The sequence below is a fragment of the Microcaecilia unicolor genome, chromosome 2 (assembly GCF_901765095.1).
Source record: "Microcaecilia unicolor chromosome 2, aMicUni1.1, whole genome shotgun sequence".
NCBI classification, from domain to species: domain Eukaryota; kingdom Metazoa; phylum Chordata; class Amphibia; order Gymnophiona; family Siphonopidae; genus Microcaecilia; species Microcaecilia unicolor.
Window position 1 is genome coordinate 600,263,191 of NC_044032.1, and position 144,179 is coordinate 600,407,369.

Below are 144,179 nucleotides of genomic sequence, written 5' to 3' on the forward strand. Positions count from 1 at the left end.
ATCGAAAGCCAATTTTGGGTGTCTTCAACTGCACTCTGTCGCGGGAACGAACAAAGTTGACGGGGGCATGTCGGAGGCGTGATGAAGGCAGGATTGGGGCGTGTTTATTGGCTGAGCAGAGATGGGCGCCTTCGGCCGATAATCGAAAAAAATGGCCGTTTTTAGCGTGAATTTAGGTCACTTTTTTTGGACCCTTTTTTTTCACGAACAAGTCCCAAAAAAGTGCCCTAAATGACCAGATGACCACCAGAGGGAATCGGGGGATGACTACCCCTGACTCCCCCAGTGGTCACTAACCCCCTCCCACCAAAAAAAATCAACTTTAACAACTTTGTTTTCCAGCCTGTATGCCAGCCTCAAATGCCATACCCAGCTCCATCACAGCAGTATGCAGGTCCCTGGAACAGTTGTTAGTGGGTGCAGTGGACGTCAGGCAGGTGGACCCATGCCCATCTACCCCTACCTATTACACTTGTGGTGGTAAATGGGAGCCCTCCAAACCGCCCCCAAAACCCACTGTATCCACATGTAGGTGCCCCCCTTCAGCCATAAGGGCTATGGTAATGGTGTAGAGTTGTGGGCAGTGGGTTTTGGGGAGGATTTGAGGGGCTCAGCACCCAAAGGAAGGGAGCTATGGATTTGGGAGGTATTTGACTTTTTTTTTTAATTGTTACAAGTACCCCCTAGGGTGCTCGGTTGGTGTCCTGGCATGTGAGGGGGACCAGTGCACTATGAATCCTGGCCCCTCCTACGACCAAATGTCTTGGATTTATTCAGAGCTGGGCGCCTTCGGTTTCCATTATCGCTGAAAAACGAAACCGCCCAGCTCAAATCCGCACAACTCTGATGCATTTGCCGGGCACAAACCATATTATCAAAAAAAAAGATGGGCGGCCATTTTTTTCGAAAATACAGTCTGTCCCGCCCCTTCACGTACCCGTTCTCGGACATAGACGCCCATGGAGATAGGCATTCGCGTTTGATTATGCCCCTCTTTGTCTCTTTTTTTTTTTAATCTGTCTTTATTAAAGTATAAGTTTCACAAACCAAAGGCTGTCTACCATGAGTGTCTGTGAAGCCTTGTATACACTGTCCATGCTATACATGAAGGAAAAGCAGAATTTTGTAATCACTTTAAACCAGTTCTGGTGCTGCCTGTTGCCAAGGGATAGAAATGTACAGAACTCAAGTCATGTAGTTCCTACTGCTTCCTCTCCAGCTCTCAACAAATTAAGATTAAATACCCACAGGTTTTTTTAGATAGTTCAGGCTTAATTAGTATGAGGCAACATTTCCATAGGGGAATGTTGCTTAATTCATTACAGGTGCTTTACTCTGCAACTGTGTGTCGATTCCAAGTTTTGTAGGACAGAGTCCTTGCTAACAGCTGTATATTGTCTATTCATCTCATTAATCTTGTTTTCTTCTTTATCTTTTTAGACTATTTTTCCAATATTAATGTAGTAGGAATCTACTGATTGCTGATTAATTGCAGCTGGACAATAAAGCTTATCCTAGGTTGCAAAACCATTAGCAAAATTCAGGTTCTCAGGAATGTATGTGTAACTAAAATAGAAATGTAATCTCAGTCATGTACTACACTAGAAGGATAGAGGAAGTCAATGGATGACTCAGAGTGTAGGAGGCAAAATCAAAGTGCCCAAATTGGTGCAACCTCGGTGGGTACTTTTTTAAAGTAATCAAAGTCAACCAAAGTACGTTTAATTTTCTCAATCACTTCTAGTCTGTATATTCTGTTACAGATTTTTGTGTATCTGCAAACACACATATTTTTCCATCTCATATACCTAGAGCAATATTTGTATGAAATATCTTTTTGGAGGAAGTCCTAGTACTGAAATTCATCAATAATGGACGGCGTTTACATCTCCCTGCATCTTAGCACTCCAAGTTCCTTGCTCAATTTACAACTTACTGGGCCTACTTTTAAATAGAACAGTTAATAAAGTTTTACTGAAATCTAGATAGTCAATTCGTATCATATCTTCCATATTCACCTGTTTTATCACCTCATTAAAGAACTCAATCAAGGATGTTTGACTACACTTTTCCTTTGTAATATCATATAACCTAGTGTAGGCTAATTTACTTGTTTCAAGACACTGCACTTGTCTTTTTCTTTAGTTTTTTTTGTTGTTGTTTTGCCTACTAATGATGTTTTATTAACAGGTTCATAGTTGCCCACCTCTACTGTGTCCCCTCTGTTTTTACTTGTGCTTCTGTTTTACCTAGTTTATATGACAACTTAAGTAGTATTTAAAAATAACAGCTATGGATCTGTCATATTCATGGGCTGAACCTCCGATTTGTCTACATTAAGGCAGAACCCCGAATAATCGCCAAATTCTCTAAATATCTCCATCAAAGCTGATAATGAAGCCTGTGGGTTCTGAAGAATGACCAAGAGGTCGTCTGCAAAAGTGGAGCTCTTAAAATGCTCAGGCCCTAGAACAACTCCGTGTACATCTGCTGAACCCATAATATCCCTGATTAGAGGATCCAAAACCAGTACACAGTGGCGTACCAAGGGGGGGGGGGCAGTGGGGGCGGTCCGCCCCGGGTGCACGCCGCTGGTGGGGGGGGGGGTGCCGCGCGCCTGTCAGCTCTTCGTTTTCATGCTCCATCTGCCCTGGAATAGGTTACTTCCTGTTCCGGGGCAGAGGGAGCATGGAAACAAAGAGCTGACAGGCGCGCAGCACCCCCCCCCCCCCCCCCCGCAGCAGCGTGCACCCGGGGGGGTTCTTTCACCGGGGGGGTCGTGCTGCACCTGGGGGGGTTATTTCACCGGGGGGGTCGCGCTGTTCCAGGGGGGGCGCTGCACCCGCCGGGGTGGGGCGCATCGGCGATCCGCCCCGGGTGTCAGTGCCCCTAGGAATGCCACTGCCAGTACAAATAAGAGCGGTGACAGTGGGCAGCCCTGTCTAGTACCTCTGGCAATTTCAAATTGCAGAGAAATCACTCCATTCACTGACACCTCCGCCATCGGGCACTGATATAATGTGTTGATAGCCTCCTTAAAAAACCCACCCAGACCATAGGCGTCCAGCACCCCAAACATAAAATCCCATCTCACTCTATCAAAGGCTTTATGCGCATCAAAACTTACTAATATCGAAGGGGTACGCTCTTTATGTACCTGTTCCAATGCCAGCAGTATCTTTCTCAAGTTTTTTGCCACAGGACGTGCCCGAACAAACCCCACCTGAGGAGTTAGCACCAAATGAGGGAGAAACCGAGCCAGTCTATTGGCCAAGATCTTTGCAAATAATTTAGCTTCAAATGATAATAAAGATATAAGCCAATAGGATTCTGCATGAGTCGAATCCTTCCCCAGCTTTAGTAATACAATAATCTGCACCGTTCTTAACGAGCTTGGAATCAATTGTGTGACCCCCTTCTGCATGTACGAGAGAGGCGCTTACCAAATGCAGGTGACGGTTGACTCCCTTTGTTGAGGAGATGGGATTCTTATGGTGGGGAAGGGGGGGGGGGTTAGGATTCAGGGGGGTTGGGGGTGAGTTAGGTTGGAGAGGGTTTGGGGAAAGGGGCCTGGGCGGGGGGGGGGGGGGGGGGGGGAATTATAAAAACACTTGATGGCACGTAGTAACTGTATAAAAGTATGTAAGATATCACATTTATTGTCCTGTATATTATGGATACTGACTATGTACTGTGAAATGTTCCATCAATAAAATTGTTGAAATATAAAAATAACAGCTAAGGACATAGTAACCTTTTTGGATTAATGTAAAATACTCTATTTGTAAAGATTCATATCCTCCCGGTTACATCACATCACCAGCTAAAACCTTCTTCCCTGCACCAACATTTTAAGCCTGTGCAGAGACTCCTAAGGTTCTGTCTTGCAATGTTATTACATTTCCATTTTTTCAGTTTGCATTTACGTATTCATGATATATTTTATTGGTGATATATTTATTTATTATGTGTTCGCTTTTAATTAATGTAATATATTTGTTTATGTATATGTTTTGAAGTCATTCTTTAGGTCATAATTTTGTTTTTTGTAATAGATGGTGGTTTATCTGTCTCTTTGAGATAATGCCCTGGAAATTTCTTTGATATCAACTCAGATTGGTATGCTGTTTTATATGTGTTAATCACATTTAATACATTTTTGACACTGTATTTTTTGATACTGTATTCTAAGTATGACTTTTTCCATTTTATGTCATTCGGGCTTTGAAGTTATATTTTTAATTTGCATGATTACTTTTATACGTTGAACATTTTTTAGATGAACATATTGTTTTTAAATGTGTTAATCACATTTACTTTTGATACTTATATATTTGTATTTATATTTATATATTTTTAGGTCCTTATTTTTGTTCTTATTATATAAATTTGTTTTTATTGTATATCTTTTATTTTTGCAGAAGTATTTAGATTCTTGAAGCAGGCACATAGGAGGAGATTCTGTATATGGCGCCTAAAAACTGGCACTGAAATCAGTGCTAAGAATATTCTATAATCAGCACCTAGATTTAGGCGTTGATTATAGAATACACTTAGTTGATATTTCTGTGCCTAAATCTTTGCGCATCCATTTATAACAACTAAAATGTGGTGTAAATCCCAGCGTGTAGATTTAGGCATACTGGGCCATATTCTGTAACAAAGTGCCTAAATTTTAGAACAAATGCAAATCCCAGAATAAACCACTGGTGCTTATAAAAGCTTCAAATATATATAATAAACCAGGGTCGCACTGGAGAGTACAGAATGGGAGAATGGCTATATCTCTATCAACACAAATAAATGTAAATAATTAATGTGTATGTGGAATAATCTCAGAGTAAAGTCTCACCCAAGCGAGGCTGCATTCATGTGATTTATGCCTCTAAGGGTGGATAAGCTTCTCAATCATTGATTAACTCCACTTTTTTCAGTATTTTATGTGAGCAAACACCCAGTGCTCAAATTTTAAACAAAAACCTCACCTTCAATATGAATAACTATTCTCTCATTGCCCCCCCTCAGTGATTGAACTCCCACTAGTACCCGATGATGATACTATGGAGTTATACTCCTAATCTTCTTAATCTCAGGCACTTAGTTTATGCGGAATGGATCCACTGGCGTCCAGTGCTTTCGCTTATACTGCAACTCGCGCTAGTGCAAAGTGTAATCCAAACACTCTAATCACTCTCACGCTCTGATGAAAACTTTAAAGTCTTTAATACTCCACGCTTAACCCTTCCGAGTCGTTATTTAATCGACCCATACTAAACCTCTGCAAGTTCGACTCTGCAGGGTTTCGATATAACTTCGTCAGGAACTCCAGAGATATATAAATGAAGTCAAGCTGCCTCTCCAAAGTGTGACAGAGGGGAAAAGTTAAGGGTATACATGTAGTTCTACATTTGAATGTTGGATATGTTATTGCAATTCTATTAAGCCACACACTAATTGTGAATTTGAGTTTATTTTAATGAAAATTTGCTTGCATTTGTATTCAATAAAGAAAAAGATATCTTGCAAATCTGAAAGTTTGGTCCTTCCATTTCAGGAACAAATCCTAAATTTAGCTTCTTTCCCTCCTTTATTCTTTGAGAGTAAAGACGAGGTTAGTTTATTTGTTCTACTCTCTCAGCTGTGAGTGTGTGTTCCCTTGCCATGATGGAGGGTGAGTGTACTGGGAGGGGAATATGCAGCAAATAACAGTTGCAGGGTACAGAGAATACAAACAACACCAATTCCCGAGATTTGGTGCTGGTTCAGTTCATCCCTTCCACCCACAACTTCCATCCCCTCGCACTTACCAATGCTGTTACAACTACAAGAACACCTCATGTTGCCTCAAGCCTCTTTCTCTTACTGCGCAGGTGTGGAGCACAAAAAAATGTCTTTCAGCAATGTTTGCAAGCGAGAGCTCTGCCCCTTCCAGTTCAGGCCACATGGGAACTAGAAAAGGGTCTAGGGTTTCCAAGTGATGTCAGATGCTGGTTTGCATCTGATTGGGCCCAAATTGTTGATCCCAGTTCAGCTGTTTTTGGGACTGGAAGTTCGGGCCCAATCAGATGCAAGCTACGTCTGACATCACTTGGAAAACCAGTTCGAGGGGAAGAAGCAAAGGTATGGAAAATACTTTTTTTAAACTACCTTCCAAATTTGTATTTTCTTACTAAGTACAAAAGTACAGCTTACTTGTAATGAGTTACAAGTAAAAAGTATGCCAAAAAATATAACTCATTACAAGAAAAAGTACTGCCAGTTGTACTTAAGTACTGTAATGAAGTAACTGTACTTCGTTACTACCCATCTCTGCAAGTTAAATACCGCAGAAAGGGGTATATGAGACTGAAAGACAAGGACTAAATATAACAACAACAATAACTAGGGGCTTAGAACAATAACATATCTCAATAATTAAATTAAAGTGAAGATCGATAAAAAATATTAGACAAGTTAAATACTCCTCTACCACTGCATTGGAAAAATGTACCACACTGTCAAGGTCTACAGAACAGAATGGTGCCAATAACTTTAATCCAGTAAAGCTATTTAGCAAGGTATAATTGTATATCTGCTTAGACAGTTGCATGCCATTTCCATTATTGCTTTTTTATTCTATGAGGCAGATCTTACTAGAGAAGAGGTGCTGGAATGTTCAGTTAATTGAGCAATCCGATTGACTGAATGCCTCTGAGTACTTTATAAATAATTACCTGCCTGCTTTTCTTTCTTGTGGCCTTAAGAAATGTGCTCTCTGTGTCATGATTCTTGTGCCATGACGTTAAAACTCATTAGACACTAACCCCCCTGTTTACAAAGCCACACTAGCGACTGCCGTTGCGGTAATGCTGACACAGCCCATTCATTTAATGGGCTGTGTCATCATTGCCACACGGCAGCTGCTAGCGTGGCTTTGGAAACAAGGGGGGTAAGGGCCCTGTTTACTAAGGTGTGCTAGCATTTTTAACACATGCTAAAAATTAAAACATGCTAATGCTAGAGACATCCATAGGAATATATGGGCCCTCTTTACTAGAGTGCGCTTAGTAAACAGGGCCCTATGGGTGTCTCTAGCATTAGCACCTGCTACAAATGCTAGCGCACCTACAGCGTGGCTTAGTAAACAGGGGCCTAAAATTGATATGGCAAACGTTAGCAACTTTAGCGGTTATTTCTTCTCATTGACCTCTCTCTCTCTCTCTCATCTCCCTCCATGGCCCCTGGCCTGAGGTCCAACATCTCTCCCTCTCTTCCCTCAGTCCCTATGTCTCCCTCCCGTTTTCTCCCTCCCAGCCCCTTTCTCTCAACCCCCTGTCTTACCTTCAACCTTATATTTAATGCTAAAAATCACTGGCAGCAGCAGAAATTCACATACACTGCTTGCAGCTGGCTCCAGAGTGTTTGCTTTGTTGCATTCCACTACCTTTGCCACCACTTCCTGTTTCCAGCGAGGTAGGATATGGCAGAGCGAAGGCTCTGGGGCTGGCTGCAGGCAGTGTTTATAAATTGCTGCTGCTATCAGACACCTCTTGAACTAAAGACAAGTTTGAAGATAGGATGTGGGGGATTATTGAATGAGAGGGAGAGAGATGCTAGACAATGGGACGCTGAGAGGGAGGGACAGATGTTGGACCACAGGGGGCATAAGAACATAAGAATAGCCATGCTGGGTCAGAACAAAGGTCTATCTAGCCCAGTATCCTGCTTCCAACAGTAGCCAATCCAGGTCATAAGTACCTGGCAGAAACACAAATAGTAACAACATTCCAAGCTACTGATCCTCAGGGCAAGCAGAGAGATGTGGATCACAGAGAAGTGGCAGGGGTGGTGGGGGAGGGACAGATGCTGGACAACAGCATTTAGAAAGGGTCAAGTCATAAGCCAGAGGGGATCTGGATCCTCCATCTCCAATGGTCTCTGTTTCAGGAGACCCTGACCCTGGTCCTGGTTCCTCAGAAGTGAAAGCGGAAAACACGCCAATGTCTGGCCGAGATCTGCATACTAGGACCTCTGGAGCCAATTCAGAGCGATGAGGAAGACTAGAAAAGGGTGGTGAGCCACCCATACAGAACTCTTCCAATGAATGGCCAGGGTGGAAAGATGTAAAGCAGTTCCCGAGGTCACTCCTGCACCAGAGCATTGATGCTGGCCGAGCCTGCATCTCTTCTACAACTGAAAAACTAGTATGCCTTGGAATTGAGGCTGAAGGCCATTAGGTCAAACACTGGCAGCCCACTGACTTAGCTCCCACTCATCCAGACACAGTGGATAGGCTGAGCGAGTCCCAGCTGGACATTGCCTGGCCTGCAATGTGGACCACCAAGATGGCCAACAGATACTTCTCCACCCAATGACTGCTGCCTCCAGCACCAGTGCCTGGCTCATGGCTCCAGGCTCCCCCCCATTGTGGTGTTGTCTGGAATCACAAGAATGGCCCTCCCCTGGAGGAGTGGGAGGAACTCCAGGAGCACCAGGCAGCTGTCCCTTGTTTTCAGACAATTGATTGTCCAAGTTGTTTCCCAGGCAGTCCAGAGCCCCTGGGCCACATGGAATCCACAATGAACCCCTATCCTCAGAGGCTGGCATCACAATCCAATCTGGAGGATCCCAGAAAATCACCCCAGAGAAGGTGGGATGAGTGGCCCCACCAGGACAGGTTTCTTCACACCCTTGATGGAGGGGAAAGTGGGACGTTGAAGTCATGTGATATCAGTGACCACCATGACAACAGTGCTGCCTGCAGAGGTCTCATGTGTGCTTGTGCCCAAGGAACCACCTCCAGCATTGCTGCCATCAAACAGCAGCTGGAGGTAGCTCCAGGCCCATGGGGCCTACATTGCACACAGCCTGCACATCTGACCCTGCAGCTTTAGAACTCCCAGATACTCTAGATGCTAGGAAGGGATCAGACTAGGGATTCCAGAAGCTGAATCACTTGCAATGTGGTTCTCTGGGATTCTACTTCCAAGTCAGCTCTGATCAACCAATCATTGCAATAGGGATGAACTGAAATGTCTTGAGAGTACAGCTTGGCTGCCACCACCACTATTAACTTGGAGAACATGTGCGGTGCTGATGTTAGGTCAGAGCCTGGAATGGAAGTGCTGTCCCAGAATACAGAAGCATGGAAACCACTTCTGCCCTTCATAAAGATATGAAGATACTCCTCTGCCAAATCTAGTGACATGAGAAACTTGCCTTAGTGAACTGAGGCGATGATGGAGCGTATCTGTATCTGGGCACCTGGAGTGTTGCATTAACCCCTTTGACTTTGAGAATGGGCCTCAATACTCCTCCTCTCTTTGGTTTCACAAAATAGAATAGCAGCCACTGCCCTCTTTTGTTAGCGGAACTGGTTCCATCGCTTCCAAAGAAAGCACATGTTGGAGCACACTGGCCACTGCCTGACATTTTATAGCCAAACTACAAGGGGAAACCATGAAGGTATCAGAGACAGAGAATGTGCCATATCCAGTGTGTTACCCTGACCGATCACTTCCAGAACCTACTGCTCTGTGGTGATGCGGGTCCACTTGTGGTGAAAAAGGGAAAACCTGACTCCCACCTGAAACAAAGGACCTGTGCAGACTTTCTAGACCCTCAAAAGCACTGCTCCCTCTAAGCTAAGTGAGAGTCCTCCATTTACAGTTTTGTCAGTAGGGGGTGCTGTTTCACTTTCACATTTTCAATATGAGGGACAGGCAAGTTCTGCAGGACTCCAGTGAACCTACCTGTCCCTAGAGATTGAAAACACAATATCGAAGCACCGTCCCCTACTGGTGGCAATGCAGTTGGAGGACACCCACTCAGCCTAGAGGGAACAGTGCTCAAATGCTCTCCCCCCTCCTTTTGCCTGTCTTCTGGGCCCTAAGTGACTGAGCTCCTGGCTGAGCAATATCATCCAGAATCTGAGCATGAGCCTTGTCTACCCCCGAGAGAGCAAGCCCCTTCTGGCACGCTTCAGGGATCCTGAGAGGATGCACCTCTCCCAGGTCTCTGATCAGCTTCTCCAGGTCCTCTCCTACACAGAACTGGGAGTGCACTTCTTTCATAATACTAAAAAAATCTTTATTCATCACTGGTCATGAACCAAACACAAACAGGATAGCTTGTTTTGTCTTGTACATGCATGGGCACATCTATGATCCATGTAAATAAAGGATACCAATCCCCTTTTATTCCACACTGGTCCCCAGCTTTTCCTGTCCCTCCCTATAAATAGGATTTTTTAAAAAGATGCTATTCTTATTGTCACCTAATACTTAAGCACTATCAGTTTTATACAGGATTTATATCAACAGGGTATTTGTACACTGGGTTCCTAGAATCATAAACACTCCTGACAGTTTCTTTTTCCTCCCCTGCACTCAGTGTCAGCCAGGGATCAGCATTCCTCCTCACTCAGCTGCTGAATTCCCAATTAATTAGACTTACAGTTCCTTATGCTGCTGTGCCACACACACACAAAAATACCTCCCACAACATAACTCCCTTAAAGGCTTTGATAAAATCTGAAACATTTCTTCAAACCTCTGCACAACTTAACAAATAACTATGCTACCAAGTTTTCCCCCCTTTCCAGCCTTCTCAAACCTGGCTCTTGTGACTTGTAGGCCCACAATGCAGCTCACTAAAAGGAACAATCTGTCTCTTTCCTTGTGCAGCAGCTTGTTACGCAGCTTCACAAATAAATGCACTACACAGTCCCAGGGGTGTAGCCAGACTTCGGTGGGAGGAGGGTCCAGAGCCCGAGGTGAGGGGGCACATTTTAGCCCCCCCCCCGACGCCGCCGACCCCCCCGCCATTGCCGACCCCCCCCCCCCGGCGCCGCCACCACCACCACCACCACCACCAACTTTGACGACCCCCCTCCCGCCGATGACCCTCTTGACTCCCCCTCCCGCCGCCAACCTTCCCCCGCCATCGTCGCCTACCTTTGCTGGCGGGGGACCCGAATCCCCGCCAGCCGAGGTCCACTTCTTCCCGTGCAAGGTTTCGTTCTGTTTCTAATGTCCTGCACGTTGTACGTTGTACGTGCAGGACATCAGACTCACAGAACAGAATGAAGCCTTGCAGATCAGCTGATCTGCAAGGCTTCGTTCTGTTTCTGTGAGTCTGACATCCTGCACGTACAACATGCAGGACGTCAAAAACAGAACAAAGCTTTGCGCGGGAAGAAGAGGACCTCGGCTGGCGGGGGTTGGGATCCCCCGCCAGCAAAGGTAGCCCATGGCGATGGCAGGGGAGGGTTGGTGGCGGGAGGAGGTCAAGAGGGTCATCGGCAGGGGGTCCAAGGCCAAATCTACGGGGGCCCAGGCCCCCCTGGCCCCACGTAGCTATGACACTGCACAGTCCCCTCCTTCTTTCCAGCCTTCTCATATCTGGCCCTTATTGAGATGTAGTGTGGACACACAGAACCCAACTAGGACACTGAGAGCTAGCAGCTGCACAATGGAAGGGACAGAACTCTGTCCATCTGTATTGTATAGAACAGTGAAGAAAAATTAGCACATACTACTGCGTTTATAATTGCTGTTTCTACCAGATACAATAATTTTTTGAAGCTGTTTTAGTGATATTCAATTGTTATTTCTTTACTCCTCCACCTATCTAACTGAAAGAGTTTTAAACTTGCTACAAATGGATCAACAAAAAAGAACGACAATGTGGATGCACAGCTCATAGGTTTGCTTGTTTTGAGTGTATGGAAATGACGGCTGCGCGGGGGGGGAGAAGAAACAAAGATTAACCAAATAGGCTTCCTTCTGTCTACTAAACCTCCTTGGTTTCAGAAGCCCTGCTGACCTCTCTTCTGACGCAACTTCCTGTTTCCGTCAAGGCAGGATGAAGGGGGAGGGAGCATGTGTATGTAGTGTATAGGGACCGATTAAGGGGTACCTGAGACGGAAAGCTGTGGAATTGGTAGTGGTCGACCTCAGAGTCAGGTAGGAGTTTGATGGAGGGTGTTTGAGGGACAGGCACTGTATCGCGGACAATGCGGAGAGTGGAAGATAGAGGAGAGAGATGGCAGATCATTCGGAGGGGAGGCCGATCCCCGAATGCATGTGCGGATAGATGCTCGGCGTGTTTGAGTGTGAATGCATCTGAATGCGTGTGACTTGTTCTTTGAATATGTTGTGAAATTGAAATATATGGTATCAATAGTGCGTCACTTGTGATTTTTTTTTGTATTAGATTTGGGTTCTGCTGGATTTGGATTTGTCCTTGGCTCAGATACACAGGTGCCATTCATCGTAACGGCTGTAATCTCGGTTTCTTTCCATCACCCACACACTTGAGCAGCATCCTTTTTAGCCTCTCTAGCCATTACCCAAGTACTCCAGCCTCTTCCTATTATTTGCCTGCCCACTTAGATCAACAGTCACTGTCTCAGTGTTAATGGCCACTGGTAGCCGTTCAAGCTCATTTTCAAAGCACTTAGCCTCCCAAAGTTCCATAGAAACCTATGGAACTTAGCCTCCCAAAGTGCTTTGAAAATATGCCTCTTAGCGTATTTTCAAAGCACTTAGCCTTCCAAAGTTCCATAAGTTTCTATGGAACTTTGGAAGGCTAAGTGCTTTGAAAATGAGCCCCGAAACAAGTCTTTCACCCATTTACTCTCTCACCTATGTGTTCTATTCCCTCTGCTCCCTTTCCCTAAAATACAAAAACAAACTAACAAAAAACCAATGATCTGTGTCTTTTAAATTCATGTCATTATTCTTACCCAAAGGGCTGGAGATTCTGGAACCAAATGGTCTTGTTTGGCCCAGTTAATGCTCTGTGTGGGTAGTTGTTTTGAAATGCTGTTACTATTACTTATAATTTATATACGCTATTATATGTATGCAGCACTGTACACTAAACATATAAGAGACGGTCCCTGCATGACAGAGCTTACAATCTAGTGAAGACAACAGGAGAAATAAGGGATTAAGGAATTATTTATTGTGGGAATGATTAAAACAAACAGGGATCCTGAACAGGTGAATAGGGTGTTAACAGTTAAAATCAGCACATGCGTATACATCCACACAACTGTATAAAAGCCATTTTCACATGTAGGATATGCCTCATACAGGCAATACTTTATAAATTATTTTCAAAGTAGTTGAAAGGAAATTTTTTTTTCAAAATCACAACAGTAAAATACAGGGCAAAGAAAGGTCTTGATTTTACAGATTCAAAGGCAGTAAGTGTGAAAATGTACAAGTCTGTATATTCATCATGCATAAACTTGGATGTAATTGCATGAGTCGAGGAGACGTTTTGCAGACTTGTGATGCCGTTTACTGGACACAAGCAAGACCTATTGCGAATTGTGGCTCTAGATGGGATGGGAGCTCTCTTGTTAGGGATTTCTGAGGATAGGTCCTATGCCTATCCTCCAGGTAGCTACCGAGTAACCTCAACACTGGAATGTCAACTGGGTTGATGCTGTTGCTTATCAAAACCACTGAGGAAATATAACCCCCTTAACCCTCAGCCTGTGTTAATCGACAACCCCAGTGTCTTTTCTAATGCACAGGTTGATGGCATCACCGTCTTCTGACATGCTTGCTGACATTACTGCCGTTATTGGCACTACTGCTGCTCTGAAATGTGCTCTGTGCTTGAGACCCAGGGGCTAGGTTTGATTTTTCTAGTTACCTGATGCCTGTGATCTGTATGTTCAGAAAGTATGTTCTGTATGTATATTACTTTCTATTATTAGTCTGCTTGTCACTGGATCACCCCTGAACTTATTTATAAAAATTGTCATTAGATTGGCTACCCTCCAATTTTCAGGTAACATAGATGATTTTAAAGATAGGTTATTATTAATAGTAGGTCTGCAACATTTTTTTTTGTGGTACTCTGGGTGTATACTATTTGGTCCAGGTGATTACCAGTTTGCACTATTACATTGTCCAACTTCACTTCGACTTGTTTTAGTGCCTCTGAATCATCACCAAACTGCCCAATCTTCAGTCTAATTGGATTTCCTAAGGCCTCTTTTAATACTTTGTACCACTTTTTAATGCTTTTGATGCTTTTTACATCACTTCTGCACTTAATTATGTCACTGTGATTGACACTTACTTGATGTAACTGTCCATAAGTACATAAGTATTGCCATACTGGGACAGACCGAAGGTCCATCAGGCCTAACATCCTGTTTCCAACAGTGGCCAATCCAGGTCAGAAGTACCTGGCAAATCCCAAAGCAATACAATACATTTTATGCTGCTTATTCTAGAAATATATTCAATAAAATAGAAAAAAATGGCAATGCTCCACCTTATTGGTCTTGTAAAATACACAACTAAAAGTAGGGGGAGCAATTTACTCCATCAGCAGTACATTGCTTATAAGGGGACGTCTCATACTGTCACGCAGGCACTCTGTGTAATGCTTGTATCAAGCCTCTGCAATTGTGACTTTTTATAATCTTAGACTGCCTCCAATAGTGCACACAGCTTGCTTATAAATATTATTATTTGCATGATAACTAAGTTTACTGCAACAGCGCTACAGTTTTTTGGACTTTTAGCACTTTAATAGTAGTGCACATAAAAAACTATAAAAAAATGAAATGAGGTGAGCACAGTGATGTTTATAGATACTTATATATATATAAAACACAACAATAGGAGATTTATAATAAGCAAGTTGTGTGCACTACTGGAGGTTGGGGGCAGTCTATGATTATAAAAAGTCACAATTGCAGAGGCTTGATACAAGCATGACACAGAGTGCCTGCGTGACAGTATGAGACGTCCCCTTATAAGCAATGTACTGCTGATGGAGTAAATTGCTCCCCCTACTTTTAGTTGTGTATTCTAGAAATAAGCAGTGGATTTTCCCCAAGTCCATTTTAATAATGGACTTTTCGTTTAGGAAGCCATCCAAACCTTTTTTTTAAACACCGCTAAGCTAACCACTTTTACTACATTCGCTGGCAATGAATTCCAGAGTTTTATTACACATTGAGTGAATAAATATTTTCTCAGATTTGTTTTAAATTTACTAGTTTCCAGCTTCATTGCGTGCCCCCTAGTCCTAATATTTTTGGAAAGCGTAAACAAGCGATTCACGTCTACCCTAGGCGGACGGTAGTACACTCCTATCACTATCCTTTTCCCCTTTACACATGGAATTTCAATCCATAGGGATTCCAAGATATGTTTTGTTTCTTGCAGAATTTTCAATCTGTTTGATTCAAGGCCCTCCTTAACAGTCGAGTCATGTAACCACTTATGTGTTTTTTTCATTACTCTGTAAAATGATTGTTTATTGTTGATTCTCATTTGATTGTACTCCATCTAGAAATTAATGGTTAAGCAGACAATAAATGCACAAATTAAATTAAACTATCAAATACCATTTCTGGCATAGGTATTTCTCTTTAACTCCTCTTCTGTAATGACCAAAGCAAAGAATTTAGCCTTTCTGCTATGTCCTTGTCATCATTGGGTGCCCCTCGTAGACTTTGTGTTTTGAATGTCCTGAAAAAGGACCAGTTCACCATGAACCATTTTTCCTCTAGAAAACAGGTTCTCAACACCATCCTTGGGACACACCCAGCCAGTCAGGTTTTCAGGATACCTACAATGAATATTCATGAAGTAAATTTGCATGTACTACCTCTATTTTTTTTTTGTTACATTTGTACCCCGCACTTTCCCACTCATGGCAGGCTCAATGCGGTTATGTGCAGATCTGTCTCTTGCATATTCATTGTGGGTATCCTGACAACCTGACTGGCTTGGTATGAACTGAGGACTGGATTGAGAACCCCTGCTCTAGAAGCTTTACCTTCCCAGCATGTTTTAATGTGACATTTCCCTAGTAATCCTAGGGTAGTTGAAATTGCCCATTGCTACTGTGTTGACAAATTGGTTAGCTTCTCTAATTTTTGATAGCATTTCATTGTCTTTTTCATTCTGGCCAAAAACTAGGTAGTATATTCCTATTGCTGTTCGCTTCACTATGAAACTTCTATCCATAAAGATTCCACAGTACATTTTGTTTTTCTGCAGAACTGTTAAGTAGGAACCTTGCTGGCTGCAAAGAACAGACTATCAAAGAACTCCAGACAGCCCAGAATACCGCCGCTAGACTCAAATTTGGAAAACCTAAATATGAAAGTGCATTACAGTAGTCCAGGTGACTTATTACCATTGACTGTAACAAGGTGTGGAAGATATATCTTGGGAAGAAAGGTTTTACTCTTTTGAGTTTCCACATGGAATGGAACATCTTCATTGTATTCTTCACATGGGTATCGAGTGTGAGATTTCGGTCGATTGTCACTCCAAGAATTTTTAGGTTTTGTGCGACGGGAATAGAACAGTATGGTGTGGTTATTTTGGAGTAGTTGTTTTTGTTGTGTTGTGAGGTTAGTACAAGACATTGTGTTTTCTCTGCGTTGAGTTTCAGTTTGAATGCATCTGCCCAGGAGTGCATAGTTTGGAGGCTTTGGTTGATCTTATTGGTGATTTTGTTTAGATCATCTTTGAATGGGATGTAGATCGTGACATCGTCTGCATATATATAAGGATTAAGGTTTTGGTTGGCTAGAAGTTTGGCTAGCGGTATCATCATTAGGTTCAAGAGAGTTGGTAATAAGTGGTACCGGAAGATTGGAGGGTGGCCGATGTAATGCCAATTTTTTTAAAAAAAGGTTCCAGAGGAGATCTGGGAAATTATAGACCGGTGAGTCTTATGTCGGTGCTGGGCAAAATGGTAGAGACTATTATTAAGAACAAAATTACAGAGAATATTCAAACGCATGGATTAATAAGACAAAGTCAACATGGATTTAGTGAAGGGAAATCTTGCCTCACCAATCTACTACATTTCTTTGAAGGGGTAAACAAACATGTAGTTAAAGGTGAGCCGGTTGATATTGTGTATCTGGATTTTAAGGCATTTCACAAAGTACCTCATAAAAGACTCCAGAGGAAATTGGAGAGTCATGGGATAGGAGGTAGTGCAGTGGCGTAGCAAGGGGGGCTGCCACCCGGGGTGGTTCGCCATTGCACCCCACCCCGAGGGCAGGACGATGACATCCCCCCCCCCCGACCCAGTGCCTACCGCTGATGCAACTTCCTATTTCCGCAAGGGCGGGACAGACAGAGCGAGGGAAGGCCCGATCGACGATGAGACGATCCATCCATACTTCTTTTACTTGCAGGCGTGAGGCGCTGCGCCTCGCATCGATTTCTGAGCATTTTTAAAGGTAGGGTGCGGGAGCTTAGACGGAGTTCAGGGTAGGCACTGGGTCTGGGGGGCTGTCCTCGTGGTGCACCCGGGGGAGGGGAGCTGGCAAGAAGCACCCCCCTTGAGCTCATACCCGGGGTGGACCGCCCCTCCCACCCCCCCCCCCCCCTTGCTACGCCAGTGAGGTAGTGTTCTATTGTGGATTAAAAACTGGTTAAAAGAAACAGAGAGTAGGGTTAAATGATCAGTATTCTCAATGGAGAAGGGTGGTTAGTGGGGTTCCCCAGGGGTCTGTGCTGGGACCGTTGCTTTTTAACAGATTTATAAATGACCTAGAGATGGGAGTAATTAGTGAGGTAATTAAATTTGCTGATTACACAAAGTTATTCAAAGTCGTTAAATTGTGGGAGGATTGTGAAAAATTACAAGAGGACCTTACGAGACTGGGAGCAAGTGCAAAGTGATGCATGTGGGAAAGAGGAACCCGAATTATAGCTGTGTCATGCAAGGTTCCATGTTAGGAGTGTGGACCAAGAAAGGGATCTAGGTGTCGTCGTTGATGATACGTTGAAACCTTCTGCTCAGTGCTGCTGTGGCTAAGAAAGCAAATAGAATGTTAGGTATTATTAGGAAAGGAATGGAAAACAAAAATGAGGATGTTATAATGCCTTTGAATCGGTCCATGGTGCGTCCGCGCCTCGAATATTGTGTTCAATTCTGGTTGCCGCATCTCAAAAAAGATATAGTGGAATTAGAAAAGGTGCAGAGAAGGGCGACGAAAATGATAATGGGGATGGGCCGACTTCCCTATGAGGAAAGGCTAAAGTGGCTAGGGCTCTTCAGCTTGAGGAAAAGGCGGCTGAGGGGAGATATGATAGATATCTATAAAATAATGAGTGGAGTTCAACGGGTAGAAGTGAAGCGACTGTTTACGCTTTCCAAAAATACTAGGACTAGGGGGCATGCGATGAAGCTACAATGTAATAAATTTAAAACGAATCAGAAAAAAATGTTTCTTCACTCAATGTGTAATTAAACTCTGGAATTCGTTGCCAGAAAATATGGTAAAGGCGGTTAGCTTAGCGGAGTTTAAAAAATGTTTGGCCGGCTTCCTAAAGGAAAAGTCCATAGACCATTGTTAAATGGACTTGCGGAAAACCCACTTTTTCTGGGATAAGCAGTATAAAATGTTTTGTACTTTTTTGGGATCTTGCCAGGTATTTGTGACCTGGATTGGCCACTGTGGGAAACAGGATGCTGGGCTTGATGGACCTTCGGTCTTTCCCAATATGGCAATACTTATTGTACTTATGTACTCATGAGTTTGAGCTTATGTTCATGTGTTGGGGTCCATGGCAGCACTGGAGGTGGTACCTTGGGCTCACATGCGACCACTGTAGAGTTCCCTCTTGAGCCATTGGTCGCCAGTCTCCGAGGATTATGAGTGGCATCTGCCCTGGCAGCTGGAGGTGCGCCACAGTCTGGGCTGGTGGTTGCTGGATACCAGTGTGATGCGAGGGACTCTTCTAGCATTACCTGCATGGATGATGGTCATGACCGATGCCAGTGTCCTAGATTGGGGAATGCACTGTTGCTCTTAGTACAATCAGGGGCTGTGTTCAGGGGCCAAGTCACATTGGCCCATCAACAGATTGGCGTTCCGTGCAGTTTGCTGGGCTCTTTTAGCTTTTTGTGTCCTGATGGAGTGCACACCTGTTCGTGTGCTCTCCAGTGGTGATGGAGGCAGTGTTGCTTCTACGGTGGATTGAGTCTCACCTACTTCTGTCAATGGCATATGTTGCGGGGTGTTGAATGTTCAGGTGGTCTATCTGAACTGGATCTGGGGCATGGAAATTTTCTGTGCAGGCCATCTGGTTGGTCATGAGCATGTCCTGGTGGTCTAGTGGGCTCTTTGGGGGCAGGAAAATACCCCACTCTTTCTGCCTGCTGCCATTGCTCTGTGCTGGTGTTGCCATTTCTTCAAAATGGCCACTAAGACTTCGCACGGTAATCGTGAGGCTGCCGCAGGAAGTCTTGGCAGCCATTTGGTAGAAGCGGCAGGCACCAGCCCAGAGCAAAGGCAACAAGCAGGAAAGAGCGGGGTTCTTTCCTGCCTAGAAGAGGTACTACCAATGCAGTTCCTCCTCCTACCTCACTGGTGGGTGTAGGTGTGGGAATCTTGAACAAAATGGATTGTGACTGTGTGCAGGGAGGGGTCTGGAAAAAAATGTAGTTTGAATGCAGTGTGTTTGGGGGGGGGGGGCTCGAAGAAAGTGGATGCTATGTGTGGGTGAAGGTAGGCTGGAAAAAAGATGGATGCTAATTGTGGGTGCAGAGAGTGTGCTGGCAAAAAGGTGGATGGCGTGTGGGTACAGTGGGGGAGGGGGAAATATGAATGGTATCTGTGTACAGGGGGGGCTGCAATATTGTTTAAATTATGATAAACTTGCAAACCCAAGTATATGTTCAAGATATTCTTCCTTCTAAACATACTTCCTTTATAAACCTTGCCCCCTCCTCTTTGATTCCTGTTTGTCTTTCATTTTTCTCATTTAGTTTACATAACTAAAGACAATTTTGGTTTCAATATAGCCTTCCATTTGATCCTTTGTCAGATACTTTGTTTTAGTGGCTCACTTTTTTTATAGTCATTTTTGTTGGTCATCTATTCTCATTGTAGTTTCTTAATTGTAGATGTTTTTTGCTCATTGTATTGCAGTTTTGTTAAATGACACTGGCCTTTATTCTTTTCTTCTTGTTAACCTACTTGACAGAAAGATTTATTGCTATTTCAGTGCTCTGTTTTATTGCTATTCATGGTTGCTTTGTGCTCTGAATATAGCCTTACTCCTGATAAGGATATGTAGATGGTAGATAATCTGCATTTCTTTTTCAAAGAATGTTTTCTTGAATGTTTTTCAGGAATTTGTCAAGGGGACAAGGGCAGAAGCACATCCTCCATCAGTAGCTTGATGCTGTTGATACTGTTGGAAACAAGCATTCCTTGGAGCTGGAACAGAAGGCTTCTTCCATGGTAGATTAAAATACTGTAAAGAATATATTTGCCCTGCTTTCCTGCCGTAAGTCAGCAGAAGGCACTGAATCCCAATCAGAAAACAGATCAGCTGTTGATGGTTTGAACACAAGCACTGGAAAAACTAAGGAGAATATGTTCTCTGCAAACACCTGTGACAGTTCAGTACTCTTTTCTTCAGATGACCATGCTAGAAACAGTGGTCTCACAGGAGAAGAAAATGTACCGCAGTCACAGACCTCAGAATCTGCATTGTTATCTGACAAGTACATGGAAGTGGTTGTGGCTGCCCAGTTGGAATGTCTGAAATTCAGGAATTTGTTGCATGGTTGTAGTGATGAAAATACACAAGCAGACCTGCCTGATCAGAGTGGAAGTTCTAGTCCTGCCCAGGTTGAAATAGAGACCAAAACTATTGAAGAAAGTTCTTCGTCTGACAGGTTTGTGAATTAGCATACGCTTCGATTCTGTATTAACTTTTTCTGTTGTGCTTCCTCACAGCTTACCAGTTCTTCCTTATAGGTTCTGCTTCCTTCATGTTGGTGAACTGTGTTTTGTAACCAAGGGAAAATGTCTTCTGTTGAGATTACTGGGTGCTTAGGAAGGCTGCCAGGTTGACAGTACAGGAAATTAGGGGCACTGTTAATAAAGTGTGTTAAGCAGTTAATGCAAATTAGCATGCACTGTTCCTGTGTAAGCGCAGTCACTGTTCCCATGATGTCATGACACCATGTGCTAATTCATGTGTTGCATTCTGTGTTAGGCGGTGGGAACTAAGGCCCAGATGCACTAAACCTTAACGACCCTTTAACGAAGAAATTTTCAACCGTAGCATGCATTAAAGGCCATTTTCCCACGACGCTAGCAGCTAACGAAAACAGAATGCAAACAAGTAACTACCATTGAAATGTGGACAATTCGGGATGCACTAACCATACCGACGATTACAACGAATCATTTACCATGATAAATTTAACGTGAGGTCAGACCTGTCGTTATGGCCTGAGCTGTCATCTCCCTGCTTCCCCCTGCAGCATAAAAATCCAAGCTGGCATGTTTAAAAACAAAAGTGAGATAAACAACACAAACACGCTTTCCCCTGCATAAAATTGAAAATCAAAACAAACATCAAAAAAAGGATCGGGAGGGGGCAAAGGCGCTCATCAGGAGCATCCTGTATGGACGGCCTTGCCCCCCCCCCCCCCCCCCCCCCCCCCCCCCCCCCGCTCGGGGTCGCCGCTGCTCCCCGCTTCTCCCTGTATTAAATAAAAACTCAAATAAAAATCAAAACTTTTGCAGCGCCGGGCCCCCCTCCCTTTCTCTCTCTTTCTCCTCCCACCACTGCTCCAACTCCCGCCATCCTCCGCCCCCCCCTCCGCCTTAACCGGGCCCATGCAGCGCCTCTCACCTCTGTGTAAAGGCGCTGCACGGGCAAGAAGAACAACAGCTGATCGACGCGAGTCTTCAGGACGTCTCTCCTTCCCTGACCTGGGCACGCCCCCGTCTGACGTAAGCAACCTACGTAGTTACTACGTCAGACGGGGGCGTGCCCAGGTCAGGGAAAGAGAGACGTCCTGAAGACTAGCGTCGATCAGCTGCTGCTGTTCTTGCTCGTGCAGCGCCTTCACACAGAGGTGAGAGGCACTGCGCGGGCCCGGTAAGGCGGAGGGGGGGCCCAGTGGAGGGGGGGAGTGGCGGCGACGACCTCGGGGGCGGGGCATGGGGGCGGAGGATGGCGGGAGCAGTGGTGGGAGAAGGAGAAAGAGAGAGACAGGAGGGGAGGAGGGCCCGGCGCTGCAAAAGTTTTGTTTTTTATTTAATACAGGGAGAAGCGGGGAGCAGCGGTGACCTCGGGGGAGGGGGGGGGCAAGGCCGTCCATACAGGACAGGACATTACTTATGAGCGCCTTTGCCCCGTCCCGATCCTTTTTTGATGTTTGTTTAGATTTTATATTTTATGCAGGGGAAAACGGGGAGCCACGTGTTTGTGTTGGTTTTTTTTTTGTTTGTTTGTTTTGACGTTTGTAGCATGCGCAGAGCAGCCAGCATAACGCTTGGCTGCTCTGCGCATGCTTTAGGGGCCGACCAATTTAATGACTCTTTAATGCATTGTACTTTACAATACCGTACCGAACATTAAAGACTTGGTTTTTTTGGTGCATTCTTTGTTTTTAAAAATTCGTTAAGGAGTTTTATGTTTTACATTTTTTTACGTTTGGTTGATGCATCTGGGCCTAAGTAATTATGAGCAGAGAATGGGTGTGCCTGTTTGCTGTGCAGTTAACACAGATGCACTTGCCTACTTCTCCAAGTAGAGATGTTAAGTGCATCCACACTAATTGCAAACTGTCTTTAACATGCAGTAAATAACATTTCAGTGCGGTAACAGCAGAGGACATGTGAGACACACCCCCAGCAATTACCTTACAACCTTTGCACTTGCCACATGTTAATTTTTCCTGTTAAAATGCGGTAAGTTCAAAAACTTACACCACGTTAGTAAAAGTGCCCCTTAATTATTTACAGAACATCTTTCTTTATTTTTGACAACATTGATACAGATAACATCATCAAGACAAGTCTATGGGAATTACATTTGCTGTGAGAGACATTTGTTTTCATGACTCGCTGGAAGCTAATTGACACTTCCTGCTATTGTCATCGTTCCTTGGGACATTTAATTAGAATACATTATGTTACATCGATGTACAGGACTAGCACTTCATTAGTAAAGGTGGTTCAAAATATTGCCAGCAAAAAATCTGAAAACAATGTCTAGGAGAAGAAAGGTATTCCACAGTGTCCAGTACTACTGCAGTTTCAGCCTCAACCCGTTACTAGCTCTTAGATTGGGTGGATTGTAGTGATTATAGAGTTGTAGATTAGAGAAATACAGTCTGAAACCTGTGAGATCTTTTTGTCTGCTTATCTGCTCAAGGGCAAGCAGCCTCCGCAGACGTTTAAGGCGCTTTCGACCAGACGTATGGTGACTTCATAGGTGGAGACCACACTGATGTCTCCAGCAGAAATCTGTAGGGCGGCAATGTGATCTATGCTGCATACCTTTGCTAAGCACTATTGGGTGTATGTAGCGATGCACTCGGAGGCCACATTCAGTCTCTCAGTTCTGCTGGAGGCAGGGTCAGGGTCCCACCCTGTGTAGTGATTGCTTTTGGACAAACCATGGGACCTGGAATAATGGGAAGCAACGTAATGGAAGGAGAAATTGTGGCTTACCTAATTTTCTTTCCATTAGTTCTTCACTCTATTCCAGGAGCCCACCCATGTTTATGTACGTTGTTTGGGAGCTTCAGTTACTTTTCTTTTTTTTTCTTTTTTTTATTTAGTTATCATTTTACTTAATTACATTCACATTTATCACATAAATGTAAGGAAATACAGAAATTTAATATAAAAAGGAAAACATTTTCTCTCAACAATATATATTTACATAATTGTCCGCAATTGGAAGATCCAAGATCAGGAAAACAATCTCAAAAGAAAATAAGAAAAACTCAAAATTGTTAATCTTACACTTCACATTTTCTGAGGGATTAAGGTTAATCAGTTATTGCAGCTGGTACAGTGGTAACTGGGGCCCACAGAAGGTGCAAATGTCCTTTAAGTTGGTTGGGGATTTAGGCAGACTTAATCAAAGGTATGATTGAGTCAGCCTATATCCCCAACCATAGGAAGGTTCCAGAAAGCCTCCAAGCTCATTCAGTAAGGTTGCAGTTTCCTGGGTGATGGCTGGTGTGGTCAACCCTGGAGGATATTTACAAGGTGGTTATATGGTTGTCACTACATTTCTTTGTAAAACTTTGCAGAATTAATATTTAGCACGTGAGGATAATTCTTTTGGTAGGGTAGTAATAGAGGGAATCTTGACTTGTGCTTTTCCTGAGGGATAAAGCTTTTCAACATAAGTGGTCCAGGACTGGTCCAATAGAATGATAAGGAAGGTGAAATTATTCTTACCATGAAGCTCTGGGGATATTGGTGAGGGCATTCCCTGCTCGTACTTTTCTGTGTACTTTTAAAAACTTTCTTACATACCACTTGCAAGCCTAAAAGCTATTGGAGTGGTGTACATTCAGGTCCCTGGAGCTATTTTTGTGTCCCTGGAAGACTCGTAATCTAAGTTTGCACCGGAGACAATGGAAGGTTAAGCAATTTGCCCAAGATCACAAGGATCTGCAGTGGGACTTGTTAATTGAAAGATTTAGTGTCTATCTGAGAGTTCCCTAGGTAGGCCCTGGTGTTCTAGATAAAGCACATGCATTGTGACAAAATACGATATATTGTCCCACACAGAATTAGTAAAACTGGTCTTTTTATTAGAGCTGCATAATATCTTATGGCAATAAGGAGGGAAGACTGGGAGAGAAGGCTCTCTCCTTCCAAGTCTCCCTGAAGTATGACAATCCAATGCTTACATTTATACCCTTAAACTCATATGAGGTAATTGATTAATCTGTACAGAATTCCATAGCATCAGTAAGACATACTTTTTTTTTTTTTTTTTTTTTTTAAGAAGGCTGAACTTAATCTAAGCATAAAGGGCATAGTGCAATGGGAAAATCTATTACATAGCATTTCTCAACTACTTTTAATAATAGACTAACATTTCTCACCTGTTTTCTTTAGTTAAACACAGAGTATGGTTTAGCTTTCCAGAAGAAGATCACAAATACTGGTCAGTTTCAGACACTCTGTAACCTCTCATCAAATGTTTTTTCTTTGTCAGTACAGAAAAGAGGTCTGTAATAGTCATCTCTGTTTGTACTCACTGGCCTTCCTCAAGGTCAGCTAAGCTAGGATTTATCAATAGCTTACTTAAGACACTCTTGCATTTCTTTTTAAAGGCATAAGTTTAACTCTGTCTTCCCAGTTCCACATTTACTTATTTCTTGTACTGGTTCCTCTACTTATTTAAAGCTTAGGCATGAGTATACTGAAGTGTGCCAGGTTGTACCACGCTTTCTAACTGGCATATTCAAGTTTCTGTGCCTCCCATCTGCTGGTAAGGAGACCCAACACATTGGTCAGGACTAGTCTAACAGTACTCAAGGAAAGGAAATTAACAGGAAAGAATAATTGTACCATGCTTTAGTCAAACTGGTGAGGAGTGTAATCAAGCACTAGAATAAATAAATACATGTCTAATGTAGGTTAGATATTCTCTAATTATAATAAAGGAATATTGATTTGGCTCTCTGACTGCTTAAGCTCATATGTCTGATGTGGATTGGAACATCCCATTGGCAGAATCAGAAAGAAGCAGAGAGATCGTGGATGCTTGTCAAGGTTTTCTTTTTCTTAGACAAATGGTGACCAAACCCAAGAGGGAAGGGTCAATGCTGGATCTAGTGCTCACAAATGCAGGTATTGTTTCCAGGGTCTGGGTGGGTGCCCACCTAGGCAGTAGTGATCACATGATATGGTTTGATATAAGAGCGAAAGCTGAGCGCAGACGCACAAAACTTAAATTACTGGATTTCAGATGTGCTGATTTTGGTAAAATGGGGGACTACTTGAAGAAGGATCTGACAGGGATAGACATTGGAGAAGTAGAAGCTGAAAGCTGCTATAAATATGGCAGTGGGTCTTTATACAAGGAAAGTAAACAAAACCAAGAGAAACAGGAAGCCTATTTGGTTCTCCAAACAAGTAGCTGAAAAAATAAGGACAAAAGAGGCTGTGTTCAAGAAATACAGAAGACGCAATGAGAGGATCACGGAAAAGATTACTGGAATAAACTCAAAGAAAAGAAGAGGGAAATACAGCTAGCAAAAGCGCAGGCAGAAGAAAAAAATCTCTAAAGGTGTAGAAAGGTGATGAGAACTTTTTCAGATATATTGAGGAAAGGAAAAAAGATAGGGATGGAATTGGTAGAGTGAAAGACACTGAGAAAAGCTATGTGAAAGTGATGAAGATAAAGTGAATATGGTGTTCATGGAAGAAAGTCCTGGAGGACTGTGGTCAGCTGCCTAGGGTATATCTGGGAATGGAGTTGATATTGTGCCATTCACGGAAGAGTTTATAAACAACTGGAGAATCTGAAAGTGGACCAAGGTATGGGCCAGATAGGATACATCCCAGGATACTGAGAAAACTTGGGAGAAATCCTGGCGAGACGTTAAGGATTTATTTAATAGATCTTTAGAGATGGGAGAGGTTCCACAGGATTGACGACAAGCGGATGTGGTCCCTCTTTTCAAAATGGGGACAGGGAAGAAGTGGGAAACTACAGGCCGGTAAGACTCATGTCGGTGGTAGGAAATATAATGGAGTCGCCACTGAAGGAAAAGGTAGGTAGCTTTCTAGAATCCAATAGGTTTCAGGATCCGAGACTACATGGCTTTCCAAAGGAAAATCCTGTCAAACGAATCTGATTGATTTTGATTAGCTGATCAAAGAACATGCGCTAGATGTAAATATTTATGTGGATTTCAGCAAAGCCTTTGGTACGGTTCCTCACAGAAGAATCATGAATAAGCTAAGAGGGCTGAACTTAGGACCCAAAGTGGTGAACTGGATTGGAAACCAGTTGACTGACAGGAGGCAGAGGGTGGTGGTAAATTGAATCTGCTCGGAGGAAAGGAAGGTGAGTAGTGGAGTGCCTAGGGTCAGTGCAGGGGCCAGTTCTGTTTAATATATTTGTGAGAGACATTGCTGAAGGATTAGAGTGAAAAGTTTGGCTTTTTGCATATGACACTAAGATAGCCAATAGAGTAGATACCACAGAGGGACTAGAAACCACGAGAAGAGATCTCCATAAATTAAAAGAATCTTCAAAGGTCTAGCAGTTAAAACTTAATCAGTATAATATACCTGTGGAATCAATAAATGCCCAGTATCTCAAAAAATACTAAGAAACCTCAATTATTAAAAAAATACAAAAAAAACAACACTTTATAATACAATTATAAAAAGTTTTTTTTTTAACAATAGATGTTTTTATTTTTTTTTCAGTTAAAATATAATTCCAAGAAGTGCAGAGTGATGCACTTGGGGTGCAGAAATCCAAAGGAGATGTACCGGATAGGAGAGAGATTGATGAGCACAGCTCAGGAGAGTGACCTTGCTGTGATGGTGTCCGAGGATCTCAAGATGACGAAACAATCTGACAAGGCAGTGGTCGCGGCCAGAAGGACGCTAGGCTGCACAGAGCGGGGTATAACCAGCAGAAGAAAGGAGATGTTGATGTCCTTGTACAAGTTGTTAAGGCCCCATTTGAAATATTGTGTTCAGCTTTGGTGGCTGCATCTTACTAAGGACATAAAAAGACTTTATTTATTCATTCAAAACTTAATATATAAAACTATTCAAGGTTGTTAAAACACGTGCAAACTGTGAAATATTGCAGGAAGACCTTAGGAAACTGGAAGACTGGGCATGCAAATGGCAGATGAAATTTAATGTGGAGAAACGCAAGGTGATGCACATTGGAACGAATAATCCAAATCATAGTTACCTGATGCTAGGTTCCACCTTGGGGGGGTCAGCAATCAAGAAAAAGATCTGAGTGTCGTTGTAGATAATACGCTGAAATCTTCTGTTCAGTATTCGGCAGTGGCCAAAAAAGCAAACAGGATGTTAGGAATTATTAGGAAAGGGATGGTGAATAAGACCGAAAATATTATAATGCCTTTATATTGATCCGTAGTGTGTCCGCACCTTGAGTAATGCGTTCAGTTATGGTCACCGAAAATCAAGATATTGCGGAATTAGAAAAGATTCAAAGAAGAGCAACCAAAATGATAAAGGGAATGGAACTCCTCTAGTATGAGGAAAGGCTAAAGAGGTTAGGGCTCTTCAGCTTGGAAAAGAAATGGATGATGGGAGATATGATTGAGGTCGAGAAAATCCTGAGTGGTGCAGAAATGAGTAGAAGTAAATTGATTTTTTTTTTTTTTTACTCGTTGCAAAAGTGCAAAGACTAGGGGACACTCAAGGAAGTCACATGGAAATACTTTTAAAACAAATAGGAGGAAATATTTTTTCACTCAATGAATAGTTAAGCTCTGGAACTCATTTGCCAGAGGATGTGGTAACATGTATGCTTTGGTATTAGGAGCTGTCATTTGGTGGGCATGTTCAGACCTTCGTACATTAAATGACAATAATGCAAAATTATCCAGCATTTAAACCAAATAGTAGCTCTTCAAAATGTGACTTAAATAATCTAGATCTCTAAACACTCGCTGGCCTGCCATTAACATAGAAACAACATATTTAGCAAAATAATATCTGACCTGTCCTTTAATTAGGCACTCTTGGAGGTGTCCCTCCCCCAAACTCTCATCCCTAACCCATTCAGCCCTGTATATGCACTCAGATTTCTCCATCAGCAGGGCGCAGTCTCGAGGAAGTGTTTCCCGCCCCTAGTCCCAGTGCTGTAAGAGCAATATCTTCTAAAGAATAATCATATCACCAGCCAACAAAATGCCAACCATATCAACTCACTAAAATGCTGGACAATTACTCCTCTTAGCAAGATCAGGAGCTTTTCAAAGGAGAGCCAAATTTGAGTGTTAACTCCAATATCCCAGATGCTTAGTCATGAAGAGATATGGCTTATCAAATCCAAGAAAGACTAGTGGATGCAAGGATCAATTCACACTACATATGTCCGATTAACCCTGGTGTCTTACTGTTGGCATTTCAAGCATTTCTCTTTGGTAACTCGTTGCCACTTAGGTTGCGTTGGTATTGCAGAGATATTTTTTGATGAAAATTGTTGATGGCCCTCAGTTTGTCACTGAGAAGCTTTACTGTGCTTCCTTAATATTGCGGATTTTATACAGTTTGCTGTCTTTGTACAAAAAAAAAAAAACTAGTGCAAATGCATATTTTGGTCAAACGAACTTGGTAATTTACTTTCCTCTAATCTGTCTATTAATTTCATCCAACAATGGAATGACACTTGCAAAACTGCATCAATTACAAATAAATCCCAACCGAAAAAAGAAGTTATCTCCGTGGTTTAATGAAAACCTTCCTACAAATGAAATGTAGAAGACAAGAAAGAATTTGGATCAAAAACAAATTCAATAAACAATGGACTAATTGAAAAAAAAACCCTCCTAAAATCATTCAAGAGCGTGATTATCAAGGCAAAATCCACTTACTGTTCAAAACTTATAGGTAAAAAAAAACAGTTAATCCACTGTTCCAATAAGGAACAGAAGCAAATCAGTAAGATCATATCTCACCCTCCACTTCCCTTCATTTAAAGAAATCAATTACAAATCGACTCTAGCAGATAGTTTCTCTTTTCTAAGTACCAAATTCTGGAACACGCTGCCAAAGGACTTAAAACTGAAAGACAACTACTTAGCCTTCCGAAAACACCTAAAGGCCTATCCAAAAAACACATCCTGAGAGAACCAACCTAACTGATCAAATGAATTATCAAAACCACCCATAAACTTGATAAACGGAACAAAAAACGCACAAACTCAGAACAACCTCCTTGGACCCAATCACTTGACATAACTCGTCATCTTTACACCCCAATTCACTACTACAGTCAGACCATCAAGTCAACACCACAAGTATCAGACCTACTACCTATGCGAGAGTCCTCTTTGAAACCCTCCCTATATCTTCGAATTGTAACCACTGACTATAATTGTTATCCCACTTGTTACCGAAACCGTCCCCATTGTAACTGTTCTCTCTATTCCACGTAAGCCACATTGAACCTACCAATAGGTGGGAAAATGCGGGATACAAATGTAATAATAAATAAATAAATAGCGGTTAGTGTATCTGGGTTTAAAAAACTTTTCTGAAGGAAAAGTCCATAGTCTGCTATTGAGACAGGCATGGGAAGCAACTGCTTGCCTCTGGTGGAGGCTTCTTGGTCCATCAATCAGTTGGAACTGAGAGCGATGCGGCTGGCATTACAGGCCTTTCACGCGGAACTGGCGGGGAGGCCGGTTCGTGTTCTCTATGACAACGCGACTGTGGTAGCCTATGTCAGTCGCCAGGGGGGCACCAAGAGTGTTCCGCTGGCCAAGGAGGTGACGTGTCTGTGCCGATGGGCGGAGGAGCACTTGACTCAGCTCTCGGCGGCTCACATAGCTGGTGCGCTAAACACCGAAGCAGATTTTCTGAGTCGTCATGTCTTGGATCCGGGGGAGTGAGAGCTCTCCAAACAGGCGTTCTCGTTGATCACAAGCCGGTGGGGAGTTCCTGCTATGGACCTGATGGTGCGAGCAGCCAATGCCAAAGTGACACAATTTTTCAGCAGAGGCAGGGATCCCCAGTCTCAGGGGATCGATGCACTTCTCCAGCCTTGGCCTCTGACAGATCTCCTGTATTTATTTCCGCCGTGGTCAATGATAGGCAGGATATTGGGACGGGTGGCTTGCCACCCAGGTCACGTGATCTTCGTGGGTCCGGATTGGTCTAGGCGTCCGTGGTACGCAGATCTGGTGCGCCTTCTGGTCGACAAACCGTTATGTCTGCCCGCTTGTCGGGGGCTGTTACGTCAAGGTCCCATCCTTATGGAGGATCCCTCCTCGTTTGGTCTTACGGCCTGGCTATTGAGAGGGCAAGTTTGAGAAGGAAAGGGTATCCAGACAAGGTGATTGCCACTATGCTGCGAGCTAGGAAGCGTTCCACCTCGACAGCGTACGCGAGAGTGTGGTGGACCTTTGAGTCGTGGTGTGTGGCGGCAGGAATCTCGGCTTTTTCGGCTCCGGTGTCGTTGATCTTGGCATTTTTGCAGGATGGCCTTGAGAAATGCCTGTTGTTTAGCTCTTTGAAGGTTCAAGTGGCAGCCTTGGCATGTTTTAGGGGCCGTTTACAGGGCTCTTCTTTAGCTTCTCACCCAGATATTGTTCGGTTTTAGCGGGGGGGGGGGGGGGGGGTCAATCATTTGCACCCACTGCAGACCTCGATGTTTCCTACCTGGAATCTGAATTTGATGCTGAAGGCATTGCAGCGGCCTCTCTTTTGATGCGCTGTCTCTCTTGTCAGTAAAGGATTTGACGTGGAAGACAGTGTTTTTGGTCGCTATTTCGTCGGCGAGGAGAGTTTTCGAGCTACAGGCTTTGTCCTGTAGAGAACCGTTTCTTCGTTTTATGGAGGCAGGGATTACTGTACAGACAGTTTCTTCCTTTTTGCCCAAGATTGTGTCATGTTTCCATATGAATCAACAACTCTGTCTTCCCTCTTTTCGTAGAGCAGATCATCCGATGGAGTTTCGCGCTCTCAGGTGTCTGGATGTTAAGCGGGCTATTATTAGGTATTTGAGGTGACGAATGACTTCCGGTGTTCGGATCATCTGTTTGTGCTTTTTGCGGGTCAAAGAAAGGGGCAGCAAGCTTCTAAGGCGACGGTGGCTCGCTGGTTGAAGGAAGATATTGCCTCAGCGTACATTGCGTCCGGTAGGGATCCACTGGCTCACCTTTGAGCTCATTCCAGTAGGGCACAGGCGGGTTCTGTGGCAGAGTCAAAGTCGGTCTCTTTGGAGGAGATTTGTAGATCGGCTACCTGGTCGTCGGTTCATACATTGTCAAAGCACTATAGGTTGGACGTAGCAGCGAGGGCTTACGCTGCATTCGGGGCTTCGGTGCTGCAAACTGGGATCTCTGGGTCCTGCCCTACTTAAGAACTGCTTGGGTAATCCCACCAGTCTCTGGATTGATCTGTGGGACGCTATTATGGAAGGCAAAATTAGTTATTACCTGATAATTTTCTTTCCATTAGTCCCGACAGATCAATCCAGAGGCCATCCCCGGAAGTTTCTGCATATGTTGTTGGTTTGATTTCTGGTTTCATGTTTGGAGTTCCAGTTTCAGATTGTTTATTGTTCAACATGGATTGGAACGAATACCTTACTTGCTTTGAGCTGCACGAGTTCTTCCCGCGGTTGCGGTTGCAGGATATACTTGAATTTGCTGAGGACAGGAGAATAGCTCTCTAGTTGGGAGTTGGAAGTTTACATGGCTTTGATATCGATAATACTGAGGTTTGGGTGGCTACACATGACCACATATAGAGCCTCAGAAGTTCTCTTTATCTACACCTGCTGTAAGAGGGACATAACCCACCAGTCTCTGGATTGATCTGTCGGGACTAATGGAAAGAAAATTATCAGGTAATAACTAATTTTACCTTTGTGTTCAGTTCCTTGTTGATCAACCCCTAGTCCCTTTTGTTGTTAAATATTGATTGGACCATGGCCCCAGTGGCTCACCCCATTCCGCTGCCTATGGCTCATTTTATTGTTATAGCTTACTATTTAAAATATTCTGTTAGTAGTGGAGTTAAATCATCTTTGTTTCTTCACAGTGACACAGACTCAGATTCTTCTTCCTCCTCTTCCTCTTCTTCGCCTTTGTCTAATGTCTTGTCTGAAGATGATGATGATCAACAGGCTAAAAAGGAGGGAAAACAATATCATGCTGTGGTACAAGATGAATTGCGTCTTGAGGTGGGTAGCTCTGTGACGCTCATATTACTTTTAAACAAATTTAGAATATTTTTTTCTTTTTAAGGCTAGTTTGGGGTGAACCCCCCCCCCCCCATGTAACCAATCACCTAAAATTTGGCATAGCCCTGGGTTCAAATTTGACATACGAGTCACCTGTACTGTGGCCAGACCTTATTTGAGATACCTCAGCTAGGATATCCAGTGGTGTGCTGGAGCAGGCTCTCACAGGCTCTCGAGAGCCGTTTGTTAAGTTTTTAAGAATTTTGGGAGCCGGTTCTCCATGGCTACTTTAACAAATGGATCCCAAAATGTGGGCTTGGCCCCTCCTGAATTCTCTTTTACTTTGCTGGCGAGAGAGAGCCCCCTGTTAACAATTTACCAGCACACCCCTGGTTATAGCCTGGTGCTAGATTGCATGGGAGAGGCTGGAGGATGAAATGGAAAGATGCTGGAGAAAAGGGTAAAGGAGTTAAAAATACTGGAAGAAGGGGGAGAGAAGCATAAGTGGAAGGAAAAAGACATGATAAAGGTGAAAAATCTGTAGAAGGAATGAGTTGAAAAGAGCTTAGAGGAGAAAGGGAGAGAACTAAGAAAGGAGGAAATAGGAAATTTTAAAAAAGAGACAATAATCAAGTAGACAAAAAGTTTGAAAGCCAAATGTGTTTTTCTCCTGACTTCCAAAACTTTCAGCAAGTGTCTGTTTTTATTTCCTATTTCAAAAGAAAGAGCTACTAGGTTTTAACACCAGAATCCTATTAGAAGATTAAGCATCCATTTGGATGCAAACAGGATCAAACAATTTAAAAAAATTAGTTTGAGAAGCAGCATCCTTAACCTTTTGCTTCACTTATTTAATGGACCCAAATCCAACATTATACGGAAAAATAAAAAACCAGAGTCAGAACAAAAAGTGTTGTTTGTTCCTTTCGTTCCCTTGTCCCCAGTTGCTAATATGATCAATAATAATAATAAAAAAAGTGTGTATGATCAAGAGGGCATGATGATTATGAACAGGTTTTACCTGTACAGTTTGCAGCAGATGCTAAGAGAAATAAAACACACAAAAAATGTATTTGTTTAAGCAAATATGTGGAGCCATGCCTTTTCCAAAGAAGAAGCCTCTAACAAAGTTGAAAGAGGGAGACAAAACATGCAGAACTCAATTTGGTTGAGCCTCAGTTCCCAGATAACGTTCTCCATGTTGGCTTAATCTCACATCTGCAACTATATTACTACAGTTAAATAGGTGGGGAAGGGCTTTTTCAGTGTTCTGGTTACATGCGCCTGGCAGCTAGCACAATCCATGTAGTAAGTGAGGCAGTAAGCTTGGAAATTCACTCCCAGAACAGAAATACAGAAGTAGTAGGTTAGGTGTGATTTCTGAGCTTAGTAACTCCTGCAAACAAAACATTCATCTCTTTCCACAGTCTTGAATACAAGGTGTGAGCTGGTCACCCTTCCAGACTCCGGCCAGGGCTGACCCGGCTTAGCTTCCTCCACACACACACGGTCACTGCTGGGCTCTAGCCTTCTCGGTTACTCACAGGACTCTGTCTGAAACACTGGGGAGCTTTCTGCCTCCTCTTCTCCCTTCACAAAATGCTCATCAACACCAGGCTTCTTATAATTAAGGGTTTTATTACTGGCCATTTAACATACTCCTCATGGCTTATTTCTTTTTTAACATCAACATTTCTTCTTCTTTAACATCAACATTTCTTCAAGTCAAACATAGCAAAAAGGCACTTTACTCAGAGCCTGCTACTTAAACCCTTCTCAAACTTAAGACAGTTCCTCAAACTCAGTCAAACACAAGCATCTACTTTCCTTCTCCAGCTGTCACCTTTTCCAGAGAGAGCTTCCCCAGTGTTTCCATCTACTCCCTACAGCTTTCCACCACTCTCTTAATAAAGCTGCCTGCAACCCTCTCACACCTGGTTCAATTTCCCAATCAACTGCTGGCTCCTCACTCTCCTGCCTAGAGTCCTCCCCCTGACTGATTCCCTTGCTGCTGCAGTGCATTCTGGACCTTGTAGTTCCCTGCCTCTTCACAAAGGGCATTTCTACCAGTGTGAATGAATGATCCTGTTAAGTTACATTGGTGCCAGCATAGTTCCAAAGAATTGGGATCTCCACTTACTCAGATCTGTATTTGTGTGCCCACTAGAGCTATACAAGGGTATATTGCTATATATCGGCCCAAAAGGCTTTCCAGGGTTCCAGACATAGTTATCTTCCCATTTATTAGTGTAACCATGGTTGAGGACTGGCAGCTCTGTACCTGAATCCTGAGCAGGAAGTCGGGTGGTTTAGCAAGATAATAACAGCAGCATTAAAGAAGCTGTTCAGCTCCCAAGGAAGCGGATTGCAAAACAGCAGTGCTCTGTGGAGCAGCATTGAAAAGCTGAGTTGCCTTACCAATCGTATCGTAAGGGCTGTCTGCATTGAAAAGTGAAGCTGCCTTACTGATTGCATTTTAATATTCATGTGAAAGTACATGTTGAAAATTAATGAAAAGTTAAAAATTAAGTTTAATAAAAGAAATGAGGTTTTTGAGACTAATGAGGAAACAACTTTACACTAGGATTGAAAACTGATAAGTTTGTAAAATCGGAAAGCCTAAGGGCTTCTGAAGTCTTTTCACCATTGAAATACATGGTTTACAGCATAATAGTGATTTAGACTTGTCAATTTCTTGTTTTGAAATTCTTCTTTGTGACAAGAATTAAGCTATTTAATGTTGAGCTCTATACCTTTAGCAGAATAAAGTGGGGAAAGCAAATTTTAAGTTTAATGAATACCTTTTCATGTTTCAGCTGAGGTAAAATGGAGTAGATGCACTGAAGTGGCTGCAGAGTGTCAAATCTGCAAATGTTGATAGAGACTGGTTTACCCAGAGTCATAATTATATATTTTTTCTCCATGAAATAACCATTGAGAAAAAACTAGGAATAGGAAATAAGCCCATTTTCATTTCTAAGGTCTGTTAAAGGATTTTCTCCCTCTTCTAGAAAACCTCTATGTAGAAAATGTGATACATAGGGAGCAATAATGAGCTACATTCAGTGATTTACACATTTTCTTCGTTATTGTAATCATGTTGAGAATAAAAGGATGAGCATACTGATTTATCTAGCTTCTGTACAAAAATACATGTAAGCAGAGGCAAAGACAAGAAAATATACTCCTTCACCCTAATCCAGGTGGGCAGAGGCCAGAGGCTTACACCAGAAAAAGGAAGCTTTCAGACAAGAACACAGAATAAAGCTGAATGCTAGGGAAAACTGTCACCCCTCTGGAATTCTTGGGAATGATTAAAGTTTTTTAAAATAATTTTACATATGTTATTTTTACCTTCCAGGTAAATGTTATAAAATGTTTTAAAGAAAAAAATAGAATAAAGATATGACATTGGGAAAAAATAGTAATCAAGGTAAAATTAGCATTTTTATAACATGAACTCTACCTACATGAACTCTACATGGCTCAAAGCCTGGTGTCACCAAGAAGGATTTAGGTACATAGGAGGATGGGGCAATACATGGAAAAACAAAAGACTATACTGTAATGATGGGCTGCATCTCACTGTGGCAGGAAAAATAATCCTTGGGGAGAAATTCAGACAATATATTTCTAGGCATTTACACTAGAAGGTGGGGGTGGCATATGGAGGCAGTTCACTTCAAGTGGTCACCCCCAGCTAAAGCTAACAGACAAGATGCGTCAGTAGAAAAGAAAGCAATGAAAACAACAATCTTAGCAAATCACTTCTTACCAGCACAGCAAGAAGTGAGACTAAACAAGAAACTTAAACAGAAGATAAAAATTCCACTGAAATGTAGATGGAAAGCGATGACCACAAATGCTCGCAGTCTAAGCAATAAAGTTCATGACCTTCAAGCCCTTATGTTGGTGGCAGACTTAGACGTTGCAAACATACCAGGTTATAATCTATTTAGGAAGGATAGAGATGGTTGTAAAGGTGGAGGAGTAGCTCTGCATGTGAGAAATGATATCGCATTGACTGAAATGACAGGGACCTGGGGAAAGGAAGAAGCGATATGGATCACCTTAAAAAGAGATGATAGAACCTCTGTCCACGTGGGTGTTGTCTACAGACCTCCGACACAATTGGAGGAACTAGATAAAGATCTAATCGCGGATATTCAAAAGTTGGGAAAGAAGAGAGAGGTCCTGTTGCTGGGAGATTGGAAGGTTCCATCTGCGGAATCGGAAAGAAGTAAAGAGATCGTGGATGCTTTTCAAAGTGCTCTGCTCAGATAAATGGTGACGGAACCTACGAGGGAGGGAGCGACGCTGGATCTGGTGCTCACAAATGGGGATAGTGTGTCAAATGTCCGAGTGGGTGCCCACCTGGGCAGCAGTGACCATCAAACAGTCTGGTTTGATTTGACAGCTGAAGTGGAGGGCGGCCACTCAAAACTCAAAGTCCTGGATTTCAAGCATGCTGACTTTAGTAAAATGGGGGAATACCTGAGGAAGGAGGTGATGGGCTGGGAGGACATATGAGAAGTGGACGGACAGTGGTCCATGCTGAAAGAAGCTATAAATATGGCCACAAACCTTTATGTAAGGAGACTAAATAAAAGCAAGAGAAAAAGGAAACTGATATGGTTCTCCAAGCAAGTGGCTGAGAAAATAAAGGCTAAAGAGTTGGCGTTCCTGAAATATAGAAAAATTCAAGAAGAGGAACACTTAGAGGAATACCGGATGAAACTGAAAGAAGCCAAGAGAGAGATACATTTGGCGAAAGCGCAAGCGGAAGAACAAATGGCTAGAAATGTAAGGAGGGGTGACAAAAATTTCTTCTGGTATATTAGTGAAAGGAGGAAGACTTAAAAGGGAATTGTGAGACTGAAAGATTCTGCGAACCGTTATGTAGATAATGATGAAGAAAAAGCAAATTTGCTAAATAGATACTTTTGTTCTGTTTTCACAGAAGAAAATCCTGGAGAAGGGCTGCGATTGACTTGCAAAAGTACATATGAGAATGGGCCACAGTCCAGTTGGGTTTTCAGGATTTCCCTAATGTACGTCTAGTAGCGCTATAGAAATAAGTAGTAGTAGAATATGCATGAGATCTGTTTGCATGCACTGTCTTCATGCATATTCATTGGGGAAATCCTGAAAACCCGCTCTGGCGAGGACCGAAGTTAGACACACCTGGTTTAGCTAGATGAAAGTTGAAGTCAGCGTTCCCTGTGCTAATTTTGTAAAATTTTTGAGAGCCTTGGAAATTGTAATTAAAGAGCTCTATTAAAGTAAGTACATTTTAGATATGAGTCCACTTCAGAATGTTTACTATAAAGCAGGTCTCTTCATTTTTTATTTAGTTGTGCATGATCTAGCTATTTTTTCTTTCAAGACAGTGGTTTGAAAAACTAATATAATAAATATCTGTAGAGAAATTAAATAAAATACTCAGGGAGGGGATCTCAGTATGACTGCTTATCTGTATTTTACTTAAGATGAACCCCCCACCCCCCCCCAGCTTTTGTTGATGTGCTGCTTTTTACTTTGCTTAGATCTCCTGTGAACTTTTTAAAGCTAATGTTTAATGTGTAGTGCAATATTTAAATAATACTCATGGCCTGTCTTGAAGCCATGAAATAAATTAAATTTAGATTAAAGATGGTGGCTGCATCAGTGGATTACTTATTTCACCCCGGGGTTTAAATTAAATTTCAGCATCTGACCAAAATGTTTGACACATTCATACCTGTATTGGGGACTTGAGTTTTTTTTTTTAATGCAGGTTTCTTTAAAAAAGAGGCATTGAATCACCACAACAGTTGTAAATTAGTTAATTACCTGATAATTTTCTTTCATTTAGTCCCAGAGGATCAGTCCAGAGTCCGCCCTTCTATGATGGTTTTGTTTTTTCTGAGTTCTAAAAAAAGCTGGCGGGGAGAATCTGATAGGTACAGACGGGGAGAGGGATCTTGGGGTGATAGTATCTGAGGATCTGAAGGCGACGAAACAGTGTGACAAGGCGGTGGCCGTAGCTAGAAGGTTGTTAGGCTGTATAGAGAGAGGTGTGACCAGCAGGAGAAAGGAGGTGTTGATGCCCCTGTATAAGTCGTTGGTGAGGCCCCACCTAGAGTATTGTGTTCAGTTTTGGAGGCTGTACCTTGCGAAGGATGTAAAAAGAATTGAAGCGGTGCAAAGAAAAGCTACGAGAATGGTAAGGGATTTGCGTTACAATACGTATGAGCAGAGACTTGATAACCTGAACATGTATACTCTGGAAGAAAGGAGAAACAGGGGTGATATGATACAGACGTTCAAATATTTGAAAAGTATTAATCCGCAAACGAACCTTTTCCGGAGGTGCGAAGGCGGTAAAACGAGAGGACATGAAATGAGATTGAAGGGGGGCAGACTCAAGAAAAATGTCAGGAAGTATTTTTTCACGGAGAGAGTAGTGGATGCTTGGAATGCCCTCCCGCAGGAGGTGATGTAAATGAAAACGGTAACAGAATTCAAACACGCGTGGGATAAACATAAAGGAATCCTGTTCAGAAGGAATGGATCCTAAGGAGCTTAGCCGAGATTGGATGGCAGAGCCGGAGGCAGGGATAGTGCTGGGCAGACTTATACGGTCTGTGCCAGAGCCGGTGGTGGGAGGCGGGGATAGTGCTGGGCAGACTTACACGGTCTGTGCCCTGAAAAGGACAGGTACAAATCAAGGTAAGGTATACACAAAAAGTAGCACATATAAGTTTATCTTGTAGGGCAGACTGGATGGACCATGCAGGTCTTTTTCTGCCATCATTTTACTATGTTTCTATGTAATTTTGGGCGCCTGTATTCTAGTTCCATTATTTCTACGGCACGAGTTTTGCCCTTTATTTTATAGTTTTTTATCTAGAGGCTGGGTTTTTTTCTCGGAAAGAAAAACTAATTTTTCTAAACTTACTGAAAGATACAGGACACTTGCATGCCTAAGGGCTATTGAAGTGGTATAAATTCAGGTACAGTAGGTATTTTTCTGTTCCTGGAGGGATCACATTTACAAAAAAAAAAAAAAAGTTACAGTGGGTTTTCAACCTGTGTTCCCTGATTTACAGTTTACCTCACTAACCACCAGGCTACTCTTCTGTTCTACAAGGATATCTTTGTGGCCATTTTAATAAAAATGCTGCCAGACAGACATCCCCGTGGCTTGATTTCCCCTGTTTTTTTTTTGTTTCAACAATTTTTTATTGATGTACACATCTTATCACAACCATAATCAGGGGTCTACAACAATTCGCCCCAGATGCTTCCAATCTTACAAACAGTGATGACAACATTCATCAATCTTTTAAACCTTTTTCTCCCCTCCTGCCTCCCAATCCCCCATGAATCTCCCACTTGAGCCCTAAACTCTTATGGCCCCTATTGGTATCTCTTCCCTTCCCCCCCCCCCCCCCCCCCCCCCCCTCTATTTCCCTCCAAAGGAGCATAATCTCCACTCTACTTCAACAAGGAGAACCATAGGTACAAATATATAATCTTATGTCTAACATGTACAATTCAAAAGCAGGCTGCGACCTCGCGGGCTTAGCGTATCTATATATCCATTCCAAATTTGCATAAATGCCTTTTTCTTCTTGAGGGATCCCCGCGCCTCCCTGGCCTCCCAGGTGGCTAGCAAATGAATTTGATTCCTCCATTGCCAGTAGGACGGGGGATCCGGGGAGACCCAGTGTTGTAATATAGTTTTCTTGGCCACTAAACATACTTTTCGACACCAAGTCCTTATCCCCTTATCCGTCATCCGAAATCCTGAATGTGTATCTAAAATATAGTGGTCCCAGGATCCCTTTATTACTGTTCCCGCTATAGTAGACATATATGTCTGGATCCGACTCCAGAAAGCTCTAATCTTCCCACAACCCCAAAATGCATGATATAATGTATGTACTGTAGCATTACACTTAACACATCTATCACTACTTCTGGGGTTTATATGTGCAAGTTGTTGTCTGGAGAAGTAAGCTCTCATGACTGCTCGGTATCCACTTTCTCTCAACCTTTCATCTACCGTAAGGGCCGGAATGCTTCTCAGAGTGGCTCTTACATCCCAATTCCCTAAATTCCCTCCGGAGTCCCTTTCCCACAGTTGTTTGATGGACTGAAAGTTCTTGGGTGTGGAAATTAATGTTAATGCCCTGTGTATAGCCGACACTGTCACCCCCGTAATCTCCAATTTTTGGAAGAAGTCTCTCACTTTCACCTCCGTTTTCATCTGCAAAGCTGGTTGGTCCAAACTAAGAATGTAGTGCTTAATCTGGGCATATGCAAACCTATCTCCCCAATGTGTGCCTAGTCTGGTTTGTATCATTCCAAATTCTATCATCTTCCCTTCCCCATCCAACATGTGTTCTATCCTTGAAATCCCCTGGGCTTCCCATCTTAGAAATGCCACGTTTTCCCGTCCCGGATCGAAGTTCAAATTACCCCTTATAGATAATAGTCCCGTAATTGTGGCCTTTCCCCCCATAAGTTTCATGAACCCTCTCCAAGTCTCTCTCAATGGCTGTAATATCACACAGTGTTTAAGGTTTATCGGCAGGTTTCGCCGTTCTTGATGCAAAAGTGTTAAAGGGTCGTAGGGCGAAAAGTATTCTTGTTCAATCTCTAATGGGGTGTATTCACTTGTCTGGTTCACCCAGTCTCCTATATGCCTCAGTAAACAGGCATAGTTGTAACTACGAAGGTCCGGTAAACCCAGTCCTCCATTCTGCCAGCCCCCCATCAAGAAATGCATTTGCAATCTGGGCTTTTTCTTTGCCCAGCAAAATTGTCTAAGAGCCCTGTTAACCTTCTTCAAATCCTTCTGCAATAGGCGGAGAGGTAGTATTTGCATGGCGTAGAGCCATTTAGGAAAAATCATCATGCGAATTAAATTTATTCTGCCTCTCAAAGATATGGGTAATCCTGTCCAATTACATAGTTGTTTCTTCGTGTCCGTTAATAGACTATTTATATTAAGCGAGTATAATTGTGTGGTGTCCATAGTCAATCTAATCCCTAGATATTTGAATGAGTCTGTCGCCCAACTCAGGGGAAATTCTCGTCTCCAACCCTGCTTTACTTCGTCTGAGGAAGCTAATGCCTCCGATTTTAGGAGGTTCAATCTAAACCCCGCATAATCTCCATATTCTTCGAACGTTTCCATTAAATTAAGAAGGGAAACCTGTGGCTCCGTAATCATCACTAATAGGTCATCAGCAAAAGCTGCTACCTTAAATTGATATTTACCAATGGGCATCCCTTTTATCAAAGGGTTTTCTATGATGGTACGTATCAAGGGGTCCAATGTCAGTACAAAGAGTAAAGGAGATAGTGGGCACCCCTGTCTGGTACCTCTTCTTATCGGAAACGACTCTGTCTCCAATCCATTGACCCGAATTGTAGCCCTCGGTGCATGATATAACGCTTTAATTGCTGAAGTAAACCGTCCCGTGATTCCATATCTTTCTAACGTGGCAAAGAGAAAGTCCCAATGCACTCTATCAAACGCTTTTTCTGCGTCAAAGCTGATAAGTAGTGCTGGTGTGTTATTTCTTTTTCTCATCTCTAATGCCCCTAATATTCGTCTTAGATTCTTTGCAGACGTCCTCCCTTTTACAAACCCTACTTGTGTCTCATGGATTAACTTTGGCAGCACTTTCGCTAGCCGGTTTGCCATTGTTTTTGCTAACAATTTCACCTCAACGTTTAACAATGATATTGGTCTATATGATTCCGGAATCAGTGGGTCCCTGCCAGGTTTTGGTATAACTGTAATCTGTGCCCTATTAAGATTGAATGGCAAACGCTCTGTATCTATTATCTTATTAAAGTACTTAGTAAGCGTGGGAATAATGCTCTCTCTCATAAGTTTATAAAACTCCATGCGCATCCCATCCGGTCCTGGGGCCTTCGACAATTTCCCTCTTGTTATTTCCAGCTCTACTTCTTCTTCTTGAATTGGACTATTCAACACTTCTCTCTCACTTTGCGTTATGTCTGGAAGTTGTAATGTATCTAAATAAAGAGAGCCTTGGAGCCCTTGATCAACTGGTGTTTCATATAATTGTTCATAGAATCTGGCAAAGATTTCTCCTATCTGCTCATCTTGCCGTACCATCTGTCCCTGGCTATTTCTCATTTGTATTATCCTCCTGTTTTGTGTCTTGGGCTTAGCCAAGCGAGCCATCATACGACCTGATTTATTACCATATCTATGTAATTGGAATCTATAATAAGTTTGTGATTTAGCCGCGCGCTTATGCAGTAGTTCATTAAGAGCCACCTGCAACTCCAGTAACTTAGTGCGTTGCTCAGGCTGATTTGTCTTCCCATATGCCTGTCTCGCCCTACAAATCATAGAACTCAATCTTAGAATTTCTCTATTTCGGGCCTTTCGAACATGATGTGTGTGACTAATAATTTCGCCTCTAAGTACCGCCTTGGCGGCGTCCCAGAACAATAAAGGGTCAGTCTCGTGTTCCTTGTTAATGGTCTTATATTCCTCCCAACTCTTCTGAAGCCTTTCCCCCAACTGTCTATCTGTAAATAATTCCAGTGGGAACTGCCAGAATTTTTGTTTAGGCTTCCTAGTAGGCACCTCCCACTCCATATATACCCAGGCATGATCTGAAATCGTGTAGGGTCCTATATTGGTTGTGGCTACCTGTCCAAACAGATCTCTAGTGACAAGGAAATAGTCTATTCTGGCTTGTGATGCATGAGCTCGAGAATGGTGTGTAAAATCTCTCTCCAAGGGGTGTAGCATCCTCCATATATCAATCAAGTCTATCATTTTCCCCAGTCTTTTTAATCCCTGGTTAGACGCTGCCATATCCCTCCTCTGTCCTTGGGAGCTGTCTATCGTTTGTTCCCATACAGTATTAAAATCTCCACCCACTATTATAGGTGACCCAGCATATTTCATCAGGTGTCCTATCACCGAGTTATAGAATTTTTTGTCATACTGATTTGGTGCGTATACATTGCAGATCACACATTTATGTCCATCTATGTCAAGCTCTACTATGACATATCTCCCCCCGGGGTCTATCGTGAGGGGTCTCACTGTTGCCGCCACTCCTTTGCGGACTAAAATCGCCACTCCTCCTCTTTTTCCCAGAGCATTTGCAGCTATACACTCTTGTACCCACCAGGTACGCAACTTAGCGTGTTCTTCCTGACTTAAGTGTGTCTCTTGTAACAGTGCCACATCTATTTTATATCTTTGCAATTGCTGTAGGATTTTGGATCTCTTAATGGGTGAATTGATCCCGCCTACGTTCCATGTGATCAATTTAACCATGGAATCTTGGTTGGTCTGCGGTTAATATTGCATGTTTTCTTGCCCCTAACCCTACCCGGTGGGCATCCCAGCCACTGCCCTCCCGGGACAAAAATTGTGTTGTACCCATAGACTCGTCGAGCATTACTCCTTCCCTCCCTTTTACCTGGACCTCCTCCCCTACCTTGATTCTTCGTTCTTCTTTTAATTTATCCGTCTCTCTTCCCAGTCCCCCCCTCCCATCTCTATCCCTATCCCTCCTCCCCTTTGCTCCCCCCCATCCCCTCATCCCCTCCCCCCCTCTTTTGCCCGTTCCCTGATAGGGACACATCACGTATAGTCGCCCTCCAACCTCTCTCCCCCATTTTTATACACTTCTTGCCGTTTTTTTAAGAAAAACCCAAGTCCCTCCTTCCTCCCAGTATGTCTGTTTTTTGTCTCTTATATATCAGTGGGAGTGAGGAAACAATAAATCCAACAGATTAACATTTAAACATTTAAACATACATATATAATCTTATAACTTGCCCATATTCTCACACATACCATACTCACTCCTTTTTTAGTCCTTCCTCCCCCTCCCAGGCTATATACTTGACCTCCTGCTTCCACAGTCTCTCAAACCTGTTATCTTTATATCAACTCCGGTAACTTCCTCTAGTAGTCCAAGAGTATCCTCTGTATTAGAAGTTACCAGACATAAAAGTCCATATATTCCATATTGACTCCTTCCCCTGTCTCTTGGAGACCTTTCGCCAGTACTCAATCCGGTAAGCCTCCGCTCCGATTACTCCTCTCCTCCTGTTCCATCTGATCCACAAACTCCTTGGCTTCTTCTGGCTTTGCAAAAGTGCGAGTCGTGCCCTCGTACGTTATCTTTAAGACTGCTGGATACATCAAGGTGAAGCGTTTCTTCATTGCAAATAATTTGGAACAAATGGGTGAAAAAGCTTTCCTCTTTCCCGCCACTCCCACTGAGTAGTCTTGAAAACATATAATCCGTTTGTTTTCAAATGTTAGATTTTTCTCTCCTCGTGAGGCTTGCAAAATCCAATGCTTATGGGCAAAGTTTAACACTTTCAATATGACCACTCGAGGTCTGGAATCTGTATCTCTGCGTGTCCCCAAACGGTGTGCCCTTTCTATCCTTAGAGGGCCTAGATCAGGGGGAAATCTCACTTGCTCCATTAGCCAGCGCTCCAGAGCCGATGTTAGATCTCTACCTCCCAGCTTTTCCGGTAGGCCCACCAATCGGAGGTTATTTCTGCGGGACCTATTTTCCAAGTCCTCTATCTTTTGTTCCAATGTCTCTACTGTTCGTAAAAGTGTATTCTGGGTCTCTTCCACTACAGTAACCCGATCTTCTACCTCTCCGGTCCTAGTCTGGAAGGCAACACATTCGCGTGTGAGATCCTCCATTCTTGTCTGTAATTTCTCCAATTTCGTGTCAATTGGTGTGAGGCGTCTTTCAAGTAGATCTTCTAGGACCGCGGTCATCTCTGTCGTTATTTCTGAGACCCAGATCGACGCTACTGTCGGGTCTGCGCTGCTGGGTACGGCGGACATCTTAGAATCCGTTGCCTTTTGACGCAGCTTATCTTTCTGAGTTGTTTTAGCCGCCATCTCCCTTCGCTTTTGTTCTAATAATTCCGTATCCGAAATCAGCTCCGTTTCCCCTTCCAGGAATAGCTTACAGCAAGTCTAAATCTAGGTTCAATGCGCGTGGGGGAGAGGTCAGACGCCGGAGCAGCGTTCAGGTGCTACCGCTCTCCAGCATGGCGTCACGTGATCTCATTTCCCCTGTTTATAATGTAAAAGTTTCAGGGGGTCTTTTACTAAAGCTTAGCTCGATTTATCTGCTGCAGTGCCCGTTTTATTCCTGTGAACCCTGCTGCAGATAACTCGAGCTAAGCTTTAGTGAAAGACCCCTTCAGTTTGTAAAATGGTTGTTCAGGATGGGCATCTCCAGCATAAGGACGTCCTTGCATATTTTCGAACAGGAAATCAGGACATCTTTTCTGTTCGAAAATGGCTGTTCGATGGAATTTTTTTTTTGGACGTTATGAGCACAACGCCTTAAGTCTGACTTGGATGTTCTTTCAAAAATGCCACTCTTCATATCATTTGATTACCTTATTTATTTATTTAGATTTTGCTCACACCTTTTTCAGTAGTAGCTCAAGGTGAGTTACATTCAGGTACACTGGATATTTCTCTGTCCCAGGAGGGCTCACAATCAAAGCTTGTACCTGAGGCAATGGAGGGTTAAGTGGCTTGCCCAAGATCACAAGGAGCAGCAGCGGGATTTGAACAGGCCACCTCTGGATTGCAAAACCAGTGCTCTAACCATTAGGGCACTCCTCCACTCCTTATCCAGTGTTAAGGGAACAACCAATTTAAGAAGTCACCGAGTCCTTAATTTCCATCATTTAAGGAAGTACGCAGCTAGAAAATGTTTGTCATTTTCCTATCAGGCCTCTAATCTGTGGAATTCCTTGCTTCCCCATATTAAATTAGTGTTTATTCATATGCTCTCCTGTAAGACTCTATTTGTTTCAGAAATATCTGTCTTAAATTTTTCTCATTCTTTTACTGTTTGTTACTCCATTCTCTCTTTTGTAAACAATTTTGGACCACATTTGGGATTCAGCAGTGTAGAAGTACTTTGATTAGTTAAAGCAGTGGGCCAAGAACTGGAAAGGCCAGGTCACAGATCCTGTTTCTCTCACTGATTTTTTACCTTGAACAAGTCATTTCACCCACCACTGTTTCAATTACAGATTTAGGGCTAGTTGTCCAAAAGTGTGTTGGTGCATATTAGCACACATTGAGGCTCATTTTCAAAGCACATGGACTTGTGCTTTAAAAATGATACTTTATTTATTTATTTTTACTGTAGGGGCCGTCTTATACAGTGGAGCCTATTTACTAATTAATTTTGTCACTCTTTATTAGTAAAGCTCTAAGTTGTAAGACCTCCAAAGCAGGGAAATATCTACTGTATCTTTGTGTACATCCTGTGGTTGTTTGTTTTATATGTCTTGTGGTCAAACAGGTGGAATATAAATTCCTGAAATTAAATGAAAATAAACTTGCTGTGAACTTGGGCTTGAAAAAGGTGACAACTGGCAACAAGAAAATTTCCAGGAATGCTGGTTTACAAAGGGAACTTAAATATAGGGCTCCCTAAACTTTGCTTTTGAGTGCTAGACCCAAACAGGTTTTCAGGAGTGCCACAATGAATATGCATGAGATCTACCGGCATACGATGGAAACACTACGTGAAGATGGATGTTATGGATGTTCATTGTAAACATCCAGAAAACCTAACTTGGTGGGGCCATCAAAGATCAGGTTTCAGAATCTTGTGTTTTAATTCAAGCTTGATAAATTCAATCTTACTGCCAGTGCTTCAGTTGAAATAGAACTTTTCATAGGGCTGAAAGAAGACAACCTGCATATATTTAAAAATACCTTTACAAATACCTCTCATACCTGCAGTTTCTTTTTGTGCTGGTTGATTTTATAAATTAGGGCTAAAGTAGTAAAGTTAGTCTATTGGCATACTTTTCATTTTAAAGTGGACTCCATTAGTTAAAAATAATCATACAAAGAGCAATGGGTTATTTCATAGGGCAACCGTATACTTTTGCTAAATTATAGTAGTAAATGTTTTAAAAATGTAATTGCTCAGAATTTTTATAACAGCAGCATGCCTCCTAATAATAGTGTTCTATAAGTGCCTGCAGTGTGTGCTTCTAAAGGCTATTATCTTAATATTTGGTGCCATTTATATCAGAACACATATCTCTTTGAGATTTTTTGGTAGTCAGTCATGCTGAACACCGTGTTAAAATTTAAAGCCATTTATAGGCGTTGCATTTCTGCAATAACAAAGGTAAACCTGCAAATTATTATGTTGTTAAATGTGAACAATTTTGATTACTTTCATTGGAGGTGGGAGTCAAACACATATAATAGTATGTTACTACAGTGGGGGAAATAAGTATTTGATCCCTTGCTGATTTTGTAAGTTTGCCCACTGACAAAGACATGAGCAGCCCATAATTGAAGGGTAGGTTATTGGTAACAGTGAGAGATAGCACATCACAAATTAAATCCGGAAAATCACATTGTGGAAAGTATATGAATTTATTTGCATTCTGCAGAGGGAAATAAGTATTTGATCCCCCACCAACCAGTAAGAGATCTGGCCCCTACAGACCAGGTAGATGCTCCAAATCAACTCGTTACCTGCATGACAGACAGCTGTCGGCAATGGTCACCTGTATGAAAGACACCTGTCCACAGACTCAGTGAATCAGTCAGACTCTAACCTCTACAAAATGGCCAAGAGCAAGGAGCTGTCTAAGGATGTCAGGGACAAGATCATACACCTGCACAAGGCTGGAATGGGCTACAAAACCATCAGTAAGACGCTGGGCGAGAAGGAGACAACTGTTGGTGCCATAGTAAGAAATGGAAGAAGTACAAAATGACTGTCAATCGACAAAGATCTGGGGCTCCACGCAAAATCTCACCTCGTGGGATATCCTTGATCATGAGGAAGGTTAGAAATCAGCCTACAACTACAAGGGGGGAACTTGTCAATGATCTCAAGGCAGCTGGGACCACTGTCACCACGAAAACCATTGGTAACACATTACGACATAACGGATTGCAATCCTGCAGTGCCCGCAAGGTCCCCCTGCTCCGGAAGGCACATGTGACGGCCCGTCTGAAGTTTGCCAGTGAACACCTGGATGATGCCGAGAGTGATTGGGAGAAGGTGCTGTGGTCAGATGAGACAAAAATTGAGCTCTTTGGCATGAACTCAACTCGCCGTGTTTGGAGGAAGAGAAATGCTGCCTATGACCCAAAGAACACCGTCCCCACTGTCAAGCATGGAGGTGGAAATGTTATGTTTTGGGGGTGTTTCTCTGCTAAGGGCACAGGACTACTTCACCGCATCAATGGGAGAATGGATGGGGCCATGTACCGTACAATTCTGAGTGACAACCTCCTTCCCTCCGCCAGGGCCTTAAAAATGGGTCGTGGCTGGGTCTTCCAGCACGACAATGACCCAAAACATACAGCCAAGGCAACAAAGGAGTGGCTCAGGAAGAAGCACATTAGGGTCATGGAGTGGCCTAGCCAGTCACCAGACCTTAATCCCATTGAAAACTTATGGAGGGAGCTGAAGCTGCGAGTTGCCAAGCGACAGCCCAGAACCCTTAATGATTTAGAGATGATCTGCAAAGAGGAGTGGACCAAAATTCCTCCTGACATGTGTGCAAACCTCATCATCAACTACAGAAGACGTCTGACCGCTGTGCTTGCCAACAAGGGTTTTGCCACCAAGTATTAGGTCTTGTTTGCCAGAGGGATTAAATACTTATTTCCCTCTGCAGAATGCAAATAAATTCATATACTTTCCACAATGTGATTTTCCGGATTTAATTTGTGATGTGCTATCTCTCACTGTTACCAATAACCTACCCTTCAATTATGGGCTGCTCATGTCTTTGTCAGTGGGCAAACTTACAAAATCAGCAAGGGATCAAATACTTATTTCCCCCACTGTATATGTACCATTAATCATTCTAGTCAAGACCTTGGCTATGTAGCATTTTATTCTTGTATTGCTATCTAAGGGGACTCTTTTACTAAGCTCTGGTAAATTCTAGTGTGTGCTTGCTGCAACTTAAAATGGCATACCATGGGATGCTTCTGAAGTGTCAAACTGCAAGTTTAAAATTGTCATTTCCTCAACCTCCACTTCCCTAATTGCAAGGGCTTGAAATACAAGGTGCTGCACGCGTCAACCTTTTCTTACATGAGCACGCAGTTCTGGAACACACTACCACGCAACCTGAAAACGATCTACGAACAAACCACCTTCCGCAAACTATTGAAGACCCATCTTTTTGAGAAAATTTACGGAAAGAACCAAAACACATAAAGCCCACACTCACTATTCAATTATGCATCAATACAACCACTCCTGAATTCTCATCCCCCGGAATCTCACCACACTCATACCTTTACTCACAGAAAATGTATACCAAGTGTTTTCCTGTTATTATATATTGCCCCTTTTTGTCTTCCTTGTTTCCTTCCAATGTTTCAGTGCTTTTTCCATGATTATACTCCTTAACGATACTTTAACTTTGACTCAAACAACTCATCACAATGTAATCCATAACCAAGTTGTAACAAATTGTATTTCCATGATTCATAATGTATTGTAAGCCACACTGAGCCTGCAAAAGGTGGGAAAATGTGGGATACAAATGCAATAAATAAATAAATAAATAAAAATGTTTTAAAAACTTTTAATGGAGGGGGCATTCCTCCGCTGCTGATCACAGCTACATCACTATGCACTAACTGGTTAGCGCAGGATTATCACGTGAGCTTTACTGCCTACAAAATAGGTGTTGGTAAGTAATCACATGCTAATTCTTTTTAATGGCTGTGTGCTAATGGAACTATTTGCGGATGGCCATTAGTAGAAAAAATATTAATAGAAAAAAAAAAAAAAAATCATCCATTTTTCTCCTTAATGCAGGAAAAACCTGTGTAAGCGTGCATTAAGCCCACTTTTTACCGCAGCTTAGTATAAGGACCCATTAGGTTTTAGCATAACCTTCCACAGCCTTTAATGCAGGGATGTTAGTTATTTAGCCAAAAGGATCATTAGTTTGAAACCTTGATGGTCCTCCTGGTTTAAATGTAAATAAAATAGCAGACAAAATTTGTATAAGCACTTTTCCCCTAAAAGTAATGTTTTCATTTTTGCTCTTAAATGTTTTATTTATTACACAAGCATAAACATTTGACAAAAAAATAGCATTGACATTTGAAATAAAAGAAAAGAAAAAGAAATTGAAGTAATAACACATGTCAAAACTATTGCAAATAAAACCCCAAACTAGAAGCCATTTCGGGTGCTGCAAAAATATTTCAATTTTGGAGATCCAAGATGGCGTCTAGCTGAACGGACGTGCGCCGAGCTCTCTCCTCCCTCCATTGAAATCTGTACACGGAGATTCGCTTGCCGTTATGGGCAAGCGAAAAGGTAAACCCAGTGCACTTGTCTCCGCGCGCAGGGTGGAACCAGCCCCGTTACGGCAGGTGACTCTGGCAGAGATGGGATTGCTGACGCCGGGAACTGGCGGTCTCGCTACGGGCGGTCCGGAATATCTCACTGACCTGAGCGCTGAGGGAGCCTCGTTGAGCCCTCCCCCAATGGCTGTACCCCCAAGGCCAGGAGAGAGGCAGGAATCAGCGGTGGAACGGAGCGTGGTATCCGGAAGTCGGTCCCCTGCGCTTGTTTGCGGAGACCCCGCTGCTTCCTCAACGCCAGAAGGAACATCGATGCAGGCAAGTGTACTGCCTGCAGTGAATCTGAATGCGTCCTCCGTTGTGCTGGGAGAATTGAAAAAAACCTACAGCTATTACCCTAGAAGTTCTATGGGAAGCGATACAAGGCCTAAATTCCAACGTACAACAGATGGCCCGAATTCTAACGGGAGAATTGGCAGAGGTAAAGTAAACTCAAAAGGATATTTCTCTTAAAGTTGCAGAGCACACTTCTAAAATGAATGTTTTGGACAATGACTTAAAGGCAGTGAAATCTTCAACAGAAATGTTGATGAATAGTTTTAAAATAGATTTCCTTGAAAACCAAATTCGCATAAATAATCTACGTTTTCTTAACTTTCCTAAATCTCCACTCATCCCCGCACTGGAAATGTTGAGGAAATATGTGCATGAGATACTGGGTGTACCCTCTGAGGGATTCCCTCCTATTATAAGAGTACAATATATTTCTGGTGCAAAAAAGGGTGATATTCCTCAAAATCTTCAAGCTGCTATAAATCTAACTGACTTCCTGGAAAGTTCTATGGAGGTCATAACGGAGAGAACCACACTGCTTGCTACATTTGCACTGCAAACAGATCGTAATAACATCTTGAGACTTTATTTCCGCCATATGAACTCCACTTTCCTTGGGTCTAAAATACAGATTTTCCCTGACTTCTCTAAGGATACCTAGAGAAGAAGAAAAGTTTTTCTGTTATTAAAAGAAAGAGTTCTCCGTTTAGGTGGAACTTTTCAATTGAGGTTTCCCTGTAAATGTCTTATTACTATTGAATCTATATCATATATATTTTTTGACCCAGGAAAATTACAAGAATTTATTACCTCTAAAGAATAATGTTGTAATAGGCACTGTATTAAGCGCTATTCGGCTGCGACTCTTCGCCATTTCTCTCTGTTCACTTATATTTACTACTTTTTGATTTTAGTTATTTTCCTAGATCTTGGATTACAATTTGTGGACGATATAATGTAAGATAATTTCCGTTTTGATTTAATTTCCTTTATTGTCATCTTGATTGATTTATGTTTGTATTACATAAATGTAAATTTGAAAAAAGTATAAATAAAATAAAAAAAAAAAAAAAAAAAAAAACCCCAAACTAAAGTAATAAATAAGCAGAGGAGACAAGAACACAGGATAGTTACTCATGAGGTAGGGCACTGAAATGCAGGAAACAATATATCCAAACATATATATAAAAGGAAACATATTCTGAACAGGATATTAACGGAATTTACTTTTATATACTGCATTCACATGACTCAATGAACAGAAATGTTGAAAGGAGTAGATATAGCCAATGGGACTGGAGGTTGCCTAGATGTTGTTATATAAAATTCTTCAAATGTTCTGGGTCCAGGAAAACATAATTCTTACCATAAAATTGTATGATACATTTACGCTGGAATTGAAGGAAAAAGGTCCCTCCCAAAAGTCACCAGTTGAGATCTGAGTGCTAAAAAAGCTCTCTCACATTTGAATAGCTCGGCAGAGGTCAGGAAGGTCCAGAAAAACATAATTCTTACCAGAAAATTGTCTGCTACATTTACACTGGAATTGAAGGAAAAAGGTCCCTCCCAAAGTCACCAGTTGAGATCCAAGTGCTAAAAAAGCTCTCTTGCATCTGAGTAGCTCGGCAGAGGTCAGGAAGTGTCAATATTGTTTATCCCGGAAACTCAACACCTTTAAAGTGAAAATACAATTGCAGAATCCATTTCCGGTCATATTCCAAGGCAAAGGTGACTATGAAGGTTGCTTTTGATACAACTGGATCAGATATCTCCAAGAAGCCTGTAAGGTCAAAGCTGCCTTTTGTTTTTTTGACCCTTTAAACCTTTGAAACCTGGAGATCCTGAGTCAATTGATGGTAAATTTTCAGTGGGGATCTGCAAAATCTCTTTCAAATATTTCTTTAATCATCTCCAAAGGAGATTTAAAAAATCTTAAATTCGACCTTTAATTATAATTTTCCAAAGCCTCCAATTTTTGTTGAATATTCATATTATCCTTCACAAGAGCCACCTGAGTGGAATGTAGTTCCCCAACCAACTTCTCAGTTTCTTTAACCCTTTTGTCTAAGCCAGCGACAGAATCCCCAGACCTCTTATTATGATTGTACTTGCTCAGGAACAGACAAAAAACAGAGTCCAAATGTGTCATCACGGAACTTTCCAAGTCACCTACTGCTTCCCACACTTCTTCCAAAGTTATGTTCTCAGGTTTGTTCTTCAACCGAGGGAGATTTAGGACCCACACCAGACAGTCCAAGGCTCACAGTATCCCCTGATTCCACTTCGGGGTCACCTTCTGCGTTCACTGCAGGCACACTTGGCTATCCTCGGTCTAGTAACCTCCCAAGATCAGAAGGTTCACCCGACGGCATCCCAGCTCCAGGAATGGAAAGAATCATAGGCATCCAGATCTCTTGCCAATGCCAATACTGGTGAGACACTTCCTGGTTGAAGTGGAGTCGTGAGTTTCTCGGGGCTTAGTGAGCTATTCAAAATACTTGGAGCGGCCCCTCCAGCAAGCTGTGGCTCCTGAGATCTCTGTTCTACAAGAGGATGCACAAAGCTTTCCAATGTCTGCTGGGTCACATCCGGTGGAGCAGCCGTTCCTTAGCTTATGCAGCAGATGGATCCAAGAACTGGTGGGTTGTGTCCATCTACCAGCAGATGGAGATAGAGATTACAAAGCTGAAGGCAGTGATACCAGACGGCCAGCTCCTCCTTCACCTCAGTATATCTCTATCTCCAGCAGGTGGTGGATGGCGCTTCAGCAGCTCCTGGATTTGTCTGTTGGGGATACTCCTTGGTCCTTTGGGCCAGTTGAGTTTAGGGGTGTCTGGCTGGTGGTGCCGACTCAGTCTTCTGGGTCCCTGAAACTTTCACCTCTCTTTCTAAGTGAGCTGTAACTGGTTAATACTAGGGATGTACATTCGTTTGAAATGATATGGGATGTGTTGACATTTTCTGTCGTTATCAAATGAAAACGAGCTGTCAGTAGTGCACATTATTCACAAAGCGTGCACATACTTTCCGGACACTACAAATAGTGCTGTGCAGTATTCATGAAGAGTGTGTATAACTATTCATGCCTGTGCAATGGTTTGTACATGAGTTTCTTGAATAGTTCATGGATCATCTTGAAAGTGTTCACACTGAAAGTTGCACACTTTTGACAGCACCCTCTCCCTCCAAAAAAAAAAAAAAGTAATAGTTCTTTTGCTCATTTTCATTTGCCAATAACCAGTGCTTTTTTTGTGCCGGTACGCAACGGTACGGCGTACCGGCACCTTTTTTTTTTGCTCCCCCCGCCCCGTGAGTCCATGTCCCGCACGCAGTGCCAGCCCCCATTTCCGGCCGCTGCTGCTTCTCCTGTTGAGCAGCAGCGGCCGCTACACAAAGAAAAAGATTTTTAAAAAAATTGAAACCTGGCTGAAACGCGGCACCCTGGCACTGTAGACAGCCATTAGGCATTGGCTGTTGCCCCGCAGCCGCTCCTCCTCTTGCCTCTACGTCACTGCGCTCCTCCGGGGTCTTCCTCCAGGGGCAGTGACGTAAGGCAAGAGGAGGAGCGGTTGCGGGGCAACAGCCAATGCCTAATGGCTGTCTACAGTGCCAGGGTGCCGCGTTTCAGCCAGGTTTCAATTTTTTTTTAATCTTCTTTTTCTTTGTGTAGCGGCCGCTGCTGCTTCTCCAGCAGCGGCCGGAAATAGGGGCTGGTGCCGCGTGCGTCGCGTCTTCGCGCCGTTCGCGCCAAACTTGGCAGGGAGAGGGAATCCAACAGAGGGAAGGATTGGGGAGAGAGAGAAAGAGGGAAAACAACAGAGGGAAGGATTGGGGAGAGAGAAAGAGGGAAAACAACAGAGGGAAGGATTGGGGAGAGAGGGAAAAACAGATGGAAGGATGGGGAGAGAGAGGGAAAAACAGATGGAAGGATTGGGGAGAAAGGGGAAAACAGATGGAAGGATGGGGATAGAGAGAGAGGGAAAACGGAAGGATTGGGGAGAGAGGGGAAAACAGATGGAAGGATGGGGATAGAGAGAGAGGGAAAACAGGGAAGGATTGGGGAGAGAGAGAAAGGGAAAACAACAGAGGGAAGGATTGGGGAGAGAGGGAAAACAACAGATGGAAGGATGGGGAGAGAGAGAAAGAGGGAAAACAACAGAGGGAAGGATTGGGGAGAGAGAGAGAGAAAGAGGGAAAACAACAGAGGGAAGGATTGGGGAGAGAGAGAAAGAGGGAAAACAACAGAGGGAAGGATTGGGGAGAGAGAGAGAGAAAGAGGGAAAACAACAGAGGGAAGGATTGGGGAGAGAGAGAAAGAGGGAAAACAACAGAGGGAAGGATTGGGGAGAGAGAGAAAGAGGGAAAACAGGGAAGGATTGGGGAGAGAGAGAGGGAAAAACAGATGGAAGGATGGGGAGAGAGAGGGAAAAACAGATGGAAGGATTGGGGAGAGAGAGAGAGGGAAAACAGGGATGGATTGGGGAGAGAGAGAAAGGGAAAACAACAGAGGGAAGGATTGGGGAGAGAGAGAAAGGGAAAACAACAGAGGGAAGGATTGGGGAGAGAGGGAAAACAACAGATGGAAGGATGGGGAGAGAGAGAAAGAGGGAAAACAACAGAGGGAAGGATTGGGGAGAGAGAGAGAGAAAGAGGGAAAACAACAGAGGGAAGGATTGGGGAGAGAGAGAAAGAGGGAAAACAACAGAGGGAAGGATTGGGGAGAGAGAGAGAGAAAGAGGGAAAACAACAGAGGGAAGGATTGGGGAGAGAGAGAAAGAGGGAAAACAACAGAGGGAAGGATTGGGGAGAGAGAGAAAGAGGGAAAACAGGGAAGGATTGGGGAGAGAGAGAGGGAAAAACAGATGGAAGGATGGGGAGAGAGAGGGAAAAACAGATGGAAGGATTGGGGAGAGAGAGAGAGGGAAAACAGGGATGGATTGGGGAGAGAGAGAAAGGGAAAACAACAGAGGGAAGGATTGGGGAGAGAGGGAAAAACAGATGGAAGGATGGGGAGAGAGAGGGGGAAAACAGATGGAAGGATGGGGAGAGAGAGAGGGAAGATGCTGGATGGAAGAATGCAGAAAGAAATAGGGGAGACACTGGAAGGATGGGGAGAGAAAGCAGAGCTGCTGGATGGAAAAGGGGAATAGAGAAAGACTGGAGAATAAGAGGAAGGGGCATGGGGAGAACAAGGGTGAGGAAAAGATGAAAAGCCACAGGTAGATGAAGGAAATTAAAGAATGGATAGTAAGAATGAATTAAATCTGGACAGAGAGAGAGCCTGAAAAATATTGAAGAAAGCAAAGAAAAAGGAGACAAAAATGACAAATGGCACAGAAGAGTTAAGCGAAAAGAAAAGAAAGCAGAATCACAGACTGGGACCAATATGGAAAGAAAAACAGTCACCAGACAACAAAGGTAGAAAAAAATCATTTTATTTTCATTTTAGTGTTTGTAATTATGTCCAATTTGAGAATTTACATTGGCTGTCTTATTTTGCACTGGGTATACTGGAGCTGTAAGAGCTTACAGAGATTATTTATAATGAAAAAAAATCACTTTATTTTTTTTCTCCTATAGTACTATAATATTTTCAATGATGTCTGTTTATATGCGCCATGGCTGGTATAGGGGGTGTGGTTAATGTGGGTGTGGCTATCATAGGGGTGGAGCCATGTGTGGTGACCCCGCCCATAATGAGTACCGGCACCTTTTTTTCTACAAAAAAAGCACTGCCAATAACACAAACTGACATGGGATATGTTGTTGACATTTTCTATGTTCTTTCAAAAGAATGCACATCCCTAGTATTAACCAATTACAGCTCAGTGAGTAAGATAAATTTACCCAGTCATGGAAGAAACCATATGTGTAACACAATACACATGCTTTAGAGAATGTGATCAATATGATATGGTTGTAGCATGTGCCATTCCTTTAACAGCTGGTGATTATAAGACTAGATATGGAAACATTTATGTGTTATGTCATTTGGGTGCCTAAAATTTAGTGTTCTCTCACCAGAAATTTGTTGTCCCTGGCATGGGAGGAGTTAACTAACATTGTGACTGGGGTTGATCCCAGATAGAGGTATAGTAGCCCAAGGCTGCCCCCAGCAACAGGTCAAATAGTAAAGAAGATACTGGGGAGATGGAAGAGGGTAGAGAGGCTTTTGGGAAGGAGTGGAAAAGCAGGGAGCAATGAGGCAAATTAACTCCCTAACCCCCTCCCCCTCCCACACATGAAAGAAATCAAAGAACAAAATGAAAAAAAAAGACAACACAAAAGTGATTATCCCCCCCCCCCCCCCCCCCCCCCCCCCCCCCCCCAAAATTTTATATATTTTGCTTAGAGGTAGATGCTTTGTTACATTTTTATGCAGTGATAACGGAGAGATTAAATTAATTCTTTGCTTCGGTCTTCACCGAGGAAGATTTGGGAGTGATACCGGTGTCGGAAATGGTATTCGAAGCTGACGATTAAAAGGTATACAATCCCCCTGTCTTTATGAAGAAGGAACAGTAAACCAAAATAAGAAAAGTACAAGAAAAGAGTGAGGAGACAGGCTCTGGAAAAAAATGCTTATTTCCTCACTCTTTTCTTGCACTTTTCTTCTTATTTTGGTTTACTGTTTCTCTTATTCTCCATGAAGACAGGGTGATTGTACACCTTTAACTCTTGGGTTCATATGTATTTATAATGTTTGGCACCAGGAGGCTGTGAATAAGTTCTCTGCTAATAATATCCACACAAGGCCAAATTCTGTTCTGCTGTGCTAATACAGATCACATTTCCACATTATATGCAAGACAGCAAGAATTGTAGCTTATTTGATGTGCCAACAACCTTTTGGTTATTGCTGAACTAATGAACTTCAAGATTGTTTCTAATAGTAAATGGAATTGTGCCTAGTGGGTTTCAGCAATCACAAGTGTCTGCCCCCCCCCCCCCCCCCCCCCCCCCCCCCAGGAGTTCTGCCAAAATTCTAATCTCCTGCTACATAGCATTTCTGCATACTGATGTATGTAAAAGAGAAGTGTACTTTAATTTAAAATTTAAATCTAAGTCCTCTTGGTCATATCTTATTTTGCATAAAATCTGCCCAGATCACTGACTAGGCATAGAAATGTGTTGTCAACTGCATTTTTGAAAAATGTGGGAGTTCATGTTTTTTACTTGAAATAGAGACTGAAAAATATTTCGGTCCCAACCAATATCTGTAATGTAGGATTGATAGGATAGGATAATTTGGACATTATAGCTGAAAAATGAAATAACTATTAGAAAAATAGCTACTGAGTCTCTAAGCTATAACTTACTTAAATTAGTATGTGTGTCTGGCCTCCAGCTTTTGGTAGCTGTCAGTGTAATTGACAGTTAATTAAGGTGCCTATAATTATTTCTGACTCAAAGTCCCAAGGTATCCATACATTTAGAAACATCACATAAATCTTAATTCTGAATCTGCTTGTGCAAATTTTATCGAGCTTGTGCCAAGCAAAACCTTATTTTTGTGTTTTCCCTACTAGTAATTTACAGTAGTTTGTTTTCATGATTAGAATTAAAAGTATTCATGTTAAGGCCACTTCTGTTCATTTCTTATGGTGGAAATTACCATAATACATTTGTGAAGCCAACGGGACAGAATATTCAGATACTTCATTTCTTTGAAAGCGTGCATAAACATGTGGCTAAAGGTGAGCCGGTCGATGTAGTTTATCTTGATTTTCAGAAAGCTTTTGATAAAGTTCCTCATGAGAGACTCCTGAGAAGATTAGAGTTATGGGATAGGAGGCAAGGTTCTGGTGTGGATTAGGAATTGGTTATTGGACAGAAAACAGAGGGTAGGGTAAAATGGTCATTTCTCTCAATGGAGGAGGGTGAACAGTGGAGTGCTGCAGGGATCTGTACTGGGCCTGGTTCTATTTAACATATTTATCAGTGATTTGGAAATCAGAAAGCGAGGTGATTAAATTTGCAGATGATACAAAACTATGCAAAGTTGTTAAAACATGTGCGGACTGTGAAATATTGCAGGAAGACCTTAGGAAATTGGAAGACTGGGCATCCAAGTGTCAGATGAAATTTTAATGTGGACAAATGCAGGGTGATGCACATTGGAAAGAATAATCCAAATCATAGTTACTTGATGCTAGGGTCCATCTTGGAGGTCAGCACTCAAGAAAAAGATCTGGGTGTCGTATGCTGAAATCTTCTGCTCAGTGTGCAGTGACGGACAAAAAAGCAAACAGGATGTTAGGAATTATTAGGAAAGGGATAGTGAATAAGACCGAAAATACTATAATGCTTCTGTATCGCTCCATGGTGTGACCGCACCTTGAGTACTGCATTCAGTTCTGGTTGCCGTATCTCAAAAAATTAGCAAAGGTTCAAAGAAGAGCAGCCAATATGATAAAGGGGATGGAACTCCTCTCGTATGAGGAAAGGCTAAACAGGTTAGGGCTCTTCAGCTTAGAAAAGAGACATGAGGGGGAGATATGATTGAGGTCTACAAATCCCGAATAGTGTAGAACGAGTAGAAGTAAATTTATTTTTTTATTCGTTCCAAAAGTCCAAAGACTAGAGGACACTCGAGGAAATTACGTTGAAATACTTTTAAAACAAATAGGAGGAGATATTTTTTTCACTCAACAAATAGTTAAGCTCTGGTACTCTTTGCCAGAGGATGTGATAACAGCGATTAGTGTATCTGGGTTTTAAAAAGTCCATAGTCTGCTACTGAGACAGACATGTGAAGCAACTGCTTGCCCTGGGATTTGTAGTATGGATTGTTGCCACAATTTATGTTTCTGCCAGGTACTTGTGACCTGGCTTGGCCACTGTTTGGAAAACAGGATACTGGGCTAGATAGACCATGGGTCTGACCCAGTATGGCTACTCTTATGTTCTATTGCCAAACTGGGATAGACTGAAAGTCCATCAAGCCTAGCATCCTGTTTCCAACAGTGGCCAATTCAGGTTTAGAAGTACCTGACAAGATCCCAAAATTATACAATACATTTTATACTGCTTATCCTAGAAATAAGCAGTGGATTTTCCCCAAGTCCATTTTAATAATGTCTTATGGGCATTTCTTTTAGGAAGCTATCCAAACCTTTTTTAAACCCTGCTAAGCTAACTGCTTTTACTACATTCTCTGGCAGCGAATTCCAGAGTTTTACTTTACTTGAGTGAAGAAATGTTTTTTCCGATTCGTTTTAAATTTACTGCTCTTTAGTTTCATTGTCTGCCCCTAGTCCTATTATTTTTGGAAAGAGTAAACAAGCAATTCACATTTACCTGTTCCATTCCACTCATTATTTTATAGATCTCTATCATATCTCCCCTCAGCCATCTTTTCTCCAGGCTGAAGAGCTGTAGCCGCTTTAGCCTTTCCTCATAGGGAAGTTGTCCCATCCCCTTTGTCATTTTTGTCTCCCTTCTCTGTACCTTTTCTAATTCCACTATATCTTTTTTTGAGATGTGGTGACCAGAATTGAACATAGTATTAGAGGTGTGGTCACACCATGGAGTGATACAAAGGCATTATAGCATCCTCATTTTTGTTTTCCATTCCTTTCCTAATACTACCTAACATTCTATTTGCTTTCTTAGCTGCTGCTGCACGCTGAGCAGAGGGTTTCAATGTATCATTGACGATGACACCTTCATCCCCTTCCTGGGCGGTGACTCCTAATGCGGAATCTTGCATTACATAACTATAGTTCGGTTTCCTCTTTCCCACATGCATCACTTTGCACTTGCTTACATTAAACCTTATTTGCCATTTGGATGCCCAGTCTCCTAGTCTCGTAAGGTCCTCTTGTAATTTTTCACAATCCTCTTGCGATTTAAGAACTTTGAATAACTGTGATTTAACGTGAATTTATTGAAAATATTTTTGAGTTATTAATTTAAAATTGAGGAAATACAGTTAAGTGAAGATTCAACTTCTTCACCAAACTTTCAGCAAACTCCACCGTATCTGGACGAATTGGTTTTCCTTGATTAATGAGGAAGTTACATGGAAATACTTTTAAAAGAAATAGGAGGCAATATTTTTTCACGCAACGAATAGTTAAAACTCTGGAACTCTTTGCCGGAGGAGGTGGTAGCAGTGGTTATCGTATCTGGGTTTTAAAAAGGTTTGGACAAATTCCTGGAGAAAAAGTCCATAGTCTGGTATTGAGACAGACATGGGAAGCAACTGCTTGCCTTGGGATTTGTAGTATGTTCCTCCTACGCCTAATAGGCTTAGGGGGTCTTTTACTAAAGCTTAGCTCGAGTTATCTGCAACAGGGCCCATTTTATTCCTATGGGTCTTGCTGCAGATAACTCAAGCTAAGCTTTAGTAAAAGATCCCCTTAGTTAACACATAGGCTTATATTCAAGTTAACATTTTTACCCCTTTTTGGGGGTGGGGTGGGTGGGAACTGTTATCTCAGTTTATACTCAGGTATATACAGTAATAGGCTGCATTTTGGATTTTGAGATTGTTTGTTTTAAAATCTATAATTTCTTTTCCTTGTTTTCAGGAACTACCTTTGGTTGAAGATTTGACAATAGTTCTGCCTAAAAATGTTGAAGTGAAAGCAATTGGAAACGTTTCAAGCATAATTGAACAATTAGGTATGTATGTGGGGGGGAGGGGGGGACATTTTTACATGTAGCGCTGTCAGCCACCTTTTCTCCAAGCTGAAGCGCCCCAGCCGCTTTAGCCTTTCCTCATGGGAAAGTCGTCCCATCCCCTTAATCATCTTTGTTGCCCTTCTCTGCACCTTTTCTAATTCCACTATATCTTTTTTTGAGGTGCGGCGGCCAGAATTGAACACAATACTCTAGGACCGATACAGGTCATTTATGCAAATGTTAAAAAGCAATGGTCCCAGCACAGATCCCTGAGGGACCCCACTAACTACCCTTCTCCATTGCGAAGTGACCATTTAACCCTAATCTCCGTTTCCTATGTTTCAACCAGTTTTTAATCCATAACAATACACTACCTCCGATCCCATGACTCTCTAATTTCCTCTGGAGCCTTTCATGAGGGACTTTGTCAAACGCTTTCTGAAAATCTAGATACACAATGTCCACCAGCTCACCTAGGAAACATGCTATCTAATGTAGGGGTTTATGTCCTGTCATAGGCAGATGATTTCATTTTGTGCCCAGTATTAGAAACATTTTGAGACATTAGGCTTCATCATAAATAATATTTTAAAGATATATTGCTGGACTTGGGCTAACTACCTTAAATTAAAGAAGCAAACAAAAAATGAAAAAAAAAATAGTGTGATTTTGGAAATATTCATTTACTAAGCTGGAGGAATATTAGATATTGAAGATAAGTCGAGAGTCTTAGGAATAATTGTGGACTCAAAACTACTTTTGAAGTTCAAATTAATGATCTTGTGAAGAAAACATTTTTTAGGAATAAACATTTATGAGCTACATAAGTACATTATCATTTTTGTTGCCCTTCTCTGTTCATTTTCTAATTTTACTATATCTTTTTTGAGATGCGGCGACCAGAATTGAACACAATATTTGAGGTGCAGTCGCACCATGGAGCGATACAGAGGCATTGTAACAAACTCATTTTTGTTTTCCATTCCCTTCCTAATAATGCCTAACATTCTATTTGCTTTATTTGCCGCAGCAGCACATTGAGCAGAAGGTTTCAACGTATATTCAACGACGACACCCAGATCCCTTTCTTGGTCTGTGACTCCTAACGTGGAACCTTGCTTGACGTAGCTATAACTTGGGTTCCTCTTTCCCACATGCATCACTTTGCACTTGCTCACATTAAACATCTGCCATTTAGACGCCCAGTCTCGTAAGGTCCTCTTGTAATTTTTCACAATCCTCCCGCGATTTAACGACTTTGAATAACTTTGTGTCATCAGCAAATTTAATTACCTCACTAATTACTCCCATCTCTAGGTCATTTATAAATATGTTAAAAAGCAGCGGTCCCAGAACAGACCCCCTGGGGAACCCCACTAACTACTCTTCTCCATTGAGAATGCTGACCATTTAACCCTACTCTCTGATTTCTATCTTTTAACCAGTTTTTAATCCACAATAGAACTCTACCTCCTATCCCATGATACATAGTGATCTTTAAGCTCAGAAATACTTCAGAGTTATTGTTCAAGGTATTCTGCTACCCCAATTTGATTATTGTAACTCATTCAGCAGTATTTCTGTTAAGTTACAGAATCTAAACTTCTCTTGTTGCAAAACACTGCAGCCAGACCGATTGATTGATCGATTCTTATATCCCACATTATTCAAAAACAATTTCTGTTCAGTGTGGTTTAAATACATTACAAAAGTTGAATTACAATGAGTGAAATTTGAAGATTACAAAGCTAGAGAACAATTTTACAACTAGTGAAGTGTTATGATGCTTGGAAAAATATTTGAAAATGCTTCTTCTTTGACGAAAGATGTGCACTGGCTTCCCATAAAATTTAGAGTAGCATTTAAAGTGGCTTGTTAAGTTTATAAAGCGCTGCATGGCATATGTACTCTTTGTTTTTCTCAGATATTGTTTCTATTGAATAATCACTTAAAAGTTTACTCAACTACTTTTCTTAAAATAGGATTCCCTACAGTAAAAAAAAAAAAAAATCAGTATAAGTCAATGTTAGATCATTCTTTTCATTTTCAGAATGTTAAAATACAGAATGATATCCCATTACAAGTAAGATGTATTCCTTCTTACATTTTATTCTGTAAGACTCTAAAAACATACCTGTTTTCTAAAATAGGCTAATACTTGATTTATATGTAAAATTTTATTATGTGATTTGTTGTAATTTGTCTCCATTTATGCAGGAGACTGCTTATATTGTAATCTGCCTTGAATTTATTTGGAAAAAGACAGAATATTTATTTATGACATTTTTACCCCACATTAGTGACTCGTTCAATGTGGTTTACATAAGAAACAAATGAATGATACATATTAAAAATTACATGAACAGATTATAAAGTACAATAAATAATGTTATAACATTGGCTTTGTAAAACAAATATAACATATGTGGTGAATTATCCCGGATGCAGCTGTTCTTAAGGATAGATGAATGGAGAAGAAGATTAAATCATAATTAAGTTTGTAAATAAAGAAGTGAAGATGGATAAATATGGGTACAATTGGGGCTGGATAGGATTAGGGAGGAAAGAATTGGTGAAATTAATTGTATGAATGGATAATGTTCAAATAGAATTTTTTATTTTCTGAAAGGCTAAATTGAAAAAAAACAAGTTTTCAGTAGGTTTCTGAAGGACAGGTAACCATCTGTGCATTTAATTGTTTTTGTAGAGAATTCCAAATTTTAGTATCTTGATATGAGAAACTGGCATTGTATAATATAAGTCGCTGAATAGAATAGAAAGCATGTTCCTCACATGAAAGTTATATGGATGCAGATTCTTTAACTTATAAAGCAGACAGACTACAAATATGAACTTGCTAATACTAGACAAGATGTTATGAACTTGGCAAGTTTGAACCCAGATCATACTACATGTCTCTATAATTGATGTATACAAGAAACATAACCTCACATAGGAAGAACTCAACACCATGGTTCACTGAAGAATTGAAAAAACTCAAAACACAAGTAAGAAGATTAGACCGTGCGTGGAATAAAAAGAAAGAAGACCCCAACACTTAACGCCTGGAAACAACTTCAAAGAAAATATAAATATACTATAAGGCAAACTAAAAGATTATTTTATAAAAATGAAATTGGACTCGTGAATAAATTACTAGATGTAACACCAGTCACAACCAACAACAAAGACATACCAGGAGCAGACAATCTCGCGAAATACTTCAGTGAGAAAATCGTACAACTGCGACTAAAAATACCGGTCAGCACCACCGATTACACTGCACTCCTTGACTGCCTAGATCCAGACCCTGGTGTATACCCAGCAGACAGAACCTGGACCAATTTCGAGATACTATCAGAGGATCTCCTCTCCCAAACGCTCAAAAGATATGCCAAATCTCATTGCAAATTGGATATATACCCAAACAATCTTATGACATCTGCCCCCCATCAATTCATAATAGACCTCACGAATCACGTAAACTATATGTTACAAATTGGACTCTTTCTGAAGGAAAAAGGAAACATTCTATTCACTCCCATACCCAAAGACGCAAAGAAAAGTGCCAGCGAACTAACCAATTACAGACCAGTAGCATCCATACCCTTAATAACTAAGCTAACAGAAGGGATGGTAACCAAACAACTCACAAATTATTTAGACAAATTCTCAATACTATACGACTCCCAGTCAGGATTTCGATCTAACCACAGCACAGAAACAGTACTAGTTACCCTCATGAATAAATTTAAACAAATGACTGCAACTGGCAAGAACATACTACTGCTACAATTCGACATGTCTAGCGCCTTCGATATGGTTGATCATGGAATATTATTATATATCCTCGAATATTTTGGAATCGGAGTAAATGTTCTCAATTGGTTCAAGGGGTTCCTAACCACACCATCATACCAAGTGACATCTAATTCGACCACATCAACTACATGGATACCTGAATGTGGAGTTCCACAGGGATCCCCCCTCTCACCGACTTTATTCAACTTAATGATGATACCCTTGGCGAAACTACTATCAAACCAAAACCTTAACCCATACATATACGCGGATGACGTAACAATCTATATTCCATTTAAACAAGAACTAAAGGAAATCTCCAATGACATCAACCAAAGCCTACACATCATGCACACATGGGCGGACACATTCAAGTTGAAACGCAATGCAGAGAAAACCCAATGCCTAGTACTCACCTCGCAATACAACACGAACAAATTCACTACCATTGACACACCAAAACTGAACCTTCCAATTTCGGACACCCTAAAAATTCTTGGAGTTACCGTTGACCGACACCTAACACTTGAGAGTCACATGAAAAATACAACCAAGAAGATGTTCCACTCAATGTGGAAATTAAAAAGAGTAAGACCTTTCTTCCCAAGAACCGTCTTCCGGAACCTGTTACAGTCAATGGTACTCAGTCGTCTAGATTACTGCAATGCACTGTACGCCGGTTGTAAAGAGGAAATAATCAAGAAACTCCAGACAGCTCAGAGTACTGCAGCTAGACTTGTATTCGGTAAAACAAAATATGAAAGCGCTAAACCCCTACAAGAAAAACTACACTGGCTCCCACTCAAAGAACGAATCACGTTCAAAATATGCACCCTAGTTCACAAAATCATTCACGGAGACGCACCAGCCTACATGTCAGATCTGATAGACTTACCACCCAGGAATGCTAAAAAATCATCCCGTACATTCCTTAATCTTCACTTCCCAAACTGTAAAGGCCTTAAGTACAAACTAATGCATGCATCAACTTTTTCCTACCTGAGCACACAATTCTAGAATGCGCTGCCGCAAAACCTAAAAACGACCTATGAACAAGCCAACTTCCGAAGTCTACTGAAGACCCATCTCTTCAACAAGGCATACAACAATGATCAATAAATATGAACTCCTGCACATAGATCCAGAACTGCCCCACAATATTTGCTTGCCAAACCACTATCATGTTTTTTTTCCTTGCTAATACTAATTGTACATTTTCTATATAATTCTTATAAATTTCTTAAATATTTCTTAATATGATTGCTTGCTAATACACTACCATGTTTTATCATTATCATGTTACTCAAAATCTTTCTGTTTATTACTAAATGTATACTTTATCATGCATTCTTACTATTCATGATGTATTGTAAGCCACATTGAGCCTGCAAAGAGGTGGGAAAATGTGGGATACAAATGCAACAAATAAAATAATTGCAGCCGAGAGCCTTTTTTTTTTTTTACAGTTTGTGCACTGGTAGGGCTTTCTGGTAACAATGCTTCTTTTTTTTTTTTTCTTCTAAGAAATATTGATTGGCGGCATCATTCCATGCCAGGATTTAGCATTTGAATATCATGATTTTGGGGGTGGGGGCTTTCAACATGGTCTACCAGTAAGACAGTTATTTTATTACAAGTCGTGCTATTTTAGCACAGGGTCTCATTGCATAAAATGAGAGCCTGTGCTAAAATAACACAACTTGTAGTAAAATAACCATTTTTAAAGGTAGCTCACTTTGATAACGTCCCCCTCAGTATATAATTTCAGGAGCTTAGTGAAAAGAGAGTGCTCACTGTTACATGTTTCTGTTTTTCAGTTATAGTTGAGTCATTGAAGGATATACCTCCATTAAGAGAAGGCACTATAGTTTTCAAAGAAGATGGACATGCTATTGGAAAAGTGAGTAAATTGGTATAATTTCCTGTTAGTTGTGTCAATTTTAACATATAAATGAAAAAAATAAGAGTATTGATGTAGTAAAAAACAGAACAATAATTCAGGAAAAGTCTTAGGATTTGCTATTACTTATTTACTGCCCCATCAAAAGATTGTTCAGTGTGGTTCATAGTATAATAAAAAGTATGATCAACCAAATTATCCACATCAACAGTACAATCCCATGAAGTGTAAATGTAAAATACCATAAAAAACAAACATACATACAAAAATGACATTAAACAACCATTCCTACGTCTTATTACGTCAGAGAGACAGCAGTTTCCTATAAAACTCACTTCCCATACTGCTCCAATGTATCCATCAAGCCCAGCATCCTGTTTCCAACAGTGGCCATTCCAGGTCACAAATACCTGGCAAGATCCCAAAAAAGTACAAAACATTTTATACTGCTTATCCCAGAAATAGTGGATTTTCCCCAAGTCCATTTAATAATGGTCTATGGACTTTTCTTTTAGGAAGCCATCCAAACCTTTTCTTAAACTCCGCTGAGCTAACCGCCTTTACCACATTCTCTAGCAACGAATTCCAGAGTTTAATTACATGTTGAGTGAAGAAATATTTTCTCCGATTCATTTTAAATTTACTACATTGTAGCCTCATCACATGCCCCCTAGTCCTAGTATTTTTGGAAAGCGTAAAAAGACGCTTCACGTCTACCCGTTCAACTCCACTCATTATTTTATAGACCTCTATTATATCTTCTCTCAGCCGCCTTTTCTCTAAGCTGAAGAACCCTAGCCACTTTAGCCTTTCCTCATAGGGAAGTCGTCCCATCCCCTTTATCATTTTTGTCACCCTTCTCTGCACCTTTTGTAATTCCACTATATCTTTTTTGAGATGCGGCAACCAAAATTGAACACAATATTCGAGGTGTGGTCGCATCATGGAGCGATACAAGGGCATTATAACATCCTCATTTTTGTTTTCCATTCCTTTCCTAATAATACCTAACATTCTGTGTACTGGGCATTCTATAATGGAACCTGGGTGCCCAGCTTCTCTTATAGATCAGACTTGTACCGTATATCTTCAGGGCTCCTAAATGTGAAGGTGCCCTGTAGAATTAAATCCATGATGCATAAAGAAAGGGTTGTTAGAATTCTATGACTGACCTTAAATCTCCCTTGTATACCTGGGTAACTTTCCAGAGAGAAGCAATTTGGCAATATCTGAGCTGCATAGATTGTGTCTGTCTGTGTGTGTGTATATATATATATGTATATGTATATATATGTATATATATATATATATATATATATATATATATATATATATATATAAACACACACACACATACACAATCTATCCATAGTAGCACTGAATGTTTATATCAAAGTTCTATTTGATCTGTACGTATTAGAAAAAAGCCTTGAATCAGAAAGTTCTCTTGTTCATTTTACATTCCAGCTTCTAAAAATTATGTGTATGAACACATGTATTATAAATTAACTCAGACTGTATTATAAATTAACTCAGATTTTGAGGTTTTAAATTTATAAATGTAATTTTATGGTCTGGAATGTGGTTCACAGTCAAAACTATAAAAAAAAAAATACCAAAAATTAGCAACTCAGCTTGAGTGTCTGGGAGGTATTTCACCGCAGCTTTACTGCCAGGCACCAGGGTAAAAAAATTTTTTAAAGCATTGATATATACTTTCATGCTGTCATATAAGCTTTAATAGTTATGTACTGGTCCAAATAAAAATCTTGTATGTTATACCTGCTTTAAACAAGAATAGAAAAGAGGTTCCTGTTTAGCTAGCAACAAAAAGTACACCTTAGCCTGAAATCTATATGTTGGCTGAAGGCACGTCAACTATTGCTGGCTAATGCTAATCTTTTGTTTAATAAATGATTTCAATTATGTATATTAGTAATAAATCATTTCATGTGAACACTTGTGTATTACTTTGCTGTTATTACTTCAAGTATAGTAAATACTTTTCTTTTTTTTTCCTGTTTTCTTCCTTAGATATTTGATATATTTGGACCTGTCTCCCGTCCATTTTACATGTTGCGCTTTAAATCTGCAGAAAGCATTCAGTACAAAGGAATTAACGTGCATGACATTGTGTGTGTTGCCCCATTAGTGGAAGACTTTACCAAGTACATATTCGTTGATCTACTAAAGCAGTAAGTTTTATTTATTTATTTTTTTAACACTATCTTTGTCAGGATGTTATTTTAGCTATGAATAAAGTATGCTGTTTAATGTTTACTGCTGTTAAAACTTGTGGGATAATTTTGTTTCCTTTTAAACTTTTGTTTAACACACTCACCGAAATATAAACCTAAAGTTTTACATGTAACAACTTGCACTTTCTTTGAAAAACTGTATTCAGTGAAGTGTTAAACTAGGTAGTATGGTAAAGAGTCCTTTTGATCCCAAGTTTGTGGATGTCCCCAGATCCCCACTTCACCATACATGAAACCTGTATATTCTTAGTAACATAGTAAATGACGGCAGATAAAGACCTGAACGGTCCATCCAGTCTGCCCAACAAGATAAACTCATTTTACATGGTATGTATATGTATATCCCTGCCTTTCTCAGGGCACAGACCATAGAAGTCTGCCCTACACCGGTTTTATTCTCCAAATACCGGCATCGCCACCCAATGTCCGCTAAGATTCCATAGATCCATTCCTTCTAAACAGGATTCCTTTGTGTTTTTCCCATGCATATTTGAATTCAATTACCGTTTTCATCTCCACCACCTCCTGCGGGAGTGCGTTCCACGTATCCACCACCCTCTCCGTGAAAAAATATTTCCTGACATTACTCCTGAGTCTGCCCCACCTTCCCTTCTCCGGAAAAGGTTCGTATGGGGATTAATACCTTTCAAATATTTGAACGTCTGTATTATGTCACCCCTGTTTCTCCTTTCCTCCAAGGTATACATGTTCAGGTCAGCAAGTCTCTCCTCGAACGGTTTGCGACACAAATCCCCATACTATTTTTGTAGCTTTTCTTTGCACCGCTTCCAGTCTTTTTACATCTATAGCTAGATACGGCCTCCAAAACTGAACACAATACTGGGGGCCTCACCAACAACTTGTAGAGGGGCATCAACACCTCCTTTCTTCTAGTTATACCCCTTTCTATGCAGCCTAGCATCCTTCTGGCCACGGCCGTTGCCTTGTCACAATGTTTCTTCACCTTCATATCCTCCGACACCAACACCCCAAGGTCTCTCTCCTGAGTTGAGCTTACTAATCTCTTCCCTCCTATTTGGCATCTCTCTTTTGGGTTTCTACACCCCAAAGGCATCACTCTGCACTTCTTAGCATTACATTTTAACTGCCAGACCCTTAACCGTTCTTCTAACTTTCGGAGATCCCTTGTCAGCCTTGTCATGTCAGTCAGCCTTATTCTCCACTCATCTTTCCTCAGCTTTGAGACAGGTTCCAAACACCTCCCTTCACTCACAGAATGCAACTACAGATGGTAAGAAGCTTGCAAGGACCCAGAAACCTTTAAATGCCAGTGAGAGAGACAGGCAGAATACTATGAGGCATATTTTCAAAGCACTTAGCCTTCCAAAGTTCCATAGAAACCTATGGAACTTTGGAAGGCTAAGTGCTTTGAAAATATGCCTCTATGTATGCTGAGGAGACCTTTGTAGAATATAGGTTTGATTTCTTTTTATTTTTGCATTGAAAAAAAACAAATGCTGGGGGGGGGGGGGGGAAAGGCACCAGAGATGGAGCTGTAATATAGTCAGAAACCTTACTAGCATGTGTATAAGGTCCAGAAATATGTCCAGCTTGAAGAGGCAGCATGGATCCTGCAGCCATAGGAGCCAAATCATGGTGATTTAAAATGGCTGCAGGACCCTAAAAAAAACTGCGTCGGAGGATGTCAGCTGAGAGGCCGCGATTGCACAGCATAGGAAGACAATGGTTCACCCGCCAAAATGGCTGCTCTGCCAAAATATCCTCGGAACACCACGCTGTCATTTCTCCGATGCTGCTCTCTGCTTTGCATACCGAGAGCAGTGCTGACAAGGCTTTGCAGCCATCACAAGGAAAAAGCAAGTGAAACCATAAGTAAGCCCGAAGAGGGAGAAAAATGTAAAAGGAACATTCACCAAATCTCCAGGAACAAGTTCTGACTCACCATTCTGGCCCAGGGTATACTGGTTGCAGCACATCATATCAAGGAAGAAGGAAGGGTCGGGGGGGGGGGGGGGGGGGGTAGAATCCCACTAGACCGCCAAGGGCTCTGGACCAGAGTCTGTTGGTGGGGGGAGGGTTGACACCACCAGCCATGCAAGGGTATTTTTTTGGAGGGGGGGAGGTTAGTGGGGGGGGTCCAGTGGACCTTCTCAGTAACTTTTCAAGTTTTGGGGGGCATTAAAGAGGTCCACGGGGCCTCCACGGATTTTCTGGAAGGGGAGTAGGGGTCACTAGACCACCACAGAGTTTTTTTGAGTTGCATATGGGGAGGCTCTCTCGAGCCCCCGCTCCTCCCATGCAACTCAAACACTGTGGTGGTCTAATGTCGGGTGTCTTCCAGTCGTAAACAGCGACCAGTGCACAAAGGGAGGATCTGTGCATCTCATTTGCATGCTATCCTCCTTTTGCATTGGTCGCTGTTTGCAACTTGGTAAATTCTCCCGCAGCACCCATGTTTTAATGGGTGGCTTTGTACATCTATCCCTCAATGTGCACTTGCATACTTTACACAGGAAGATTTACACCTACACTTGTGCTAATAGCGCCTACTTGGCCGCCTTCTTAGCATGGACGCCCTGTTATAAAATTATCCTCTTGTTTTCTGAAAGACAAAGTGATGCCTACAGATATGCTTTTTACTTTTTTTCATTTATGTATTCTGGACCTATTCATTGCAAAACAAGCTTGCATTTCTACCAGAATATCAAAGATAGAACCTGAAAACAGTCACAGCCACATTCTGAATAAGTTGTGAGTTACATAAATTCTTCCAAGTCAATAGCAGGGAGTAATTATGATTCATCGTACACATTTTTTTAAATGTCTAAGCATGTTCTATTGTATATTCAGCAAATGAGTGCACCACTGTCTTCAGCTGAGTAGAGATCAGGAAGGGCTTAAGCGAATGCATTAAGCATAGCATACTACTATCCTCTCCCAGCTACCATGGCAACATGCTGTTTTAATCTGAGACACTCATCTAGAAGTATTCCAAGCTCTTGACACATGATTTAAAGGGTAAAGTATACGCCATCAATGTAATCATGTCTTCAGTTAAACTTGCTTTCGCTTTACCAATACACAAAACCTCTGTATGTGCTCTACCTCTTTACTCCTGGATTGCAGCTGTTGTGTGTGGAATGGAGACACAGCCATGGTTCCTATTCACTCCACTAACCATGTATAATGCTTTTCTAATGTGGATGTTGGCACTGTGGGGAAAGAGTTGCTTTGATTGTGATGCATGCATTCCTTTAGTGTCCACATAGTACATACTACAGCTGCCGCCACTAGGGAGAGAGAAGTTGGACACATGGCACTGAATCTCAGCATATGATCCAAGAGACCTAGCACAGGATCCTGGAAGCACAGCAGGAAATCTGGGTGTCCCCTGGTAGATTGGATTGCTTAACCTTTTTATTAGTACAGTAGAGTCCTGATTATTTGACATAAACGAGACCAACAGGTGGTCAGCAGCACCACCACCACACTCTGCACATCCCTCCCCCCCACCCCACCCCCACACACACCACAGGTCACTGCGTCAATCTTATAGTCCCTGGGTGGACTAATGTTGTTTTTGGAGCAGGAGTGATCCCCAGTTGCTCCTGCCAATGCCAGCTGTGCTTTCAAAATGGCTGCCGGAGTGCAAGGTACACCCAGCCTACAGGTGGGAGGAGGAGGTGCTTGAGACTGGGAGGGGGGGGTCTAACCTGTTTGGGAGGGAGGGAGGGAGGGGTGGAGCATGAATTAGCGGCCATCAGATAACCATGATTCTACTGTACTTTAAAGATGTTAAATTGTACTGAAGAAGAAAATGGAGAGGAGCATGAGGTTTTAGGGAAGTATATTTAATGTGAAAGAAAAGATTTTGCATATCAGGTGTGTTTCACTCATGCAGTAGAATCTGTGGGGAGGGTCCTTCAGCCTTTGTCTGTATATATACATCCCCCCCCCAATGCACATGGATTAAGGAAGAAAGAGGAGCTAGAAGTAGAAGTCAGCAGGGTAGCCTGGAAGTCGGGCCCTGCTACCCACAGATAAGGAGAAAAGTAAGAAAGGTAGTACTGCAAGGATCCCAGCACACACACACACAATAATAATAATAATTAAAAAAAAGACTGGAAAAAAACTCGGTGGTGCCATTATTTCAGTATCCCCAAGGACCCAAACCCAGCAGCAGAAGAAGCAATGGAGCTGTAGTACTGATGAAACTATCTGCAGGATGGTGCCACCCAGGAACCCAAACGCCATTGGCAGAAAAAAAGTTTGAGTCCAGCTACATAATAAGATATTGGAAATGGAGGGATGTGTAATGCAAGAAGAAAGGGTGATGCAGGGGGTGAGTGTAAGGAGGGAGGGTTTCAAGGGAGATTGTAAGGGGAAAGGGAGAGAAGGATAAGAGGGTGAATGCAAAGGGGAGGGAGAGGAGAGCAAGAGAGGGTGGATGGGCTATGAGCGTGGAAGGAGAGGTGGAAAATCGAAGTCAGATAAGTAAGCATTCAGTGGGGTGGGAATATGTCTGTGTGTGTTCATATATATATTTATATCCATATCCCCAGTGGTTATTTCTCTCACAGCTGACTGCACAGAAAGACACAAGGTGACATGTCCCATCCACTAGAAACTTTGTAAACATTTCAACATTAATATACTAGAACAGCACTGGAATCATGACCAGAAGAGCTTGTGATCACCCGGGAGGTTATCATTCCAACTGATACAAAGCTTGATGGCAAGAAAACACAGATTAACTGGTAAAGAGAAAACACAAGAATGATATTTATGGTGATAGACAAATCAATGATAAGTGATTATTCCGTGCATCAATGAGGTTTAGGAATGAGGTTCATTACTGCATTGCCATTTGGAGACATTTCCCCCAATAAATACAAATATAAGCACCTTAGCACGCGCACACACACACGGAAGAAAAATGCCTGACGTGTCACAATGTAAATGTGTGTATTCAAAGCAGCTTTTATTTTTGCTAATTGTACATTTCTGTTAATTGTTATGAATATCTCTGTGTAATTAAACTCTGGAATTCATTGTCAGACAATGTGGTAAAAGCAGTTATCTTAATGGGGTTTAAGAATGGTTTGGATATCTTCCCAAAAGAAAAGTCCATAAGCCCATTATTAAAACGGACTTGGGAAAATCCACTGCTCATTTGTAGGATAAGCAGCATAAATTGGATTGTACTGTTTTGGAATCTTGTCAGGTACTTTTGACCTGGATTGGCCACTGTTGGAAACAGGATACTGAGCTTGAAGGTCCTTCGGTCTGTCCCAGTATGGCAACACTTATGTTGTTAGGTTAGCAAACCATTTTTGACCCCTTCTCTATATATACTTGGAATTCCTTTGTGCTCAAATGTCACTAGACTCAACACGATGAAGGGTGGTAATAAGAACAAAAATGGTTATCCTTTTATGTTTATACTAGTAAGAAAGGCCCATTTCTGAGGCCAATGAAACGGGCGCTAGCAAGGCGCTTTCGTTCCCATCCCCCTCCCCTTGATGCTGGACTTACCCCTCCGTGCTTCAGGGTGGTCGTGGGCACCCCGCCCCGGCCGGCGACCCGCCCCATGACGTAGAGAGTGGCTGGCTGGCTCCCTCGCTACCTGTGACCTACAGCCTGCCTGGCTCACTCCCTCCAATCGTCGTTGCGTAGTAGATCGATGTATGTCCCGCCCTCGCGTCAAACGTGATGACGAGGGCGGAGCGATGCGATTGGTCAAGTGTCATAGCTCCGCCCTCAACGTCATCACGTTTGACGCAAGGGCGGGGCAAATAGTAATGGGGCTAAATTCCGATCTCTGGCACCTCACAAACCGGAAGTTGCAGCTTCATTAGAACGTTGAGGTAGGCAATTATGTGCGGAAGGGGCATGGCTGTGGGTGGGTCTATCAGTGATAGTGGTGCATGAGTGACAGTGAGTGGTGACAGCCTAAGTGCAGGGCTCCAGGGTTTCCCTGCCACAGAGTGAGCTTCAGAATGTTTGAGGTGAGAATTATTAATATAGATTAATACTTTATGTTCTTTAAGGTTTCATCAAAGATTAATTGTATTTAGACCTGGTATATTGGTTTTTCTTTTTGCTTTCTATGCAAAGTGCATTTGTCTTCATTCATAGGAACAAGTTTTACTTTTTCTGTGAAAGTACATTAATCTTGAGCTATATAAGTTGTTCCAAACATTTGCTGTCACAAAATGGTTTAGAATGAAAGCGCTCTCTTTTCTCATAGTATAAATATTTTCCCCATCTCACTTATCCTAACATAGTTTTGGAGAAGAAGTGACAAACCATGACATGAAATTAACTTGTTGGCTTTTATTTTCATTCATTCTTATTGAGTTGGTTTATTTTGTTTTTCTCTTAGACAGAAAGGTTCTGATGCGTCCTGGATGAATGACCAAGAGCCACCAGTTGAAGTAAGTAAGACCAAAAGTAAGACAGCAGCTGTAGCTGCTCTACAGACTTCAGCATGTGCACTGCAAGGCTTTAATGTAAACTTCTAACAGCCAGATTATAATCGGCAGAATCCTTCTTAGGATTGTGTTTAAGATCAGTAAGTTCTTGGTTGAAAGCTAACAAACTTAGAGGTTCTTTTACTAAGGTGCACTAACAGATTTAACGCAGGCTAGTGATTAGCGTATGCTAAATAATAAGGCGTCCATTATATTCCTATGGGCATCTTATCATTTAACACGCTAAATCTGTTAGCGCGCCTTAGTAAAAGGACTACCTACCCTTCTGGAAATCATTAAAAACCCAAACTAATGACAGAGAGGCAAGATGGTGTCCTGAGCAGAAGCAAGTACCTGAGCTCCTGAACTGTCGTGGATTGTCGGCGGAAGCGGTCTTTTCTTCCCCGTTTACATGGGGAAAAGAAAAGGGAAATCCAGGGGGCAGGCCTCCTTAACCCCTGGAGGGAACCCCGTACTTCGCCAGACTACACTGACGATGTTTGCTACTCAGGCACTGGGAACTCCAACGCCCACTGCGAACGGGCATTCTCTCTCTCTTTCAGAGAGGGAAGCCCGCAGCATAGAGGAGATCTCTTTGAGCTCTCCCTCGAACACGACACCTCCCAGACCGGGTAGCAGCTTTTTACAAGCAGAGGAGCAGATCAAAGAACAACCCGGAGTGGTGATTGCTTCTTTGTTATCTGGAGGAGGCCCCTCTGCTACTTCTACCCCCAGAGCTACTATCTTGTGAAGGACGGGAGATACCGTTTCCTTCCCTGGGGCCTGCTACCGTGATCTGGAAGAGAAGAGAAAAACCGAACGTGGTGACATTGGACACCCTATGGGATGCGATTCAAGAGCTGACCGGCTCTCTCCTCCAGGTAACTCAAACTTTTACAGAAGAAATGAGTGGTTTGAAAAAGACCTATATATCTTTGTCTGAGACTGTTCAAAAACAGGAGGAAAAAATTCTAAAGCTAGAAGGCGAAATAAAATCCTTACAAACTTTTGCAGGGGCAGCCACAAAAGAAAGGGAGATTGTTAACAGGAAATTAGAGTACCTGGATAATAATGCCAGAAAATTAAACCTAAGACTGCTTAATTTCCCGAAATCTCCGATTATATCGGCTCTCGATATGTTAAAGAAATACTTTAATGAAATTCTGGCTATTCCGAAAGAAGCATATCCTCCAATTACCCGGGCTCAATATATTACAGGAAAAGGAACTTCAACACAACAGCAACAGGGATTGAATCTAACTGAATTTCTTGAAAGTTCCCTTGAAGTAATTACTGAGCGCACCACTCTTTTGGTATCATTTGTGTTTGAATCTGATAGATACAGCATCTTCCATTTATACTTTAAACATATGAAGGCATTGTTCCTTGGTTCCAGAATACAAATGTTTCCAGACTTAAACAGAGAGACTTTGAAACGAAGGCGTGAGTTTTTGGGTTTAAAGCAGAGGACTCTTACTTTGAAAGGAACATTCTTATTGAAATTTCCCTGCAGATGCTTTCTTTCTCTTAACTCTGTTAACTATATGTTTACCGATCCTTTAAGGAGGAAGAGAATCGTTCTAAGAACAATCCTGTAGGCTAATGCTGTTAAATTCAATTGTGGGCTTAGTAGTTCTCCTGCTCGTATGTTTATAGTATTTCTTATTTTGAATTTTTGCATTGTGTTTTGCCTCACTTAAATAGTGGACTAAATAAATGAAAGTATTTACCTAGAGGAGGTTACACCTCCTAGATTTATATCTCTTTTTCAGTTTTTTGTAGAATTCAGTTACTGCTTTTGCAGTCATGTTATGTGATTGTAAAATTAGAAAATTATAAATAAAGAATTAAAAAAAACAAAAAACAAACTAATCCTATGAACCCATTTACCCAAACACTTGCACATCTGTACCCACCTATATCTTCTATTACTCTGCTTCACTTAACTTATATTTTCCCTATCAAGTTTCACTATCAATAACCTGTAATACCTATTACTATGTAAGCTGCATTGAACCTGCTTTCAGTGGGAAAGCGCGGGGTACAAATGAAATAATAAATAAATAAAAATAATATGGATAAAACTGAAATGTTTGTACTTCTCTGGAAAGTTGAAAACTGATTTTTTTTTTTGTTACATTTGTACCCCGCGCTTTCCCACTCATGGCAGGCTCAATGCGGCTTACATGGGGCAATGGAGGGTTAAGTGACTTGCCCAGAGTCAATTTCCCAAAGTTGTTTAACTTCAATGGTCATGATCATTCCATTGTTGACGAGATGAAATATCTTGGAGTTATATTAGATTTTATACTTACATTCTAAAGAATGTATGCCATAAAGATATTTTTTAAATTGAAATGCTTGAGAAGTCTGCATAATTTTTTGAATGTTGAAAATTTTTGTACAGTTGTCGAGGCATATATAGTCCCTCTGACTAATGTGTTATTTTTAGGGCTTCCTAGCAGATCTCTTCAAGCACTGTAAGTGGCACAGAATGCTACAGCATGGCTGATTGTAGGTTCACATTTTACACATATTTCACCATATTTGAAACAGCTACATTGGCTGCCTGTTATTTGGTGGATCAATTTTAAAGCTGTTTTGTTGGTGTTTAAGCTGTTGTATGATCAGTCACCAGCCTGTCTTGCAAGTACTTTGAAGGTTTGTACTCCCACTCATGTTATGAGATCCAAGAATCAAAACTTGCTTGAGATACCATCTTTTTACCAAGTGAGACTAGATATATATAGAGAGAAGATCTTTATGATTGCAGCACCTAAATTACAGAATAGTCTAATGCAGCACTTGCATGACACAACTGATTCTTCCTTTCAGGAAGCAGTTAAAGACTTCCTTGTTTCAGCAAGCCTTTGCTGTTATGTAGTGTGTATGGGTAGTGATTTAAATGATTGTTTAGTTAATACGGTGGTTTTACTGTGAACGTTATGAGTTTTAATGTTGAAATGTATGTGACTTCTGTAAGCTTCCCAGAATACTAGATGATGTGGGTTATAAATTTAATAAATAAATATGGAGGGGTTTGAACAAACACTGGTGCTTTAAATCGATTATCTTTTTTTTTTTTTTTTAATACTTGTGTACAGAGTGGGTTAAAAAGTCTAGTGAAGCAAAAAGAATTGTCCTGTCATTTAAGTAACCTCTCTTGTTTGATTTTTTTTTTTTTTTACTTTTCTTAGGCAAGCAACATTGGTTCAACAAGTTCTGTTTTCAAAGGCTTCCCAAGTGTATGCTGCATGTGATGTTATCACATGGTGTGTCTTGCATACTGCTAGTTTATGTGTAAATATAATTTCTGTTTTATCAGTGTTTCCAAGATAATATATTTGTCAGATATGTTCAGCTATTTCAGAGTTTCATGTAAATACATTTAATTACTCTTTGGGAGGAGGTGTGCAACATTTCTGGACCTTCTCACTACTTTTTCAGATTCTCTACTCCCACCAACCTGTTTGGCAATTTTCTTTTGACCTCCTACCCCCACACCCTTTGTACTGATTTTTTTTCCCTTGTACCTCTGTTTATGCTTGCATTCCTCCTACCATATTGATATACAGCTATCATGAACTTTCATTCGCTTGGTGCCTGTACTTCCACTCTTCCACTCAAGAAGCAAAGTCTCTACTGGGTACAACAAGAATGGGAGAACAGATGTCTGAAGAGGAAAAAGTGAGCAGAATGAGCAAAGGGAGGGGAAAAATAGTGGTGTTTTCCTTATGATCATACTATATAACATTAATATAAACAAAGTCAGGTATACTAGAGCAGTGTTTATCGTAATCCGTTATTTCCCAAGTCAGTCCTGGAGTACCCGCTTGCCAGTCAGGTTTTCAGGATAACAGCAGGCAAAAGTAGAGGCTGACCAAAGACGAATCATCGCTGGAGATATGAATCCAACAGTCTTTATTGATATAAATAAAAGAAGGACCTGGCACAGGCCTTGTTTCGACGCATGCAAGCGCCTACTTCAGGGGTCAAGTAATATATTCTATGGGTGAAAAATCATAAAATAATCAAGAAATAGAAACAAACATGTGTAACTATATGTATAAAAATGAATTATGAGGTTTAAAATGCAAAACGTATACATAATGATAAACGTAAATTGAATAATAAAAAAATTATCCTATATATACAATACAAAGCACATATGTATATAATACAGAGTAGTAAAAAAAATGAAGGGTTGTAAAAAACTGTGTATAAAAGATACCAGCACACATGTGTCTTTAAAAGAACAAATATGAGTTAATAAGACATTCACAGTAATTAGAACTAGAAAAAAGGATTAATTAAAAACATTCAAAGTAATGAAAAATTTTTTTCATTTTTTTCATTACTTTGAATGTTTTTAATTAATTGGTTTGAATACCTTTGGCCTCATTTTCAAAAGAGAAGGACGCCCATCTTTCGACATAAATCGAAAGATGGGCGTCCTCACAGGGTCGTCCAAATCGGTATAATCGAAAGCTGATTTTGGACGTCCCCAACTGCTTTCTGTCGCAGGGACGGCCAAAGTTCAAGGGATGCAAGTCGCGGCTTTGGCTTGTTTCTGAGGGCGTCTAGCTGGTGTTTCTCTCGCAGCTCATTCAAACGTCGTCCGTTTTTTTAAAGGTACTCTTCACCTCCTTTCTCCTCTTCAGCGTCTGTGTCCATCTTGGAAGTTGAATTTGGTCCATAGTGTGCTGCAGGGGCTTCCTTTTGAGCCTTTGCATTCCACTTCTCATAAGGATCTCACCTTGAAGATGGTGTTTTTGGTGGCCATTTCCGCAGCGCATAGGGTTTTGGAATTGCAGGCCCTGTCTTGTCGGGAACACTTTCTGCAGTTCTCGGAGTCTGGTGTTACGTTGAGGACGGTTCCGTCCGTTTTGCCTAAGGTGGTGTCAGCCTTCCAGTTAAATCAGCCTCTTTTTCTTCCCTCCTTTCATAGGACTGACTTTCCAGATAACTTTGCTCGATTGCATCTCTTAGATGTTTGGCGGGCTCTGCTTCAGTATCTGCAGATGACTAATGATTTCAGGTATTCGGATCATCTGTTTGTTCTTTATTCTTATCCCAGACGAGGTTTTGCATCTTCCAAGGCGACAATATCTCGTTGTCTTAAAGAAGCTATTTCTTCTGTGTATCTGCTGAAGGGAGCCTTTCCTCCAGAAGGTGTGCGAGCCCATTCGACTCGGGCACAGGCGGCTTCTTGGGTGGAATCTGCAGCACTTTCCTTGAATGGCATTTGTCGGGCGGCTACTTGGGCTTCTCGCCATTTGTTTGTTAAGCATTATCGGTTTGATGTGGAGGCGAGGAAGGATGCTTGTTTTGGCACGGCTGTGCTCTCTCGGGGAGCAGCGGTTTCCCACCCTTTTTAAGAATTGCTTTGGTACGTTCCCGGATTCATCTGCTGCTGATGCTAAGGAAGGTAAAATTAGGTCTTACCTGATAATTTTCTTTCCTTTAGTAGTAGCAGATGAATCCAGGATCCCTCCCTGTTTCCAGAAACCTCGCTTTGATTGCTGATAGTTGTAGACAGTTTGGTAAACTGAGAAGATTAATTTTGACAGAAGATGGTATATTCCAGTTTGCAGTTCGACTCATTTATATTTTTGAGTCGGGTTTTTTCCAGTTACAAATTTTATATTTGGCTGTTGCCATATTGTTGTGAGGAGAGTGTTATTTGTTTTCTCCTTTGCTTTGGGATACGATCTATACTGAGGAGCTTAGGAGCTGGGCGTCCAATGTCACTGTTTTCAGTGTTCTCTATCTCCACCTGCTGGTAGGCGGATACAACCCACCAGTTCCTGGATTCATCTGCTGCTACTAAAGGAAAGAAAATTATCAGGTAAGACCTAATTTTACCCTCCTTGCAATATGCCAAGCTGCAAAATATGCCAGCACATATCACCGGACCCTACAGTTACATCAGAAAAACATTCGGCATAAGGAGATCCTACTCATGCTCTTCTTCAAACGTAGTATATAGTAAGCTACTCCAGTAAAAAAAAAAAAAAATCATCTGTTTTTTATTTTGTTTTATTTCCATTTATTACTTTTAAAAATGGACTAACATAGCTACTCAATACCAGTTTGTCATATTTTGAAATTATAGTTCTCTCCATGAATTTATTTTATATATGTTTTAATTTTTTTTTAATTCACATAAAAAGTGAGATGCTCATATCAAATTCAGTATTCAATGAACTGTCATTTAAGTATAGTACCTTTACTCCAGCCAGATACCATTGGTACAAATATACTGTTGGTTGATTTCCATGTAGGGAAGTATGTGCTCATATATCATTGTTCTGGTATTTAAATGCGTCACACTCCTTTTTAGCGAAAAAGTGGATTTTTGTGCTTTTTGTCTGTGTAGCTGGCAGGCCACATAGGTCTGTAAGCCATAAGTTGGACAACCCTGTCAGTCTTTCTTTTTTTCTTTCTTTCATGGGTTTGTTTTTGTTGTTTTTTTTGTTGTTTTTGTTTTTTCATCATTGTTATATCCAGTACCGAATAAGAATGGGAGAGAAAAAAAATCCAAATTCATCTGTTACGTTAATATTTTTGATGAGAAAAGGAAAAAGCATGAATAAGGGGAAAATGTTCCATTCCTCTTGTTTTCTTTAGTCCTCTTTATTTTTTTATTTTATTTTATTTTTGTTACATTTGTACCCCGCGCTTTCCCACTCATGGCAGGCTCAATGCGGCAGGCAATGAAGGGTTAAGTGACTTGCTTTCATTTGTTGAAAGCAAAGATAAATCGTAAAACTATTTTGATATTTTGTATACAATTTCCTCAGTGGTTTCAGGGCTTGTTTGTGGGTTGTCATTTGCCTAGATGTCCTTATGCCCATCAGGGATGACATTGCAGCAGCACATTGGATCCTCAAAAGCTCTGTGGGCAAGGAGTTTCAGTAGAAAATGAATTAAAAGCCTTTTTCTTTCCAATTAAAGGTTGTTCAGTGATACACACACTTTTCAAGCCCCCTAGCAAAATGTTCCAGCTATGTTATAGAATACTAAAATACTATTTAAAAAACATTAAGATGTTATATTGCCTCCGGATTACAATTATATGGAATATTAAATGGTTATTATTAGCCCAGAGTGGCCACGAAGCAAACTATCAGTTAAATAAGTGTTACAATTTTGGTTTCCTCTAGGCTTTAGATTTTAGTGATGACGATCAAGAGAAAAAGTCTAAACAGATGAGAAAGCCACAAAATCAAGGGAGAAAGAAGAACAAATTTGAACCAAGGGACTCAAGTAAGTAGCTGCTATAAAGTTAATAATTTAGGATAAACTCTGTAACAAACAGTTCTACAGCTATAACGTATAATTTCTTGGTTCACTGGATGTTATTTCTTAAACTTCAAATAATGTAGTCTATGTAACAATGCATGTTCTTACTTTTTGGTTACCTATTAAAGACTAGGAAATATATTGATTTTTACCTTTTCCTGTCTGCATTTGTACACACACCATATTATTAGACCTATGACTAGTGTATCAGAATTATAGGGGTGGCAGCCTTCAAACTCTCCTGACTTTCAGTCCTGCTTTAGGGGCCAGTGTAGAAATCCAGTGGCTCAGCACACAACTTCTACATCGAAATTAGCTCTAAAATATACCGCAGCAATTCAAAAGTAAATTCCCTTATGTGGCAGACAGACCCTGCTTGGTGGGCTCCAGGATGCACTGTGCAGAGTCAGCCACCACCACTTTTCAGGATGGCTGTATAGAGGCAGGAGCAAGTGTGCATTGTTTACTGAAGGTATACCCTTGGGCGTGGTGTCATGAGACAGGGAGTGTTTTAAAAGGTGGTATCTAGGGATGGAGAGATATGTCAAGGGGGTGGAGAGGTGTTACTAGACATTAGGGAAATTTTAAGTCTGGGGGGGGGAGAGGAGAGGGGACCGCTAGACTAGCAGGCATGTTAGAGCTGATGCAGAAAACTATGTTGGGGCAGGAGGTTGAGGTCAAGGCATTTCTCACATTGTGCTTGCCCAGTAGACGTCAACACACAATTTAAAAATGTGTCTGTATTGCTGAGGATGAATTAATAGCCTCCTTACCATACATTTTAATATGTTGTGTGCTGATGTCTACTATGCGAGTCCACTTCAGCACTGAAACCCTTTCTGTATTGTGCAACCAGTAACAAATGCATAGACCGCTCATTAATTGTGCACTTCAGGTCCCAGTAGCTTTCTGCATTGTCCTCTTAAGCTTCTAATCCAGTTCAACTCTCTACACTCTTCAGATCTCAGGACTTCTGTTCCAGTAGCACTATTAGCGAAATGAGATGAGTCAGTCCATACCTATAAAGCATCACATTGGCTCCCATCCCTCTTATCTTCTGTTCAAGTGGCAGGAATCTGTGATTAAAGATTGACAGTCCCTGGCCTCACTGTCTGCTGATATACTGTGGGAGCTCTGAGGTCTGTGAGAGAGGCAGAATCAGAGGTCTGTGTCCATTCAGGAGGAAATTAGAGCTCTATAGTTGGGTGAGGGAGTTAGATGGAGGGAGGGGGAGCAATTTGCAGGGAGCCATAGCACTGATGATGCCTAGGTTCAGCTAATCTATCATTGCTTCTCTCACTTTACCCACAATGTCTGTTAGCTTTCTGTTTATTAATTAAATGTTTGAATAACTTTGTGCTAAAAATATGTATTTATGTTTTAGGAAAGATTAAATAAATTGCAGTTCCTTGTTCATACTGAATGATTAACTTACATTTATCTGGCTAATCTTTATAAATTGCATTTAGCTCTCTGAGTTCGTGATTTTAATTTAACATGTGTTTGAATATTGTGACAAGTGTTTTGTGTGTTCTTCTTTATCCTATTAAATACATAAGTAGATTTTATGAGTCTTGTAAGTGTATTGACAAATACCTGTTAGCAAGGAAAAATTATTTGCTCTATTTTTTATAAGCCATTAGAGTTTTGTTAAGGTGAGAAAGGGTTAGATAAATTGTTGACATTTGAGATAATCTCTTAAATTTTCTGACTCTGTTGGATAAATTGAAATATTCATCCTGTGGTCATGTATCTATAGAGACTCCATATAAATGCAAGGCAAATACGACGAAGACAAATCCATAATAGCCTTTGCCAATGACGGGTCTCTATCTGGTGGTTATGGTGACCCTTAATTTGCACGTAGAATATGTCCCTGTGGTGCCATGTCCTTGAAAGGGATATTCGCTAAGTTAGAGAAATAAATCTTCCTCTCATGAAACAAAGCAAAATTTAAGTCATGCATTAGGATTTCTGAACAACAAAACCTTAGTTTTGGTTGTATTAATCTTTACCTTATTAACAAGCACCCAATTCTGTTGCTGAGAAATACAAGATGATATCCTGCCGAGTGTATCAGTAAAGGTGGTAAAGACAGGAATAAGCATAAAAATATTATCTGCATGCCTAAAATTAGCGTGCACTAAATGCTAGAGACACCCATATAATCCTATCGCTCTTAGCACTGCTTAGTAAACAGGGCCCTAAATTTTTTAATCGTTGCCCACGCCTAATTGAATAGCATGTTGTGAAGGATAATCTAAATGGGACCTCATCAGAGACTTACACAAGGGTTTTTCTGTTGGCCATTCCTCTCCCTGTGTACCCCATCAACCTTCTGACTTTGACCATCGCAATTTTTTTACCTGTTTGGCCACCTTGAGATCATCAGACACAATCACCTCCAAGTCTTGCTCTTTTTGTACACAGAAGTACTTCACCCCCTATACTATACCTTTCCCTTAGATTTTTGCAAACTAAGTGTATGACTACATTTTTTAGCATTAAATCTAAGTTGCCATTTGCTGGGCCATTCTTAAAGCTTTGCTAGATACCTCCTCATGCTATTCATGCCCTCCGGGATGTCTACCCCAGGGGTAGGCAACTCTGGTCCTCGAGAGCCGCAGGCAGGTCAGGTTTTCAGGATATCCACAATGAATATGCAGGAGATAGATTTGCATACCATGGAGGTAGTGCTTGCAAATCTATCTCCTGCATATTCATTGTGGATATCCTGAAAACCTGACCTGCCTGCGGCTCTCGAGGACCGGAGTTGCCTACCCCTGGTCTACCCTATTACAAAGTTTGGTATTGTCCGCAAAAGAGATAAACCTTACCAGACAGTCTGTCCGCAATATCGCTCACAAGGATGTTTAAAAAAAAGCCGGCCCAAGGACTGATCCTTGTGGTACACTGCTGATAACATCCTCTTCCTCTGAGCAACCTCTGTTTACCACTACCCTCTATCTCCTACCACTTAACCAGTTTTTGACCCAGTCAGTCACTTTAGCACTCATACCAAGAGCACTCAGTTTATCAGTCGCCTGTGTGGAACCGCTTCAAAGGCTTTGCTAAAATACAAGTAACAACACCAGCTAGCAGTGGTTATGTGTGAACGAGGGAAAAGTCTCAACTACTACGGCAATATTCCAACATCAATGTTTGTTTAATTGCACGTAGAAAAAGTCATCACAGACTAAAAAAAACCCTCAGTATATTTTCTCAATTTTGTAAATAGTGAATTGTATGGGAATACTTTTCTCTTTTTTTCTTTTTTCAAATAATGCCACAGTAGCACAAAAATAACTTCAAAAACACATCGATTGCACTTATCTTGCCCCGTTGTCCTCTGAGTAATGCACTGATTCCTACGGTCCCGTTTCGAGTATCTTCGTCAGGGAACCAAACCGCCCAGAGGTCTCAAAAACATAGGAACTAGGGCAAGCAAAAAACAACAGTTACTGTTGCTCACTCGATGGTCACATCTCACTGTAAAAAACCTGAAAACTCAAAAAATCTTGTACATTATTTCTCTCCCTTGCAAACAACATCTAGCGCCCTTCCCATATCCAATTGTTTGGTCACCTAGTCAAAGAAATTAAAGAAATCGATCAGATTTGTCTGACAACATCTGCCTCTAGTGAAACCATTTAGTCTCTGGTCCTGCAGTCCATTTGAGTCTAGAAATTTCACAATCCTCCACTTTAGAAGTGTTTCCATTAGTTTACTCACTGCCAAGGTCAGACTAACAGGTCTGTAATTCCCAACCTCCTCCTTACTTTCACTTTTCTACAGAGGGACCACATCCGCCCTTCTCCAGTCCTCTGGGACCACTCCAGACTCTAGGAAGCATTGAAGAGGTCAGGTAACGGAGCCACCAAAACTTTCCCAAGCACCCTCAAATTTATCCCATCAGGATTCCCATTCCTTTGTCTATTTTTAGTTTAGCTAGCTCCTCATAAACACAGTCTTCTGAGAATTGGTCCTGTTCTACCGAACATCCATTCCCATTAGCATTTGTTTTCTGCAGTCCTACCCCCGGCCTTTCATCCATGAAAACAGAACAGAATTCCAAATGGACTTTACCAATCTTACGTTGGAAAATGTTGGCCATCTGGTTCAACAGGATCTGAAGGCCTAGTTAATTATTGGACTAACTGAAATAAATCCTTAGTATTTTGAGTAATAGTGCCAATTGCTTTAGCATATTATGATTTTCTTGCTTCAGCAAGATGAAATTTGTATAGACTTAAGGCGTTTTTCCACAGCAGATTGTCACTAGGATAGCAATACTTCCTCCATCTTCTCTCAAGCTCATGGCAATTGTATTTTAATTGTTTAAGCTGATCATTAAGCCAAGAGGAGCTGGTACACATTTTCAAAACTTTAGTTTTTAATGAAGCAATAGTATCTAAATATTATCCAAATTTAAATTATTAAACTCCGGTTCTTCTTGGATTGGGCTTTAAGGAATTAAGTACTTGTATCCAGAAATTGACTGATCAGTACCTCCCCTTGTTTTGTTGGAACACCATCTGTAGATATGGGATGAGACTTAACAATATTCATAGAAAAATGAGTCAAAAATGATCAGACCAAGGAACAAAGGGACCAGTCTGCCAAGAGCACAAAATTGAAAGGGCATGAAGCAGCTATGTCCAATTCTTGACCTTTCTCATGAGTATGAATGGCAGAAGACATCTTCAAGTTGCAGACTGTTAACAAAAATAGAAAGTCAGATACTTTAGAGTCAGTACGATCTTGCAAATGAAGGTTCAAATCACCTACAACTAAAAATCTAGAAAATTGACATGAGAAATAACTGATGGCTTCAAATAAATTGGACCAGATTTAGGTCCATGGTCCAGGAGGACAATATATAAGTATCAACCCAATTAAATTTGAGGAAGAAGTCCAGTCATCTTGGAAATTACAAATCATGAACTCTAAATCAGGTTAAATGGAAAAAAAAACTCATGAATTGTAGCCATGGCCACAGGATAGCTAACGACCATATTAATATTTATTTTAATTTGTTCTGCGGTAAGTGTTTCCAAGCAATTTAACACCTGTGCTGAAACCCTTTCTGCTTTGCTATCTTGTGGTAAAACAATGTTATGCCTACATTAACCACTGATAAGTCTTCTGTGTGGGTCCCAGAATCATTTGGAAATACCTTACAGATAACAGTGGGGAGATCCCTGCGTTTTCTCAGAAATTAGATATGGTGATTCCAATGTTTATTTGGCTTATAATAGTTAATTGAATTTTCCTTAAGCTTTGCTTTACTATTAACTTGAACATGTACAAAGCATCTCTAAGGGAAAGGAAAAGGTAGTAAATGGTATGAATGGGCAGACTGTATAGGCCTTAATGATCTTTATCTGCTGTCATTTTCTGTTTCTGCATTTTCCAGCAATAAATGTTACAAATTAATATTGCTTTGACTGATATACTACTAGTGCTAGTCATCAACATTTCAGACTTATGTTGAACCCCATTTTTGCCTTTGTGCATACATTGTCCTGTTAGTTTTAAAACTGCTCCAGTTAGTATCATAGTGTGTTCACAGGGTAAATAACTATTCCATATTAGCTTGTTTTGCACCACTCACGATTTTAAAAACATCTGTCCCTCTGTTGCCTGTTTCAAGTTGAAGAGCACTAAGCTTTTTCCTCTGGTTACTATAAAGGTTTCCCAAATTTCGGCATGGATCCCAGTTCCACACACAAGCTAGTTAATGAGCCGTTAAACCAGTGACCTGGTGGAAGGAAAATAACCAATGGGATACACTCATACCAGGGTACAAATTATATTGCAGTGATACGGTAGATCGAATATGTGGAGGGGTAGCATTATATGTTAAGGAAGGCTTTGCATCGAATAGATTGAAATTCTGCAGCACACAAAACACATCTTGGAATCCCTATGGACAGAAATTCCCTACGTGTAAAGGGGAAAAGAATAGTGATAGGAGTGTACTGCTGTCCACCTGGCGAGCATGAACAGACAGATGTAGAAATGTAATCAGAAATTGGGGAGGCTAACAAACTGGGTAACAATATAATAATGTCTGATTTCAGTTACTCCAATAATAACAGTAAATGTAACATTAGGGCATGCTAGGGAGGTTAAATTCCTTAATGAAATCAAGGACTGCTTTATGGAGCAGCTGCTTCAGGAACTAACAAGAGGAGGAGCAATTCCAGACCGTCTTTAGTGGAGCACATGATCTGATCCTGGGGCCACTTGATAACAGTGATCATAACATAACAGATTTGATATAAGCTCTGAAGTAAGTACACACAGGAAATCCAATACATTAGCACGCACACACAAGGACTGACTCAGGCTGCACATACTATGGCAGGACATGTTTATCCACTCCTACTCTAGCTGAGATAACATTTAGCCATCTCTCTGACCTCATGATCAACTTTCTTTAAATCAATCACCTTACTTTCTAACTGTTCCTACTTTCTTACCTACTTATATGTTACTTCTTTGCTTTACCCTTCACTATCAGTTATAATGCTCTATTAAGTATTGTGTTGACATTTTAAGTAGTATACCATGCCATACTTTGTATTTTTTTAAATATTTTTACTGCTGTAATTGCCTATTGCTCTTGTTTGATCTATTCTTACTGTACACCGCCTTGAGTGAATTTCTTCAAAAAGGCGGTAAATAAATCCTAATAAATACAGTGCAATCCGCTTAAGTGCAAGGGACTAGGACCAAAGAAATGCATGCAGTTAACCGGAGCGTGCACTTAACCGTTGTGACCCAAAGAAGCTTGACATCTGATAAACATATCTACGTACAGTATACAGTCTCCGTTAACTGACATTAGGCTTACTTGAAGTAATCAGTTATAGTCCTCTGTACACTAATGGGTCTGTGAGTTCAATAGACTACATCTTCCAGACGGTAAACACTTTCATAGCACTGACATCCAGTAACCTCCAGATAGGCCTGCACGGTGTTGAGACTCTCCAGCACTCTTGCAAAAGTGGCAGGTGGAGGTTGTTGAATTTTGTCAGCATGTGCCTCGCCGCTCATTTCATCCTCTGTTTCATCATCAGCCGTTGTTGCATGCGTGTAGGCGCATATCTCCACGTCAGTGCTGTCGCCAGTTATTTGTAGATCGTAATCACGTAGCTGAAACTCCTCTTCAGTAACACCAGCTGGGATGTCAATAACCTGTTCATCTGACACGTTTGCAACAGCTGCATCCCCCTCCACATCCTTAACAAAGCTTGCCTACTTGTAGCAGTTCACAATGGTTGCCTGTGTAACATGATTCCAGGCTTCTTTCTGCATATGTAGGGAATCCAACAGTGATAGATTACGAGCCAGTTCAACAGCACGTTTATCCTTGCCAGTCTGGTCATCCATAATGCTCATCAGACGACGTAGCACAAGAGCCCAATAATGTTGTTTGAAATTGGCTATTATGCCCTGATCCATAGGTTGGATCAGAGAGGTAGTGTTTGGTGGCAGGAAGACCACCTTGATGTTAGACAGCCTGGCATCATCCCTGTGTGCAGCACAATTATCACAAAGCAACAAAATCTGACGCTTTTGTGCCTGCATTCTAGTGTGTAACTTCTCTAGCCACTCCTTCCAAATTTCCCCAGTCATCCATGAATTTGTGTTAGCCTCGCTTAACTTTCTTGAAGCAACAGGGCTGTTTGCTCTTTCCAATGACTAGGGGTTTCAACTTCTCACTCCCATCCATATTGCAGCAAAGGAGGATCATCAGTCGGTCCTTCGATGTTTTACCTCCAGTAGATTCGGCATGTTTGAATGCAAGTGTTCCATCAGGAATCGCTCGCCAGTAGAGACCGTTTTCAACAGCATTGAAAATGTCACGAGGTACAAACTCATTCAAGATGGTAGGAAGAACTGAAACAACCCAATTTTCAGCACCAAAGTCATCAGCATCTTGTTTCTCACCATGCTTTTTCTTGAATTTTATGTTGTTCCTCTCCTTCCATCTTTCCAACCATCCAGCAGTGGCTTTGAATTCAGTTAGTCCAAGACTTTCAGCTAGCTGGTTAGCTTTCTCCATAAGCAGTGGACCACTGACAGGAAACTGTCTGCTCCTGACTCGAGAAAACCACCGAAGAAGAGCATCTTCTACCTCTTCAGCTTTTCCCGCCCGTTTTCGTTTCTGTTGTGGATTTGTATTGTTTTGCCAGTCTTCCAGAAGCTGGTCTTTCTGCTTCAAGACAAGTGAAATTTGACTGGGATTGACACCATATTCTTTAGCAATAGATGCTTGACTTTGTTTTCTAATTTTTTAAGAACTTCTATTCGTTCAGTCAGTGTTAAAGTCTTACAGTTCTGCTGCCGCGACAATGATGACCCCAATGTACACTCTAACAACATTTTTTTGCTTATTCTGCCTGTGGCAGTTAAAGTGACGGTAAATTTGAAATGTCGTTGGTTGTCAAGCACCAATCGGCTTCCATATTCCGTCCACGCGCTTATGCGGAGTCGTTCCTACAGAGGAGCGGTCTTAAACCATGCATATAAGCGAATCTTGCACTTATCAGTTGTGCGCTAAACCGAAGTTTGTCCCCATAGAAATTGATGATGCCAAAAACGGGACCGAAGTATGGCATGCAGTTAAACAGAGCATGCACTTATCCGACGTGCACTTAAATGGAGTGCACTGTATATAGATATATAGATATACATACACACCTATACACTTAGAGGAGCAACAGCAAAGGTCAAAAATTTACATCAGTCTTGGATGCTATTCAAAAATACCATCCTGGTAGTCCAGACCTCTTAATTATTTATGCCCAGATGTCAAAAACTGTCCTCTGTTTCAGCTTCTCCTTTCTGTTGCTCTTATCCATTATACATTTTCCACCTTACAATAAAGAACCTTACCTCAAACGTAGTCCAGCTTTCACTGCTGTAATATTGGTGCTGCTAAACTAGGTATGGAGACTGTATGACAGTGATAACCAATCAGGTTTTCAGGATATCTGCAATGAATATTCATGAGAGAGATTTGCTTGCAGTGGAGAAGATGCATGCAAATCTCTTTCATGAATATTCATTGTGGATGTCCTGAAAACTTGACTGGTGAGGGGCTCCCCCAGGACAGGTTTGGGAACCCCTGCTCTACTGTTTGTGAGTGGCACAGACAGAAAACAGCATGAGTTGAATCTTGAAGTCAACATTACTGCTTTTCATTTTCAAACATGTGTTAATTTAACTGCCTTTCTTTGCCTCTAGCTGTAGCTATTACAGTATGCATACACTCCTACATTTTTCCTTAAGTGATAAAGAAATTACTTACTGTGAACTCTTAAGTATTTTTGAAATGTGATTATTCCAGACATATTTCTTAATATAATATTTTATGATTTTATTTTACATAGGAAATTCTGGAGGGGATCAGCAGTCTTCAGCTCAATCAAGAAACAATCCAAGCACAGCATCTAAGCCCAATTTCCCAAATAAGAGATTTTTTCATCCATTAAAAAATGCATTTCAAGATCCTGTGGTTCCTGTTAGACCTCAATGGCGTTCAAAGCCACCACTGTTGCCTTCACCGTCATATCCCCCGAGTGCCGCTTTACCTCATAAATCCCAAGGGTTTCCTCAAACTCAGAGGAAGATAACTCCTATGGTGCAATATTATTCTGCTTCTCCTTCAGAATACAAACCAAGTTATTATGAGATACAGGATTATCTACCTCCACATCTTAATATGGGTTGGCCAGCACATAATATACAACCTCCATATTTACAAGGTGATTCATTCACATTATTACAGCAACCATCAGCATCTCCTCTTTCTTTTCCTCCTCCTCCTCCTCCTCCTCCAACAGGTTAAAATACTATCTAGTTCAGGTTATTACTTATTTTTCCTTGCTAGCAATATGTAAATCACTGAATAAGTAAGACTTATCATTATGTAATTGTATTTGCATTTCTCTGATTTCTATTTTTTTTTTTTTCAGAATACACCTCTTTAGAATTTTCCATAAAGCCAGGGTCCCAAACGTTTTGGGCTCGATGCAGCACATGTGGTTGAAGCTTTAGAATGTCCAAAAAACTAGGGAAGGGATGAAGGGCCACCAAACCAGGCTAAAGTCCAGATGGTTGTAAAAATTATTTATTAGGAGACCAGATAAAATGAACTCGGCACGGTCTGTGTTTTGGCAATAATATGCCTGTTTCAAGAGTCAGTATCTGTGTAAGCAAAATTTGTAGTCTCACAAAAATGATGGATTGTGGCTAGGAGCCAACACTCAGATTAGTTCAGTTAAGCTTGAGAACGCTCAAAGGGCTGCTCAGACAGCACCATGTTTTGGGGGGACCTTGGCATAGAGGGTAACATTACCACATTATTATTCTCCTTCCTCCCTCCATGTTGTCCAGCATTTTGCTCTTCCCCTCTTCCCACAATATTGTTCTTGTCGCTTTCTTCCCCGTGGTCTAGCATCTCACTTTCATGCTGCCTCTGCTTCCTTGCTTTTCTCCCTTCTACCACTACTGCTGTTTTGCTCTTCTTCTTCCTACCAACATCAGAGCCCTTTCTCTAACTCTCCCACTGCAGCCATCACATGCCAGATTTTACTGAAATCCCACCTCACACAACTCTGAACCTTTCTGTGTTCTGCTTCCCACCCTCTCTGATTGAGGTGGGAGGCAGGATATTCCAGATCACAGGTGTGTAAGATAGAATTGTTGCCACTGCAGCGGGCCAGAGGGATTCAGCAACAGGGCCTGTATGACATCTAAAGCACCAAACAAGCCAGGGGCAAGTCCACAAGCCATAGTTTGGGAGTCCCTGGTGTGAAAAAGATGAGATATAAATTTAATTCTATTGTTTTAGAGACAGTGAATACATCGTAGCAGGATTTACAGGTGGAGTCTTCTGCCATGTGACTTAATAGTCAATATCCTAATGGAATTGTACAGTTCATGGTATAGGTATCTTAGCTGACATTTTATAGCTTCAAAATGGTCAGTTTCTTACAATGGTTATGTACCACCATTTCTAGTAAAACACAATGATTCTGAATGTAAAAAAAAACCTAGTGAAGTATTTGGGATACAATTATGCCTACTGAATAGTAATAATTCCCCCACCACCACCAAAAAAACAAACTAAAATATTTTGTAAACCAGCTGTCATGTGATTTTTGTTTGTGCTTTATAAGGGCCACAAATATTGGTACTTCGAATTGTTTGGTTTTTTTTTTTTTAAATAAAATGCATAATTGTTAAATCCAACGAGTTGTGTTGATCTTGCAGTTTACATGAATTTCTTTGTGCAAGTTATAGTAATCTGGTAAAAAAAAAAAAAAGTATATTAAGCAAAGAGAACAAAATAATACTCTGGTAAGCTTCACTGTCCTTTTCTGTAATTTCTATTCAGCTTTTAACTTGCAGTTCAAAGCAAATCACAAAAAGATGAACATACCCCAATCAGATAGAATATATAATTTAGTCTCTTAAAAACAAAAATTACACAGAGAACAAATATGTTTTTTAAAGCCTTTCGAAAAAGACTATAAGATGATATTAAACGAATTGACATTGGCAAACTATTCCATATCTTTGAGCCTTGAAAAGCAAGAGAATATTAATCACTGTCAGTAGATCTGGTATATGGTTTAGCAAATATTAGTCCATCTTATTCTGAAAGCTTGGTCTGTTTTACCAGTTGTAATAATATACATTTCTATAGGCCCTTGGATGAGGGGAAGGATCTGGTATCAAGACTGGGGTATAAGATTGTGGGAACATAGAACCTTCAGGACAGGAAGAAAAGTGAGATTTCTACTATCCAGGGATTTTGGGGGAGGATTAGACCACTGGAGCTGTCAAGGTATGGCACTGAGAGATGGATTGGTGGAAGCTCCAACTTCACGCAAGAGGTTATAAAGTAAAAGAGAGGCAATGCCAGAAGGATTGGGGAGAGATATTTAGTGAGACAACATCCGTGGAAACTGAAGACTAAGCTGAACTGCAGCTGGGATTGAGTTGAGAAGGACTCCTAATTACAGACTGTATTTTGTTCTGCTGAGCTAAGTCAGTTAAGACTTTCAGGGGTCTCTTAACTAATCTACAGTGCACAGTATAAATGCATTACATACTGTGCATTGCATACTGTGACTCCTATTATCAGCCATGAGGTATATTCTCTAGTAATGTATGTTAGTATGTAGTTGATAGAAGGAAAACTGAATTTACTGTGTGTATAATTGGCAATTAATTTGAATTAATGGCAATTAAAACTCAGGGACACGTTGAACCCACTAGAGTCACTCAACATTCATTGATTACACCTGAACTCCAGTATATTTAAAGTTTACAAAATGACTTTATTGAAAAAGTGTGCCTTTAACAATCAGCACTTATCCTAGCTAAAATCAACAATCCACTCATTCATTCACCAATCACACAAAGTACCTGACTGAACTCTCCATCAATACCCACTTACTTAAATATACATAAACCATTATCATTCGCAATTATTGCAATGTTCTAAATCTTTGGATTGCTGTTAATTTCCAATTGAATCTTTCGTCCCGGCTTTCCACTCTGGTACTTTATTCAAACTAAGCTGTACTGGTTGCACCTTCAGTCCCACTTTCCTTTCATTTTGAGCTTCTCCGTGGGACCTCTTGAGTTCTCCACGCACGTGGATTCTCTCTGCAAGAAACAAAATCACACAAGCTATGTTTTCCTGATGGTTAAATATGGAAAGTAGTAATGGTGTCAAAAGTTACTCAGATTATAAAAAACATTCAAAAAAATCTTTATTAAAGAACACTTGTTTTACCTATGGCAAATATACTCCTATTGTCGCGCCTCTCGCGCTCGACGCGCTCTCGAGGACCTTGGCATACCTTCAGGTTTCTTCCCCGGGAGCGCGGGGTTTGTGAGTCCTTAAGGCAAAATCACCTTCCAGGTAGAAAAGAGAAAAGACTGAACCGGAACTCCGGACTGGAGTTGTACACCGGAACACTCGGAACTGGAACGCACCGGACGGGTGCGCACTGGAGTGGGGCCTACTGGCCTGGACACGCTGGAGTGGCCCCACTGGACTGGAACATACAAGAGTGAAACCCGCTGGGCTGGAACACACTGGAGCGGAACCCACAGAACTGGAACCCCCTGGACCTAGTCTTCACCTACACTTGACTGCCTACCCCCTCGGGTTGGGCCTTCAGGTTCTGGCAGCCGGTAGGACTTACAGGAGCAGCAGGAATGAAGATCCAGGAGTGCCCCCGGGCACCTAGGCGAAGGCAAGGCAGACAAGCAGGAACTATCCGGGTTCTGGCAGTCAGCAGGAATCAACACAATGACTAGTAAGCTGGACCCAGGCTCATAGGGACACTGTACCCGGGCAACCCAGTCATACACAGGAACATACACAGAGCAAACTCAGGAGACTTGGAAGGCTATACACCAGCTAACAACTAAGCTGTGCCCCAGCTAACAAGTCATGCCCTGGACCCAAACGCAGAAGACTAGCAAGGCTTGACACAGGCTACAAGCCAGCGGGGCCTAAGCTGGCTAGTCTACACTAAGAACAAACACAGTCTTGGAATAGTGGCTAGCAAGGGCGGCTAGGCTCACTCTAGGAACAAACACAATCTTGGAATAGTGGCTAGCAAGGGCGGCTAGTCTAACACTAGAAACAAACACAGACTTGGAAATGGCTAGCAGGACGGCTAGCTGACACGAGGAACAAACATAGTCTTGGAAATAGCTAACCGGACAGCTAGCTGGCATGGGGAACAATCACGGGGAACTAGCAGAGCTATGCACAGGCAACAAGCCAGACGGTGCCTAAGCTACTAGTCATACCTTGGAAACAAACATAGAGAACTAGTAGAGCTATGCACAGGCAACAAGCCAGACGGTGCCTTAGCTAACTAGTCATACCTTGGAAACAAACACAGAGACTAGCAGAACTATGCACAGGCAACAAGCCAGGCGGTGCCTTAGCTAACTAGTCCTACCTTGGAAACAAACACAGAGACTAGCAGAACTATGCACAGGCAACAAGCCAGACGGTGCCTTAGCTAACTAGTCCTACCTTGGAAACAAACACAGAGACTAGCAGAACTATGCACAGGCAACAAGCCAGACGGTGCCTTAGCTAACTAGTCATACCTTGGAAACAAACACAGAGAACTAGAAGAGCTAGGCACAGGCAACAAGCCAGACGGTGCCTTAGCTAACTAGTCATACCTTGGAAACAAACACAGAGAACTAGAAGAGCTAGGCACAGGCAACAAGCCAGACGGTGCCTTAGCTAACTAGTCATACCTTGGAAACAAACACATAGAACTAGTAAAGCTATGCACAGGCAACAAGCCACACGGTGCCTTAGCTAACTAGTCATACCTTGGAAACAAACACAGAGAACTAGAAGAGCTAGGCACAGGCAACAAGCCAGACGGTGCCTTAGCTAACTAGTCATACCTTGGAAACAAACACATAGAACTAGTAAAGCTATGCACAGGCAACAAGCCACACGGTGCCTTAGCTAACTAGTCATACCTTGGAAACAAACACATAGAACTAGTAAAGCTATGCACAGGCAACAAGCCACACGGTGCCTTAGCTAACTAGTCATACCTTGGAAACAAACACATAGAACTAGTAAAGCTATGCACAGGCAACAAGCCACACGGTGCCTTAGCTAACTAGTCATACCTTGGAAACAAACACAGAGAACTAGAAGAGCTAGGCACAGGCAACAAGCCACACGGTGCCTAAGCTAACTAGTCTGAACAAACATAAAACACTAGCAAGGCTATACACAGGCTATAAGCTACACGGTGCCTAAGCTAGCTAGTCAAACAAACATAAAACACTAGCAAGGCTATACACAGGCTATAAGCTACACGGTGCCTAAGCTAGCTAGTCAAACAAACATAGAAACTCACACAGAGCAAACACTGACACCGGGTACAGAGCACTCTATACACCAGGACCTTTAGATGAGATGTCATTAGATGAGATGAGATACAAAGGCCAGGACTGTAGTCTTCAGGAGACTAATAAAGCCTATCAACACCTGAGCCACAGGTGCAGCAATCACCTTGCAACCAAACAGAGGCTTGACACTCAGAGCAGGCATCCCATAGAAAGTAACAGCGGGAGCCATCTTGGATACTGGCAGAGACGAAGAGGCGGCAGCCATCTTGGAAGAGGCATAGCCCACACAGGTGAGGTTCAGTAGGGCAATCAGCACACAGAGCCAGAGAGAACCTAAGACAGACACAGACACAGAGACAAGCAGAAGCCAGCACAGACACTGACTCCCAGAAACAGGGTAAGTCTGAAGGGTGGCACGGCCACAAACGGGACACCTATGTAGAAGATAAACCGACTACTCATTGTTGCACCATGAAATACGTGTTTAAAAATTACTGCAAGACGCGGTTCGCATTGACATCACTCAAATCAAAAAATGTGTGTTTTGTGGCCAAACAGATAAAGTGCAAATACATCTCCAAAAGTGAAAAGCAATAAAATATGGCTGTAATAGTAAAAGAGCAAATAAAGTGGATATGAAACTGTTATTCAAACAACCCTCACTCATAAATATCGACATTGTTTATAGGACATTGCAGTGTACCACCTCAAACACATGTTAATGAAAAATGTCTCAGAAAACAATTGCCTAGATCATCAAAATGAAATACAGAGAATATGCAATTGTATATTATTCTATTGACTAAACTAAACCTATAAAAACCTTGGTGTCTTCATAAAAGGGTTCAATGATAAAATAATCACTATTACAAACAATGCAAGTTGAATTTAAAAATACCAAGTCCATTAACTCCAAAAGACTTAAGAAGCTCAGGGGTCCTTTTACTAAGCTGTGGTAAAAGGGGGCCTTTGCTAGCATCAGCGTGTGTTTTTGATGCACATTGAGACCTTTTTTTACCGCTGCGGGTAAAGGGCTGTCTTTTTTTTTTTTCCTGTCAAGAACCCTAGAAAACTGGGAGTCAAGTATAAAAATCTAATGCCTCAAAGAAATGTTAAAAAAAAAAAAATCTAAAATGGTAAAATGAGGAAAAACAAATCTTTAAATGGCAGACTGATAAATTACTTGTGCAGTTATTGGTATGCTTATCATTAATATATAAAATAAATTTGGAATGTATTCACACGTAAATGTAGCTAAATTGTTTTGTGATACAAACAAATACAATACAACATGCAAATAGTTTATAAATAATTCATAGAAAGACAGTGTCTATCTCACTATTTAGGCCATTAGGTGTTTGAGTACTTAGGGCCATGTTTACTAAGCTGCATTAAAGATGGGCTAGCGTTTTTAACACACGCTAATGACTAGCATGTGCTAAACGCTAAGTCATCCATAGGAACATATGGGTGATTCTAGCATTTAGCGCATGCTAAAAATACTAGTGCACCTTAGTAAACAGGGCCCTTAGTTTGAAAATGGCATGTTCTTCCTGTAGCAGTTTGTTATCTAAATCACCGCCTCTCCAGGAAACAGCATCTTAAATGCCAGAAATCTTTTCTATAAAATTATGATTGAAAGCAAGACAATTACTCACTAAGGGTGCAGTAACTATTTGTCTTTTCAATTTGCTGTTATGTTCCAGCATTCTAATACGAAGCTTCCTAGACGTTTTGCTGACATTGATCAATTTGCATGAACAGATGATAATGTAAATAACATTGCATGAGTTGCAATCTGACAAATGATCAATTTGATATGTCTTGCCTGTAACAAGATGAATGAAAATATCAGTGTTAAAAGAATTTGGACAAACTGAACATTTGCCACATTTATAGTGCCCTTCCTTGCATTGATTGTAGACAAGACCAGATTCAGGGCAGAGGGAGCCACAATATCTTTGATACTATACTGTACTATCAGAGTTTTATATACTGCTATCGTTCCAAAAAGGATTTAAAGCAGTTTACAATAAATAAAAGAAAACTCTAATAATAAGGAGGAATTTACAGTTCAAAATCACACATTACCAAAACTAATTACACAAAAAATAATAAATAAAAAGACTTTAAAAATCAGAACCCATAAAATGAAACAAAACAAAATCATCGCTCAAATAGGGTATGTCTAACAATTTCCTAAATGAAAGATAAGGAGATGCAACCCTCAATTTCAGAGGAAGTGAATTCCATACTCTAGCCCCCCCAAAAAGGAAAAGAAGCTTCAAAAAGAAACGTAAAACAAATATTTTTTGCAGAAGGAAAACTTAAATTCAAAGTTCTCAGAAAATCAAAGGCCCTGTTTACCTTTGTGCTAGCATTTTTAGCGTGTGCACAAAATTAGCGTGCTCTGTGTAGGCACCCATAAGAACAGTTAGCACGCGCTAATGGTTAGCGTGTGTCAAAAATGTTAATGTACCTCTAGCGTGGCTTAGTAAACAGGGCCCCAAGTTTCTAACCACAAATGGAAATACCAACAGGTCACTCAAGCCCCCAGAACTCAAACCAAGTATTGATTTAAACATTAAACAAAGAATTTTAAAATGTTTTTGTTTCTGGTGTAAACAACAGTAAGGATTTTATTCTGGAAACACCCATGTCCTTATAAATGTGCCAGTGTTTGAGTAACATTTTCCTAATATTCTTAGGCTAGAGAAATACAAGGTGCATAAAATATCTGGCCTCTTTTTGATATTGCCAGAGGGAATCCATGGGACCGTTAGATCATGAAGGAGCAAAAGGGGCACTCAGGGAGGACAAGGCCGTAGCAGAGAAACTGAATGAATTCTTCACTTTGGTCTTTACAGAAGAAGATGTAAGAGATCTACCTATACCAGAAATGGTTTTCAGGTGGGATGATGTGGAGGAACTGAAAGAAATCTCTGTGAATCTGGAAGACATACTGAGCCAAATCGACAAATTAAAGAGTAGTAAATCACCTGGACTGGATTGCATGCATCCAAGGGTATTGAAAGAACTCAAACATGAAATTACTGATCTTAATAGTAATCTGTAACCTGTCGTTAAAGTTATCTGTAGTACCTGAAGATTGGAGAGTGGCCAATGTGATGCTAATTTTTTAAAAGCGTTTCAGGGGTGATCTGGGAAATTACAGACCGGTAAGCCTGACATCAATGTAGGGTAAATAGTGGAAACTATTATAAAGAATAAAATTACAGAACACATAAATAAACATGGTTTATTGGGACAGAGTCAAAATGATTTCAGCGCCAATTTTGGTCACAGATTCACTTTCTGGGCAAAAGCATTCCCAAAAGAACTCAGAAAGACATTAAATAATATTGGAGATAAAGGAGACTCTTGAGAAAACCACAGGCTACTTTCTATGCATCAGAAACCATTCCTTGCATTTTGACTCTATAAGATCTGCCTGTTAAAAAAAAAAAAATTATGCTCGATGTAGGTCTGCCACATAATGGTCATGTAGTGAGTGAGCAGAGGTGGGGGTGAGGTGGAGTGGAGTCTGAGGGTCGCTGTAGTCCTCACTCAAGAGCCAACTGCTGGCCATCTGTCCACTTTTAACCCTCTCATAGATGCCTGAGTATTGGAGAATGTATGCACCATGATAGAGCTCTGGGAAGTGGGCAAAAAGGTCTGTGAACTCACCAATTGTATTGTACACCATCTGTATGAGTCTTAGATATGGTGTACTTGGATTCCAGTAAGACCACTGATATGGTTCTTCTTATGTGACTTGTAACTCAGGTTACTAAGTCGTGCAATGACTTTAACTTTGCATGGTTGCAGCTGAGAACATTACTTATTCCTGGCTACAGCATTGCAAAGATAGCAGGCACCAAATCGGACCTGTCAATTCTTAAGGGGCCAGCTCTGGAATTAAATAACCCACCTCCCTTCTACTTCTGATTCACAATCTAAAACCTAACACTGCACCTGATCACCTGGTACTGAGGGTTTACCTGGTGGCTAATAGGGGGTGCAGAAATTATTTCTGGTTTCTTCTGCACCTTTGGTGCCTGGGTTCAAAATAGTGGCCAGAAAACCCAGTAGTAGTCTGTTTGTACTACCAATAGGGGTCAAGCTGCCAATTAAGGGAGCATTTGCTATATCAAGCATGAGCTGCGTTATTCATTTTACATAATAATGAACTGTTTTGCATGCATTTGCATCTCATCAACTCAGTACTTGTTTTGCACTAAAAAAATCATGTGTTAAGGACAAATAACAAGCCAACACAGAGAGGGTCCAATGTACAGAACAAAGGGCAAATAACAAACAGCTTTATCACTTAGAGGTCCTTTTACTAAGATGCACTAATGGATTTAGCATGTGCTAATGATTAGTGTGCACTAAGGAACAGATTCAATATATGGCGCCTAAAAAACTGGCACCGAAAAAATATGCACTTGGTGCTAATTTATAAACCTCGCCTAAAGTTAAGCATTGTTTATAGAATATGTGTAGCACTTGTCCCCATGACAAATTTATGTCAACTAAAACCTGGTTTAAATGCTTGTGCCTAACTTAGGCACAGATCATGCATTTTATAACAGTGCATGTAATTTCTAGGAATGCCCATAACATGCCTATGCCCCTCCCATTGCCAAGCCCCCCTTTTGACATCTGTGCATTTGAATGTAGTGCACCAGTTTACAGAATACATTTAGGAGTTGAGCACATAAATTCTAATTAATGCCAATTAGTGCAGATAATTGCTTGTTAGTGGACAACTATCAGTGCTGATTGACTTGTTAAACATGCGCCACATGGGCAATTTACTCACACATCCAGTGGCGTTCCTAGGGCGGCTGACACCCGGGGCGGATCGCCGAAGTGCCCCCCCCCCGGGTGCACCGCCCCCCCGGCGCATTTTTACCTGCTGGGGGGGGGGGTGACGCCCGCCTGCCGGCTTCGCTTGTTCCAAGCTCCCTCTGCCCCAGAACAGGAAGTAACCTGTTCCGGGGCAGAGAAAGCACGGAACGAGCGGCGCCGACAGGCATGTGGCACGCCCCCCAGCGGCGTGCACCCGGGGCGGACCGCACCCCCCCCCCCCCCCCCTAGGAACACCACTGCACACACCTTTAGTCACCTTATATAGAATCCGAGGGTTAATGTATTGCAGCCCATTATGTTCCTACAGGCTACATGGCATTTAGCGCACACTAATTAATAGTGTGCACTAAATCCATTAGTGCGCCTAATTGAAAGGATCCCTTAATCACTATTTTGCAAAATATAGTGGGACAGACGCTCAGGGTGGCGATCAGCCGAAACATCTTTTATCCTTTAGGATGTTACAGCTGCTAAAAGATTCACAGTGAGAATCCTCAAAGGTAACTTTAAAACCATACAAGAACGTAAGACCTTTGAAGTCAGAATGATTGAATATTTTAACACCCAACAGAAAGGACTTAACAAGGATCTGGGGTTCCTAGCCCATTATAAACCATAAAGCTTTATGTCTCTGTTGATCACCCCACCCCTCACCTATCCACACCCATCCTGTTAGAATATCAATGATATGCTTTGATGTCCCCATGCATACCTCCGACCCACCCCCATCCTCCCACCCTGTCAGACTGTCATAGTAATGCTTGAATGTTTTCACTTATATACACTGTCAGCTAGCACATTTGCTTATTTCCGATCTGAGGAAGAAGGGCAACCTTCGAAAGCTAATCAAGAAATGTATTAAGTTATGTCCAATAAAAAAGGTATCATCTTATTTTCTTTTCCATGTTTTATTTTGTTTGATTTCTATAGATTCTACATGGAATGTTGCTATTCCACTAGCAACATTCCATGTAGAAGTCGGCCCTTGCGGATCACCAATGTGGCCGCGCAGGCTTCTGCTTCTGTGAGTCTGACGTCCTGCACGTACGTGCAGGACGTCAGACTCACAGAAACAGAAGCCTGCGCAGCCTTCTACATGGAATGTTGTTAGTGGAATAGCAACATTCCATGCATAATCTCCAATAGTAGCAACATTCCATGTAGAATCTCCAATAGTAGCAACATTCCATGTAGAATCTCCAATAGTATCTATTTTACTGTCATAGTAATGCTTGAATGTTTTCACTTATATACACTGTCAGCTAGCACATTTGCTTATTTCCGATCTGAGGAAGAAGGGCAACCTTCGAAAGCTAATCAAGAAATGTATTAAGTTATGTCCAATAAAAAAGGTATCATCTTATTTTCTTTTCCATGTTTTATTTTGTTTGATTTCTATTGATAACCTTAAGAGTGGACTAACACGGCTACCACACTCCTCTACTTTAGTTTTAGTTGAAATGCATTTGCCCAAGAGTCCATGATGTTCAAGCTGATCTTGATTTCGTTGGTGATTTCTGTCAGTTTAGATTTGTAAGGAATGGATATTGTGACATCGTCTGCATAGATGAAAGGGTTAAGGCCTTGGATGGATAAGGACTTGGCTAGTGGGGTCATCATTAGGTTGAAGAGGATCGGTGATAGCAGTGATCCTTGTGGTACTCCGCAGTCTGCTTTCCAAGGTGATGATATGTTTGAGTTTGATTTTACTTTTATAGATCAAAATGCACCAAACTGATGAAAAAGAATTGAACTGTTCCTTCACAACTACACAATATACATTTGGAGAAAAAAGGGTGGAGCATTCATTTGAGAAAAACTTTGTCAACTGTTAAGCATTTGAGTGGATCTATTACGCTTTGGAATTGTGAGGCAGGCAGGGACGTAAGAATATTGAATGGATCCTCAGAAGCTTAGCCGAAATTGGGTGGCGGAGCAGGTGGGGGGAAGAGGGGTTGGTGGTTGGGAGGCGAGGATAGTGGAGAGCAGACTTATACGGTCTGTGCCAAAGCCGGTGATGGGAGGTGGGACTGGTGGTTGGGAGGCGGGAAGTACTGCTGCGCAGACTTGTACGGTCTGTGCCCTGAATAAGGCAGGTACAAATCAAGGTACAAATCAAGGTAAGGTTTACACATATGTTGTCTTGTTGGGCAGACTGGATGGACCGTGCAGGTCTTTTTCTGCCGTCATCTACTATGTTACTATAAGTGGAAGGAAGAATGGATTTAACTAAATATCATTGTATCCTAGAAGCTAATGTCCCAGAAATTGAAACTGGAAGGAGGCTGGATATTTCAACAAGGCAATCATGTGATATATATATATATATATATATATATATATATATATATATATATATATATATATATATACAGTGGGGGAAATAAGTATTTGATCCCTTGCTGATTTTGTAAGTTTGCCCACTGACAAAGACATGAGCAGCCCATAATTGAAGGGTAGGTTATTGGTAACAGTGAGAGATAGCACATCACAAATTAAATCCGGAAAATCACATTGTGGAAAGTATATGAATTTATTTGCATTCTGCAGAGGGAAATAAGTATTTGATCCCCCACCAACCAGTAAGAGATCTGGCCCCTACAGACCAGGTAGATGCTCCAAATCAACTCGTTATCTGCATGACAGACAGCTGTCGGCAATGGTCACCTGTATGAAAGACACCTGTCCACAGACTCAGTGAATCAGTCAGACTCTAACCTCTACAAAATGGCCAAGAGCAAGGAGCTGTCTAAGGATGTCAGGGACAAGATCATACACCTGCACAAGGCTGGAATGGGCTACAAAACCATCAGTAAGACGCTGGGCGAGAAGGAGACAACTGTTGGTGCCATAGTAAGAAAATGGAAGAAGTACAAAATGACTGTCAATCGACAAAGATCTGGGGCTCCACGCAAAATCTCACCTCGTGGGGTATCCTTGATCATGAGGAAGGTTAGAAATCAGCCTACAACTACAAGGGGGGAACTTGTCAATGATCTCAAGGCAGCTGGGACCACTGTCACCACGAAAACCATTGGTAACACATTACGACATAACGGATTGCAATCCTGCAGTGCCCGCAAGGTCCCCCTGCTCCGGAAGGCACATGTGACGGCCCGTCTGAAGTTTGCCATTGAACACCTGGATGATGCCGAGAGTGATTGGGAGAAGGTGCTGTGGTCAGATGAGACAAAAATTGAGCTCTTTCGCATGAACTCAACTCGCCGTGTTTGGAGGAAGAGAAATGCTGCCTATGACCCAAAGAACACCGTCCCCACTGTCAAGCATGGAGGTGGAAATGTTATGTTTTGGGGGTGTTTCTCTGCTAAGGGCACAGGACTACTTCACCGCATCAATGGGAGAATGGATGGGGCCATGTACCGTACAATTCTGAGTGACAACCTCCTTCCCTCCGCCAGGGCCTTAAAAATGGGTCGTGGCTGGGTCTTCCAGCACGACAATGACCCAAAACATACAGCCAAGGCAACAAAGGAGTGGCTCAGGAAGAAGCACATTAGGGTCATGGAGTGGCCTAGCCAGTCACCAGACCTTAATCCCATTGAAAACTTATGGAGGGAGCTGAAGCTGCGAGTTGCCAAGCGACAGCCCAGAACTCTTAATGATTTAGAGATGATCTGCAAAGAGGAGTGGACCAAAATTCCTCCTGACATGTGTGCAAACCTCATCATCAACTACAGAAGACGTCTGACCGCTGTGCTTGCCAACAAGGGTTTTGCCACCAAGTATTAGGTCTTGTTTGCCAGAGGGATTAAATACTTATTTCCCTCTGCAGAATGCAAATAAATTCATATACTTTCCACAATGTGATTTTCCGGATTTAATTTGTGATGTGCTATCTCTCACTGTTACCAATAACCTACCCTTCAATTATGGGCTGCTCATGTCTTTGTCAGTGGGCAAACTTGCAAAATCAGCAAGGGATCAAATACTTATTTCCCCCACTGTATATATATATATATATATCTCAGAATCAACCATAAATGGAAAAAAATGAAGGTTTTGAAATAGCCTCCACAGTTCCAAACCTGAATATTATTGAACATTTGTGGGGAAATCTCAGATCTACAATGCATGCAAAGAGATCTAAGAATATTTCAGATCTAAAGGAACTCTGCAAGAGTGGGGAAAATATGAGACTATACTCTGAGCAGGCCACAGAGAGTGTTTAGAAGCTTATATTTTTGCCAAAGGAGGGGTTACAAAGTACTGAGTGACTCTGCTCCAAAGCCAAATTTGATAGCTGTTGCCATAGAACTTTGGGAAATCTAGGGGCTACTGTCACCTTTTGCGGACTCGGTATGGAGAAATTTTCAGGTTGTCCATATGGCAACAAAGGCTGCTTATATTTTTCACATACATTTTCAAGGAAACATATTTGTGTGCTCCCTACTTAAACACACCTTGCCTTCTCTCAGTATGGCTAAAAGTATGATCATTGTGAAACCCTGCATGAACTTTTAGTTGCATTGTAGGAGGGAAGAATTCAGACAGCTGATCTGCACATAGGAAATGCTTTCAAGGGCCCTTTTACAAAGGCACGTAGGTGCCTACGCATGCCCAACATGCATCCAATTGGCACAGACAGGGACATCACAATGTCAAAATGTACAGACAGGGAGAGGGATCTTGGGGTGATAGTATCTGAGGATCTGATGGCAACAAAACAGTGTTACAAGGCAGTGGCCATAACCAGAAGGATGCTAGGCTGTATAGAGAGAGGTGTAACCAGCAGAAGAAAGGAGGTGTTTATGCCCCTCTACAGGTCACTGGTGAGGCCCCACCTGGAGTATTGTGTTCAGTTTTGGAGGCCGTATCTTGCTAAGGATGTAAAAAGACTTGAAGTGGTGCAAAGAAAACCTACAAAAATGGTATGGGATTTGTGTTACAAGATGTACGAGGAGAGACTTACTGACCTGAATATGTATACCCTGGAGGAAAGGAAAAACAGGGGTGATATGATACAGATGTTCAAATGTTTGAAAGGTATTAATCTGCAAACAAATCTTTTCAGGAGATAGGAATGTGGTAGAACTAGAGGACATGAATTGAGGTTGAAGGGGAGCAGACTCGGGAAAAATGTCAGGAAGTATTTTTTTCATGGAGAGGGTGGTGGATACTTGGTATGCCCTCCCATAGGAGATGGTAGAGATGAAAACGGTAACAGAATCCAAAAATGTGTGAGATAAATACAAAGGAATCATGTTCAGAAGGAATGGATCCACAGAAGCTTAGCGGAGATTGGGTGCAACACTGGTAATTGGGAAGCAAAACTAGTGCTGGGCAGACTTGTACAGTCGGTGCCCTGAAAATGGCAAGGACAGATCAAGGTCAGGTATACATATAAAGTAGCTCATACAATGAGTTTATCTTGTTGGGCAGATTGGATGGACCGTACAAGTCTTTATCTGCCATCATCTACTATGTTACTACCGCCTGGCTACCGCATGCCCCAGGCAGCAATTCCATTTTTGGCACATGCTCAAAACACACAGTAGAAAATATTTTCTACCACAGGGCATTTACCAGGCAGTAATCAGCAGTTGGCGTGTGCTGCACGCTTGCTTCCCAGTTAGCACGTGAGATGTTACCACTAAGTCAATGGGTGGCGTTAAGGTCTCAGGCCAAAAATGGGCATGCCACACGTCCATTTTCCGGCACATTAAAAAAATCCCTTTTCCAGGCGCTGAGGAAATGGACCAACGTGCATCCAAAACACTCGCCTACACCAGCGCAGGTCACTTTTGGGCATGGTTTAGTAAAAGGACCCCTAAAAATATTCTTCCCCATGTATAATGTTTGTTATTTTAACCTTAACTAGGGTTGCTAACTTCTGAAAAATAAGATCGGTATGAGAAGACTTTAGTTGAAAATGTGTGGTGTTTTTCTGAACTGGCAGAACAGGACCAAACACAGAGAAGATATACACAACACCATGAGGTCAACTCTCACAGATTAATTCATTTTGCTTTCTCATCCTGGTTGCCCAATTGTTTGACATAGTTTGGAAATGAATTGCATGTCCATGCTTCAATGAGACTAAAATTAGCTATTGTATATCTTTTGGAAAGCCTGTTTTAAGATCCCCCATTTGTTATAAAATTATTCTATATAATGAGGATGTTAAGAAACAGTTTTTTAAATATGCTTCATCTGGAACAAGCTATTTGCCAAACTATGCAATATCTGGCATCTGCTTCTTACATCTGCTTGGTACATAAACTGGATATTTTTTTTCTTAAGCTAATATTGTCTCTTCTATTTATTGTTTTTAATTACAATATTTTGTATAGTAAAATGTATCTAATAGGAAAGAAAATGAATAGAAAGAATATAATTGTATAACATAGCTAGAACCCTTTCGAAAATATCAGTGGTGTTGTTCTGATAATGATGAAGGGCTTATTGTCTTAGGTTTCTTTTTTTGGTTCTAGTAAGAAATACAAAATAATCTATCAAACATTTGGAAATAATGCATTAATTGACAGCTATTTAGTACTGAAATGCTATGTTCCCTTGGCTACAAAATATATAATTAGTGAAATTATAGATATATGTATCTCTGCATCTGCTTATATCTCTCTTTACACTACACCCATTGATGATCTGTATAGGTGAAAATGGTGACTCTTCTAACAGTCTGTTGGTTTCTTGCAGATATCATGATAGGTGTGATAATTGTTGATAGTCCTCTTTTTTCATAATGTGCCAACTTCTTATTTTATTGAACAGGTGCCTACGTTCTTGAGTACACTCATTATTTGTGTACTCAACAGTAAAGATAAGACAATGAAAATCTGGATTTCCAAGAGCAATCAGGATTTTTCATTGCACTAGCACAGATTTTTTTGACACTAGCTACCTCTATAATATGATGCAGATGAGTATCTCTCTATCCATCCCACCACTCTTCATGTGTTAGGTTGCCCTGACAGTTTAAATTACTTTGAAAGTTTAACTGTGAACTTTCTTCTTCCACTTACAGAGCTAATGGAAACCATATGCTGGAGTAGAAGTGTAGCCTAATGATTAAAGCAGTGGGCTGAGACCCAGAGAAGCCAGAGGTCAAATGTCACTGCCACTCTGAGACAGGGGTGTAGCCAGACAATAGATTTTGGGTGGGCCTAGGCAGAGGTGGATGGGCACCAAGTGTTCTCCCCCCCCCCCCCCCCCCCAACCACCACCAAAAAAATATCTCAGCTGGCGGGAAAACGCTTCTTTCCACCTTGGCAGTCTACAGCAGGTATGCGCTGAAAAATGAGCATGCTCAGGTGCCAGTATCATGGAGAGTAGCGTTTTCATTACCATCAGGGGGGAAGTCTTCAGCTGGCCGAGCTTGGTATCCGCACCACCTACCACTAAACGTGTGCTACCGTTGGGTGGGCCTGAGCCCTAAATGGGTGGGCCCTGGCCCACCAGGCCCACCTGTGGCTACGCCACTGACCACTCATAATTTTAGGCAAGTCACATAACTCTCTATTGTTTCAGATACAAGCTTAGATTGTATGCTTTTGAGAAACAAGAAAATGCATACAGTAGAGTCTTGATTATTCAACGTAAGGGAACCCCTTTCAGATGTAGCTGAGAGGGTGTTAACATTGAGACAGGACACGGAGAATATGTAATAAAGGGTTAATTTGGGTAAGGTAACGTGAAGTGGGGTTGAAGTAATTCTGTAAGGGCAAGGAGTGATTTTGATTGCCTAAGTTTGTTGGGCAGTTGGCTGGTGGTCTGGAGAAAAAAAGGAAATATGGTTATTAAAAAATGTAAAAAAAAAACAAGAGGGGGGGAAGTGAGTTTTGAAGAATAGAATGTTAATTTTGGTGGGATATCAGTATTCGGGAGTTGGGAGGGAGGAGAGTAGGATTGTGCAGTGGGTTTAGGTTTTTGTGAGAAGAATTTTGCCCTTCCCTGCCACCCTTCATGTTGTGATGACATATGTGTATTGTTTATGGTGTGTTGGGAGTGAGTCTTTGGTTTTAAGGAATTATAGTGGGTATGGGTAAGGGTGTTAAGATGTCGCACCTTTTATAGGAGATTGGTGGAACTGAGCTATTTAGGCCCAAATGCATATCAATGAGATTTGAAACTGGTGAAGATGATTTGAAATATAATGAACACTCACTCATGGGTGGTACTGTCATGAGTTGAGGCTTTACTCTATGACACCGTGGGTCATGCCAATGTGTGTTACATTAAATGCCAGTTTTATAGTGATCTAGTTTTGCTACTGAATAGCTCTATATAAATTTAAAAAATGCATTTGGGTTTACAACCTGTATTTGTATTTGAATTTGATTGGTAAAAATTAATTATATTCTGTTAAGAAATAAAGCTATGGCCAAAACATTTATTCCACTAAATGAAGTTGTGTGAATTTGTTATATTATTGTTTATTAAATCTCTGTGGTGAAGTGGTCTGTGCAAATGGCAATGTTAAAAGGACCAACACGTTTTTGGATAATTGAAAAGTTGGATAATATAGAATAAGTGGATGAGGAATAAGTTAGAAGAATATTAAATGCATGTTTCAAAAGAAGAAGCAGTAAAAAGGAGTTTAAAATTTAAGTTGCCCAGGAATCTTACCTAGCACTTTTGCCTTTTAACTAAACTTGATACCAGGAATAAGAAAGGAAAAACCTGTGCGCATGTCCATGACAATGCTGTGATGCTATTGAGGTATGTCGGGTAATCTAGGATGTCAGATAAGGAAGGTCAGAAAAGTGAAATTCTACTTAATGTAATTCACCTTGAGCTACTACCAATAAAAATGTGAGCTATATGCAAAATCTGTCCCCCTACCCCCCCCCCCCCCCCATATGTTGTAAAATCTATCTCACTTTGTATAGGGGAATCATACCAATGCATAGAGAATAAGTGGGTTCTTCAAGCACAAAGTCATGGCACATTTAATCAGGCCCCGATTTAGGATAGGCATCTGCCAAATTTTGAAGGTGTCAAATGCTCAGGGCCAGTCCTCAAGCCCCTCAACTAGTGCTTCTCTGGCTGTTGGTACCTTTGCAGATCTCATTTGGGAATGAGTATTTTGCTCTTCAACTAGTGTTTCTTTGACTGCTTGTTGGAACCATCGGTGGTGTAGAATTAGCCACAGCCATCTGTGACGTCATCATTGAAAGTTGAGACTGCCCTTTATTTAAGTGAGCCAATTCTGTGGTGCACCACTGAAGGGGCACACTCATAGGTGCCCGGTATAAGAGGCTTGGACAGGCTAAGCCTCCCCTGCTGTGCTCTGAGGGGTTTAAATTGTTGATTTACCTCCATCCTCACAGCAGGAGCTGCAGTGCAAGCCCTCTAGCCTTGTCCAGTTGTAGAAATTGGTTTATGGTTTGTTTACCTTACTGCTCGGAGAGCGGGGGAGGGGGGGTTGGCTGGAGGTGTCCTGGGTTGCCAGGGAGATATTTAACGAGGATGATTTCCTGACCTGCACTGAGGACAGATAGCAGCAGAATCATACTGGGCCAGCATGATCAGAAAAAGTCACCAAACAAAGGTAGAAAAGATCATTTTATTTTCATTATAGTGTTTGGAATATGTCCACTTTGAGAATCAGGTGCTCAACATTAAAAGTTTATATTTATTTACTTATTTATGGCATTTTATCCCACATTAAACATGAATTAGGGTGTTTTGTGGCTCTACACGTATCATGATATTATGATCCCTTGTTTCATATTGTTGACGGTCTGCATTTTCCATATGGGTGGTACAGTGGTGGAAATAAGTATTTGATCCCTTGCTGATTTTGTAAGTTTGCCCACTGACAAAGACATGAGCAGCCCATAATTGAAGGGTAGGTTATTGGTAACAGTGAGAGATAGCACATCACAAATTAAATCCGGAAAATCACATTGTGGAAAGTATATGAATTTATTTGCATTCTGCAGAGGGAAATAAGTATTTGATCCCCCACCAACCAGTAAGAGATCTGGCCCCTACAGACCAGGTAGATGCTCCAAATCAACTCGTTACCTGCATGACAGACAGCTGTCGGCAATGGTCACCTGTATGAAAGACACCTGTCCACAGACTCAGTGAATCAGTCAGACTCTAACCTCTACAAAATGGCCAAGAGCAAGGAGCTGTCTAAGGATGTCAGGGACAAGATCATACACCTGCACAAGGCTGGAATGGGCTACAAAACCATCAGTAAGACGCTGGGCGAGAAGGAGACAACTGTTGGTGCCATAGTAAGAAAATGGAAGAAGTACAAAATGACTGTCAATCGACAAAGATCTGGGGCTCCACGCAAAATCTCACCTCGTGGGGTATCCTTGATCATGAGGAAGGTTAGAAATCAGCCTACAACTACAAGGGGGGAACTTGTCAATGATCTCAAGGCAGCTGGGACCACTGTCACCACGAAAACCATTGGTAACACATTACAACATAACGGATTGCAATCCTGCAGTGCCCGCAAGGTCCCCCTGCTCCGGAAGGCACATGTGACGGCCCGTCTGAAGTTTGCCAGTGAACACCTGGATGATGCCGAGAGTGATTGGGAGAAGGTGCTGTGGTCAGATGAGACAAAAATTGAGCTCTTTGGCATGAACTCAACTCGCCGTGTTTGGAGGAAGAGAAATGCTGCCTATGACCCAAAGAACACCGTCCCCACTGTCAAGCATGGAGGTGGAAATGTTATGTTTTGGGGGTGTTTCTCTGCTAAGGGCACAGGACTACTTCACCGCATCAATGGGAGAATGGATGGGGCCATGTACCGTACAATTCTGAGTGACAACCTCCTTCCCTCCGCCAGGGCCTTAAAAATGGGTCGTGGCTGGGTCTTCCAGCACGACAATGACCCAAAACATACAGCCAAGGCAACAAAGGAGTGGCTCAGGAAGAAGCACATTAGGGTCATGGAGTGGCCTAGCCAGTCACCAGACCTTAATCCCATTGAAAACTTATGGAGGGAGCTGAAGCTGCGAGTTGCCAAGCGACAGCCCAGAACTCTTAATGATTTAGAGATGATCTGCAAAGAGGAGTGGACCAAAATTCCTCCTGACATGTGTGCAAACCTCATCATCAACTACAGAAGACGTCTGACCGCTGTGCTTGCCAACAAGGGTTTTGCCACCAAGTATTAGGTCTTGTTTGCCAGAGGGATCAAATACTTATTTCCCTCTGCAGAATGCAAATAAATTCATATACTTTCCACAATGTGATTTTCCGGATTTAATTTGTGATGTGCTATCTCTCACTGTTACCAATAACCTACCCTTCAATTATGGGCTGCTCATGTCTTTGTCAGTGGGCAAACTTACAAAATCAGCAAGGGATCAAATACTTATTTCCACCACTGTATATTGGTGTATTAGGTTCTGCCCAGTGTAATATTTATGGTACAGTAAGGTTCCGAGTGTGTTTTTACACAAAGTTGTGCATAGTGTTTTGCAGTTGAGCGATTGTGGTTAGTATATGCTTTGAGCAACCACTTTATTCTTTGACATATGATACATATCTAATATCTAAATTTAATTAAAGGTATTAATTGTGATTATTTTAATTTTATTTATTTATTTTTTCTGTGTGTTATCAGACAATTATGGATATAGGCTCCGCCCCCGGCTCAACCCCCTAACCCCGCCCCCTTTAGCCTCCCCAAACAGTTGGGCCACCGACCGCCTATGGGCACACTTAAGGAGTGTGTTGCATCCCTTAGTATGCCCCTTTATGGGCACCTTGGTTGGCAAGAGTATTGCAGGGAGGATTCTGGCACTTTTGGGTTGTTTGGATATTCTTAAGTTAGAAGTTCCTTCATGCTAGTTATGCCATTTTAGCTGTATGCTGCAGTTATTTATTAGGGGCTTCTTAGTGGGCTTACTGATTTATGGGGCTATTAGTAGTTGTTTGCCAATGCTAATTTCTATTACAATACCACATTTTGTAAGGCAATGGCAGCCTAAATTGTGTTCTACATATTCTAGATGCCTGGAGAATTTGATAGATTTTGTGGCTAGTTGTACTAATGAGATTTCTGCAATTGTGGTTAAGGGGAAATATAATGCTCATCCCAGTAGATGGCGATATACAGGTTTTATAGGTATGACCTTAGTACCAGTGAGTAGAGCTGTTTTTCTAAAGTTGCTAACATCACTCCAATTTCTTGTGTTGTTTTTAATGCTAGATTGGATTGTAATAAATTAGAAGTGATTAGGGATCTTGTGGGGCATTCCAAGTATGGTCTGGTATTTATTACAGAAACCTGGTTCTTCCAATTAGAGGAACCTAGGTTGAACGCCCTATGTCAATTATGCTACAAAATCATTTTTTGCTCCAGGGATTACAAAAAGAGGGAAGGGGGAAATTCTTTACAAAGTATGGTTATCAGTTACGGTATTAGGGTCCTATACTTATTATGGCATTACATGTTTATTTTTAGGTATTGCTAGGGATAGGGATTGGGGGGAAGTGGGGTGTTTTTTTAGTGTATAATCTTTCAGGGATCACAAGGAAGGCATTGAATTGGTTATTGGAGTTCATAGCTCAACATCATGCTTATTGTCAAACAAGTTTTGTAATATGGGATTTTAATGTTCATTTTTTTTAGGAAGGGATATATTTGTTAACATGAATAAGATTACGAACAAACATTTTAGATCATTAGTTCTAGAGAACTAGAATGAAAATTATCATTTTGTATAAGAATAAGAAGTAGATAAGAATAAAAAGTGTAAAGACCAGAATAGAATAAGAACTACACTTATTAATTCTCCTTAACTTAAATTCCATACAGTAGAATGAAAATTATCAGTTTGTAGTGCTGTACACAATGCTGTCCCCTCCTACGAGTCCTACTTGAGCCAGAGCTGTGTGCCTGCTGCTGATCCTGAAAAAACGCTGCTCTTTTTCTCTGCAGTTCACTGCATCTCTCTGAGACCTCCAATGCTGGCAACCGCACACATGCTCGGTTAACGGTGTCAGCACAGGTCAGGGAGATGCAGCAAACTGCAGAGCTACAATCTGTGGACTGCTTGCCTACTGTCCCACCTGGGCCCACACAATCTGCCATCTGTATGCAGTGCTCGGCCTGGACCCCCATGCCCACACAATCTGCCATCTGTGTGCAGTTCTTGCTCACCCAGTGTTGCGTCCCTCACCTGTGATGTTCTCTCTTCCGCCGCGTCGCTCGCCAGCTCTGCTGAGGAGGGCGCTAACCAGGGAGGTCGGTCCGACCCTGGTCGTCTCCAGCATGTCAGGGGCATCCTGCCGGCCATCTGGGCTGCACCGGCTCTCCGTTTCTTTTCTGTTGCAGCAGGCAAACGCCGGCCATGTTGGCAGCGCTGGCGTTCCCGAAGCAAGGATACTCTTCCGTGCACGGAGGCCCCAATCCGGGGTTCGTTGATGGCCGACTAGTTCTCCACCTCCTGTCAGCTGTTCCCTGTCCTCCTGATGGGGGGGGGGGGAAGCTATTTAAGAGCAGCCTCTCGTCTCACTCGTTGCTTCGGCTTCTACTTGTGTAGACTCCTAGGCGTTTGTTTCTCTTGTCTTTGCTGCTTGTCCTTTTGGAACCTTTGCCTGGACCTGGACTGTGTTTTGCTTGCCGCCTGCCTTGGAACCTTTGCCTAGACCTGGACTGTGTTTTGCTTGCCGCCTACCTTGGACCCTTTGCCTGGACCTGGACTGTGTTTTGCTTGCCGCCTGCCTTGGAACCTTTGCCTGGACCTGGACTGTGTTTTGCTTGCCGCCTGCCTTGGAACCTTTGCCTGGACCTGGACTGTGTTTTGCTTGCTGCCTACCTTGGACCCTTTGCCTGGACCTGGACTGTGTTTTGCTTGCCGCCTGCCTTGGAACCTTTGTCTGGACCTGGACTGTGTTTTGCTTGCCGCCTGCCTTGGAACTTTTGCCTGGACCTGGACTGTGTTTTGCTTGCCGCCTGCCTTTGAACCATTGCCCGGACCTGGACTGTGTCTTGCTTGCCACCTGCTGTGGAACCTTTGCTTGGACCTGGACTGTGCCTTTACTTCTCCTGCTTTGGAACCTTTGCCAGAACCTGGACTGTGCTTTTGTTTGCCACCTGCCTTTTGCCCAGACCTGGACTGTGCCGTGGTACCTTGGCTCTTCATCTCCATTCCACAAGGTAAGGTCAGGGTTGTTCGGCTGTTAGACTTTGTCTGACACAGGGACTCACTATTTTACTCCGGGGCTTGACACCCAGTGTGGTCCACCAGCGCATGACCAATCTGCCATCTGCGTATCTACAGTGCTGGCCTACCTGGGTCTACCAATCTGTTGTCTGTGTGCCTGCTGGTTTACCCGGGCCCAAGTGCCGACTGCGTGCCTGCTCCTGCTGGTCCACCCAATCTGCTGTCTGCATGTCTCCTTCAGCTTGTCCACCCAGGTTCAACCAATCTGCAGTCTGCATGCCTGGTAGTCCATCCAGGCCTACCCAATTTTCTGTCTGCATGCCTGTTCCTGTTGGCCCACCTGAGCTCAAGTTCCAACTGTGTGATTGCTGGCCCACCTGGGCCCACCAAATCTGCTGTCTGCCGAGCTGTAGAAGAGCAGCATTGTTTCAGTGCTAGATCACAAGGCAAAAGCGAATGACCTGTTTTCTGTCTCGTAGTGTTAGTCGAACAATGAATGCTAAGTCAACACAGTTCTATTTTCACAAAGAGCATTCAGTCAGCCTCACATTTTCAGCTACTATAACAACCACATTTTCTTGTCACTAAAGTGTGTGGGTTAGTTGTTGTGCATGTACTGTTCCTATTTTTACAAAAATCATTCAGTCTGTCAATCCTTCATGTGCCTCACATTGTCAGCAATAATAACATTTTCTGGCCATTAAAGTCTGTCTGTGGATTAGTTGTTGTGCATGGTTTTAAAATGCCCAGCTGAAGAGCAGTGTTTTCTGTGCTGTTGGGAGAATAAAATGAGTCAGTCCAAGATATTTGCTAAAAGTAAGAGGGAAAATGGTGTGTGGGCATTTTTGAATATATGAAGAAAAGCAGGTGCCTAGTTAGGTTTAGAGGTGACAGCGAGTGTGAATGCTATGAGCCGCACAAAGACTTATTCTCTGTTCCTTGGTTAAAATAATTCTCGTTTCCAATAGTCATATCAAGCACTCCGTTATGAATTAGGTTGTGCCCCACATTTTAGTGGTATCTTCCTTTTGTTTCCCTTTCTTTTGAGGCACAGTGTTATTATAGCATTTATATTCTACTATTTTTACAGACCATTACAATACAGACTGCATTTTCCAGCATTGCTAACTCTGGATCATCGTCATTGTTCTCTACTCAAGTATTTAGTTTTGTCCCATTTTTTAACCTTTTCTCTGGATAATTTTGATTTGTGCATGCTCATTTTTTCAGAAATGCCAGTGTTTATTCAAAATATTATATTATTGTCTTTTTATTAAAACTGTCATATACATGTTTTAGAGATTTATTAAAATTGTCATATACATGTTTTAGAGATTCATAAACTATTATAATGGTTTTGCTGTTTGTTCTTCATATTATTCAGTGTTTTTAAATATTCATTTATTTTTTCATTTCATATCACATTACATTTGTACAGTATTCAAATTATATATGTATTATTTTTCTTATGTTATCATTTTTATATATATTGTTTTTATATTGTTTTTATTTGTAGACTCCTGAAACACAACGCTGTGTCGACTCAATATACTGTTTAATAAAATTTGGTTCATCTTCACTGTGATCCATTGTCTGGGATGCCTGGTTTTTTACCCACTTCTTTGTTGTTTTGTGATTATCCGTGGGACTTCTTTGAGTTCTCCACGTTTGTGGATTCTCTACTCCTATGAGCTCATTGCAGGGAAAAACCCAACCAATCTTAGAAAACACATGGATCATTTCCATTAAACAGAAGCACAAATCTTACAATCACAGGAGTCAATGAGGAAAAAAATTAAGCAGGATGATTCAATGACCACCAACCAAAATAATCTGGTAAGCCTGAATCCTACCATTTCCGAATTCATGAGTTTCAAAGCATATTCTGTCTCATATAGGGGTCCTTTTACTAATCCACAATAAAAAGTGGCCTGCACTAGTTTTGGTGCAGGAAATTGGCGCACACTGGGCCATATTTTACCGCGATGGGAAAAAGACCTTTTTAAAAATGGGTCAGTAAATGGCTGTGTGCTAATATTAAAATTAGAATGTGGCTATTTACTGCCTGAGCCCTTATTGCCACATATTTAGAAGGCAGTAAGGCCTCATATGCTAACCCTATGATCATTGGGCAGCATGCGGCAATATGGTCACACTGCTAATTACTGCTGGAACGCCCCCGCAGTAGAAAATAGAAATTTATTTTCTACCGAGGGAAACTGTGCACACCAACTTCAGAACTGCCGCCGGGCTCCCTTGCTACCCCGGCGGTAGGGCTGATAGCCCTATCACACCTTTGTAAAGGGGCCCCATAGCCAGCAATCTGACCAGTATAGTGTACGCATGAAATCAGTTTTGGATATGGTTATTGCTACTAGCAGTCCAATGACGATTATTTATTCACTGGAATTTAGAAACATGCTTAAAACCTTGGATCCCAAATTCAAACCTTGAGGCAGTGCCAAAGCCTTGAAAATGATGCAACAAACCAGAGCATCCTTAACAAAGAAACTGAAAGAAATGAACGCAAAGGGGTAGAAAGGTCGCAATATGCCTAGATGGTTGGACAAAAAAGGCCTCTCTTGTTCATTTCTTTGTATATCAGCTTGCTTCTTTGACCCAGGAACCTTTAAACTTATACATGCAAACCTTAACCTCATCCACAGACTGGAGATTCAATAGAAGAATGCCTAGATGAAAGTCTGATAGAGTGGGATATCAAGCCTGACAAAGTAATGTTAATTGTAATTGAAAATATAGTCAAAGCAGATCACATACTTTGAAACAACTATAATGAAAAAGCAAACCATGGAACAAGGTAGATCACTCATTGCTAATTCAGACAGCGATGAATCAGATGAAGCTGAAAAAGACAATGTTGATCCTGATATCAGTGACTCTGAGTCTGATAGAAATTCACAACAGAATGGCAATGAATCATAGAAACATGATGGCAGATAAGGGCCAAAAGGCCCATCTAGTCTGCCCTTCCTCAGCAACCACTAACTCCTCCTTTTTCTAAGGGATCCCATGTGCCTGTCCCACACTTTCTTAAATTCTGACACAGTCCTCGTCTCCACGACCTCCACTGGAAGGCCATTCCATGCTTCCACCACCCTTTCTGTGAAAGAGTATTTCCTTAGCCTCCTAAGCCTGTTTCCTCTTATCTTCATCCTATGCCCTCTCATTCCAAAATTTTCCTTCATTTGAAAAAGGCTCACCTCCTGTACATTAACGCCACTGAGGTATTTAAATGTCTGTATCATTTCTCCTCTCCTACCTCTCTTCCAGTGTATACATGTTGAGATTTATAAGCCTGTCCCTATACGTTTTATGGCAGAGATCTCTTACCAATTTTGTAGCCGCCCACTGGACCAGTTCCATCCTCTTTATATCTTTCCATAGGTGCGGTCTCCTGAATTGCACGCAGTACTCCAAATGTGGTCTCATCAGAGACTGATACAAGGGCACTATCACCTCTTTTTTCCTGCTTGTCATCCCTCTCCTTATGCACCCAACCATTCCTCTGGTTTTGAGCATCACGTTTTCTACCTGTTTGGCCACCTTAAGGTCATCAGACACAATCACCCCTAAGTTCCGCTCTTCATTCATACACAGAAGCACTTCAGCTACTATACTGTACCATTCCCTTGGATTCTTGTAACTCAAGTGCATGACCTTGCACTTTTTAGCTTTAAATCTCAGTTGCCAATTTCTGACCATTTTTCATGCTTTGCTAGATCCTTTCTCATGTCATCTACCCCCTCAGGGTGTCCACCCTATTACAGAGCTTGGTATCATCCGCAAAAAGACAAACCTCACCAGACAGTCCTTCTGCTCTCATACGGTTTGCAACGCAAATCCCATACAATTTTTATAGCTTTTCTTTGCACCACTTCCAGTCTTTTTACATCTTTAGCAAGATACGGCCTCAAAAACTAAACATATTACTCCAAGTGGTGCCTCACCAACAACTTGTAGAGGGGCATCAACACCTCTTTTCTTCTGCTGATTATACCTACTACTACTACTACTATTTAGCATTTCTATAGCGCTACAAGGCGTACGCAGTGCTGCACAAACATAGAAGAAAGACAGTCCCTGCTCAAAGAGCTTACAATCTAATAGACAAAAAATAAATAAAGTAAGCAAATCAAATCAATTAATGTGAACGGGAAGGAAGAGAGGAGGGTAGGTGGAGGCGAATGGTTACAAGTGGTTACGAGTCAAAAGCAATGTTAAAGAGGTGGGCTTTCAGTCTAGATTTAAAGGTGGCCAAGGATGGGGCAAGACGTAGGGGCTCAGGAAGTTTATTCCAGGCATAGGGTGCAGCGAGACAGAAGGCGCGAAGTCTGGAGTTGGCAGTAGTGGAGAAGGGAACAGATAAGAAGGATTTATCCATGGAGCGGAGTGCACGGGAAGGGGTGTAGGGAAGGACGAGTGTGGAGAGATACTGGGGAGCAGCAGAGTGAGTCTAGCATCCTTCTGGTCATGGCTGCCGCCTTGTCACATTGTTTCTTAACCTTCAGATCCTCAGACACCAACACCCCAAGGTCTCTCTCCTGAGTCAAGCTTACTAATCTCTCCCCTCCTATTTGGTATCTCTCTTTTGGATTTCTGCACCCCAAGTGCATCACCCTGCACTTCTTGGCATTAAATTTTAACTAATAATTCACTCAAGCTCTGTTTAGTAAATGAAATTCCTCACACAGACTCACACTAGCTGTGTAACTCTAATGTAGAACACCCATTCAATTATCAGCTTGATCATGTGTGTTTAAAGTGGAGAAAAAAAGCTAAGTTGCCACCCAGCCAGCCCGACTTTGCAGGCTATAAGGCGTGAGCTCAGCGTGCCATCATGTAGCTTCAAAAAAACCTCCACTACTTAATGTTTATTTCTAAATTTCTAATCTCAAAGTGCTCTATATGCACTACTGCCTACTTTGTGTGTGTCCACAATATTCTAAATCAATATTCTGTATACTACTATTAGCAGTGCTAATTCTTCCATTTTTCTGTAGAATGCAAATATATCAAGAACATATTGCCAGAAAACACTTAGCTTAATAATGTCACTCTAGTGTTCCTCTCAAGGCGGTACTTTCCACTTCTTAACCCGACAGGAAGCCCCCGTTTCACTGGTGCTGCGTCAGGGGTTATTTCCAAATCGTTTTACACATGAAATTGCATCCATAATTACTCAAACTCCGTGACAGGGAGCCCCCGTTTCACTGGTGCTGCGTCAGGGATTATTTCCAAATAGTTTTGCATATGAAATTGCATCCACAATTACTCAAACTCCATCTTCTGCCCAAACTTACTGCAGGTAGGTGAGAAGCCGTTCATTACAAGTGCCATAATTGATTTGATAGGTGATCATACATCGTTTAAGCTTAGCAGATCTCCTAAATTGCATCCTCTTTGGTATGAAAACAAAATGTTAGATTGTGCAAACACAGGATGCGTCTTGAGTAGCTCAAAATGTCACTTTACGGTCTTACTAATTCTGACAGTTTCTGCATCAAATTTTAGGACAAAGGGTAATATATCTTCTTCTTGTCATTTCTGTCACCCCTCAGTGGTTGGATAAACAGGGAACCAACCGTGACTTGAAAAATCATTTTCATAGTAATTACATCTTACCACCACTGGGGGTACTACACAGAAATGGCGTCACGGACAGGATTTCTCACCTAGTTCACCACCCCTAGCGAGAAACCTACCTGCAATGAGTTTGCTGTACAGAATATAGCTTTCCCTACATCTGTCATCCCTGGGTGATATCTAGTCTTTTTCTGAAGTCCGAGGTGTAACAAGAACAAGATGGAAGAAGATGGAAGAACAAGATGGAAGAAGAACAAGATATAACTTGGGAATCCTGTTTAAATAGAATTAACCGAATGATGTAAAGATAAGAGGAGGAAGCACTGAGAATCCAACAAAAGAAATCTTGGAATGCTGAGGATAGAACAGGGGCGTAGCCAGATAGCCAATTTTAGGTGGGCCTGAGCCCAAGGTGGGTGAGCATGGAATTCACCTCTCCCCTGGTCCCCTTCTAGTTTGCTCCTCTCTCCACCCCTCCCTACCCACAAATCCCAAATATTAAATACTTCATCCCCAAACCCTTCCAGCTGAAGATTTCCTCCTCCTCGTCCAGCAGCCAGCACTCTTCCAAATGGCAGCTGGTAGCACTTGCCTCAAAGTGAGGCTGCTGCCAGCAGGCTGTGCATGCTCAGTGTTTTTGCATGTACAGAAGGGCTGGTCTTAGCGTCAGCTTAAGGCAACTGCTGCTGGCTGACATTTGGAAGAGTGCTGGCTGCCCAAGGAAAGAAAATCTTCAGCTAGCAAGGTTTGGGGATCCCCACCAGTCACAGCAAGAGTGTCACAATTTTGGGTGGGCCTAAGTCCAAAGTGGACAGGCCATGGCCCACCCAGGCCCACCTGTGGCTACGCCACTGGGATAGAAGTTGGAATAGAAGCTGGGATGAAAATAAGAGAACATGGAAGTCGGAGAACGGAAAATACAGAGAACCATCTTGGAATCAGTACAGAAAGAGAGAAAGATTTTATGAAAAGTATGAAAATAACCAGATGAGATCTTATTGGAGACCTCAGCAGAGAAAGAGAATTTCTGTTTGTGACCATTGTGGACAGTATGGGCATATTAGCCGATATTGTGAAACCGAGCTGGAAATGTAGGAAGACTTAAGTTTTGAAAATACTGAGAGGTCTTTGAGTCCTGCAAGGCTCAGTCAAAGAAGCTTAAGCCCGGAAAAAGAGAGAGAAAGAAGCCCGAGTTCTGGAGGGTATTATTACGTTTTGTATCCAGTACAAACCCTAGTAGAAAGTAAAGAACAGTGCAAAGAACAAGACCAAGTGTTGGAAGAGAGGCAGCAACAGTTAGCTGACTTGAAAGAACAACTATTGAGTTTGGAGAAGAAGATGGAAGAAAGGGAAACAAGAACAATTGAAGAGTGAAATGAAGAAGATAGGGTACAAGGCTCTTCAGTTGTAGAGGACTCCAGCTCTGAAAAAGTGGAAGAGGACCTTATAACTGCAGAAGAGCAATGTGCATTAGAGTTCTCTGAGATGGATTCTGTAAAAGAAGTATCTCTGGTGGTTGAACAAATTGTTGATGAACTTTCTGGTGAACTCACAATACCAGAGGGAAGCGTTCAACTGCCAAAAGAGATTCCACGAGTACAAGAAGACACTCCTTTGGCCCTGGTCGACACTGAAGTGGAAAACATTGCCGCTGAAGATGAGGAGGAAATAATGAAATGTTTTCCTGAAGAGACAAATAAAGTATATGAAGAACCAAGTGCATTCAAGGTTGAAGAAAAACAAAATATGGAGACTATAAGAAAAATAAGATTTACACTGACTGAGAAAGAAAGAAAGAAGAAAGAAAGAAAGAAAGAAAGAAAGAAAGAAAGAAAGAAAGAAAGAAAGAAAGAAAGAAAGAAAGAAAGAAAGAAAGAAAGAAAGAAAGAAAGAAAGAAGAAAGAACCAGAGTAGACCATAGGACAATTTTGTGATTAAAGAAACAAAGAAAGAAATGGCTATAAAACAAAAGGAATTCGTCAATAGCCAAAGCTCAGTAATTGAACAGTGGAGTGTTCCAGTGAGAAGGCCGTTTAAGCCCATCTAGTTTAGTAGAAGAGTTGGGACTAAGAACAAACACTCACATGTGTTCAGAATCCATCAATGGCTGATAATGTTTATTTGCTTGAGTGCATTCTTCTTATAGAAATGTTCCGAGGAAGACATCCAATACATTTCCTTTGTTATGAATTCTCTGGAAGTGGAGAGAGGAAGAAGAAGAAAGAAAAGTTGAAGATGAAAAACTTTGGAAAATCAGAGAGAGTTGGAGGAAATCAATCTTTGCAGGATTCTAGTCAAAGAATAAATTATGATTACAAGAAGAGGAAAAGACTTGATTGAGAGAAAAAGAAATCTAATTATTTCTGCCAACAAGGACATGGGCAGAAAAATATAGGAAAATTAAAAATTGGCTTTGGTTGAATAAAAAATTTCTGAAGAATTGAAAAAAACAAGGCAAAGAGAAAATAAGTTGAAGAAATGCCAGAATATAAGAGTCAGTCTGGGAAGGCTCTGATTTTGGATTGGATTTGATGTTGGCTAGGGATGGCAACATGGGGAAAGTTGTGAGACAGGTGAAAATTGAAAACTAAAAGTAAAATTTAAGCTGCTGGTAGTGTCAATATGAATGAATAAAAGGAAACGGGAATGAAAAGTATAATAAGAAGTTTACGTGTGCTGAACTAAAAACCTGGACCTTATAAGAAAGTTGTATTGTATAATTTGTTATTACAAGTGAAGACAAATGTCGTGATGACATTTTGTGTTGCGGCGGAGATATGTAAAGGGTTTAAAAAATTAAAAGTTAAATGTGGCCCCTCTCAGGCGCTTACCTGTGCTCCGAGGTGGTCCTGGTGTTCTTTTGGTCATTCTGGTGCTGCTCTGGGTCCATTGGCTCTCTGGTGCTCTTTTTGGATGTGCCCCATTGTTTTTGGGGACCCTTTTTGGGTCCGCATAGTTTTTGGGCAGTTTTTAGCCCATTTGGCTGGCTCTTTCGTTGGTGGCCAGTGTTTTCCAGCTGGCTCGGGCTTGCTCCGTCATTTTTGGGTCCCGTTTTGTGACCGGAGCAAGTCCTAGGGCCAGAGAGAGGCTACAGCAGCTAAAATACGGCAGGTGCGAGTGGCGCGCCGCCATGACTGCCTAGGAGCAGGGCACTAAGGAAAGTGGCCGGTTCCAGGCCTGGTCTGCGCATGCGCTCTAGATCCGGCAGATCTGGCACATGTGCAGATTAGGCCCAGGAGCTCCGGTAGCCCGCAAAATGAAGCCAGGGCCTCGATTTTTGAGGTTCCGCGGCCTACCGCGCCGAAAATTTCGGTGGCGCCGGGGGTCTACCAGGACCCCGAACAAGTTCAAATTTACTCTGTGGGTGCAGCTCAATGTACTTCTTTGCCAGCTGTTACGATCACCTAAGTCAGTATATATCCTATCAGGTTTTTGGAATTTTTCTTTTTCCCTGATGTGTAGTGTTTGGTTGTAGGCCTAATTTAAGGGATTGATCTTACAAAGCACAGATCGCGAGTGGAACTCAATTCCAAAAACCATAAAAAACATCACAAATCTCCTCCAGTTCAGAAAAGAAATAAAACCTACCTCTTCAAAAATTCTACAGCTAATCACAAAGATATCGTCGCCTTCCTTTCAAATTTACCCTTCAAAACTTATATGAATAAACATCATCAAAACTCTACAACTGAACACAAAAGCTACCACTGCCACCTTCTCCTCAAATCTAAAACTCTATGAACTATAGATGCCCTCTCCACCTTGCACAACACTATTGTAACTGCACCAAAATGTAAATTGTAAGCCTGATCCCAATCAATCCATAAGCAGAGATACTGACAGAGCCAGTGCAAGGGAAGTGAGTGCCTTAGGCAGCCTTCAGTTTTAGCCCCTCTCCAAATTAATTTTCAGACCCCGCCCTGAAACATTTTGATAATTAAACTCAACAATCATGTTCATCACGCACAAATCCTATAAAAATGCAGGTTAAAGTATGTGTGCAGATGGCTCTTTGAATTTGTGTGGCTATTGTTTTGATTTGACAGCTGCTGCTTTTGGCTGTCCCCAAGAAGCTGCTGCCCTAGGCGACTGCATAATGGTTGGGACAGCCCTGGATCCTATTAACCCTTTACCAGACTTTTCTAAAGAATTTGCTCCTGTTCAGTGAAGCTTTTACTGCACCTTAATTTACCATGGGAGTGACTAACCTATTGTAGTTCAGTAGCACAGGTCAGTCATTTCCATGTTACAAGAATAACCCTGTTTGTGATCAGCCTTGCAAGTGGCATTATTTTATTGTTCCAGAAGCATCAGGCCACAAAGATGTGGTCCGATATGTCTGGGCCTTTCTTAAAGGGGCCGGTGCTTGTAATCAAGAGCTGCTTCCCTTCCCTTCCTCCCTAAATGACATTCCCCCTCCCTGAAGACTCCCCCATGACATTCTTCCCAACCTGAAGACACCTCCCATCACCAACAACATGCTTCAACCTCTTATAGACCCCCCCTGGCCCCACCTGCCAACTTCCTGGCATCTAGTTCATTGGGGGAAGAATAATCACAATTCATTTCTGCCTCTTTTGGCACCAGATTCAAAATGACACTAGTGACCTCTAGCAATAGTCTTGAGGTCCTACCACTAGGAAGTCAAACTACCATATAAGGGCATTTTTAAAATTTACATAAAAATGCATGCATTTGCATACTTTGCATCTCATTACTATGTAACCCACACTTCCTCATTTTATTGAGCATTACAGTAAAATTATGCATGTTATTGCCCTTTAACACATTAAGGGTCAAAAAAACATGCGTTAGGACCTTAATAACTATCTCTTTAGTGGGGATAGTTAGAGGCGGTTGAAGATCTCAAGCACTCATTTTGGTTGACAGCTCACTATTGTCTCTCACAAACTCCTACTTCAATGTATTTTGAATTGTATTTTTTAGGCAGGAGAATGTGAAAAAATGTACAGGGGTACTTTGAAGATTTTACTAGATACTGTAGTAATGGGATATGGAGAATTGCCTATTTGTATGTAACATCATGAGAAATTCAGCAGTTTAAGGCTGCCTGAATTCTCAGTGCTGTTCCCTAATTCACTTCTGCGTCAATGTTTCCACTGCTGGCTCTTTTTAGTGTGAGCTAGCCAATAGTAAGAAGCTGTCTGCTTTGTTCAGCAGCAGATAAGCAGCCCCAAGGTCCATTGTATCTGTGAATTCTCATTGAACATTTACGTTTCATGCACCTGTCAGGAAAGGCACCGGTATGGCACTAGAAGTTTCCGGAAAGGAGTAGAATTGTATTGAACAGATAGGAAGTCACTGAAAACTGATGGAAGGATAGGAGTGGCATATGATAAGCAGGGGGAATGATCTGGTTGCAGCATTAGCCCCCCCCCCACCCGATTATATAAGACCACTTAAGGCTCCCCAAATTGTCTTTGGTAACATCTCTCGCCTCTGACCCTGTCTCAATCTGTCCTTCTTTTTCTGGAGCCATATGGTAAACCTAGGGACCCATAGTCCACAGGGAAATCCTTTCTTGCAATGCCTGCAGCAGCCACTTAAATGAAGAATCAGCCAGCTATATCCTCATGGGTTAGCACTTCAGAGGCACTTGCTTTAGAGCAAGGATTCAAGGACCAAGGACAAATACCATGCTATAAGAAGTTGTTGGCTTGTGCAGTGCGGAACCTCTACACCCCTAAAACCTCCAGAGAGAGAAGAAGGGGTCCATTCAAGGTACCTGCTATATCAACCAGGTGCCCTGTTCCAAATCTTCAAGGGGCAAGGTTCCACCCAGGTCAGAAGGGTATAACATCTTACAAGGATTTATAACACCATCACTGCAGAGCCTCAGGGGCCCTTTTACAGAGCGGTGGTAAGCCCAACACGGGTTTACCACTCGCTTTTTTGGGACTACTGCCGGCCCAAAGTGCCCACTGGCAGTAGTTCCGCCTCGAGCGTATGCTATTTCTGGGGGAAAAAGAAAACTCCTGGAAATGGCTTGTGCAGCGGTAACCCGGAAGTAATCGGGCATCGTTGCACTCTGCCTGGTTACTGCTGGGTTAACGTGGGAGCCCTTATTGCCACTTCAGTGGGTGGTGGTAAGGACTCCCTGTCGCATGGCCATGCGGTAAGAGTTCTCTTACCGCATGGCCATGTGTGCCTAGGGTCTTTTTACCCGCTGCGGTAAAAGGGCCCCACAGTGTCTGTCATGTGGATACCTGCTAGCCTGTGTTTATCATCTGTACTAAGCACTGATAACTTTGAACATCTGATTTCTGAGAACAGCATGTGAAGGAGCTGTATTTTTACAGGACCATCACTCACCCAGTGAGCTGCTCTGAATATCTAAGATGAACACGGAGTAACAATATGCATCTTTATTCTGTTATATGAGAAGTGATAAGACTGTACATAGTTGGCATGTTTTGCAAATATGTTTCTCCTTAAAGGAACAGTAAAAGCTCTGATTCAGAAAAAAGAGACTTGTGTGGATAGAGTATGGATTTAAAATCTGATGCCACTTACTCCAGCCTCCTGGGGTAAATCCTAGTCCTGGTTCTGGTCCCTCTACAAAGAAATGAGTATATACCCCTGTTCCCATCATTCCAGGCTTACTCTAGGCATCTGCCTAGCTGTACTACAAATGGGTGTGGGGGGTTAACATGTAGAAAATATGGGGCATCAAGGACTCATCAAACTTTGTATGTGGAGAGGTGTTCTCAGTGATCCGCACTGGAAGCTCCTGCACTGAGCTCGTATGTAATTGAGGTATTAAAGCCATTTACCCACTACTTTAAATGATCAGCACTTTTTCTGCTGTTGTTTGCCCTAACCATATGAAAGAAGAATTTATATGAAATTACAGTATGTTCCATATTTCTATACAAGTTGATAATTTTGTTTTCTAGAGAGATCAATGGGGTTATATTTCTGGAAAAAAACAATTCTACTAAATTGCTTAATGGTTTTACAAAGTGCCCAGATGTGACACAGCCCCTGATTAGCAGAACTCTGTCACATGTCAAACTGGCAATATTAATCAAGAAATATTATGATAATGGATTCTCACTCTTTTAACTGCAATCTAAGAATGATTCTTTGAATATTTATAGTACATATTAAGTCTTCAGAGCTCATTTTGCCAAAACATATTTCTGCATCTTAATTCTGTTAATTTAGTAATTACAAGGAAAGCTATTTCATTTTAAATAGCAATTTAGTGTCCTACAAATGTAATTAAATGATGATTCAGAACATAATTTACAGGTATCTTCTTGTATTCATTCATTCATGGAATCATAGTGACAAGAATCATTCAAGTAATTGAAGCACATAACAGAACAGATGAATTTGAAATATGTTGCTATACAATTTATGTGTCCAATGTAATCAAATTTTGACCTCTGGAGGGCAGAGAGTATGAACTATTCTGGTTTTACTGAGTATAATTCTCAGGAGAGATTTTTCAAATATCTGAACATAGTTGCCCCCCCCCCCCCCCCCCAAAAAAAAAGGAATTAGAATCTGAAAAACTATATTGCAGTCACTATAGATACTTAAATAGTCAAATAGGGGCCCTTTTACAGAGCAGCGGTAAGCCAAATGCTGGCTTACCGCTCACTCTTCCGGGACTACCGCTGGCCCAATGCAGCTGCCGCTGGTAGTCCTGCCCTGAGCTTGTGCCATTTCTGGGGGAAAAAGAAAGCCCCCAGGAATGGCTTGCATGGCGATAACCCGGCAGTAATCAGGCATCACTGCACGCTGCCTGGTTACCCCTGGGTTAGCGCGGTAGCTCTTATTGTGACCTCAATGGGTGGCGCTAAGAGCTCCCTGCCGCATGGCTATGCGGTAAGTTATTTCACTGCGTCATCATTTTCTGAGGGGCTTTTACCGGCTGTGAAAAAACAGCCCTGGCGTGCGGGAAGAACAGCCCCTGCCGCTAGTGCAGGGCCCTTTTTCCCACAGCTTGATAAAAGGACCCCTTAATGTCCTAGACTTAATCCACAAACATGATTTCACCCAAATATAAATATCCCTTGTTAAAGTACGAGCATCAGATGGGGTTATACAAATGTATTTTTTTGTTGAACTGGTTGAGGGAGGAGCTGGTATTAACAGAGCTAGAATGCCAGCTGGCACAGAATTCACTCACTCTCTACACTTCTCCCAGTCAATAAATTAATCAACACAGGTTGCTTCAAACTGTGAAGAGTTAACTTCAACTTGGATAGACAAAAGGGGTAATATATTCAATAATTATATACAATCCCTTGTATTGCAGTAAAGGTAAACAAATTCAACCGTGATATTAACAGCTAGCGCGGCTTAATAAACAGGAGGGTAAAATTGGAAAGTAAAATAAAATAAATAAATAATATTAGGAATCTATGTTACAGTAAACACATTTAGGGATCCCTTTTACTACAGGGTGTTGAGCTTTTAATGCGCAGTTAGCATGTGCAAACAGGCTACTATTGAAATGCATTAAGGCATTTTGCAGTATTATGCTTGTTTGCGTGCACTAACCCGCACATTACTGATGTTTTAAAATTGCTTTTAGGAAGGGGCATGTCATGGACAGAGAGTGGGCGTGGAAGTGTTAACAAGTTAGTACAATATACTTCATGTTCAAATACTTTTTATTAATTTTCAAAAAAACAACAATAATCAAAAGCCAAAAAATAGCCAGCAATGGTCCAAACTCAAAACAGTTCAAAGCATAGCATTGTCAAGTAAAAAAGGTGGAGAAAAAACAACCTCTCTCAGATGGTGTTCTCAGTAATCTCTTTATTCAAAAACAGTAAACACAAAAGCGGCCTGACACGAGTCGTGTTTCAGCCCTACCGAAACCTCCTCTGTAAAATGCTGTAATGGATAATGCTCAGTGGATAGGCCATTACAGCATTTTACGGAGGAGGTTTGTTTTTCAGCGAGAACAATGTGTGATATAAACAAAAGCAAAAGGCACAAAACTGCTTGCAGAAGAGCATAAACAAACAAAAAGCAGAATTGGATCAAAAAGGTTTATTGTAACAATACCCTTAGGTTTATGTGATTTGTACATGTTTATATCATTGTAGTAGTATGCTGTATATTTATATGTATGGTTATATATGGTTTTCTATTTTTGTTTTATTTTCTTAGTTTTACCCCTGACGCAGCCTGAGGGCGAAATGTGGCCACGTCGGGTATTGTTCCAATTAACCTTTTTAACCTAAGGGTATTGTTCCAATAAACCTTTTTGACCCAGTGTGTGATATATACACGACATAGTAGTTTGGCTGCAATTTAACTGCTCTAGGAAAATATACTGCTTTACAAGAGTCTTAGACCCCTGACGCAGGCTGGTAGGGCCGAAACACGACTCATGTCAGGCCGCTTTTGTGTTTACTGTTTTTGAATAAAGAGATTACTCAGAACACCATCTGAGAGAGATTGTTTTTTCTCCACCTTTTTCACTTGGCATTGATCTTCAGTGGAGAGGTTACCTTCTGTTGGAATTGACCAAAGCATAGCATTTACATATTCATTACATATGACTCAAGCGCCTCCCAGAAATTTACCCTCTCTCACTGCAGTAGATGCTTCTCCAGTACAGCTCCCTCATATTTCAACATAAACATATCAAATTCCATCATAATGCACCATTATCCATATATGATTTTAAGAGCAACCACAAGCAAAGGATCAAATAATTTCCTCTGTTTTTGAGGATATGAATTAATCAATCCAATTGACTTCCAAATGATTGACTTCCAAATGATCATCATATTATTTTTACTGCTTCTAAGTCTTGTTCAAATACAAACTGCACCAATAAAGTCATTCGTTCACAGTCCTCTGATATAGATGCTTCCAATATCTCCGTGAAATTCAATATTTCATATCCAAAGATCCTTCCATTTTTCTTTTGTTTGGTATATAATAAATCTGATTTATTGGAGGCATAGTTTCCAGGGAGTAATTCAAAATTCCTCTCAAATACTTTTTAAACGCTTCTATCGGAGTTACTCCCAAAGTTCTAGGAAAATTTAATAATCTGAGATTTAACCTGTGATTATAATTTTCCATTGTTCAATTTTACGCCGAGTATATTTTTATCTTTATCGTTGCTGCAGTAAGTTCTTGTAATTTTGGCACATCTTCTTGAACAGCATGCATTTGATCATTAAATTCTACTTTAATCGAAGTTAAAGAGTTAGAAAGAGTATCCACAGTACTTACTAACGCTGAGATTTCTCTTGTTGATTTGTCCACAGTTATATCCAATCTCTGGAGAGCTTCCATATGCTCTCCAGAGTCACTGTCTCCATGTCAGAGCTACCCACTCAGTTACGAGGCCTAAAGGCTTCGAACCTCCATCCGGCCCTGCCTTCTCTGTACCACAATTCGGGTGCCATCCCTCATTGCTTTCTGATTCGGGTGACCCCGACAGAAATAGGCGTCCTTCGGGGAGAGGCGGTGGATTGAGAACAGGGGGAGAAAGAGTAACATCCAGCCCCAAGTCTCCAAGATCTCCTCCTTCTGAAGAAACAGCAGGGCTCCTCCCGGTTTGCTGACAGGCGTTCTCGTGGCGAACCGCTCAATAGACAGTTGGTGTGGGGAAGAGGTCTTGGCGGTAGAAATATCTGCCTTGATCATCTCTTTCCGCTTGTATGAGGCATAACTGTAATAGAAGCAAAAAGAAGTTGACTGCCTAACTCGAGCTTGCTCAGCCTCAATCAGCTGCGAATCACCATCTTGGAACGCCACTGCATAATCTTTAACACATCATTTAAACTTGGTATCCTCAAATTTAGATGATAAACTATTTGAGACAGAGACTTTGCACATGTGAAGTGATCTTTAATGGTGCATGCAATTAGTTTCATTAAGTGGCCTTTTTACTAAGTCATGGTAAAAAGTGGCCTGCAGTAGTGTAGGCGCGTGTATTGGACGCATGCTGGGCCAGTTTTTACCGCATTTGCAAAAAAAGGGCTTTTTTTAATGGGACGAGAAAAAGGCCTATGGTAAAACTGAAACCAGCGCGTGCCCAAAACTGGCCTGAGCCTTAATTCCACCCATTGATCTAGCAGTAATGACTCAAGCGCTACACGCACGGTGACTGGTTAGTGCACCAAGTGCCGATTGCTGCTGGAAACGATGCATGTGGGAGGAAATAAATAAATAAATCATCTAGGCAGTACGGATGTACGCCAAATCTGAAATTATCACCAGGGGGCATGGTAGCTTGCCAGTAGTCTCGTTTTGGGTGTGCGCTGTACGCACATAGCCCTAACACGCCTTTATTAAAGGGCCCCTCAATTTCTACTGAATTCAAGAGTAAATTGTTTAATGATATGGAACATTTAGCCCTTGCTTGGATCAAGAGCTTAGGATGTGCATATTCATATTTTATAATGACATAAGTGAAATACTGGCGTGAACAATTGGCTTTTTCCTTTCAGAATGAATGCAAACCACTTCTTATTACTAAGGCAGATCAGGTTACAGAGCTGTGTAGTGATTCAAGAACATTGGGTTTGAAATCTATACAAGAGGACCCATTTCATTTTAGTAGGTTGTAATTACAGATACATGAAAGAAACCCTTTAAAAAGGGAAGCTTCAGGCATAATAGGAATATTGTTTTCAAGCAAAAAAAAAAAAGACAAATATATAGCAGAAAAGAATCTGCTAGATAGAATACAAAGCTTGCCTTCCCTTACATTGCTCATCTGTAATGAATAATTTAGGAAGATAAGCCACTAGTTCTGTTCCATAAATCTGAGCCCACAGATCTATTTAGAGATTATGAGTCCATCCAATTACAGTAACATGACACATTTTCTGAAACTCAGGGCTCCTTTTACAAAGCTGTGCTACCATTAATGGTGTGCTGAATGTGAAGAAGCCCCTGGGAATAGAATGGGCTTCTTCGTGTTTAGAGCGCCGCTAATTGGTAGCGCAGCTTTTTTAAAAGGAGCCCTAAGTGTTTATGATAGCTTGAGAAAGAAAGATGCGTAAAGAATGTTAAATAACAGTCTGGAATATTTTGTCAAAAATACTATGCACTAAAAAAAGACACACGAGTGGAATGCTTATTGGGTAATGTGATATCAGCAACAAAGCCTAATAACAGATGCACAGATATAGAAAGTTTACAGACAATATCCAACACATGAAGGTCTGCTTTGATACATTCCTTTCACTTTCCTCTAACCTAATCAAGGTTCCAAAATGTTAAGACTAGAATTTCATGATGAATAATTCAGAAAGAGCACATAAGTTCATACAGAGATAAAATGATCCTGGTTTCACTTCAGTACTTCCATCCATTACTTGCACAGGACTCTCACGTTTCACATTCCTGTTACTGTATATAAATAATAATAATAATCATAAATAAAATCACAAAACAGGGCAGAAAATTGATCTCACACTTGAATGATAAAGATGAGACTAAAATATCAATCATAGGAAAATGCATGGTTTATAGAAATCACCATTTAATGTGGTAAAAATTTGGGAAAATATGTATAAGGCAATGAACACATTCCATTGGTATTCTCCATTCACTCCTCTCTTGATGCAGAGATTCTTTTTAGTGATATGCGGAAGGCCATTTGGCATTCTTCAAGAACAAATCTGTGAATTGCTTACATTTTCTTAGTTTATTGGCAACAATGAATTTATAACAAGCAACAACACACAAAAGTACAAAGTGCCTTCAGGATTAGGGCGTCAACTCAGTAATTTATGATGAGACCCGATGTGGTCTGTGTTTCAGCAAAATCAGGGGTCTTACTGTGTTGAACTGGCTCAAATCAAGCAACCATTCAAGGAAAAATACCTATTCTTAGGTCATCAAAAGAAACACCCTCAAAAGGCGTGAAAGCACAAACTTCACACGCGATGCAGAAGCTCTGAAATACAGATAAACCAGGGGTGTAGCCAGACACCCAGTTTTGGGTGGGCCTGGGGCCCAATTTGGGTGGGCAGAACTCCGCCTTGTCCCACAAGTGATATAATCTCACCCTCTCTCACCTGCATGCCATATGGTCTCTCAAACGTCCCCCTCCCCCGCATACCTTTGAAAAAAGCAGATTTTCACTGGCAGCAAGCAGCAACTAATACACATTGTTCATGTTGGTCCCATGATACAACTTCCTGTTCTGCATAGGCAGCAATACATCAGAGGGAAGGCTGTGGGGCCGGTGCGAGCAGTATGTATCAGTGCTACTCGCTGCAGGCAAAGATCTGCTATTTACAAGGTATGCAGGAGGGACAGTTGTTGGGAGTTTTTGGCTGCTGGGGCTTGGGGATCCCTGCCAGTCACATCATAGGTGTGCTGCTACTGGGTGGGCCTGAGCCCAAAGTGGGTGGGCCTGAGCCCATCTGGGCCCACCCTTGGCTACACCACTGAGATAAACGTTATGCAAATTTATGATAGAGGAAGATGTAATTACTATCTGGACAGGCAGGTCTACTTCTTCCAGTATTTTCAAGTAGGGCACTTACCCCCAGATTCAATTATATGGTGCCCAGATGTGGGCATGCTCTTAAGATGCTCATGTAACTTAATTGGCCAACGAGCTCTTAGCCATCAATACTTGGGTGCTTAACACCAAATATTGATGTTAATGGCACCGATTAGGATTTGCGCACGCATCTGGCTGTGCATTTTTCATATTGCAAGGCGCCTAAATCCCATGGCATGTATCTGAAAAGGGAGTATGGTCATGAGAGGGTCCATGGCTGGATATGGAGTTGTTTCGAAAATATAGAAGCAGTGCTATAGAATAATGGGTCAGCTGTGTCCAACTTGGGCGCCAGGATTTACATCAATTTTCAGCAGGGCGTAAGGCTGGCACCTAGAGTTAGGCATGAAAATCAGCACTAAGCACTATTCTATAAAGGGCACATACCCTTTATAGAATATGGCTTAGACCTAGTTTTTCCCACTATCAAAATTTGAGCGCCATTTATAGAATCCAGCCCTTGTTGGGTAATTTTATAAAGTAGTTAGTTAATGTGTGCTTTCATGTGCCTACTATACCAAGACATATACATACCTACTGTACAAAGTCACTTAGGGGCCCTTTTACTAAGCCGCATAAGCATCTATGCATGCCATCGCGCCAAAAATGGAGTTACCGCATGGCTCTTGCAGTAATTTCATTTTTGGTATGCATCCGAACAAGTGGCCAAAAAACAATTTTTATTTCTGCACGTGTATCGGACGTGCACCAAAGTCGCATTTGGTGCATGTAGGTCATTTCCGCCCTGGTTACCATGTGAGACTTTACCGCTAGGTCAATGGCTGGCGGTAAGGTCTCAGACCCAAAATGGACGCTTGGCAATTTTGATTTACTGCACGTCCATTTTCTTCAAAAAGAAAAGGCCTTTTTAACAGACGCGCTGAAAAATGGATTGGCGCGCGCCCCCAAACCCGTGCCTACACTACCATGAGCCATTTTTCAGCGCACCTTAGTAGAGGACCCCTAACATACCTACTTGCAGTGGTGTTTTCTAGCAAAAAGTGTGCCGGTACTCAAATGTCAGGCCACTCTTCAGGGGTGGGGTGATCACTGAGGGACCCATCCCACAATAGCCAGGCCCTCTGCAACCAGTCACAGAATCTATGAGAAGGCAGAATTGGTGTGTAGAGCCTGAGCGCTTTCATTTTAACTTGGGGGACCATGAGTCAATTTTAGCAGACAATGAAAAAGGTGCCGGTTCTCAGTACCCCTAAGTACCCCCTTAAAAAAGCCCTGCCTACTTGACTTTATAAATTCTAGAATAGGTAAGAAAGATTGCCTGTACACATACTTGACAGCTGGTGTAAATGTTAGCTTGTATGTTATGCAAACTACATGCATAAAAAGAGGAATTATATAATCTACATCTGTAAGTGTAGACGCCACCCACACATCTCCCTTTGCATGCCCACAATGAAATATATGCAGAAAAACTTACCTGTGCTTTTATTTTTCTTGCTTGAAAATAAATATTCGTATTATGCCTGACTCAAGCTGATATTATGTAAGAGATCGTTTATGCATGTAAGTGGCTAAAGAAACCTTTCATTTATGCATGTTCCTAGTACCTAAAACTATGGGGCCCCTTAAAAATTACTCTTTATGAGGACAATTCTATAAAGGAGTGCCTATAGTTAGCTGCCAAGAAGGTGTCTATTGGAGCCTAAAGGGAAATAGGCACTTACTTTCCTTTATAAAATACTAAGGGCCCGGTTTACTAAGGTGCATTAGTGTTTGGACGGTTTCCTATAGGACACGTTCATAGACTGCTACTAAATGGACTTGGAAAAATCCACAATTTGGGAATAACATGTATAGAATGTTTGTACGTTTGGGAAGCTGCCAGGTGCTCTTAAAGACACACAGCGCAGCTAGATACAAAAAGTAAGGAACTGAGCTTAAAGACACACAGAGCAGCTAGATACAAACAGTAAGGAACTGAAGCTAAAGATACACAGAACAAGAACATCAGAGCTAGAACAGCAACAAGCACTCCCAGATGAAAGCACATCTGAAGACCTCTGTTGCAAAGGCAAAGCCTGAAAGTTCCCAGGTGCTTAATAAAGGCAATTACAGATGATGTCACAGATGAGGCTTGGCAGCAGAAACACCAGCACAAATCTGAAAGCTGGAACATCAGGACCAGAATGAACCTGGAAGACGTCTGGGAAACAGGAAAAAACGGTCCACAGCAATCACAGGACCCCTGTTACCCGGAGGCAAGGTGAGTGTAGGCATGGAATATAGTAACAATCGTGACACTGGCAAAACTTTTTTATTTTTGCTCTGAAAAGCTTTGCCGTTTCCTGGCCGCTGTGAACGCTGACCCACATGTGAGATCAAGCAGCCTGCTTGTCCTCGGAGAAAATGGTGTTATGCTTATCTCTGTGCAACTTCTTTGTCTTATGGCCATTAAGGAATGGAAGATCACTTGGTTTTCACATTCCTCCTTACTATTTTCTTTTATCTGGCTTCAATTATTCCAGACCCTGAACCAGATGCTTCTTTCATGCAATGCTTATCTACAAGTACATGTTCAAAAAAAACCCCAAAACCCTGCACCTGTGCCAATAAAAGTTTATAGCATGGGTGCAGTAGTTTCAGAATGTTGTGATTGTAGATTCTGTGAAATTTTATTCCACATTTTTTGGGATTATTGTATTGGCAGTGCTGATCTAGGTATCTGTGTAACTGAAGAACATTTGGTACTCTTGGAGTGGAGGAGAGGTCTAATGGTTAGTGCAGTGGGCTTTGAAACCAGTATCCTAGGTTCAATTTCCACTGTAGCTCCTTGTGACCCTGGCCAAATCACTTAGGGGCCCTTTTACTAAGCCATGTAGGCACCTACGTGCACCCAACATGTGCCAATTTGGAACTACCGTGTGGCCCAGGCAATATTTCATTTTTTTACACGCATCCCACTACGCGTGCTGGGAAGTTTCTGGCATGCGGCACTAACTGGGCAGTAATCTGCAGTGTACACGCACTGACAATTACCATCTGGTTAACGTGTGAGACTTTACTGCTAAGTCAATGGGTGGCGGTAAGGTCTCATGCCCAAAATGGATGGGAGCCTATTTTTATTTTGCCGCATGGCCATTTTTGCCCCCCCCCCTCCAAAAAAAACAGGTCTTTCTTGCAGGCTTCCTGAAAAATGGACCTGCATGCGTCCAATACATGCATCTACACCAGCGCAGGCCATTTTCAGCACACCTTAGTAAAAGGACCCCTTAACCCTTCATTACCTCAGGTACAAAAAATGAGATTGTGAGAACTCCAGGGACAGAGAAAGTACCTGTTTATAATATGTGATTGTCCTCCACCTTGAACTTGATGGTTAAGCAGATTAATAAACACCAGAATTAAATTAAATTCATCTGCTTAACCTAGCACTATTATGTTTGACTTATTAATAAGTACAATATTTGCAAGGTTTCTGTTAATAGTCTTCCACATTGGAGAAATGTTTGTCAAATAAGAACTTTTTTTAATTTATGAATTTAACAAAAATTAAACAAGCAAAACATTTGTACAGAAAAACCTTGTAAAAGAGATAGAAAAAGGCATTGCTTTCAGAGCAGAAAATCCTAAAGAAATCTAATTACACTATTCAATCTTTTACAAGGCTGAAGCCTGCAACATCCATTAGAGATCCAATTGAAAAACGGAGCAAAATTTATGGAAAATTATCTTACCTAGAAATGAAAGATAAGGAAATGGTACATACCTAGAGAACACGAATTGAGGTTGCGAGGTGGTAGACTTAGGAATAATGTTAGGAAATTGTTTTTCACGGGGAGGGTGGTTAATGCCTGGAATGGCTTCCCGAGGGAAGTGGTAGACAAAAACAGTGATAGAATTCAAAAAGATGTGGGATGAACATAGAGGATCTCTAATTAGAAAATGAATGGTATAAAAAACAAACAAAAAAAAGATGCATGTGTACTGATGTGTTGGATGGCGCTTAGCTCGAGTTATCCACAGCAGGGCCCATAGGAATAAATGGGCCCTGCTGCAGAAAACTCAAGTTAATCTTTAGTAAAAGACCCCCTAAAGAAGGGAGGTCAGTTCTCTATAACAGCTTTAAGCATAAACATGCACCACCTGCTGGCCAAACTTGAGAAATACATTGCAGGAAAATATCAATACAATTATCACAGGCTTAAACACACTGTTCTGTCACACCTGTTTACTAAGAAGTGCAAAGGGTGCACTAGCGTTTTTAGCGCATGCTAAATGCTAAAGACACCCATAGGAATATATAGGTTTCTCCAGCATTTAGCACATGCTAATTTTAGGTACACGCTAAAAACACTAGCACGTCTTAGTAAACAGGGCCCTTAGTGCATTGTTAACAGAAGACAGAATGCTCATTGGGAGCAGTCATAGGGCTATAGTTCTACAATTTGACTTATCAAGTGTATTTGACTTGGTGAGACATCAATTGCTGTTGAACATCCTAGATAATTTTGGTGTTGAAGGTTTCCTTACATCAGGAACTTATAATGTTAAATTTAAGGGGACATTACAATTCTGTTACTTGTAGCTCAGAGTGTGGTAAAAGCTGCAGCTGGGATAAAAGACTGCATCTCCCTTCTTGAATTATGGATTAATTTCCATTCTTTGAAGCTAAATAAGGACAAAACTATGTTTCTGCTCCTAGGCCAACATGATGAACTATGGAATGATAGTTTGCTCAAACCAAGTGGTCAGGATTTTGTTTTCGAGGACAATATTGAGATTTTAGGAGTAACTTTAGCTGGTTCTCTTCCACTAGAATTACAAGTTAATTCTTTTAAGAAGCTTTTTCTTCTGCTAACAAACTTAGAAAAGTCTACAATATATTGACACCTATACATTCAGACTTGTGGTTCAAAGTTTATTTATTTATTTATTTATTTATTTATTGCATTTGTATCCCACATTTCCCCACCTTTTTGCAGGCTCAATGTGGCTTACAATACATCATGAATGGTGGAAATATATTAGGAAATAGACATTTAGTGTTACAGAAGCATTATTACTCAACCTTGGATAACAGTAATAGTTTATACACAGGATATCAAAAAAACCTGATGAGAAATATCCAAACAATTCAGAACACTACAGCAAGTTTGAGGTTTTCTGCTCACCAAAGCAACACAGTAACACCTCTCTTGATGGAGCTCTACTGGTTGCCAGTGGAGGCACGTATTCAATTCAAGGTGTGCATGTTGGTATTTAAGATTTTCCATGGGTTAGTGTTATGATTGGGGTCTGAACCCCTCTCAAACTTACCTCTTTCCTGGGGGTCAGCTTCTTAGCTGGTTTCTGTTTCTTTTCTCTGTCCTTTCTGAGCTGGCTCTGTCTCTCTGTGCTGACAGCTTCCAGCAGCATGGCTCTAATTGTTTCACTATACTGCACCTGTGTGTGTGTTGCCTGAGTTGCTCTACCTCTCTTTGGGTGTACTGGCTTCAAGTGCTTCACAGTGTTGCATTGGTGTGGGTTGGGCCTCTCTGGGTCAGTGTGCTTTTGCCTAGGTCTAGGGAGTGTGACATCATCAGGGATGATGCTGTTGATATTTCATATAGATCTCCTCCATTTTTTGATTTACTATTGAGCTACAAACTAAGAAGGAGATATCCTTTTGAATTGTTTATAATTTGTCGATTATTATTGAGAAGGATTTTACAATGACTGACCAATCCTGGAAGACCGGACACACTTTTTCCTCTGAGCATATCACAGACACCCTTAGAGGTGTCTCTCTTCTGGAATTGGATCCTGCGCTGTCGATGTCAATAACATGGACAGCGATGTTAGATTTATTTAAAAGATTAACAAGAGCTGAATTATATGGGGCAACTTTGATAGAATACTGCAAAAAGAGATTACACCACGAGGTTTACGCGTGATGAAACCTCCTAAAATGTTTAATAATGACATCGATTTTCTCACTCAGTGGGCAGGAATACTTAATAAATGCTCGCTGGACCTTATGGTGTTGATTATCAATAAGACTACATCGACAGCGGCTTCCATTAAGGAAGAGATTGGAACGGCCCTTGAGACACTGAAAACTCAATGTACAATAGATGTTTTCTCTAAACAACATGAGAACTGAAAATGAAGATTGACTCTTTTCGGAGGTCTCTTCAAGAATCTAAGATTAAAAAATTACGTAGAGATGAGGAGGACTATGGTAAAAATCGGGTATACCCTTGGTTACAACAAAAAGATAGACAAGAGGCTCCCCCTCCCTTTGATGGCGAAGATAGTGAGCTTTCGGATAGGAGCTCTTCTGGCTCCGATGGACAGCCTTTTTTAGGAGACTCCAGAGGGAGAAGGGGAAGAGGACGCGGAAGCAGGAGTCGGCGAGGTCGGAGAGGAATACGGAGAGGAGACCAATATCAGCAAGTGAATTAACTGATGAAATAGGATCTATAGTGATCAATTTGTCGAAATATCCCCTTTCTACTAGTGAATTATCATTACTGTCAAAAGGCCTCTCCTTTGTTCCTACTCAACGTCATGACTCTTTTCAATGCAAAGTAGATGTAGAAAAATTTCTACGCAAACTACATTTGAGAGCTTATTTTTCACAATTGACCGAGCCAAATAGTAACACAGTGGATTATCACGAGTCAAATTAAAATCGACTGGTGTCCTCCAACTCCACCGGACCCTGCCCTCTCTATTTTTCGTCGAGTTGTTTTGCAAGATCTGGAAGGCGTAGAGGAAACTATTAGCCGCCGGAACTTTAATCTATCTAAAGAAGAATTTGAAGCTTTAAACCACCTAAAGAACAACACGCAATTAGTTATACGACGTGCTGATAAGGGAGGTGCGGTGGTGTTACAAGATCGTTCTGCCTATGAAGAAGAAATATATAGGCAATTAAGTAATACTAATGATTACATACCTCTTGACATTGACCCCACTGAGATGTTGAAGTCCGTCATTTTTCAACTGACAGGTGATGCTTATGCAAATAGTTTAATCACCCAGAAAGAATTTCAGTTTCTTAACATTACTGCTCCACATATACCTGTCTTTTATACATTGCCTAAAGTACATAAAACTCTGTGTAATCCACCAGGACGCCCGATCGTCTCAGGGAAGGGCTCGTTGCTAGAACCTCTTTCCATTTACATAGACACTTTCTTACGTCCATTAGTTCCTGCTATAAAATCTTATATTAAAGACTCGACGCATTTTATGCAGAAATTGAATATGTGGAATGAAGATCTTGAAAATACAATGTTAGTAACCTTAGATGTGGTTGCACTCTATACATCTATTCCTCAAGACGAGGCTATAGAAGTAATTGAATTGTCACTTTTGGAGAAACATGGAATGGCACTCACGTCTTTTATACTGAAACTAGCCACA

General features: G+C 41.5%; 1 protein-coding gene across 1 annotated transcript; it reads left to right on the plus strand.

The window, feature by feature from the left end:
- Nucleotides 1-20,377: 20,377 nt before the first annotated feature.
- Nucleotides 20,378-94,965, plus strand: LOC115461622 (H/ACA ribonucleoprotein complex non-core subunit NAF1-like). The gene is made up of 8 exons (XM_030191587.1): nt 20,378-20,679; nt 32,549-32,690; nt 61,932-62,025; nt 67,644-67,726; nt 69,761-69,921; nt 76,352-76,403; nt 83,606-83,708; nt 93,149-94,965. The coding sequence occupies exons 1-8, from the start codon at nt 20,510-20,512 to the stop codon at nt 93,604-93,606; spliced, it is 1,263 nt and encodes a 420-aa protein (XP_030047447.1). The 5' UTR covers nt 20,378-20,509; the 3' UTR covers nt 93,607-94,965.
- The last annotated feature ends 49,214 nt before the right edge of the window (nt 94,966-144,179 follow it).

Bases quoted from the DNA above. Each gene is read 5' to 3' on its own strand.
- LOC115461622 (XM_030191587.1), top strand. From the start codon at position 20,510: ATGGAAGTGGTTGTGGCTGCCCAGTTGGAATGTCTGAAATTCAGGAAT. The intron at 62,026-67,643 runs GTATGTATGTGG...TCTGTTTTTCAG, and splicing joins AAGCATAATTGAACAATTAG to TTATAGTTGAGTCATTGAAG. The intron at 83,709-93,148 runs GTAAGTAGCTGC...TATTTTACATAG, and splicing joins ATTTGAACCAAGGGACTCAA to GAAATTCTGGAGGGGATCAG.